Raw genomic sequence first — 144,179 nt, forward strand, 5'->3', positions numbered from 1 at the left:
CCATGACAACAGACCTGTGGGCTCTGGAGCCTACAAGGAAACTTGCTGCAGTCTTATTAAAGCTTTGCAGTTGTGCTGTTCTCTCTCCTTGTCTTCCAACTCCAGCTCTGGACTGAAGTGGATGCTGAGGGATGTCTGGCTATCCAACTGACCTGTTTCATTAGAGGAAATTCACCCATAAAATATAACCTGGGATATTGAACTAGACAAATATTTTGCTTCAGTGTAGACAGCCACTGAAATATCTGTTAAAAAGTATGAAAATGTGCCAAAAAAGGAAAGTCCTCAAGAGACTTTTTTCCCCTGCTCTGGGGAAATTAAATTAAATTAATTTAATTTAATTAATTAAATACAACAGATTTTTTTTTTAAGAGCAATATACCAGCAGTAGTATTTTGGAATCTTTTTTCTGCCTTTTTTTTTTTTAAATAGCTGACAAACTATATCTGCTCATGGTTGATCTTTCAAGGCCTCTAATTTATTTGAATTTCAAGGAAACTGAAAAAATAATGTGAAAGCCTAAAGGGCAGTAGCTTCTAGCAGAGGCTTCTTTTTCCCATTCTGTAAATCTAATGATGCATGCCATCCTGAGCTATGAGAAATGTGCTGGACTGTCATTGCAGCTGTCAAAAACATGTGGCAGTTTCATTTAGTCTGGAGCAACTTTGACCACTTTTGCCAAATTTCATTAGGACAGATTTGCAGATGATGCAGCTGACACAATTGAATTTCAGCTCTCAGCAGTTTGTGTTGGAGGGACGGATGCTTGTGAAAATATACAAGCAGAACAAAGAGCAGGGCGACCACACAGTGGGAAAATTAATTAATCCAATTAGCAATTGACCATGAGCAAGTCTTGGGGAGCACAAGTATTAAATATGCACCCATACAATTAATAAAAATCTTTTTTTAAGTATGTGAAAGTAGTAAACTCACTTAGCAAAGGGTGAAAGAGAAACCTCAAGCATCAGTTTGGCAGCTTCCCTGTATCTTGCTGGTGGCACTGAATAAAGTGCCTTACCTGCATCTACTTCCTGAGACATCAAAGCCATTTCAGATTTAAGTGAAACAACTCTCTTAAATGATATACAGGGAATTTCAGTAGCAACCTAAGAGGTGCTGCCCATGTTTAGAGACTCCCAGTGACACATGTTTGCTCCTAGGAGCTCTAAACCAAGGCTACTTACAGTCATTTTCCATATGTGCTCTTACATATTCATAAAACTCATCAGAACTTGTGTAGGATTCCCTGTCTTGCTTCATAAGAAGTCATGTACAGAAACTTCAGGCTGAAAATACTGTAAGTTTCAATATATATATATATATATATTTTAAATATCTATATTTTCTTAGACACAGAATACACTGCAAAGGCACAACCAGATGTAACTCTACTCAGAGGTTATTTTGTGTAATACACTTAGTCTCCTTCTATTTTTAAGTCCACACTTCAGCTCCTTGCAGCTGCAAGTTTTGTCTTAAAGGGGTGAATAAATAAATAAATCCCAAAGAACAGAGCTCATAACAGTACATTAGCATAGATTCCTTTGTGCTTCTTGCTCCAGATGCTCTGAATGGCAGCAAATCCTTTCAAGTGCTTCACAGCAGCTCCATCAGTGAATCTTTTTATTATCATCACAGCAGTTAAGGCTGCATCTACACTGAGAGGGAATTGCACACCAAGCTGGGATGTGAATTTGTGTCATTTCAGCTCTTTACTGCCCTGTGTGGGTATTCAAGACTGTGCTAAGGGCAGATTTGACATCCATTTGTTTTGGCAGCCTGTGCCCTTCTCCTCTCCCTCTCTTGACCACCCAGCTCCCTCCAACATCTCCCTTTAGGCATGCTGGTAAAATTGTTTGTGACACTGTGGGAAGAACTGATCCAGAATAATAAAAGCCATTTTTGCTAGGTTATTTTAAACCTGTTCCAATCCCTTGAGGTAGTTCAAGGCATGGATGTAAAAATACCTGTGCTAGCACAGCTGAGGAGAAGTGAAGAAACAGAACAGGCAGGCAGCATTAGCAATCAACCTCTCACCCTGCTAAATAACTATAGCAACTTACACCCAGCTTACAAAAAGCCTCAAAGTACTACATCCTCAAAACAAACAAACAAAAACCCAAAACACATCACAATTTTATTTCTGTTGTTTTAGACATTGAAATTGGCTCACCAGCAGAAGCAAACTCCCAGTCCCAGTGCAAGGAAAAAGGTGGGAGTATTCAAACAGGTATGGAGAGCAGGAGGGACGTGGAGGGAGTGACTCCATCTCTTTGGCATCTGATTGCAATTTGATTTTCTTCAGCTGTGGCTGAAAAATGCCCCATTTGGTATTCATGTCATAAATTTGTTAAACAAGTGTTGGTTCAGGAAACAAGGTGTTTCTGTGATTCCACTCCTAAGCTCCCAGTTTAGGACTGCTGACATATTCTGGTTTTCAGAAATCTGATAAGAGCTGAGCTCCAGATGGGCAGTCAGTCCCTCTCTAGGGGTGCTGAAGACTGACAGAAGTTAAATGATTTCTGCAAGCAGAAGGCTATTCTGTGCTATATATTTTCTGCTAAAAATCCATAGAAACTAATAAAATATTACTTACTACTTTTGACCAAATGACATTCATTATATGAACAATTCACACAGCAGACACAACCATTGAAGCAGAAAAGTACAAACCAACACCAGTCACAAATGAGTAAATATTTGCATTTAAATATTTTGCATAAGAAGACACTAAAGAAAAACCTTTCCCCACATCATTTAGAAGAAAGAATAAGCACTGTGATGCCATCAGTGTGAAACTTTTGTTTTTAATTCAAATTGCTTTTCAAAATCACACATTTTCCTTGAACAACATAAAAAAAAATTGCAAAAACTTAGATATGGAAAATGAGAAATATATACTTGGATTGCTCAAATTTTTCTGGACCAAAAGAACAAGATTTAAAATTGTAAAACTGCTAGAGAAACAGAGAGTCTGAGTCCTTCCCAGCTTTAATGGCATGGCAGGGAGTGATCCTGGCACTGCAGAACGTGGTTTGAAAGGGAGAATTCCGCTGGCAGGAGTGGGGCAGATTTCTCTGCTGTCAGTCACCAGGAAGCAGATGGCACGTCTTAGCTGAGTGGGTTCTCAGGCATCTCATTTCAGCAACCACTTCAGTGTAGCTGACAGCACCTCAGATGTGGAACTGGCTACCCAAACACAGCTCTGACAGCCCCAGTGAGGAGAATCCCAAATCACTGCAAGATCAGCCAGGAACGGGAGCACAGGAGTTCTGCCTGCCCTGTGCAAGGAGAACCTTCCTCTTGTCTCCAGGCAGTTACTTGCAACCTGTTACGAGTAATAAAGAAACAATAAAATTGTTTCTACTGTGATTATTTAGCATAAAAACAAAGGGTATTATTTCTGTTATTATTGTTGTTGTTTTTGTTAGCAGTCTGAGAGTGTCAAATGTAGGAAAATAATGAAAATAGGCTTCACCTGTCACATCAGCTTAAAACAACAAAATATTTTTAATGGCTCTTGCCTCATGAGGGAAACACCAAGATTGCATAGGAAAACTGTGTTGGATGCCTTTTGTTATGAACATTGTGACCCCATTGCCTGGGTGACTTTAGGTATGCAGTCCTCCTTGGTGGAGAACTATTCCCAGGCTCCCAGGGAATGCTAAAAAGCCCCATGGAAGCCAATTCCCTGCTGCTTTTGAAAGTGCCAGTAGATATTCACTTGGTAGTTTAGGCACTGGGAAAAAAAAGTGGCCCTAGACCTCTCACCTATCATCATAGACTGTGTGACAATGCCAGGAACTGAGCTCCAAATTTTTGAACACCATGCCAGTGCCTGCAGCACAACGCATCCATCCTCACTCCATCAGTCTGACACAAAAAGTTATTCTGGATGTCCTCTTACTCAGCAGGTGTCTGGTTAACAGAGGTGCCACCAAGTCATGCAAACAATCATCAGAGAATCAAGCTCCCCTGTATAGACATTATGTGCCACCTTAAAACCTGAGAGTAACGGTTCAAAATACAGTAGTCAGGGGTAAAAACCCTACAGAACTCACTCTTTCACTCAAAAAAATAACGGGCAACAAAATTTTAAAATGGATTGATTCTCCTTGCCCATAATCATATGTTAATTCTCTTGTCTGGCACAAAGCATACATGCAAATCAGGAGATAAGAGATCTCTCAGCACTCACATGCAGACAAAAGGACACTTGGGGGTGGTTTGAAGTAAATAAGGTATAAACACATGCATATGTAGAGTCCAGACATCTACATTTAGTGAAGCCCTGGTGCCCCAGACATTAGTGCAGAGGTGTCACTTCATTTTATTTGCCATATAGAAACTGAGAGAGTGATATACAGCAGGGTGAGGACATGAACTTACACCCAGTATCAGTGCTAAGAACAAGTTCCAAGTATATAAAACACCTGTAGATTAATTGAAATCATCAGTAGATAGACAATAAATCACTTTACTGACAGTATTTATCACTCCATTGAATCTAAACCCATTAATTCTCTTTTATTTCTTTGGCCACAACCAGACTGTAGATATAAAATTGGCTTTTATGCAAATGAGTGTTATTGCATTGAGACATTGAAATTACTCTGGCAGTACCACCCAAAAAGCCATAGGCACAGCACAGTTATGCTCTGCCTGTGTATATTGTAACTGTTGATTTTAGGCATTTTAGTGGATACCCCTCTGAATGAAAAAAGAAAGCAAGAAATGCACAGAAATTTGAATGTGAAGAGGAAACCCCCCACTGTGTTTCATCAGTCTGCCACCTACACCAACAAGAGTCTGTAATAAAAAAGACAGATATGGCCACAGTTCTTCTTCTTATCAGGGTGATCTGTGGGGTATTGAGACAGACAGCCAAGGATACAAAGAGTTCATGGGCTAATTTCACAGGCTACAGCCACTGCAGTGGTCTTATTAGGCAAGCTTGCACAGAAAAGAGAAAGGCAATAAATCTATATGAGTTTTCTTGGCCAAAAGAAAGCAGTGCCATGAAAGAAAAGTGCAAGAACAAGATCCTCAGAAAAAAACCCAAAATGTATTGACTGATACATCGCTCACTAGGAACTGAATTAAAATGAAATTTGTATAAATAACATGTCTTAACTATTAATGTGGCTGGTCACCTGCCCACCCCTTCTTTAAACAACTGCTAACTATGAACCCAGAGGGTGGGAAAAATATACAAAACCAAAATTAGATGCCTTGAGCATTTTTTTCTTTCCTGCAGAACTGCTGCAGATGATTTATTAGTGAATGGATATCTGCCATCCATTTTAAAATTAAAAATCCCTTGGAGGCTCTGCAGCCCCCTCCATTACATTACCAGAGTGTGCATGTCACAAAGGTACAGCTGGGACAAGAATTGTGCTCCATCAGTGAAAAGCTCTATTTTCTTCCCAAGTGCCAAAAGTCTTGAAGTGTGCAATTTGAATCATCCTTAAATTCCCCAGCATGTTTAAGCACTGTGCTAATAGGATAGTATTAAAGCATTAAAGAATACAGGTTAATCCCAGTTCTCTTATGCCTCGGTCTCTTGGTGGCAGCTGGGGCTTGGAGTAAAGAAATGTTAAGCTCAGACTCCATTCATGAGTGCTGAGGAAGGAGAGAGTCACAAGTGAGATTTCAGAGAAGCATTCTCCATTTCTCCTCTTCAATTTCACTTTAGTTTATGGTTTCAGTTTCTACAGGGTGACTTCCAGCAGGCACAGGGTCTGGCCTCTTGTCTCAGCCTGGGTAAACAGGGAGATGACTGCTTCTGTGTGTGTCATACCCCAAGGCTAAGTGCACTCTTCCGTGAAGCCACTGACAGAAATGAAAGGTAATAATGATGCCCAGGAGAAACAGGAGAAAACTGGAGAGGAGAACAAAATCAACAGGCAGACTGACACACCTAAACCCTACTCAAGTTCAGTATCCTCAGCTGGGCCCCTACACTCCCCCACATCAAATATGTGCCCTGCTGACTCCCCTGCTGGCATGTTGTGATCACCCTTGGCCAGAGAAGATGTGTGGTACTTTTATGTTAGGAAATAACAGGGTTATTAGGGTTAAATAACTAAAGGGTTACTGAGGCTCTTCAGGCCTGGCTCATATTGTGTGTGATGTTTATACACAGGTATATATTTTATAGCTGTGATTTAAAATGGATTTTAAGACAGCTTAAGAAACACTTTCTCTGACAGTCATGAGAATACAAACACCCTTCACCAGGTTTCCAGAGATGCCAACATTATGAGAGGGATTTTGTGTGGTTCAGAGATGGAATTTGCAACGTGCCAAGCTGATGGCACACATCTCCTCATCCTTTGGATGCTCACTCCAGCCTTTGATGGCACACATCTCCTCATCCTTTGGATGCTCACTCCAGCCTTTGATGGCACACATCTCCTCATCTTTTGGATGCTGACTCCAGCCTTCTGCTGCAGCCACCGGCTGGGATTTGCCCTGGAGCAGCAATTGCACTGCAGAACAGATCAGCTCCTCTCCTTGAAATAACTTTGCAACTGGCCTAGGGAGTCAAAATCATAAAACTTGCACAACCTGGGGATTTCCCACCAGGAAGCTGTAGATCACCCTGACAGCTTATCTAAGGGGCTGCTAATTGAGAGGACAAACCTTTGGCTGGGATTAATTAGTACACCTCAGCCTGTGATGACTCGGGTCCCATCAGCAGGGAACACGAGCATGTACATGCCTCATAATTTTATTCACACAGCTTTGTTGCTTACAGTACTTGTCAGATCTTAAATAATTAGTTCTACCTGATAGAACTTGTTAAATCTTAAATAATTGTGAGGAAAAAAGACTGAATAATATTGTTGCTTGTTGTTTTTTTTTTGTTTGTTTGTTTTTTTTCAATCTATTGGTGACAGTTGTATCCTACATGCAGACATTTGCCAATACACTGGAGTTGGCCAAAGAAAAGCCCATGGAGGTGGATCTGCCTTTACACCTTAGAAACACAAGTTGAGCACAGACAGGTCTTCAGAGCCTGGTGGATTTAAACCCATCTGTGCTACTCAATGGATGTATATGCCATGGTTCTAGTTTAAAATATCAGCTTAGAAGATGCTCAACTAAAAAAGGGCCTAGTTTAAGGATTTTTATAGCTTGGCCAGAACAAAGTCTGGTCTATTCTTTATACAGGTTTTTTGAAGTCCACAGAACATTGAGCATCTATTTTTTCCCCAAAGGAAATGGTTCAATGTTTTATTTTCTAACAACAGCTGAGTTGCCATATACAGAGTCTTTAGTAAGAGAAACCTGTTCACATCAAGAGTAGAGGAAAAAAATTGTATTAAAGAATAGAATGTAGATATGCTTTTTATGGACTGTTTCCAAATACAAATGTGTTTTAAAGCCAGTAAAGTAAGAGAAGTTCTTTTCCAGTTTCCTTTTCTTTAAATAACAAATTTGAAAAATAAGGAGATTAGACATATGACAGGCAGCACAGACACAATACGAAAAATGGAATAAGAACTAAATAAATAAAAAAATTATTTGTGTTACATGAAGAATTTGCATGTAACACAAAGCAACCTTGCTCTTCAAAGAGGACGAGTTCCACTATTTCCATGTCAGCAAACTGCAAAAGATTTGGGCAAATTAAGAGCAAATTAAGCAAATGGAAGACACCAGCCACAATTAAATGTGTGCAACAGAATGAAAGAGAGGCTTCATTTAAGTTGATGCTGTTCATTAAATGGATATTAAAGCAAAAATCCTTCTCAAAGCACACATCACAAAACCAGCTGTGTCCCATGGGAGCTGCAAGGTCTGGGTGCCAGAAAGGTGTTTTATCTCCTGAGGGTGGACAAGGAATTTGCTCCACAGATGATGGGGGAAGCTGAGCTGCAGAATTATAGCAGCTCTCACAAATCCTGAAACCATCCTCTCAATTCCTCCTGGGTCCCGGGGTTTGTAAGGTCTGAAAAGTAATTCAGTGAGTATGAAAACTGAGGGCCACTTGTGAATCTATCTATGTAGATAATAGGGGAATGAAGGAGCAGAAATCCTCATGAGTGGTAAATGTCTCTGAGCCTCTGCCTCCTGTTTGGAGGGGCAGGGAGAAGGCAGACTTTGCTCAGAAACTGGAGCTCGGCTGGGTTCTCTAGGGAGCAACCAAATAAACTGAAAAGTGGCTATAATTTGATCTCTGCTCGGCTTCTGGGGAAAAGCAAATATATGCTGCCCTTTGCTCAGAGCTTCAGGCAGACTGCCTGTCAATGCAGAGCCCTGGGAGAACATTCTGGATGTGAGCAGCAAAGCTGAAGTCCAGTGCTTCACGAGGCTGTTGGCAAAATCACTTACAGGAAGCACTCTCACCCAAAGGCAATTAACAGATAGGGAACACTACAAGAAAAAGTTTTAGTTCTCTGCCTGATCTAATCAAACATAAAATATACTTTTGGTCATGTGCACACGTAGTCGATGAAGGAGAGAATAAGCATGCATGGAAATGTGTCCAAGGATACACACAGATCCAAAAATCCAGGGATGATTCACTCCCCTATTATAGCTGCAGCAGAACAACTACAAGATTGATTGCAAGATCAATGCAATCAGCTAGGCAGTGAGAGCTGATTATCTGGGAATTCTGAGTAAAGATTATCCATAACAGAATAAAGGGCTGCTGCCCAGCCAGCTACAAATCACAGGAAAAGTAAAAAGTGCATTACAGACTCCTCAACAGGGCATCACCATGTGAGGATGAATGAGAAAAAAAATACTTGTCCTCTTCTAAGAGAAGTTTAATAAGTGCTGTTTAAAATTTCCATCAGTAACATAAGTGGAAGAGTCATGCAAGTTTTGTATTCTACATTTGTACCAGCTATCACTGGTAATATCTATCTGGTTCTTTCTGCCAGCTTTCAGTTCTGTCCTTGCTATCTATGTTTAACATGGATATTTTCATTTAATTTCAAGATATAAGTTGTTTTCCTCAACAGAGGAATTAATCTATTGATGCTAATCTGGTGAGGGGTAGAATCAGAGTCTTGTCAGATTTCTAAATAGAACAGCATAAGTGCCATGGTTTATTTACAGAAATATATAAACAGTGTGTATATAGGCTGAAAATCTGTGAGTTACTTACAGAAGTAAATGTCACCGTTAAAAGTTAATTAACTTTTATTCTTCATGGTCATTATTGACGTAGATTATTATATAGATGATATTTGTTATCTTATAAACATATCATCCATTGAGAGATGAGGTTGAAAAGAGGAGGGAAGAGTCACAATTAGGGTTAATTAAATCTAAAAATGTCTCCTCCCAGGTGACTGTTACCTTGACATGATGGAAGGCAGCTTGGATTATCTGTGTGGTGTTTTTCCTCAAACACAGCTTGATCCAGAGCCACTAGAGCACAAGATGGGAAAGCCAAGGGGTCAGAAATACACAGTGTACAACAACAGCAAACAACTCTCAACAAATATAGGCTGTAAAAATACATTAAATCTCATGTGGTGATGGATCATTGAGCCAGATGGGAAGAACACAGAAATGTAACAAATGCTACAAGGAAGTTGTGAGTCTTTGGGGGATCAAGTGACCTGCAAAAGATCTAATTTTCAGCACCACATGCCCAATGTTACTTGAAATCATAAAGTCACAGGGCCTTGGTCTCTTGCACACAGTCACACTGAAAGTAAGGTTGAAGTGGAAGGATGGTTTTCTACTCAACAAAATAATTTCCTGCACAAGTCACTGAATGCCACTGTAACACTTTTTTCTAAACATATATTAAAAGTTTTCCACTAGAGAGACTATCTTGATTCTTAAGTTTTCCACTAGAGAGACTATCTTGATTCTTATACACAAAATTTCTAAATAGAAGGCCCTGAAGTCTGTTAGCAAATTAGAAAAATACATCTTTTAAATAATATATAGTTTCCTAATCTTTTTTACATGTTTCTTATTCATTTCAGAAGTCATTTAAAAATGAAGATTAAATCCTTGTAAGATCACTCAAAAAGATCACACTACAAGTTCATTCCTATGACAAACATTCAGTGATTTCCACTTTTGGTACTTCTGTTGTTGGGGTGGTCTGACCCTACTCTTGTTCCACTCTTGTTTTCTTTCAGTTGAAATTCACCCGTTGCTCCCTGCTCCCAGTTTTCTGTTCTTTTTACTTCCATTCCTCCAAATCAAATTGTTTCAGCTACCAGGCAAAAGCCTCCAAGAGCAAAATCCTTCAGTGCTTGAGATGCCTCAGCACCCAGGTTAGGAAAGCAACACACTGCAGAGTGCATTTGTCCAAGCTCAAACAGTGTTTACAATTTCATTTAGCTTATATGAATCTGTAAAACATTCCCCAGTATTCAGATGTTTGAGGTGGTTCATGTATTCTCCTTTCTGCAAAAATTCTGCATTTGAGATTAGACACCTCTCCCAGTGGAAATTTCGTCATGACCAATACATTCATGTGAAAAGTTTCAGCCTCAATGAACTGACATTTTTCTGATGAAAATCTTGCCCCAAACCTCTGAACTATCTCAACGTGCAGCCTGTGGTACTTAGGCAACCACTGCCTCAGGCTCTTTACTTTAATTTTATACATTTTCATCAAACCCTGATGTCCCTCATGGGTTTGTGCTATTTCTGAAATGTAGCTAAAACATTTACTGTATATTTTTATTCGTTGATAATTTCAAGTGAAATTATTTCATCACTTTATGTCTTCTTTTTCCTCCTAGTCCTGATGTATTTTGACATCCAGAGAATTACAGTTTAACCAAAAACACTTCAAAGTGGAGTTTAGCAGAAAATGAGCTAAAGTAAAAATATTTCACTTGGAGCTAATAGGCAGAATGAGGGCAGCAATTGTTCAGCCATTCAAGTTAAATAAGGGCTCATTACTGTCCTCTGTGACAACTGCCCAAATGCCACATTTAAAGGTTCCATTATTCAAAGGTTCAAGGAATACAATATTCATGTGTTGTATAAGTTTTTGTTTTAAAGTACTACTTTAAAATGAAGATCAGAATCCTGTTGTGTGATGTTCTGTAAGATGGGTCATTTTACTACTGTCACCCCATACACTTTCCTAGGAAAGGGATTTCTCCTGCCCTGTAGTTTTCCTGCTTATCTGAAACTCCCTCAGGGAGATTGAGCACAACTCTGGAAAACTTAAAAAAATACTGGATTATAAAGATGATCCAGAAAAGAGAAGTTGTGCATTCCATATCTTGGCCTGAAGATATTTCAGAAATTAAAAATTAGAAAACATAACATGGTCTTGGGCTTGCCTCATAAAAGAGATTGTGTTTAGCTGAAAAGAACTCAATTTAGTAACCAAATGTATGGAGAGACTCCCAACATTTGCCTTGGTAGGCAAATACAAATACCAGTGGAGAAGAGGAACTACTCAGAATATAGCTGACATTAAAAAACAAATCAATTTATGGGGCAAGAATACGTTTAGAAGACTTTGAAAGATTTCTAATCAATTAATGTTCTGTTTAGTATATTATTTAGTTTAATACTATGTGATTCTTTTTTCCCTTTACTGAGAGAATATATAATTCCAAATATTTGCTTCATAGTTTTAATATTAAATCTAAATTCAGTAATCAAATGTCTACTTCTCAGTCTGATTGCTAAGGCTTGGGAAATTTTAAGAATTTTTTATCCACAAAAATTAACAGAATATTTTCATACTCAAATTGGTGCCCTCAGCTTGCTTTAAAACTGTGTGGACATCCTGAAGTGTTTTCACTGAAGTATTCAAGGAAACTTAACTCAAGGACTCAGAGAACTTGAACTTTAAAAACACCACCAATTAAAATAAATTCAATAATTCATTATTTCTAAATTGAAAATAAAGTTTGAGCCACACAGTTTCTCAGACAATAAAGGTGGGATATGGAAGACTTGCTGGCACTGCAGGCAGTGCTTTGTGTGTGGACAGGTGGGGTCATTTCAGTTGCCAGTTTAACTCACCCAAACTCCATCCCTTCATCAATACTTTTTGAGGTTTTGAGATATTCTTTAACTTCAGAAAAAAAAAATGGAATTGGAAGTTTAAATTCTTCCAAATTTTATAAGCAGAAAATTGAGAATAGTGCCATTTGGACCAGCGGAAACTCTTTTTTCAATTTAGCTGAAATTACATTTGCTATTCTCCTCTTTTTGATTGTAACTCAAGAATTAAAAATAAATTATTTGCAGTGGAAAAAAAAAAAAAAAAACAAAAAAACCCAGCACTAGATTTTCACTGGTAAATTAAATGTGTCCAGAGTTACTCCTTGCCATTTAAGCCAGTTCTCACAGACTGGACTCCATCTGTGCTCTTAATCACTTTTAACATCCAAAACCAGAGTAGCCTCCCACAAACTGCCTGCTGTTAATACAATCTAACATGTGCCAACTACCTAACACTGCCTGGTTTGAAACTCCAAAAACATAAGCAAAACCACATTGCAAAATGTCAACAGTCAATAGATTTCCAGTGGACAGGGACATTCCCTGGTCCTTTAGAATTTGCAAATGTGAGTGCTGTCAGAATTTCCCAGAGAATTTAAAAACTCACATGTTTTTCGGTTTTGAAAGTCTAGAAAACTGTTAGTATGTCAAAATTACTAACAGCTGTCATTGAAAAATTGCTCTTAATAAGACAGCATTTTAAAATAAAATTAGTCCTAAAATCTCCAGCAGCTCTACCAAAGAGACAGGAGACAGACACAGAGACTAAAATTTTTCTGAAAATTCCTTGACAAGCCTGTGAAATAGCTAAAATTTCAAATCCAATCTCCTGGATTCTATTCCTATGATTTCATAACAAATCTTTCTCAGAAGAAACAGATAAAGAAAACACTGAAACACACAGACTGGCCTGGCATCTCTCACTGCTGAAAGAGTTGAAGCATTTTCCTTCATAGTGTGGAGCAGGAGTGGGCAAAATGCCTGGATTCTCAACAACTGTGAAAGTAGGAGTCTTTATTTATTTTGTGTAGGGGAAATGTATGAATTTGCAATCAGGACAGCTTGTGGTACCATGCTGAAATGTAATCAGTTTTCAATGTGCAGAGAGTCCCAGAATAACATTCTAACAGCAACATTAGATAAAGACACTCCTTTTCCCCCAGGCTGTTTGTACCTCCAACATGTAATTTTGCCATTAGTGAAGTGTGATGAAAATTAAGTCACTTGTACAGCCCAATATGCTCACTCAATCAAACATTATTTCTTTTACTTTGTTACTAACTCAGGGCTCGACTCAGGAATAAATTGGCTGCAGAATTCAAGCTGCTAAAAGCTTTATTGAAAGTCTTTTAGCATTGCAACCACACTGCCTTTGCCAGAGCTGTAATCTATAAATCTGAGGAGGGAGGAAGGTCATGCTAAGATTTCAGAGCCATAACCCAAGTTCTTACCTCAAAACATGTCTTCTACCACCATGTGGCTATTTGACATTGCAGGCAGGCACTTTTCCAGCTCCCAGTGTTAGCACAGGCTCTTAAAGAAGCACAAAGAGGACCTACAAGCCTCTTAATATTTTCAGTTTCTCCATTTGGTAGCATAGTTTGCTGATGGAGTTCAGAGGTGCGTTTGTGCAGAGACTGCCCATAAAAATGGATGTATGGGGACAGTCCAGTGGATCTCTAGGTCCAGTAGACTCCAGCAGGAGCCAAAATCAGACAGCTAGGGAGGAAAGAAGAAAGATAACAGCAATACTTTCCTAGTGCAGTCCATCAAGCATGCTGCAGTCATTGATTAAAGATACTGTCCAAAACCTGTCCTCTTTTTCAACCAAATCCCTGTGAAATTAGAAGATTGACTGCCTGGGCTTTTTATATTGGACATCTCAAGGAAAGCAAGCTCATGCACTGCCCTTTGAGCTCTAGGCAGCTCTTCCTGACAGACCATACTGAAAGCAGCTGGTGGAGGAAATATCTCAGATTTCACCCAGCTTTTTTTGGAGCAGAGTGGAGCAGCCTGTGGTGCACAGGAAGGGACCTGCAGAGAGCAGGCCCAGGGTAGCACTGGACTGTGCCAGTGGCTCTGAGCTCCTGGAGGATCCCAGTGCACCATTCAGACAGCAATCCTGCTGCTCACTGCATTGCTGAGGAACAGGGAGGCAAACAGCCCTGGCTTTAGTGCTAAAATAAGTGAATACATAAAAAATTTTTACTTCTAGGCTGAGATCTTGAAAGCTGCCATGGACCTGCAGTCAGACTCCGAGGTCTCCCCAGTCAGACACCAAAAAGTGCTTCAAGATCCTGCTGCAGCTCCAGTACTTGGTGCCTCTCTCTTCTGGCCAGAGTTCCATGTCCACTCCCAGCAGAAGGATGCTTGTTCTGGCCACCTCTTGACCACCCCACACAAAAGATTTCTTTCTACAGGAGAGCAGCCTGTCCTCCCCCTGCCCTGGCAGACACAGCATTTGACTCTGAAGTGTTCTTTTCAATGCCAGCCTGTCTGCAAGATCAGTGCCTGTCTCAGAGCACAACCCTGGCACCCCCATCCCTGCTGCTGCTCTGAGCCCCCGCTGGCACCCAGCACATCCCCTCCCAGCAGGGCAGGGCAGGGCAGGAGACTGGGGGATGCTGCAAATGGGTAGGAGGGGACAGCAGCACCACAGGGGCAGCAGCAGCGTGGGGACACTGCCCAGATGTGGCACCACTGCCCTGGCAGGCTCATTTCACACCCTCACATCACTCTTGTCTTCATGCCCACTTTGCTTCCCTTCCCTTTGCACCACAGCCATTTCTGCTCAGGCCACAGTGATGCTGGCCTTTGCTTATAGCTTAGGCATTCCTTTGGAAATAAAATTGCATCTGTGCAGTTTTGGGAGCAGTGTCTTTCTACATCTAGCAGGAAAAAAAGTGCAGAAAGCACCCAAAAGCAGTAATAGGAAGCATTTAGTTATGAAAATGCTGCATTTGGAATGCTAAAGCAAAATTTCCCAGCTATCTTCCCCATCATTTCCCTGTGGAAAGGGAAATTGGTGGTTTTTGGTGATTTCTCATCTGCTGCGCTATTTTACTGACTGCAGCAAATATATTCACCTGTTTTAGAGCAGTGCAATACCTCGTTTCTTAAAACACAAGGAAACTTCACATGGGTTGTTGCCAAATATAATAAAGATGAGCATTTCTTGCATTGTACATATTTTTAGGCTAACCAATCACAAATATTGAGCTGAATCACCTTGCTTGCAGGAAACCCTTTAAAGACTACTAAAAAACAATGGTTTTTTTCCTTTTCTTTTCTGCATTGCCTGGATTTGGCTAATAGGCTTTGCTCAGCAAAATGGCCAAAGAATTATTTCTTGACACAGCCAGCTTATAGGACACAGTGCAGCAAAGGTGCCAATGAGACCAATGGGCCAAGATTTTTCAATTATAAAACTAGTTATTTCATCTAATTACTAAATATTAGGGGTCACTCTTTCAAGAGGACAAATTTCTAACTCAGCTTTGTGCCTAAATAGAAACAGTACATGTAATTTATAATAGCTGGTTTCTAAAGAGTTTTAAAACAAGCAAGCATTAGGAAAAAAGCCAAAATCTAATTAATGGGTTTTGTAAACAGACTTTTTCTATGGGTGGGATTTTTTTCTGCAACAAATTTTCTGCCAGTGGTTTGTTAACTCATAATAAAAAAATAAAAGTTGATCAGTGGTCCAGATTTGATACAGTATAAGACAAGGAGTATTCTGTTTTGAGAATAAAAGAAACAAAAAATTTTGTAGGTGTTATTCCCACCTATATTTCCTGAGTTGAAATGCAGTGAGATCTTTTGACTGAGAATTGCTCATAAATTTTTTCACAAAATAAATCAACGTATAGAAAAAGATTTTTTGCTACTGAAATGGAAACTTCAGTGAATTTATGTGTTTCAACATATTTTTAAATAAAAAATAGTAAAGCCCTTGGAAGTTTCATTGCAACAGTGAAACAAATCATATTCTCTCACTTGAGATAAAAGTTTGTCCCTGCACGCTGAACAAAAATTTACTTTTGTTTAAAAATATTAAAAATGTTCACATCTCATTTTGAACTATGCAAGATATTTTCATTTTTCTTAAAAACATTTCATATTTTCCACTCATTTCCATCACCACATTGTCTTGTGATCAGTCAGGAAGTGAATTGGAATGCTGGGAATTTTCTAGGCTCATTCCCTCCTGTTCTAGTTATTATGGCACATTTGAATAAGAACTTCTACAAATTAGTTTAGTCAAGTTTGGCTAATTGACTTTTAGGGTGCATTCAGTTCAAGTTTGCTGGGTTCACTCCCATGGATAAGCTCTACTTCAGTATCCTTCACTTTCCAGTCCAAATTGCTTTCTAATGTCACATATTATTAAATAGTTGGAGTGAAACTGTCTTAAATCAGTAAATAATACCAACTGTAGAGATGGCAAGTAAATAAAGCCATTACTGTGAAGATTTTAACTTGTGGGGGAATTGTGATATTAATTAGTTAATTTTTCTAGATTTCAGATGAAAGAGGTTAGTAAATTCTATTATTATTATTATTATTATTATTATTATTATTATTATTATTATTACTGTCTTTCCTGTAATATATCAACTCTATCAATATTACACAGAATTCAGCATAGTTGTGGTGCTCACATTTAAGGTAGATTTCTTTTCAATAAACAGAAAAACCATAGAGAGTGCAATCAGATCTCTCAGCCAAGTGTTTGTACATCACCAAACCTGGACACACATAAAGAGGAAACACAAGAATGAAAGAATGCTGTCAATTTGCATCTTTCAAGGACATTATAAACAGGGCAAATAGTATGCAAAACCCACAATTTTGCCTTTCCCTTTGCAGAACACAGTTAAAATGTGTTTACACACTTCACCCCTTGTCCAGATGAGCCATACTTAGAACTTTTCATCTATTTCAGCAAGAGCCTCTTCAGCTTGAAAATACTGATTAGTGAGGAATGGAGCATCACGAAGCAGTCACCCTTCCTCTACTCAATTGCTGCTTGAGGTTTCTTTTCCCTGAGGAAGAAACCATGCCAAAACATCTCATGGTAGCTGCTGCAGGCAGTCAGAGACAAGTAAACAAGGTCAGCTCTCTCCCTGAGACAGGTTTTCTCCATGGAGGGAAAAAAGGGCACGAAGGAGTGGGGCAGCAGCTGAGCCACTCAAGGGAAGAAGTCACCACTGTGGGTCAGTGAGAGGATTTTTCTTGTGCTCATCTCCCTGAGTAGGATGATGTTGCCCTGATTTTTAAAAGTGTTTTCTTTTATATTTCTTTTGAAAGTTTTAAAGTACTTTTAAATTTTTCTATGCCTTCTGATGTTGACATATTTCTACTGCAGTTCTCACACACTGTTCATGGAAATAATGCATTCTTCTTTGTGAGAAGAGAGAATTGATGGATTGTTGGTTTGACCAGTGTGGTTGGAGAAGTGGCAACTTCATCCTCCAGTCCACTGTCACTTTTGGAATTCTATTTATTGTGAAGTCAGAAATAAAATTAAGTCTTTTTCTCTTTTAAACTTACCAAGCTTCTGTGTACTCATTTCGTGTCCTATAGCAATGGGATGTGAGTTCCACAGAAGAATTGAACTCACCCATGGGGAGAACAATTGCAGCCCTGCTGCCAGGATGGGGGAGCCTGAGGAGGAAGAGAGCTATGCTGAGATAAAGGACAAATGCAGTCCAAATTCACATCACAGCTTTCCCTGGAGAATATAAAGGCTCACCTGATACTCCTGAAGTGAATTCTGGTTTCAAGGAGCAAGGAAAATCAGAACCAGACATTCACAGTGAAATGAGGTTCCTGCTCCTATGGATAGCAAAAGAGATTTCCAAAATGATAATGTAACTGTGATTTCACTGGGGAGAAAATAATTTGAAACTAGTCTAGAGCAGTTCAACCTCAAAAAATATGGCAATAGAATTGTTTTTGCTAGAACCTCACTGTAAAAGAACAGAAAAAGAGACCTATACTGAGATAAAGGACAAATGCAGTCCAAATTCACATCACAGCTTTCCTGGAGAATATGAAGGCTCCCCTGATACTCCTGAAGTGAATTCTGGTTTCAAGAAGAAAGGGAAATGAGGTTCCTACTACTATGGATAGCAAAAGAGATTTCCAAAATGATAATGTAACTGTGATTTCACTGGGGAGAAAATAATATGAAACCAGTCTAGAGCAGTTCAACCTCAAAAAATATGGCAACAAAATTGTTTTTGCTAGAACCTCACTGTGAATAAACAGAAATATTTTTGCTGTTTGGGAGGAGAAATTATATCTTTATATTCTATATTTCTTATATTATAAGCTTTTTGTTTTTAGTAAAACACATGCAATAAATATAAAGCAGCATTTGAAGGTGAATTTATTATTCTGATGTCACTGTAATATATTAAATCAATTTTTTAGTACAACTGATGTTAGATTTAAAATATGCCATCCAATTTTTAGAACAACATTTTGATGTCCTAAAATTGTCAGAATTGACATGCAAAATACAGAGATTGATAAGTACAGAAGTTTGTAATAAGAGATTGTTTCAGTTTGGAGAAGAACAGAGAAGAAAATTTTTCTGCCAAAACAGAAAATACAAATCTGAGACAAAGTTTTTGATAAATATGTCTTAATTTGAGTGAATTATTTTGGTTGATATATATAAATCAATTTAAAATAAGCTTTCATTTTTCCTTTTGAGGTTGTACTGGGTTTTCAAATCTTTCAATATTTTCAAGACTTCAGCTTAGAAATCTACTTATTGCTAAACTAAACATTCTCTTAGCCTCAAAATTATATTTAATCACGTTTTAAATTATCAGCAGACTAAAAATCATTTTATATTCCCACAGCTGTAAATGAATTTAACACATCTCTTATGCTAAGTGCCAGTATTAGTTATTCAACAACCCAGGAGAGCTCGATGACCTCGGTATTTTTTCTGCAAAACAGATCAGAAAAAAAAATACCCAAGTGTTCAACCTACTGTGATGAGTCAGAGCAAAACCCAGGGACCACAATGAGATGTTTGAACGTGGAGCCACCTTCCTGCCCTGCCACTGCCATGGAGAGGCACTCAGTGCACCCAGCCCACCCTGCCTTGGGTTCCAAGGGCCACGTGGAGATTTCATTCTTTTCTTTCTCAAGTTTCTCCTTCCACGTTTGTCTCCTCATCTCAAGATGTTCTTCAGACAGCCAAGGTGACACCATCCACCCCTGGGCACTGGCACCAGGGCAGGTCGAGAGCAGCTGTCAGACTGCTCAGGCTGGAGAGCAGATGTCACACTTCTGCTGCTAATTCAGAATAACACCACTCACTCCAGTGCATCGCTCCAGTTTCCTTTTCATCCTGAGCTAAACTGTAGGGCTTTCCAAGCCTGAATTTTCTACAATGTGAACAAGACCTCGTCTGTTATTCTCCAAAAGGGGGGAAAAAAAAAAAAAAAAAAAAAAAAAAAGGAAAGATGAAATGAAATAATAAATGAAATGAAATGAAATGAAATGAAATGAAATGAAATGAAATGAAATGAAATGAAATGAAATGAAATGATGAAATGAAACGCTAAGACACTTTATAGAGCCAGATTATTTGGTTATGTCTTTCTGGCTGCATGAATTCATCTGAGGAAACAAATACATATAAAGATGCCACTTCATATTTCTACTCAGAAGGATATTTTATTGTTTGGATGAGCCCCAATGTCACATCACATTACCGAGTAGCACAACCCCATGTTCCTAATTCACAAAAGTCTGTCTCCTTGCTCAAAACCAAAAGTGGCATAAACCCATTTATAATTTAAGTTGCTGGCAGTTCCTAAAATGGCTTTCCTGGAGAATAATGAGATAGACCAGTGGGGTAAGAAACATGATAAGTGACTCCACAATAGAAGGCATAATGAATAGTTGCTCTGTCCCTGGCAAGTGACTGTGGTACCAGAGTACCCTGTCATGCACTGTCTTTTATGGCAAGTCATAAATTAAAATAGATTTTTATTGTGAAAGCTTCTGTCACTGCAAGGAGGAAGAACAATACAGTGCCACATTTCTTTCTGGGATTGCAAATCAAGGCCAAAATCTCTCCTGATGTAAATTATGTCAATACATTCATTTCAGCTGAGTTTTACCCATGTCTATAATCAGAAAAAGTCATAAACTGGTTCTGTTTTAATTTAATTGGAGTATTGATTCTTCAAAATTGTTATGTTACATTGAATTTTAGTTACCACTGTCACCCTGTAAAAGACAATCTGGCACAAAAAGCTGATTCTGTTCATAAGTCAATGGGAGTAGACAGGAGGATAGGTATTAGGGAGATGAAAAAAATGCTATTTGAATTTATGATGCCAGAGGAGTATCTGTCTTCTAGTGCAATCACCACAGATGATCATCAGAAATTACGAAAATCTGTTGCAGCCAGCACAAATAGAAATCTAGCAACACCACCAAAATAAAATGTTATCTTTTCTTCCCTTTACTTTTTAAAATTAATTTTTCTCTTTTGCTGCTCATAACTTAAGAGGAATCAAATACCTAATTTAGGGTCAACTTTGCTGCTAATAGCAGCAAGTGGCCATCAGGACAGCTAAAGAATTAATCACCTTTACAGAGTTGTGCCAACATTGTGCATAGACTAACAGTGTTGGAGGGTTGCCCACATGCTGCAGCCTGGACTAAAAATGTGCTCAAAGTGTAGTTTATGTGGTCTTTCCATATTTTCTGTCTTTCTGTACTGTCAAAGTGCTTTCTTTGAGAAGCATATGCACACACATTTATGTGCACAGAGCTGTCTCTGAATATACATTTGGGAGGAGAGGGGAGCTGACCCAGGACAATTCACTAGGGGCTGAATTTAATGCATTTCTTGTTTTGCCCATTCCAGGTTCCATTAACAATTTTTGGATTTATTCCTTTCAGACCAAGTGATGCTCCAGGCTGGCTTTTTGTACCTTCCACTCTCCTGCTGCCCTGCCCATACCCCCACAGCTGCTCACCATTCTTTAATCAACACCAAGGACAGCCACATCGCTGCCTCGTTTGTGCTCAATTAAAACTCTTGGAAAACAGGGCCCAGAGGATGCTGTAAGTATTCTGATCATCCTGAAAAATTGCAGTTGTGAGGTGGGAGGAATGCAAACAAGTGTGGGAGCAGTCTTTCTCTCTGTCACTATAGGACACAAGAAAGCACAACAGGAACCACTGTGATGGCAAAGTAAAAAAGGAAGAAGGTTTATTTTCTGACTCCAACTTTTATACTTTTCCAAAGGTGACAATAGACTGGGGAGTGAATGGGCCACCTCTCCAAAGACATTGGACAAACCACCAGTACATCAACTTCCTCCACCCCCACGAAGGAATGCAAAACAATATGTTGTTTATAGAAAATGTGTGGGAAAGTTTTCTAACAGAATGTAAACTCAGAAGGCTTTAGGGAATCTTAAGAATCAGGGCGACAGGTAGCAGTGGGTGTGTGCATGGCAGTGTGCCCAGAGCTGTGGCTCTGTGGCACGGACCTGACTGGGCAGGGGCCGGTGCCCCTCTGCCAGCCCTGCAGGTGTCTTTGCAAGACCCACACCAGGACTGAGGGGTTTTGTGTTCCAGCAGAGCTGGGGACAGGGAGGACTGGAGCTGGCTCATTGGGACATGGCATTGCAGACACCTCTGCACACCCCTCCACCCTCACCTAGCCGAGCACACACATTCACATGTGCTGTCTGCAAGGGCTGAGAATCAAACTGGCAGCTGCTCCTTGAGCTGAGAGCACGCTGCCTTCGAAACAAAGTCAATCAAATCCTTGGGACCGATTAGTTGATTTAGAATAAAATCAAATAATCATGAATCTCCTTTCTAGACACAAACCCCCTTCTGATAGAGTAGTTTTCTATCAAATGAAAACAACTTAGATAGCATTTTCTCAAAGACAAACATTCTCATAATATAGCACTTATTTAGACAGAGGAAACTGGGAGTATTAATTCATTCTCCCCCCAGTGAAATTCCATTGAATATTCTGAACTCTGCCTTCAACAGGAGCTGCTCACACCCATAGACTTTCTGTGAGCCAGACTGTGATTTCTAGTTTTATATCACTAATCAGACATTGACTTCTTGCATTCATTTAAATATTCCATATTAATAAACCTTGACTTTTAGACAGAAGCTCTGTGAGGTGCATTCTCAACATGATGCACACGAAAGTCCCCATGGCATCATCAACAGTAGGGCACACGAGGAGAACCGATTACAGTTTTACCCATTGCTACCTTACTTTTAGATTTTTCCTCTGGTGATTTCTTTAGTGCCAACACTTGTGCAGCTGTTTCCATCTTTGCTGAAAACCTTCCTAGGAGCACTACTAAAAAGGTTCAATTTATGTAAAACAGAATTTTAATCTAGAAAATGCAGGTTTGAGACTCTGCATAGTGAAAGAAATCCCCTCAAAGTACAGCTAAAGAGGTTAGAAAAGCAGGTCACAGAAATCTGGTTTCCTAGGGAGCTTCTGTGTGTTAGAGTAATGTAAGCAGCTGCTGGCAGCTCCAAACTGCACACACTAAATGTGTCTAGAAAGGATTTTGACAGGTCTCTACAAACCTGGGACTTTCTGTGCCTGTAGTACATTTCCAGTTTTATGGCAAGACAGAGGTAAGAAACAGGATGGTTTCTGTGCAACAGTTCCATACTGAATGAACACTCCTTTGGACAAATATTCATTTATTCTGAAGTCACTTGCAAATCTCTTGACAGTCTAAAAATATTTTATTTTACTTACTACCTTTTCACCTTTTATATTCCTTTTCAATTGGATATTATGACCCAGTATGACTATGTTGCTGGTATATTTGAATTCTGCTGCAGATTTCAAGGTTAGCTCGGAAATACTGAGCTCACAAAGAAACATGTTCTGCCCCAAGTTATTTCAATTACTTAGTATGGGGAAAGGTAAGAGTGTGAAAATATTTAGAAGGTTACAAAGTGAATACCCCTTCACTGTTTTGCTCTGGGTATTATGCATTAATAAAATATATGGTAATAAACAGTCTCTTCAGTTACTCAAATCAAATAAAGTAATTCATCCATGACATGATTTTATGAGTCTAGCTACAGGAAGTTATGTATATAAAATAAGAGCTAGGAGATTTGCATAGTCCTCAGCAAATGTACCAAATGATATTGCAAAATCTAATGTGTATGTAACGTAGTACACAAACTATTTGCATTCACACAAGATGGATGCAAGAGATGAATTTTCTGAAAGTGATGAAATTTGAAACTCTAGCTAAATGTTTGATTTTCAGAAAGTGCTGATAAGCCACTTGCAGGAAATTGGGAGTGTTAGAGTGGTTAGAGTGATCATCCACAAATTGAGGACCGTGGGAAGAAATTTGGAATAATCATAGCTAAATGAAAAAATCAAGTTTTTCTTACTTCTATGGAGAGCACTCTTCATCTGCAGCAATACAAAATCTCTTCAGAGCAGGACTTTCCAGCTACTAGATCAGTGCCATACCACATGTCACTTTGTCCTTTAATTATATCTGGAAGGCAAGAAAATGTCAATGTTTACAGCTTCTGAAAGACAGATGCAATTCAATAATTCACTCTGTTACAACTGTGCATCATGGTTGGCTGCTTCTTAGAGAACTTTTCTGGAAAGTCTGTAATAAAATAATCATTGCTTTAAAACAAAATTCAACCTCTTCTCCCAGAAAAAAAAAATCTTTTTCTGTTAAGAAAACATGTAGGGTTTGCTTATCTTTTATCAGCTATTCCATGTATTTGAGTTTATCTGCTTGTTTTCTACTTAAAGTGTCCATTTCTAATCAAGCACATGTTCTGTGCCTTTTAGGCACCTGTTCCTCTTTGTTTCCCCTGCAATGCTCATTATTGCCCATGACAGATCTTTTCCTAAGACTGCTAAGCAAAGCAGAAGGCTGCTCCAGAGCAGCATTGCTCTGCCCGGGCAATTTAGATGAGATCAATATTCATTAACATTGGTAATTCACCACACGAGGGGACAGTGCCTTAAAAATAAACTCTTAAAGACAGACACAGGGAAATGTTACCCACATGGATAAGACACCACCATCTATTTTCTACACACCCTCTGGACAGCTCACACTGGTGTTAATTGCTGCCACTGCAGCATTTTCCTTCCCTCCAGCTGCCTCTGCCCCTTCTCCCTTTGCTGGAAGTTTCCCTGAGCCTCTGCTGAATTCTTTATTTCTCCCACAGCCCAAACTTTTGCTGGTCCACTTCCAACCCAGGCTCACTCCCTACATTGTTCCTTCTTCTCTCCTGCTGTCAGATTTTCTGATAGAAATCCCAAGGCTGCAATGACTCCTTTCATCTCTACCCTCACCAGTATTGCAGAAGAGAATCAGTCTCTGGGATATCTCTAATCTGTGGCATTCCCTATCCATGGAAACAGGTGAAACACTTAGTGAGGCTGTGATCCTACTTTGGGCCAAACCAGACTTGTGAAGAAATTCTTCAGCTTTTCTTCAGCTTGAAGAACACAAGTTTGTGTGGTTTTCTTGTGGTTGTTTGGCTCCACCCAACTATTTTTTTCATTTTTTTTTGGTTTTTTATGCCCAACAGCACCTGACTACAAGAAGATAAAACATGTTAGAGGAAGATTTAAAATGTGGGAAAATGTCAGTGTAACTGGATTTTTCTATACTGTAATGTGCACAAGTGTAAAGCAATCCTCTTGACTGTATTTTTTTCTCAGACTGATGATTTCGAAATATAACATTTTTTTGTGGAAACATTAAAAAAAAAACAGAACCTATTTGAATTTGAATTAAATGTTTCATTCTCAAGTATTTGAGTTTGCATTTGAGGGTATTGAGGCTTTTCATTCCTTGATTGCAAAGACATATTAAAAACTTAGAATACATACTATAATCTTTTTTTATATATATATGCAAAACACTTATCAAGGAGAAAGTTTTTACTAAATACTCAAATCTATCTATATTAACCTCAGGTAGAAAGAAGATTAAAATATTGGGAATTTTTACTAATAAATATAAGAAAAAAGTTCAAATAAGTCTAACAATTTAATCTATTTCTTTTGTGAAAGAAGTAACAGATGAAGGTAGATGAAAAGACTTTTACTTTACAAAAAAACTCAATACATATTTCAAAAAAAGTCATTATATATTAATCATTAAGTCTGCAAACAGCCTTAATGCAGTAGCTCCAATGGCTTCAGTGACGCTAAGGTGAGACATGGGATTCAAAAAAGCACAATTCTGATTTATGTTTTAGTTATTTATGCCTTGGTTGCATCCCATGAGTTGGGTATTTCTCATGGGCTCGAGGAATACTTGATCTGTTAGATTGGGATTTTTTTCTTATCTTTAACTTCTTGCTCCTGATACTAATTAAAATAATAACAGATCCATACTGAGATGACAGTAATAAGAATTTAGAAAAAAAGAGGTGTTACATGATAGTCAGAAAAGCATAAATCAGAGACCATCTACAAAAAACAAATTGCTAGAATGTACCCAGTCTCTCTTACTAATGGCTTTCCAAGCTGAATTTAATTAAAACAGTGAAAGTTTCAACACACAGAATGAAAAGGAATTAAGAAATATATAAATGTTGAGGCCAAAAGGCAATTAAACATTCTGACAGCCTACCAACCCTCATGATGAAGAATATGACCACAAAAGTGACCATCCCTCAAGCAACCCAGCTGGTGTAGATGGAGTTTTGCCCCAGTTCCTCCTGCTACAGGACAGTCCATAGGGCTGAGCTTTGCTGCACCCTGGGGACTTTGGAAAGATTGTCACTCCCTTTGCTTGGTGTCTGCCATTCCCTTTCTGAGGGGTTGATAATTTCACAGCATTTTCCCACTATCCTACTGTAAGAAATGCTGCAACAGAACTTACAGGGTTTGTTATTTGTTTTTTGTTTTGTTTTGTTTTCAATAGAAAATACAGTTTCTACATCATCAACTTGGCAAGTTTTATTTTTTAGCCCTGAAGTGCTCCCTGCTACAATCAGGAGTCCAGAATTGCAGCATGCCAGTTCCATATTGGCTTGGCCTCATCTTTCTTGTTTCATTGAACAATGTTTCTTTGAAGTGACCTGAATTTTTTTTTGGCTGTTTTTTCTTTTATGGAATTTACTATCAAACTATATTTCTCTGTTTGGTGCTCTGGTTTTGGGGCACCCAAAACATTTACAAAGGTGAAAACTACAATATGTGAAAAATGCTGAGTACTAATAATTTGGATTTGAAAGTGAAAATAGAGCTATCTTTAGAGAGCTGAAGAGTTATTGCTTTTCCCTCTAAAATCCTCTTAGAGATGGGTCAGCATATTTTGTATTTCTGAATAATATTTTTCCACTGAGTTATTCATTAAAAGTACCGACCAACACAAAATGTATGAAAGCTATTTCTTTGTCACCTGATTCTTTCATAAATTCTTAGATCATAATTGTGTTTTAAACTTTCTTTTTCTTACCCTTCTCCAGTCATCACCAAGAAGTTTACAGCTCATGACAGCATCCATTTCATGGTGTAGCCATTTGTTAAACTCCTTCAAGATTGATTATCACCCGCTTTACTGATGGGTTTTCTTGCCAGCTTTAATATCCTTCTTCATTCCTCCAAGGTAACTGCATGTCTTCTTGGCAGATTATTTTAAAATTAACTGATAATGACTTTAATGTGTTGATAATTTGATAACGCAGCCCTCAAAATTATATTCCAGCTGCTTGCAGTTTGCTGATTGGCCACATCATTTAGCAGGAAGAGTTAATTGTGAAAGACTTGCAATTTTACATAGGCAAATGTCACAAACATTATGTATTAGCATGGAGCACATCTGGAGGAACTCCCCTGAAGTTAAACCAGATTTATACAATTAAGAACTGAAAACTGATATTCTGTATGTGTAAAAAAATCAATAAAAAGCCACAGACAGTGTTTATCCACTACAATTGCTGTCAGATAATTCAAATTAAAAATAAAAATAAAGTAAAATAAATTCAAACTAGTAAGCATATGTCTTCTTTGTTGTTTTCAAACAATATTTTCTCCAACAGAACAAGAGCATCTTTGCATGGAGTGGTATTACCAGCAGTTTCTGACCAAGGTATCATTATCTCAAAACCTAATTACTTTAGCCAAGTACCCTAATTTAAAAAGTTTTCTCAGTTTATACAAAGACCTCACTCTTACAACAAATACTGAATACTTCCTGTACTTTTTATTTATTTAATTAATGTCACTCCCCGATTCTCTGAAGACAATTTTTAGGTTTGGTCTCATCTTTGTGCTGACCCTGGACACATGAGTACCCACAACTTTCTGCCCTCCATGCCGTGCCCTGTGTCACACACGGCTGAGCAATGCTACTTGTGAGTTTGTGTACCCCAAGTTGGGCAAATCCCTGGGGGCTCCCCTAGCAGGGGAAACCCTCCTGGAGCAGTTCTGTGTCAGGAATGAGATGCATTGGACTTTTTCAGTCTTCAGCCTATATTTATTGTTATCTTATCAAAACTTCAGCACACTGTCTGCACCCAGACCTTGGATACATGAAAACAGCACAAAAATGGCTAACAACCTCATGCTGCAAGGTTTTTTTAAGTCTAACCAAAAACTAAACTACCCAATTAAGAAGCAACACCTAAATTATTTTCCTTTCTAACCCAATAACTGATCCCTAAAGACCCACAATGCAAATTACAAGATACCACCTAAACCCAAGAAGAGAGGAAGAAGAGAGAAGAAAGGAGCTCAAGACAACACCCTATATCCTCCAACTTGAACCCATCTATAACATATTAAAAGTCCTAAAACCTGTGACATACTACACTAATATCTACAATCTCTACAATCTATTTCACACTTTTGTGGTTTCTAGTTTACCTTGAGGCTTTGGAAGTTTTCTCCACGAGTGAGGGTCAGAGTCAGTGTTTTCCTGGGAGTCAGAGCACCCCAGGGCAGACAGGGGGATATTCCCCTTGCCCTGGGTTCCCACAGCTACTCAACTTGTGGTGAGTTAGCACAGTGGGATGACCTGCCTGAATGCCACCACAGGGAAATGGCAAACCCATTTTTATCTGCTTCAGAGAGAAATTACATTTTCTCAATCTCAAAAACTGTAAGCAGACAAACAGCTGCTACTTGTCACAGAGCTTTACATGAATTTGGAAGGGGGAAGGGACCAACCAGGCTGACGGGTGATGAGTGGTGGGACAATGTGCCAAAACTTGAGGAAGCCTTTTGCATTTCAGTAAATCCTTCAATACTGTCTCTCACAGTGCCTTTCTGGTCAAAATGTCCAGCACACAGCTGGATAAACACACCATGGGATGGGTGAGCAACTGGCTCATGGGTCAGGGACAAAGGGTCACAGCCTCACAGAGCTCCAGAAGCATTTGGACAATACTCTTGGGCACATGCTGTGACTTCTGTGCAGGGCTGGGAGCTGGACTCCATGATCCCTGTGGGTCCCTTCCAACCCAGCTTTTCCTGTGGTTCTGTTATTCAGGGAAATGCAAAATAACTGCATTTTAAACAGTTGGTTCCAAATCACCTGGTAAAAATGGACCCACAGAACTGTCTTTGAGTCCAAAAGGTTTAGTAATGAAAAATAGGAAGCACAAGTTAGATTCTCAGCTCATATTAAATCAGCAGGGCTTAACATCAGTGGAATATCCATCTCCAAATATACTTTTCGTTGGCAGTGAAATATGTATATATGAGTTTGGACTAACAATGGAGGTTTCAGATTAAACAGAGGTTTGAAGTGCTGACTCAACATACAGCTCCATTAAGTAAATTATAGTGAAGCATATTTTTAAAGCATAAATTACAAGTGGCTGACACTTACATGTGTAACTATACATATTGATCAGCAGCAGAATGAGAAATACAAGTGTATTTGGAAGACTGCAAGGTGTACATATTGCAAATAGTTACAGAGATGTGCTTTTAAGTGACTGCTCAGGAACTCTGGGACTGAGCAGCACACATTTGAATTCAAACCTTCCATCTTACTGAACTGAGTCCAGCTTCATGCCCTTGCTTCAGATCCTGTCCCTGGTCACTACAGAGAAGGGGGAGCAGTGCCTGCCCTTCTGCTTCTCCTCATAAGGAAACTTGTTGCACCCTTCCAAACCCAGCTTCTCCTGCTGGAGGTACAACAGGATGTTTCTATATTCTCTTGCTTGATATATTTATTATTTAATATTGTTTCATTTGAAATTTAATGAACATAGATTTCACTACAAGTACTTATGAATTTGCCATTCTCTATCATTTCAGCATTACAATAATGAGATCTGCAATAGCTTCTCATTTAGAGAACTGGAGGAAATGTTTCTGGCTAATTTAAAGGCAGAACTCTTAAGTTTAAATTTCAGGAAAGGGCTGGAGTATCTCACCTAGAATTCCCTTCTGTCTTTGTGGCCTTTCTTCACAAAGCCAGTATAAAAATAATGAATTATTAATAATCTGATATTTTGACACTTTCTAATCTTAAATTGTAAATGGAGAACCTAAAATTTTATTCTATTTCTTTATTAAAATTATATTTTACATACAAAAAGGAAATAACACCCTCTGATATTCTTTGCACTGTTATAGAGGAAAATATTCATCAACACCAACATAATTAGGATTTTACTCCTCCTGTTTCTAGCTGACCATTACAAATTGCAAACACCATATCTTAATGAGGGTGTATCACCTTTCCTGACTCTAAAACTAGAACATTTCAAGACTCTGCTTACTTCTGCCCTCATTTTCTACATAAACCTCACAATTCATCATGTCTGAATACTTCTGAATCCTTCTTCAGCAGCCCTTTGTGTCTTCCTGACACTTCATAGCTCACACTCTTCTCAGACTTCGGGAAATATTGTCTTATTTGCTTGGTGCAAAGGAGGGTGACACGGATAGAATCTCTGGAGAAATAGATGTATTCAATTAAAGTCTCCTGCCTTAATCTTATCAAAAACTCCAGCCTTTGGAGATTGTGGGATGTGCATAAGTGAGTTAACATGAGCTAACACAGGGCCCATACAAACTTCCTGAGAGTTCAGGAGCATCTAGAAAGTCTCCCTGTTCTTGTTTTCTCCTGTTCCTTGCTGAGCTGTGTGAGCTGCCCCATATCACCTTTCCCTGACTTCATGCCTGGCTGGCATCTAGTTGTTTGCATTCTTATTGCTCTACCCTTTTATTGTAGATTGCAAATCCTGATGGATATCAATCTACAGTACAAGCAATCCTTTACACAAAAAAGGACATTTAAAGTGATTGTACAAAGTGTAAAGATGTGAAACATCTAGGAAATAATGTAGCCCAAATACAATATTATGGTAGGAAATCACAGAGAATCAAACAAAACAGTAGTTTGGTTACATTGTTGCCTCTTTTTTCTAACAAAAAAAAAAAGAAGTAATTTCATATTTTGGTTAAATGGTGAAGATCTTTCATAAACAGTTTCTTGAACTGAGGTAGTTCGCTGAGACAATTTAGTCTTCAGCAGTATAGAAAAAGAACCATTAACAAACAAGGGTTCATATGCAGCTGTACTGATTTTCTACATGCAAGATAATTCTTATTCAGGTGAATGTTCCCAGGATCTTTAGCCAATTCACCTGTGTAGCTCCTGTCAGTCTGGAGGCTCAGAGATGGAGAAAGGTGAAGGCACATCTCAAAATCTGTGAGAGGCCACGCTCCTAAACCACACCAGCCTGAGCTAGAGTTAGTATTTTTGCCACTAAGTATTTCATAACATCTCAGTATTTGTTGATATTCCAGAATACTGATGGGATGACAAGACAGCATATTTTTTGTATGAGCTCCACTAGAAATCATCTGAGCAAAGAGCCTCTTCCAAGAGGCTTAGGGTATGATCAGCAGCAATTACTTATGTAGATGTAGAGATCCTCTAGCAGTATTCTATACTTGAAGGATCCATTGATTTTTGGCATGAATTTTAAATAATGGATGAGTTGAACATGAGGTCCCTGAGGGAAAAATGTATCATGCAAACACTAACAAGTATATTATTCACTTTTACTTTGAAAACTTCAATTGTCACTCCATGATTTTCACAGTCAGGTGAGCAACAGCAGAAAACCTGTCTTGCAGAGATGCTTGTTTTTATGCTAACATTACAAAGGGAAAGCTCTTAGAGTCAGGAGAAATATTCCAAATATCTGGGGGATAAAGGGTGGGTGGGAGTGGTGACCTTGATCACAGACCACTCTGAGCACATCGCTCACCATGGGGGCTGCTTGAACCACATCAGTCTTCTTCCTGCCTTTGTCCCCTGGCTCTATGATTAACAAAGGACTAGAGTTTAATATTTTCAGTGTTGCAGGCACGTTAATCAGTTTGCAAAGTTTGTGCAATCCCTCACTGTGACAGCTCTGCCTCGCTGAGCTCTGAAGCGTCACCAGGGCAACGCACCCGACAAACTTCTCCAGAACTTTGTTGGGAAAAAGGATGTGGAGGGGATGGAGGGTGCTCTGAAGCACTAAACAATTTCAGCACCAGAGTGGTTCTCAGCTGTTATGCCCTGAAAAGAACAGAGTCTGCTTGTCAGACAGGCAGGGTGTGTCAATAAGGAATCATTTTGTGATGTTCTCTGTCCTCCTTCACCCGTCACTGTGGCATGGTCGAGAACATGGAGAATTACTTGAGCAAACTTCTGACCTAGTGCTGTTTGCATGTTTCACTCCAGTTACAGTACTAGGAATTTTCATTCCCCTGTATATTTCTCTCATGTGTATGTATGACCACAAAGGATTAATCACAGTACAGCAAGTGGCCAAGGAATAATGAAAAAATTGTATGTTTGAAGATAAAGTGACACAGAGAAGGTTTAAGGATGCTGCTAACTAATACAAGCACCTATGATCAGACTATTAAATATTTGAGTAATAAAGACAGCACAAGAGAAGCTGCTTTCCAACAACAGTCTTTAAAAGAAAAAAAAAGTCCCAGCTTCAGGGCAATAAATTTTTCAATAAATCTAGATTTGATGAGTAAAACATTTGGGAAGAGAAATAAAAAGGATGAACTATGGAAGAAGAACACCAGAATAAGCAGAAGAATTTTAATACTTTCTAAATTAGCGCTATGACATTTTGCTGTAAAATGCCAATTTAATTTCAAAATCACTAGCATTAAAAAAAACCAAACAAAAAAACCTCAACCAAAAAAAAAAAAAAAGGGCAAAAGAAAGAAAAAAGGAAAAAAAAATACCAGATAATTGGAGAAAATAATTGTGATTGGCATGAAAGGATTTCTCTCCACTTTCTTCTTCACATTATCCAGGAAATTATAAAGTAAGAAAATGAAGCTGATATAACCAAAGCAGTTGCAAAATCTCTATTTAGCAACTTGAGGCAGACTCATTAGGTAGTGCTCTTATCTTTCCACCATTAATAAGTGATGACTGTTGCAGGGGGACCTGCCTGTTCATATATTTCTCTCACATTCATTGGCCCCTCTGGAGAAGGGCTGTGCTGTACTTTGGAATAAAGTTCAGCTCTCCCTGCTGAATTCCCATCAGCAGAGGCTGAGCTGTAAGCAAGACTCCTGCTCTCCAATTACTTAATAAAGCTGGCAGCTGCTGTCCTGAGAGCATGAGCACTCACCTTAAATATTGCATAAAAAATAGCAGCACAAATACTCAAAAGAAGAATGGGAACCAAGAGGCAGTTCCAGCAATGCTGAACAGAACCTGAGTCCACTTCTGTCTGCTGGGGAGCTGGTCTAGAAGCACTGCTGGTTTAGAGACAAGGTGCTTCTGTCATAACAAAATGCAGCAGAGGCCAATGCCCCAGTTAAAAATTAGGATACCCAAAAAATGATCCTGGCCTCTGAGGAGCTTGCTGAGATTAAAAAAGCAGAGCTCCCACTCATGGCTAATAATTAGTGTGGAATGGGTTTCCTTGCTGGGCATTTAGAGAACAGACACACGACAGCTGCTCTGCTCCCAAATCTTATCAGCTGCTGCTCTCCCCAGCTGTTATGGCAGCAGAGATGTGGTGGTGCTCTCCCCACGGTTTCTGTGTCCTTTTTGCCACCCCAGCTGAGGAAAACCCCACATTATCACAGAGCAGTGATAGCATTTACTTTGCTAAAAGGAGCTCAAGAAAGAATACATATAAATTTCTTTTATTCTGGGGCTGGATTGAGCCACTGGAGTCAACCCTTTGTCTAAAAGGGATCACTCCAGGATTTGCTGAAAGAAATTCAGATCTCTTTTTGCCCCCACTAAAAGGATGCAGAAGCCAAGCAGAAATGTAACAGTCAGGCTTATTTCCTATTATCCCCTGCCTGGTCCAACAAAGACAGGAACAATTTTGCCTAACACAAACAGTCAGTGGGATGTTTGAAATTCCCATTTAGAATGGTTTCAGACTGCAAGTCCATTATGTTTCTCTGAGACTCACAGTCTTAAATTACTAAGGATTTAAAAGAAAGCAGCTTGCTGCCATATCCCAATGTAAACTCAGAAGAACCATAATTGTCCTTTCAGTGTCTCTGCAAGCGAAACATTTTCCTTTCTTTTATTGAATTCTGCAGTTCACAGTAACAGAGTAAAAGTTTTTTCTAACCTGAACTAATGAACAGTAAATCATTTAAAGCATGCAAATGCAGCTCAGAGAAATGGAAAAACTCAGTTGTAATTCGTGGAATTTCCAAAGTAGATTTCTCTGCATGATGCTCCTCAGCTCTCTTTTCACAAAGCATGCTCATTTTCAAGAATTGAAGAAAAAGAAAGAGAAAAGAAGAGATAATTTTGTTTCATCATGTAAAGTGTAAAGCAGCAGTCAGGCCAAGGGAAAGAGGCCTAGAGAGTGGAAGAAAAAAACATTATTTCTTTTGGACAATATTTCAAACACATCTTCTCTCACAAAAAATATTTTCTCTACTAACTTCCCCAAAGGCACTATTTAATATGGGTCCATAAAGCTTATTAAAAAAACTGGTAATATTGCAAATGAAATTAAACCCATCAAGACACCCTGTAGGAAAATTATGACAAATTATGTTAATTTTGGTCTACTGTTTCTCTACTGCTGGACAAGAGTCATGTGTTTGCAATAGGAAACTTCACATTAAATTGTGAAAAAAAAGTTAAATCTAAAGCTAAAAGTCTCCCGCAGCTTATGATATCTATCCTCCAGCAATATTTTCTATTTCTTTAATTTGCATCACACATCTAATTGTAAATATGAAAACTGTGCATCCAAAATTCTGTGAAAAGATGAGTTGTGGTCACAGGCTCACTGGATACTCAGGAATGGTGTCTTTTGTCTGTTGTAGTCCCTGCTGATTTTGAAACAAGGCACCTCCTAGTGAAGAAACTTGAACTTCTTCATATTGGCAAATATTTGCCCCTTACCCAGTCTCCTTTTTTGGAGTGACAAACTGTCATAACCTGCATTTGACAGGTGCTCAGTTAAACAATCACTTTTAGTGTTTAGTGCTAAAATATGGGCACTTGGTAAAGATTAAATAAAGGGAATTTGATTTTCATAAGGCACATTTTACCACCAGAGACTTGGAGACCCTTGAAACAAAATCCAGAGCCAAGAACCTGAGGCTGATGACTGCTCTTTAAGTTCCTGAATGTACCCAGTAGTTTACAATATGGACTAGCAAGAAACATTTTGCAAGAAATTACATTTGGTTTTGTTCAGTGTAGATAGCCAAATAACTGGTGATTATGTAAAAATAATGGTTATATGAAAATAATGGCTCTCATGCAGTATTTTGATAACAGTTTGCAAAGCAGGGTTAGGTTTGCTCTTACTAGAGAACAGTCAGGGTTTTGTTTGCAAAGCTGGTGCCCCATTATAGAAAGAGAGAGAGAGAGAGCCCAAAGATTAATCCCAAACTCTTCAGCTCTACTCTGACCTCAAATCACATCTGGCAGCCCAACACAAATCTAAGAAACTACCCTTCAGGATTTAACTGATCAATTTTCCCCCATTTGTAATTATGTGAAGCCATTACCTTGCTCAAGGCTCACTGTAGTTTATAAACATCTCGTTTACACACGATGTTTCCTTCAGAGCAAAAGCCACTCGTGGGGAAATTGTATCCAATAAAACAGACATTCCAAAAGAGTAAACCTCCAGGGACTCATGCTTAATGGACCATGTGGAAAGAGGAGTACGCCCAAATTGGTAGGGGAGATTCTGTTCAGCTCGTTTGGAATTTACTTAACAAACTAATCTAAGACTTTATATCTCACAGACATTTGCTTGTAGATAAAGTCAGCTCAGGAGAACACATTTTGCATTGGTAAATATAACTTTAAGCTACATTTAAAGAAAATATTATATTTTTAAGTTGCAGACAATAAAAACTGAATAAAAGCTGTGAATTGTGCCATATGCAAGTATGTTCTGTCTAAAATAATTACCAAATACAGGGAATGAGCAGTAGCCTAACAAGAGCAGACATTGCAGTGAACAGTTTCCCTTCTGTTTTACACAAAATTTTCCATAGTGTAATACAAGCAATAAGAAGTTGACTTTTCTCTGAGAAGGTGCTGGTTGTAGAGATGAGAGATCTCCTGAACTAAATGGCACAACACTCATCTTTAGAGCTTCAGAGGTCAGGGAGGGATAAGGCAAATAGAGCTGCTGCTGCTGCTGCTTTACAAAGCAATGATAACAACACTTTCATAACGAGGGGCATCCTCACCACAAATTTTCTGTTATCTCCAACCTTCCAGTCAAACAAATCATCTTGTAGGGAGTTGCAGCTACTCTGTGCTTTCCTCTTATTCATCCCACACAGAAAAGACTTCCAACATAATCTCCTGGACATACAAGTGCCAACACTTTATGATCATTTGCTACAATATCACAGCTATTGTCATCTCAGAACTTGGCTCAGAAAATCATTTTGCCAAAGCTTGCTCTTCCACAGAAAGTTCTGAAATCAGACCTGCTTCTAGAGGAGCTGTGCTCCTTGAGAGCAAGCAAACTTTAGCAAATACAAACCATGAAGGAGGTAAAAGGTGGCAATACTGTGCAAAAATTCAAATTTTATGCTCGCACGGGTAGTGCAGAGGAGGCTGCTGTTTCAATCAGTTTTGCAGGGGCCTCTATCTTTTGCACAAAAGTACAGGGATGCCAGTAAAGTTCAGTCTCCTTTCAATATTCAGTTGCTCCCTTGTATTCTCTGTGGCTGTTGTGTTGCTCCAATCCATTATCCCAGCTTCATTCTGCCTGGGCTGCGCAGGAAGTTCAGCAGCACTGAACAGCTGACAGTGCCTGCAAGGTGCTTGTACTGCTTTATTTACTGAAATGCATTTTTCTGCTTCAGCACTCGATCCACATCATTTAACCAACAACAAAACAACAACAACAAAAAAAAAAATTCAGGAAGACACCAGATGCTCTGTTGTGCTAGTAACTAATTATCAAAGAACATGACAGACATGTAATTTCTGAGGGTATCAGGAAAGCTTTAAGGAGTTGAATAAGCACAAATTAAGAGTTCATGAAATTAAGAAAAAATAATTATTTCATCCAGCTTTTCATCCAGCACTTCAAAAAGAAAGAAAATTATGAAAGTGGCTGAAAAATAAACCTTCCTTTCCTACCAGGAAAGAAAACTATTTCTCATTTGTTCCATCCTTTAAATAAAAATGAGCTTTTGAACTTTATACTATGTAGTCTGTGAGGACAAGAATTAGAGATTTAAGATACAGGGAACCATGAAGACAAAAAAAAAAAAAAATCAGCATTTGCAACAGCCATGACCTGAGGAGAGATATTTAGCATTCCCTGTGCCTGAAAATCAGCCATACAAGTATTTCTGTGACCAGCTCATCCCTAGTGTAACAATCCATGCTCATTTAGCATTACACTGAGCACAATCAGGAGATTTTTGAGTGTTAGCACAGTTGAGTCCTTGTCCCTGCAATTCCACGGAGTGCTGCTGTATTTCTGGCTGTGCACATTCTTGTGAGCTCTCCTGATTATTTGCTCAGTTCACTGAGCACAGAAACACAAGCCTGGCAGGTGAGACTGAGCTGGTGCAGGACAGACAAGTCCTGGTGCATCAGGACAGCTCATCCCCTCTCCAGGGCAGCACTGATCAGGCTTGGATCTCCCTTCCCAAAAAAGGAGAGCAGCTACAGGAAATTTCTCCAACACTAAGACCTGCCACAATCTTTGCTTCATACCACTGTATTGCATATTAAAACTTTTCCTTTTAAGCTAGCTCTGAATATTCTGGTTTATTCTTCTCCTGACATTGATTCTGCATTTGGGGACATAAATGTGGTACAGCCACAGGCCAGTGTGATATAGGAACTATGCTTTGTGCTTTGGAGCTGGTTATGACTTTCAGAGAGACAGAGAGAGAGAATATTGTGCAGTATTCAGACTCAGGCAAGCTATATCCCACCAGTTATGTAGAGATCATACTTGTAGACTTGTCTAAGAATCATGAAGATAAGGAGGGGTTTGGTTTGGTTTGCATTTTGTTTGTTTGTTCTTAGCACAAGCTTGCACTGCTACAGTCACATGAAGTCAAAATGCACAATACTGCTTGTCTGCTCCAACTCAACAAAGCAATTCATCTTTCCCACTGTTTTCCCTCCTGGAAATTTCCCTTCATTTGCCAAGCCTCTCCATTCTGGACAGCAGTCTGCCTGCTCTCTTTGCATGTTCTCCTTCCTCATTGACAAACTTTGAACTAGCAAGACTTCTAAACACTAAACACAGGCTTAAGCTCCATTCTTAGTAAGGAATTTGTATTGAAATGTGCCCTTTAAATAAAGCAAATAAAGCTAGATGCAGCTCAGTGGGAAACTCTTGCCAGTTGGCAGCCAATTTTAGCAGCTTTGATGTCAGAGGTAGTTAAGAAGTTACCATCTCCCGAGGCTTCCAGCAGGCATGGGAAATAACCTGAATTCCTCCCAGGAGATGCTCAGAAACATCACGAAATTTATTGCAAATAATGGGGATTAGATGGGACACAGGTTTCAAGATCATGTTCACTGTAACCATGAAGATACACGGATACAATGAACCTACAAACAAAATATTAACAGGTCATTGAAACCAGTTTTGATCTTCTGCTGTTGATCTCATTCTGCTCAGATTATTTCAGATGGATTAATTTACTGCAGCATATATAATTTAACCTGAAAAATATTCTAGAGGGTCTAAAAAAACCTGAAAGTCTTTTGAAGATTTGGAAAGTTGCTGGCAAAATAATATTTTTATTTGATATATCATATTGTACAGCCTGTGAATGAGTTCAGATATGGGACTATGCCAGAATCCCTCTGCTGAGCACTGTCTCAAGGATCATTTATCATTCACTGTTACCACCCAAATTTTTCAGTTGCTAAGTGAAATAGTGGAGCCAGAAAAGATCACTGGGTCATTGTCTTTTTCTGTCATTTAATTTTTGTATAACTTAGGTGGTAGCTCAAGCATAGGTTAGAGCAAAATTCAGCTTTTCCTCCTTAGCCTCACAGCAAAACCAGCAGTGATGTCACCCAGTGGTTTTGGGTACTGCACAAATGCATAGGAGCTAATTTCAAAGTTGATCCCTCAGTCTTAATGTCCCTGGAGCTGTCTCTGGACAAGTCCTATATCCTTTATAAGCTTATTGCCTGACAAAGAACCCGTTCTTGGTGACACTGCCCATAATTTATAGCAGCGAGAAGATCTCAGCAGGAGCTTTTCTCCCCTTCATCCCCACCGAGGTGCTCCACTCACAGATGGGCTGCTGCATAAACACTGAACTGAAGGAAGAACAGCACTGTTCACTTCTGTTTCTCTACTGCTGTAGCATCCTAGTCACTCTCCTCCAGTGTTTTACATTTTTCCTACATTCTACATCTCCAAAAAGGCTCAGAAATTTTAAATAAAACATACTGCAATCTCAGTAAGACAGGAGTGCATTTGAGAGATGAAAAGAAATTTTCAGGTAACCTTTTCCAGAGAAATTCAGATCTACTAAAAATTAAAACCACTATTAAATTTCTAAGAAAAGTGTATCTAAAGTACACTTTCCAAAAATCCTCCAAAATGCTACTTTTAATTCATATTATCAATGAACAGTCTTTTTTTATTATTCTTTTTTAAATAGTCAAAAACATTTTAGCTGCTGTGCTCAAAAAAAATAGAGAAAACAGGAAAAGATAAACGATGAAAAAGTTTCTCGGCACATAACTTGTATATATATGTACTTTGATTTTTCCAGGTCTGAATGTTTTCTGTAGCTCTAGATGACTGAAATGTTTTTCTAAAACAAACAAACAAGCAAGCAGACAAACAAAACAAAAAACCCACACTTTGGAAACAATTTCAAAATTTCATAAATTCCTGTCATAAGGGCAATACCTCCCTCAAAATTATACTACATTATTTCACTCTGCAGACAGGAAACAGATAATAACGATATGATTTTCAGTCAAATGACTTCCACACAAATTTGGTGACATATTCTTCAGTAAAGCTTCAGTTAAAGGACTCTTTAAGGTTTAAGACTTTAATATCTAGACTGCAGAATCTGAGTGATTTGACAGATTCATGAATTAAAACCACTTGTGAATGCAAGGATCAAAGTTTTGTTTTCCAAAATAAATGTTTCAAACTCTTAGACTCACAGAATGGTTTGTGCTGGAAGGGACTTTAAAGATCCTCTCATTCCCAGCTCCCTTGCCATGGCCAGGGCAGCTTCCACTAGACCAGGGCTTACCTCCCTTGTTTTTAAGAAAACAGGGGTGCCTGTGCAGCTGGGCTGCCTCACTTATGGGGCACCCACAAAACCTATTTCTGCAGAGCAGAGAGCTCAGAGCAGCTTGGGAAATACACAGAAATCTTCTCCTGAGTATCTCCAACCACGGTGCTTTAGGAGGGTTAATCAGGTATTATGGGATGCACCAAAATAACTCAATTTCACAGTTATACAAAAATGGAGACAGTGATAAATGCAGTTTAAATAAGTGCATTAAATCAACTTGCTCGATGAGAAGACTGCACTGAATAATTTCAATACTGAAATTTTGTCAGAGACAAAACTTGCATATCTCCATTTCTGCATGCACCTGCAATGGCTAAGGCTCCAGCACTTTGTTATTTCTGACATTTAAAATCATGTGCATTTCACTGCAGACTTGAATTACACAGTATATTAAAAATACTAAATACATAAAATAACATGCATATTGTGCTAATGACCACTCTATAAATTATCTTCAGGTGAAAATGAGTTTATATGTTCTGGTTTAAGTCAGTTGTAAATTCTTTTCCTATAAATACCCACTGGAGTCATATTTCCTGTAGGCATTTATAAAGTAAAAGGAATGCATGCCAGCAGAAATTGAGATGAATGACACTTATGACACTGTCTGTACACAATACATTATTTGCAATATAAAACTAATCCGACTAATGTTACTGTGGAAGGGATAATATTCAGCTAGAGTTTTGGAATCTCAGGAAGGGTAAGGCAAGACTGCATACTTGTTTAAAGGGGAGCAAGTGTGCCAAGATCACACCAAGAGGTGCTGCTTACCAGGCCAGGCAGAGCTCTTTGTTGGAATAAGGGACTTATAAGGGTGCAAACAGTGATTATGGGCAGATTCTGCCCCTCAATTCCCCTTTTGGACAAACTGATGACACAAGACACCCCACTGGCACTGCTGCTGCGCCCACCAAATCACACCTGGGTGCTGGTATGTACAAATACTGAGCCTATTCATTTCAATATTAAGAGGGGAAGAGGGCAAGCATAAATTCTCAGACCAAAACTTTTTTTGATACTTGATTTCTGGTGATTAAAACCTTAGTTCAAAATGGGTTGCTAATTTCCTCGTTATGAGGTCTCATACAAAATGAAATATTGAGGACTACCCAAAAGGAAGAATAGATCTCATTGATTTAAAATTTAAAAGGGAAATACAGATTTTAAGTCTTAAAGCAGATTCTCAAAAATTAATGAATACTGATACAATTAGAAGCCTCCATTTCCCTTCAAAAATTGTATCAGCTTTGTGCCACCTTACAGCTGCCTTGAGAAGATAAAGGCACTGATATATGGGAAGCACATGGGTACATAATGAAGAATAGCACTGGAAAGGCCATGAGGAAAGAAAAAAAGTCAGAATTTACAAAGAGAATTAGAAGATCAGTAAATAAGTCATGGGGATGTGCATTGAATAATGAGAATGAAAGGAAACACTGAATAGCTACTCATTTGGTGAGACACATTCATCCAGTGCACTGAACGAGGCAGGAGCCCCACGAAGAAAACAGTGTGTGCTCAGGTAATTAAAGACTCTATCATAATGCATGCACTCAAGGAAGCCAAATTAAACTTGCACAGAGCTATCAGTGCAGCGTTTCCTAACTTTTACACGTTTGACTTTGTAACCTTTATGCTTTTTTAACGGCAATTTTTGTTTTTGACTTTTTTAACAGTCATTGGTACACATTAACAACGGAAAACTTATATTGTTCTTAATGATCTAATGCCCGTGTAGCTTAGCTGCAGCATTCTAAACACTGTAGAAATGTGGCTGGGTCATGCAGAAAATCAGCTACAGACTTGGTAAAAAGAAATTAGAAGTTGCATCTTAAAATTGTGAAAAAATTTATTAAAACACTGACTCACATATGCACAAACAAGATATGCACTTTTCCATCAAGTTCTTACCTAGCTTGATTTCCTAAGGAAGGATAATTTCTGTGATTATGATGTGTGCTCATCTCAGTCCTTGCCCTTCCAAACAATTCTGAATCTATTTGTAAATCGTAGAGCAGATATAGAAAAAAATAAAGGTGTCAAAGGTAACTTGTAACAGGTTTCATGAAAATAGATGACTATCACATCACATGCCCAAAGCCAAACTTTAATCTTTGCTATTCCAATCTTCAACAAAATACACAATCAATTTAAGACTCACCACAAAAAATTAAACTAAACAGACAAAAATTAACAGACCAAACCAAAATACCCCAAACAAAACAAACAACCCAGAAACTCTTCAGAAACTTGATAGCCATCATTTGACATGAAATAATTTTTCCATTACGTCTCTGCCAGTCACAGAGTAGAATTGCACTAGTTGATTTTCTGCCAAAATTTTTACCATATTTAAATGGGAAATTGTTAGTTCTGAAAGGAATTTTATAAGCACAGCTGAACTCAGCTCCAATTCTCTGCTTTGAGCAGAGAAGATTAAAATAGCATTTCTCTGTTCTTTGTAGAACAAAAAGCAGCTTTTAATGGTGTAGCTGACAGGAGATATCATGACAAGATCTTGAAATAATCCTTTCTGCTACTAGTTGAATTTAAAGTTCTTTATGTCAGGTAAAACATTAATGAGTTCTGAATCTCATCTCAGATGTGCAAAAGGCTTTGGTTAAAAAATAGTTTTATATGCTGGCAAAAAAAAAAAGAAATTAACATTTGGCCATGTTTTCTGTAAGACGTGTTCAATCCAAAAAAGTTAAAAATAGAAAAAAAAAAAAAAAAGCTTTGATTCAGAATCAGTTAAGTTAAATATCAGTAAGCTACATGGCAACCAAAATTAAAATGAATATACAAATAGAAAAAAAGAATTATATAAAATGGATAATTATTATATAAAATTAAATTAAGATATTATTTAAACAAAATATGGATAGAAACTTCCATTAAGGTAATTGAAATCAAAACCTCAGTCCTCTGCACAATAGAAATAGTGACCAAATACTATGTATCAAAACTTTTTCTATTTTAATTCAGCTTATATATCATTAACAATGAGAAATGGGAAATGGTTTTCTACAAATGGAAAAGAAAAATAAGGTAAGAACAGGAAATACAGTGAAAAGAATAAAAAATAGCAAAACAAACTAAATTTAAGCTAAGATAAAAGAGAGATGAGTGATGAATACAAAATGCTGATCTCATTATATATCAAAAAAGGACAAATAACAGCAGATTCTAGTTGAGTGAAATGATTAATAACAAACCCAAGTCACAGATACTCTGACTGAATATAAATAGTTCAAATTGTCTAGCAATGAGTTGTTACAAATACACAAATGTGTGCCCTGGTGGTAGAGATAAACTGGAGACAAATGCTCCATTCTCAGTGACACATCGCTGCTGCTTGTCACCATTAATTCCCTGTCATTGTTTTATTCCCTTACTGGGGGCACGATTAGCAGGAATAAGAGACTCGATGCTTACAGGGGGTTGAGACAGAATTATCAGGCAGTTTTGTAGCAAAGGCAAAAGCTCTCTTCAGCTCATCCCTTTTGATCTCATAATTAGGGACTCTGGTGTTCTGGGTCTGAGAGAAGTTTGAACAATCTGAGAGAAGGAATAACCCCCAGGGGAGCCTTGGGCATCCCCCAGGGCCACTCCCTCTCCATGGTCAGCTGAGACAACCCTCACCATCTCCAGCTCTCAAAGGAGGAGAGCAAAGACACCCACAATAAAGGATCCTACCTCTGAGGAGCTGAGAAGACAATTCCAAATATTTTTTTCTTACATTTCTATTGATAGTTCCCACTCTTGCACAAAGGTTAAGGAATTCTTGCAACAATAAGGACAATCTGCTCTGATATCAGAAACAGTGGGCTGTCCTGTCCCACAGTACTGCTAGGGACAAGAGAGAATGATGGAATAGAAATCTATAAGAACAAACAAGTAAAATAAAATGCACAAAAACACGTGTATCAGCTAATACTGATGGGAAAGAGAGAGGAAAGATAAAAGCTTGGGTGTTCAAGTCCCATATGGAAGTTGCAGTAATATTTTCCATCCACTAGTCCTAATAAAACTTTACAAGCCATTATCTAATATAACAGAAATCCTCATTGAGTAAAAAATATTTATAGCTCAGTATCACACAAAATGCTTAAATCTATCTCATCTATTCCAGACCACCAGTGAGTTAAGGTACCACTGTGTCACACCTTATATATTGTGCATAAATAGCTCCTACAGACATCCAACACTGGGTACTCCAGAACCTTCCTACACTATAGTGCTTCAGTATTCTTATTATTGGAGTTTTTCCCCATGTTTAAGAAAATTTTCAAGCATGAATTTGTATCTGTTGCTGCTGCAGATGGGTGATTTCCTTCCTCTCACTGATCACCTTGTAAGTCCTTGTAGGATATTATCACATCCCCTGACCTTTTCTAATCATTAAGCTCACCAGCCACAATTTTTATCTTTATATGATGCATTTTGAGGTTTTGATGTTTTGTAATGTGTCAGTCTTTTTATTTTTGGTTTCCTAGACTACAACTATTTTATTTGGTGTATATTTTATTGGGTGTGAGGTGCTAAAAATAGATACAGAAGGTTCAATAGACTTTTCCAGAACTTAATTTTGACCTTTACAACTGATTCTCCTACAGATGACCACATGTACATACATATTTGTATAGATAAAGAGCATATAATGGGCATGAATAAAACCTGGAAAATGAAGGATTAACTTGCAGCTTTAGAGGGTCTATATCAATTTAGGTTATTTTCATTCTACGTTTCTAAATGTAGAAATACAAAACATTTAAAAAGTCATCATTATGACATGCACCATCATGAATTATTATATACACCATAGATACAGATGCATATTCTCTACCAACCAGATGAGGAGAGCAATAAATTATCAGACTGGAAAGGCTAATTTCTATTTTTTTTTTTTTTTTTTTTTGAGGCAGGCTTGCTCTCAGTTCAGCAACCTTCTCATTTACATAAGTGCAGTAGCTGTCAGTTCATTAGCAGGTTGTTAATAACACAGGGGCGAGGAGGAGGGCTGCAAAATCTCAGTGAAACATAAGAGGTTTAAGCTTCTGGTTGCAAAGCTACGTTAAACTTGACAACACTCAAAGTCACAGGTCAAAAAATCTCCTGATGAAGAGCCAGAGTTCAACTACTTTACACTTAGAATAGTCTCACATGAATTAGCACAATCAAACCAACGCAGATTTATAATTAGTGTTTACAGAATATGCTTCTAAAGCAGAATAAAATCCCTCAGAATAGCCTACTTTTACACTGCTTATACCACAGGGTCTCTTTGGGGGTACCTGAACTGACATTGGTCATTTAAAGATGGTGTTTGCAGCACGGGGAACTGGTGTTTCACACAGTAAATCTGAGGTCAAGAGCGTTCTCTTTGGCCACCAGGTGTTAAAAACCATCCCAAACCCATGGTTCAGGCACTGCCACCCAGCTTGCCTTGTCAAAGTGATGAGGAGGAGCCACAGTGCAGTTAGAATTTATTGTCATAGTCAGATGATGAAAAATCTTAAAACTAAAATTGCACAGGGGATGTGAATCTTGGGGTGTCTCCTGTCCCAGCTTGTGGCAATCCGTTGTTTCAGATGTCAGTGCTATTGACAGAGCCCAGCACCTGTCCAACATCCACCTACACATACAGGAACATTCTTGAGTGGTTTTCAGACAGGATTTTAATGGGCTTAGGAAGATAAAACAGATATTCAGGTTTGGTAGGTTTTTGTTTTGTTTTTTTTTTTCAAAATGGTGATGAACTCTTCAAAATTGAGAGCACATTACTTTGACTTAAATATAAAGACCCAGACAGAACCTCCTAATCAGTCAGGGGTTGTCAGTGAGCAAACTTTCAGCATGCTTTTTCTAATGATATTTGCCAAAATTCTCTAGAGAAAAGACAGATCTAGATAGATAGCAGGGACACATAGATCCTGTGTCAGGATGATACAAACAATGTACAAGAGATATCTGTTATATTACTTATTACTTATTAACCCAAGAACAGTGGAAGGAAGTCCCTGCTTGAGGTCTCTTATCATCTGAGGGGTGTGAACTGTGATGTCCTTTACTTGAAGTCCAACTGCTGTTGTCATCTGCAATCTATAAATGGTAATTTATTTGATGATCATTTCAATATTGTGCACAACAGCGATAATTACAATAGGCACATTTTCCTTTTCTGGAAAAAACAAAGGTCTATAAGGTTTATTGTGGCTCTCAAAGCAATGTTTGACCAGTCAGTTCCAGTAAAAAATGTGTTAGAAGTGGAAACTTTTCACAGAAGTCAGATTTGGGCAGAATTCAACCCTGCAGTTTATCTTTGCCAGGTGCCAACCTGAGTACAACAGCACCCAGTCAAACCAGAACAAGAGGCCATAGGATGATAAATAAGATCTTTTACTCAAAAAGGCTCAACTATGACAGCCCTCCTTCCAGGCAGTCAATTTGTAGGCTACCACAGAATCAGCTGGCAATTAGTAAATGCTTTCTGAATAAATGCAACTGACAGCACCCCAGAGTTCCTCTTTAATGCTTACCATTCTCTACTTTGGGGCAGAGTTCCCTAAAACTCTTTTTATTTTTTTTCCCAAACAAAATATATTTTGAAAGGCAGAAACCTCTTATAGATAAATTCCTTTCCCCATTCCCAGTTTATCCATTCCCAGTCCTTGTCATACCATATCTCCCAGCTGCATTGCTAATATTATATTTGGAAATACATCTAGTAATATCTTTAGCAAATCTGAGTAGAAGGCTTTGGCAGAGAAACCTTCAGCTGTACATTTAAATAATTCATATTTCATTCAGGTCCTGCAGACTTGCTCTGTCCCTTTTTGCATGTTTTCTCAGTCAGTGCCCTACCACACCACACTGAGTTATCCTCAGCATCCAGTAATGGAGACTCTGGCCAAGTGAGGAATGTGCAGGCTGCATTAGGAGCAAGACATATTTGCCAACATAATTTACTAGATTTTTGCCTAAACATCATTCCAGGTTGGCTTTGGAACATAAGAAAAAATAGGAAAAAAAAAAAAAAGAGAATTTATTTTCCCTCTATGCCATTTTGATGCACTGACTGCTGTTGAAACCATTTCTTTCTTCTATGGTGGCAGCTTGACTAACACAGTGGTAAAGGTACAGTGCAGCACAGCAGAGGAGTGCCAATGGGTATTTCTTCCACTTCTCTGCTCTGTTGCATTTATTACCACTCTGTGCAATACTTTATTTATTGTGAAAAGGAGTGTATCAACAAGTCAGCCTTTGGTCACCAGATCAACTTTCAGGGCAAAAGCTCCTGCTAATGAATCCAAATTAATCCAAATTCACTCTAGAATGAAGCTGAAGGCCATCCTTTGAGGCTTTGGGGTTTTTTCTTAAAGACAAATCTTTGTCATTACCATTGTAATAACCATTTTGCCTTCATCTACAGCACAGTTCACTGCAGTGGTTCTCCAGTGAGCACCTCAGCTGCCTTGGACTATGGAAGAAGTGAAAGTCAAAACAGCCAAGGTAAGAAAATCTTGTGTGTAAATCAAAGCTGGAGGATGAATCAAAAATAAGCCTCTAGTCACAAGCAACCCCATGCAAGCAGTTTCCCTTTACCAGCCCAGTTTCCACAGTTTTGCTCTCACCCTTTCCAGGATTTCCAGACAGTTTAAACTATCTAATCTGGTAATTTATTTCTAGCATTTCTATTACAACAGAAGTTCTTAAATTTATAAAGTCCTTTCATGGCATTCTGAAGATGTTGAGACTGTATTTATATGTAGGAATTAATCATAACCTGATAGTCAGAGAAAATATGCTAACAGGGATGAGAATATATTGGATTATCTACGGGAGCACCTGAGAACTCAGATGGCAGGTCACCAGCTATTACTTGGCATAACTCAGACAAACACCAAGAAATAAACCATGAAGATTTATGGAGAATGGGCCTCATTTCTCTGCCTGAAAGTTCTGGTGCAGTTGAATTCACTAAAATAAGTTTGTTGTGGAACAGCCAAGCTGTTTTGACATGTACACAAGTGAGGGCAGGAGGGCTGGACACCCTCTCTGCCTTTTGCAGGTCCATTGGTTTGGACATGGAAAGAAATCTCTGCAAGGCACTGGTAAAAAATGGAAGGGCTTGGAGGAAAATGGAACAATGTGGGAGGTGAATTCAGGTAAGACTCAAGCGCTGAAAATATTCTGCTCATTCAACAAAGGGAAATAGGAGACATTGCAAGATTTCAGGGATGTTATACTCTGTGCAATTTATGAGCACATGCAATAAAAATAGGGCAAAAAGGCTAACTAAAATGACAGTTTAATGATCCTAATGGAAATAAAATTAATTTTAACCAGTGGAAAGCTTCCACACTCAGAAGAAAACATGAACAGAGTAGAATCTATAGAAATCCACGTGGATTTGGCATAGGAACAAATTTTGGCAGCAGGAATAACATCGAGAAATCAGATATGTCTGATAGGAAAGGATTTGGAAAGACAGACCAGGATAAGGACAACACTAAATGTACATTTTTGCAGCCCTGATCAGATAAGGCTCAGAGAACAGAAGCAGCTGGCAGGAACATAAATAAGAAATAATCAGTGGTGTTGCTGGGGTAAATCAGATTTCTGCTCAAAGGTTTATTTGCTTCACAGCAGTGAGCAGTAGACGGTCATATTAATAAACTGACGTCAAAATGCTATAGAAGATTAACTAATCCTGCTGTGATTTTTTAAAGCAGACTATTCACATTTTAAACCTTTCTCAATTAGGACCAATATCTAAATATTGAGTCATATTTTCAGATGTGTAAGATGAGTAATGTAGAATCATCGAGTCATTAAAGTTGAAAAAGACCTTCAAGACTATTAAATCCAAATTTTGACCACAATCATATGCAACACATGTTCACAATATGTAATTATTCAAGCCTGAAATGTTGTCCCCTTTTTAGAGAGAAGTAATGAAATTTGAGCTTGAATTTGAGATCTCAGAGGACAGCAATACAAGATTTTGAAGCTTCACCCTCAGCATGGGCTAAAAGGCACCTTCCCCATCACCTGTGGGAGGAGCACATTCACATTTCTGGCAGATGTTTTTATGATCAAAGAAAGACAAGTTTCCTGTCATGATCCTTAAGAATTTTGCCTGAAAAGAAAGATGTTCTGTGTGTGTTTAAGGTGATTATACTTATTTTTGGAGTGTCTCTGAATTTCAAACACTTGACAGTATTCTTGGCATTGAGGCAGAATTTAAAGTGGTGGCTCAAAAGCTTTATCTACATCCATTGTTTAACATAACACCAAGTTGACAGAGAGTTTTTTTGCCTAAGGGAAAGGAATTTTTTTTTTTTTTTGTAAGGGAAAGCAATTTCCTCAATGTAGCCTGAGAACAGTAGGCACCAGTGGGGCTGGCACTGACATCTGCTGGCACTGCCCAGTGAGCAAGCAGCTATAGAATACAGCACTTAAAAACCACCTAACTTTTAAATGCTGCTTTACAAATTCTTACTTCTCCCTTCTTTCAACAAGGGGTTTCTTTTGTGGACAGAGATTTATATTAATTGATCTAAAGGGGAAACAAAATTGCATATGCCCATGGAATAATGGCCCTTCGAATCTGGCTCTGGAAAACTCTTTTAAACCCAGACACAGTGCAAAAAACACAAAGCACTACAGCTTTTTTATCTTGTTGGTAACAGCTTGACTTTCTAAATACTGCATGGTCTTACTTTTTTAAAATATCAAAACTTAGAGTCAAATCTCTTATGTTTTTCTGCTGTGCCCATGCACATGTGCATGACATATCCAGTCTGAAAAGGGCACAGAAATACAGAATGGTTTGGGTTGGAAGGCACCTAAAGATCATCTCATTCCAAGTCCCTGCCATGGGCAGAGGCACTTGCACTTGACCATGTTGCTCAAAACCTGGCTTTGAACAAGTCTAGGGATGGAGGAATGCCAAAGAAGGAGCCTGGAATGCTTCCAATTGTGCTTTCAAGGTTGTTTATTTCCTCTTATTGAAACATTCTTTCTCTGACCTGCCGAGCTCTGCCAAGCAAGAAGGACGTAGCATTCTCTGACCTGAGCCCTGGGCGCTTCCCACATTATATACTCAAAACTATGTGTCTGTGTTTACAAATTCTTCACCAATTCCTATCATCTATGTTAGACTGTGAATCTCTGCCTTAAACCAATAGAAAAGTGCCACCATCACACCAAGACACGGAGGACAAGATGAAGGAGAAGAAGCCCAGGACATGCCCAAATTCCTCCATCTTGAACCCCTTTCTAAAAATCCCAAAACTCAACTTTTCCACCCTGTGTTAGTTTAAATATCACCACGACTAAAACCCCTGTGGCTTGTAATTCCTCATCCAGAGCTGGCAGTTTTCCACGGGCTAAAATCAAAGCCACAGCTGTTTTTGACTTCATGCCAAGGTCTCCGAGCCCCCTGCCAGGGTCTCGAGACAGCCAGGGCAGCCAGAGGGATGTCCTGGACTCCAACATGGGGGTGCACCTTCTGGTATAAAAGTAAAACCAGTCTGTGAGTCCTCCTGCTTTGGCTCCATTATCCTTGGCACTGGTGTATGTCAGCACTAAATCTACTGAAGCTTTGAGGCAGATCCAGACACAATCAATGTACACCAGGCTTTGGCATAAATATTGAACAACAGCAGCTCAGATAAATGCTAGAGAGAGTAGGCTAAGAGCTCTTGTAAGATTACAAGGATAACTCTTCATTGCCTCAGAAGCTCAGTTCATTAGTACCTGGAAACCTTTAAAAGACACTTCAGAACAGAGCTGATGTGTCTACAATTTCTAGCAAAAATGTATATAAAAATTATCCTTAGAATGTATCTACTGAGAGAGCCTGGAAAGAGGGGAAAAAGACATTTTAAAGGTCGGAGGCATTATCAAATTGTATCTAAGCTAGATAATCACATTTTAAAGGCAAATAAATTTAATAATAAAGCACTCAGCAACACCACCAAATGCAGAATTAAGTTCTTTCAAAATATCTTGTTTGGAAAATAAAACAAAAATCATAGTTTTTCATCATGGCAGAGGTGACACCTGAGGATGCAGCCCAGTCTCAGACTGGCACTATGAACAGCAGCACTGACCCACCCACTTGTGCCATTTCCAGTAATTAAGTAGCACATCTGTCCTTCAAATGGGGCACAGAAATGGACAGTACATCAGGAGTGGAGAGGCATGGCTTTGTTAGAGGTGTCAGCCTGCAGAAAGGCTCATTATAGCACTGAGTTCTTTTACCTTTTAAGCAGAGAGCAATTTGGGAATTGCTGGGTGCTGCAGGCAGAGGAGCAGGTACATCCATAGCACCCCTCCAGGAACTGTTTTTCCTTTATGGTTGCATAATTCATGATATCTCAGATTACAGAGGGACAGCAATGCCAACTCCCTGTGCCAGGGAAGAGCTGCAGGCACAGAAGGGGCAGTGCTCCTTGGAATGCAACACCCCCAACAGGAATTCTGTATAATAAAATTGGAACAGATACACCCATTATTATTTACATCACGTTACTCCTTCAGTTACCAGCCAAGATTCACTGTCTTTACTGAGCCCAAGAACCACTCACACTACAGACCTTGGCAATTTAAACAGGTCAAGATAACTGTAAGAACATTTCAGCAAAAAATCTTTTACTCCCTTGAAAACACTTTTAACATCACTGAAATTTTTAATGAAGTCAAGTTAGATCAGTCAGAGTCTGAATCAGATATTTCAAACAGTTTTGGAGGATATATTCCATTTTCACAACCTATTTCAATGCATGACTTGAAAAAATAATATTTTGGGTTGAAATTTGTTTAAATTGGATTGTAGTAACAAGCTTTAAAATTTCCTGAATAGCAATAACTTTGTCTGATTAAATAGCTCAGATAACCTGAAAGGAATCTAAGTATTTCAACTTTTGGGTTTTTAGTGTGGGAAAATTTTAATTTTAAGAAATAGACTTAATTGTGTTGCAGGGAAAGAAGCATCAGATAATAGAGCTGCTTCCCCTCTGACTCTATTAAACTGTATATGCCACTGAATTAAAAAAAAAAAAAAAAGCTTTTTAAAAACTTCTTTTCTAGCTTGAAGGCTGCCCAAAAAACTTTCATCCTGCCTGCATTTGTATATTAAAATACCTTGAAGACCAGGAGCATTTCTGTTCATCTCTCAATTACCAGATAACTTTGAGGCAAACCCAGGTTCTCTAGAAAGACAAATGGACACAATCTCTGGAGTTGCTTCTTTGATGAACAGTGAAAAGCTCCTTTCAATATGAGATTTTGTTCCATTTTCCTTCTCCCATGCTTTCTCTAACAACTTCAGAAAAATCAGAGTGTAAGCCAAAAATACACATAAGCAGTTATAGCTAATTTTAGGCACTTATTACTTGCTGAAACTCTGAGGTTATTTGAATTTTCTAAGAAAGAAAGAATTGGGAAATAATAGCTATTAAAGAAAAGTTGGATATAGCAGAAAAGTGACCCTACATCTTGAGTTCAGCCTGGAAAAGGCTCTGAAATCTTGACAGAGCAGGTTGCCTCCATCAGGATACATAAAATGACAATATTGATGGTAAGAGATTCTGAAGTAAATTTTAGAAATCAGACAGAATCTGCACTTTCCTCCTTAAATTGTGATTAAAGAATACTTTGCTTTTCAAAAATGATAAAATGGGGAAAATAAAAATTAAAATAAGAGAAATTTAATGAGAAAGTATAAGGGGAAACAAAATGTGAAAATTTTAGGGATGTGTGTAGAGCTAAGATTTAATTTAAAAATATGAACTTGGCCCTTCTTTCATCTCCTAAATAACTTGGAATTGGCAAATCCCATTGCATATCCTACCAGGAATAAGGGGGCCACGAGAGCCATTTCTCTCATGGAAGAGCAGGGATGTCTGAGATTACAGCTAAAGCTGCTGAAAAGGAGCTCACCATTTTCTCACAACAAATGTTTTTTTTTAAACAGGTTAAGAACCAAGAGGCAGAAGAGATTTCCTGGCATCTCAATGTTCAGATTAATTGAAATTCACTTTGCTCAACACAGTTCCTCAGTGTGGATGTGTCGTAGACTAAAAGGAATACTTTATATCCAGTATATCTATTGTGGAGGAGATGGAGGACTTCTCTTCTTCCCTGATTCCTGCAATCAAACACTGTCAGACAGGGCAGCACTGGGGCTGGGGGACACATGGCACAGCAGGAAAGGCCCAGAAGCACTTCTTAAATTATTGCTATTTCAGAGCACCAGTTACCCCTCAGACCTCAGGACTAACAGCAGGGAGCTGGGACTGGAAGAGATGATTCCAGCACCCAGACTTCACCATCCTTTTCTGGGATCAATTGACCTTCAGGCTCATAACTTAGTATCCACTCCGACAGACCAAAATACAATATCCATCTCACTGTAAATCCAGCTGTGACATGTGTAATTTCTTTTTTACTACAACACACTGTCATCGTCATCCTTATCATCAGGAAAAGTGATGTACAGCTTACTGTAGTGCTAAAAAAATCCAGGGATTACTTTACAGAAATATCAGAGCATGAAAGAGATTTAAGATTACTTTGCTTAAGCTTTAAGAATGGCAGACAACAGTAACAATAAAAAGAGGGGAAAACTCCTCCTCTCATGGTGTTTTCTCAAGTGACACTTCAAATATTGGAACTCAGCTGATACATATCTAAGACAGACCAAATACTGATGTGTAAAAATCCCTGCAGTTCTGAGCTCAAAAGGCACCTGCAGGATGACACCAGCTGTATGGATGTTCCCAGTGTAGCCAATATTACCCATTACTCCAGGAATATATGTGGAATTCACTCGAGCACATGCTGGTTGCTGAAGGGTTTAGCTTAGGGTAAGTGCTCAGCAGCTCTACAATATCACCTAGTCCACATCTGCCATGAATGCTGGAGTTGAAAACTAAAACAATACAGAGAAAGAAGCAAAGAGAGGAATAGCTGGAATAGCTGCAGCTTCTCTACAAGAGCTGTTTTACTACAAACACACCTCACTAGCTCCAGGAGAGAATTAAAAGAGTGAAGTCCTTTGGCCAGTCTACAAAGGGAGTTTAGGCAATTCAGTGTTTCCTTCTTGGAGTCTCTGAAAAATTCAGTTAGGCAGGTCTTATGTCAGGCCCCAGGAGAATTGTGGTGTCTTGTTAGTTCCATTTGTTATTACACTAGGAAGAAGACCACTACAGTTTTTTTTGCAGAGAAACTCCTAACAAGTCAATTTTGGAAGTATAATTTTTGGCATAATGCGAATTTTTGAAGGTCAGGCTGTATGGATACAGTAGAAATGATCAGAATTCAGACTTTTTTTCTTTTCAAACTCTTACAGACTTTTTCATGAGGAGAAGCAGTTTCTGAAATTCCTCAGACTGTCTGGCTACAAAACTCTGCTGATCATCTTTAAAGTTTGGAAATTAGCAACTGTTTTGCTGAATTTAAGAGCAGTAAACTTGCTTCCTCTCCTACTTATTCTCTCTAGATATCTCAAAAAACAAACCTAACAATCAAAAAACAACACAGAATTTGGGAATCTCAACTGATGCACTGAACTCGTAGATGGCAGGAAAGGAATGGAGGAAACAGCAGTGTACATATAGCTCAAACCAAAAATGAGATCAGATTCTTTCTGCTCATCAGCAAAGAGCCAGATGCTGGACAGTGTAAAATCCATCACATCCTGCTAAATAAAACCTTCACTGAAAGGGTGGAGGAAAGATTAGAGGAGTTTCTGTTATGGACTTTATACTGTGATAATTCTTCCTTCAGATCGAAGAGCACAATCCTGCCTGCTTCATTTGTTTCATCAGGCATCCAGGCTTAAACCCAAACATAAAAATAATCTGCTTCAATGGGATTATTTGCACAAGTGAGGGTTTGCAGAACAGGAGCTTAAGCAGCCCACCCATGTGGTGTTCACTGGGGAATCTTCAGAGGCTTTTTGCAAGTGCTGTGCAATTTCATTGAAGAGGATGTGTCAGACACTCATCTGATGAAATTCAAAGCAGTATTGTTGATATTAGCTATTCTCTAAGGTCTTCCCTGGAAAGATCTGACCTGCAGAACCAGCTGTATATTAGCATTATATTTTTATGCTTCCACAACAGATAGGTTTAATAAGTGGCCATGTCTTTTTAGAATGTTCTTGCCATGAGACAAAACAGAAATACTGTCTGTAATAATACCAAGGTCAAAATGTACTGCTAAGAAACAGAAGAGCATTTCACCAGAGAATGGAATGGGTGTTAAATATTTTAAGAATCTGCTGCTTAAATAAAAAGTAACCTCCTGTGCATTAAAAATACATTTATTGATCCTATTCAAGATTCAACAGAAATACTTCCAGCAGAAAAAAAAATAAAAGAACTTGTTTCTCTGCAAAATGGGAAAGCTTATAAGACTTTCTTTGGTAAATGTAGCAGAAATCATAAAACATACTTAATAAAACGGTCCCACAATTAACCTAAATTCCAATTTAACCATTGACAGTGCAAGGAGAGAGTTTAAAGAGTGAGATAAGCAGAAAAAAGGTTCATCACTTCATACATCCTAGCTAATATATGCAGATAGAACTGTTAAATAAATTAAAAAGGACCCCCACCGTCAGCACTTGACAGAAATAGAAATAATGTTCTTTACTCTTGGTGTACCCTTATCTTCTTTTTCCCTGTGAATCAGAAACTGACACTGGCAAAACAACTTCTGAAAAACTGAAATCCCCAAAAAAAAGAACCTGGGTTTGTTTCTGTTAATGTGAAGTCTGGAATAAATTCAACCCCAAACCATCCTCCTACCCCCCAGATAAACCCCATAATATGAGCACTGACCTTCCTCAGCACATCACATTTGCACCATTTATTTAATGTCTTTTTGTTCTTGCAGTTCTGGTTTGCAGCTTCCACAAGAGACAAAGAGACAGCTTGATTTTTGGGAGGAATGAAGAACTCTGCTCCTCATACTATTAAAATCTGCAATGATTTATTCAGTACCAGACTCAGAATCTGCTCTGAAAATGTGAATCCTTCATAAACATTTTTCCTGTTCCTATCAGTATTTGTTCACATTGGCAGAGTTCAGAGAAGTCTTTCAAGGTTTTTATCATCAAGGTCTCATCTGACTTTGGAGCATATTTGCTCTGAAATTTTTGATGGTACATAAAGGAAACAGAGTATCATCAAACTATGGTGTGTTAAACTCTGAAAAATATCATTCTGAGAGATGCCACAGGAATTTCCAACATGAAGTAGAGCATTGTAATAAGATTCCCTCTCTCCATAAGATATGGAAATTTGGAAGGCACATTTTTAATATGTGTGGACAATCCACACTCCAGACTTTGATCACAAAATGTGGATGGGACATGAGAATTCTATTTTTATTTAATGTACATCTGTGGAAAAGCCCTCTGGTGCTTCAATGATTCAAGGGTCAAATCAGTACATGTCCATTATTTATGCTTCCTGTGTCTCATGCCTTTTTATATCTGAATGTATCCTTCAGTTAGAAAATGGAACAGCAAATACAGTCTGAAATGGATATGATTCCAAATGAACCATGAAAAAGAGTTGGCTTTTCTTTATGGACACCCTCAAACTGGGGGGCTCTGCAGGCACAGGGGATCACAAGCCAAAGCTGAGACCTGGTGGCTGATGTCTGAAGGAGAATAGCTGAAAGGAGGTCTTGACATGTAACTGGAAACCAGGCTGGGCTCCTGGTTTAAGGAAAAAACACCTTTAATCTCCCAAGGGTTCTCACTAATGGGAATAAGGCTCTTTGAAGCCTGATGCATGGATTAGCATCTTTGGCTCAATAGCTCTGGGCAGGGGATGCTACTGGCACAGGCTGAGAGCCATCAGATCGTTGTGCACTTGCACTTGTAGCAATATCTGCCCTCAACTCAGGTTGTGTTCTCAAGCACTGAAAATCCTGGGAAAAGTGAGCCAGCTGAGTAGCACCAGGCTCAGCTGCCAGCAGTGGCTGTTGTTAACTAATGAGCAACATGGTTCAAATTCCTCCTTCCAAAATTTTTTCCTCTGGTGAATTCTACAAATCCAAGTGTTATGAAATATTAAACTGGGAAATAACAGTCAAATTTCTATTCTTTAACATTATATCCCATACAATCAAGAGCTACTGTGCCATATGAGACCAAATTTGATTTTGAGATTCAACACCAACTCATTTCTTCCACAGATGGAGCTTGTGGGAGCCCCTACATGAGTCTCTCTTACACGTCTCTATTGATAATCCATATTCAATTTGGCTATCAAAGTAGATTACTCACCACCACATCATGACAGAATTCAATTATACTTTGTGAGAACTATTAGTTTTTAAACTGATTTTGATTTCTTGGAACTTACTGCATTAATCCATTAATTAATTGCTTTAAGTGATATATGAGCGTATCACAGAAACACACAAACACTTTAAAAAAAATATACACAAAAAGAGACAAAAAATACAGCACATACATTTTAGCTAATTAAATTCAAAAAAGAACCACACGGAGTATTTCTAACCCTCCTCATCCTTTATAGTTTTTAACTTCTCTATGTATAAAAGTGATGCAGAAACCCCATAATAATTGCTGAAGTGACTCATTAAAATGCAGAACTATGTGAAAGGGAAGCATGGAAAACATTTCTGACATCTAAAGGCAAGGTAAAGTTTTCTAAAGAAATAAGTTTGCAGATCAATCCCACAGCTAAAAGACTGGCATAAATTAGCATCCTTGTGTCAAATGTTTGAAACAAGTGAACCTATCTTTTAGCAACTAAAGCTAAAAATATGGAACAGTTACTTTTTCTTTCAGCAGGACAAGTGCTTTGCATAAAATGAAATATTCATAAAAAAACTTGGCTATAAAAATGGGCAATTTGTCACTGCAATCATAAACAGCAGGGGCCAGGAGTTGTATCCATATCATAGGGAGGGGAAGGGGAATTCAGGGACTCTGCTGTCCCCCAGGACACGCTGACATGTCCTGCAAAGCCCTTCAGGTAAGCAGGACCTGTGCTGTCTGCCTGCTTAAGTCAGCTGTCGGGAAAATAAAGTGGAAGAAACGAAAGAAAAGCTTTTTATTAATTATCTTGTTTCTCAAAACTTCTCCCAAAATGTCTCTTTCTAGGTTCTGGATATTCTTGCTTCAACACTGGTCAGGTGGATTTAACATTCACATAAACAGGGGAACTGCTCTGCTTGAAGCCCTGTAGGAGTCTCCTAGAAAAGGAGTGAATGGGATGAGAAAGATGCTACAGGAAACCCAAGCTGATTTCCCATTTCCCAGCACAGTGCAGCTCAGAGCAGGCCTTTCAGAAAGATGAAGATTTGGCTATTTTTATTGATTGGCAACTTTATGAAGGTTACAAATGTGGGAACTCATCTGGAACCATTCATACATTTTGCTTGTTGTCAAAACTGGGATTAAGACCAGGTCTTAGAGGAGTGAGGGAAAAGTGTAGGGCAGGCAGGGCATTAATCCACTGCCAGCAAAACCTCAAGATAAAGTTTGAAATAGAGTTCTATTGATGAGTCTTACATTATTTTCTTTCCTCTTAAACAAAAGGCAATGCACTAGAGGGGTATTTGTGAAATAATATGCATGTGTGAGCAGAAATACTGGCTTCACACATTTAAACTGAAAGAACAAAAAAATGTTTCACTTGGCTGAAAGAGAGCAAGGGAGAGAGGGAGGAACAAGGCACTCATTAGAGTAAAATAAAGTATTTAACATGTTTCATATTAATTGAATTGTTGTACTTAAAGCCTTCAGCTCAAGTGCAAAATATATTAATCTGTTTTTAATTTACCAGGTTTATGAATTTTACAACACAGCCTGGAAAGTAATGAAGTAAAGAGTGGGTAATAGTCACAGAGTTCACAGATTAAATTATTAAGACTTATTGTAGAAACATAGAAAACCACAAATGTAGCAGTAAAATATAATTATAGCAAATTAGACACAACTACAAGTATCTTGAAAAACATGTGGGAAACAACTGAGTAATTCTAAACCAATAACACCATAATGTTTCCTTTGCTTCACATGCTGGTTTGGGTTTAGAATTTGCAAATGTTTTACTAACGCATTTCCTTTAACTGGTAAATCATAGAAATTAGGCTCATCAAGGTTTCCAGGAAAAGCTCTAAGCACTTATTAGTTCACACAAGGCCTTCCAATACTCCTGTGAGGTTTTCATCTTCATGCTGATGGTTCTCCATTCTATAAACCAAAATAAACCTCTGGGAAAGAAGGGATTACATCCCAGGTCTCCAAAATCAAAGATCACTCCATGTGCTTCTCTTGGCCAGGGTGCTGCTACTGGGAGGAATGAGAATTTTTGTTCCTCTGTGCTATTTCAGAGTTGACATCAGTATGATTGCTGGGAGGGCAGGATGGAGTTTGTAACTGTCTTTTCTTAAAAGACTGAAAATTTCTGCTGAAAATATTTACCCTGAGTTGAAAGCTATACAATGCCAAATATTTTACTGATGCATATTTAGATAATACAAATATAATATCTATTATTTCATCTGTCAGATAAAATATTGTTTGCTGTTTTAAACACCAATTATTTCTTGCCCATAGGTCAGTTCTTCTGAGCAAAGGTTCCCTGGTATGAAAAGGGACTAATGAAACTATTATAAAAGTTCATTTTCTATAGGCAATGAGAAAGGAAGAGATTTTTTAGTTTTGTTAAAAGGATCTGTAATAGTCTGTTTATTGTTTTTTGTTTTACTTTTTTACAACAGCCATCATTCTTCACTAAGAATTTCAGAGCATTAAAGGTACTTAAATATCAGGAGAAATGAGTATTTGAACACTAAGCTCTTCAGTCCCACACTTTTTCTAGTGTCATATTTGATATTACTATCAATAACTTGAGTTCACACAGCTTTTATTACTGTAAAGTAACAGAACGTTTATTGTGTCTAAATATTAATTTGACAAACACTTAATGCCACTGAATAAATGTCTATGACTTTTAAATCTTTCCTTTGAATAACTGTAAGCTCAATAGGATTTAAAAATGCAATCTCCTTTCTATTGTGTGCAGACAAATCCAAAAGGGTGGATAAACACAGGAAATCTAACTTCAAAAATAAAATTACTAAAGGTATTAATCATATTCTTAAAAATTACAGTGAAAATAATCTTCTTCAATTTAAAAGTCCTAAAAAATTTATTAATAGTCTGTGTAATTTGTCAAGCATTGACAACAGTGATAAAAGAGATCAAATGATGTACAGACAGGGCCTCCTCCATAAGAGCACAGTGACAGAAATAAGAAGTCAAGGGAAATTAATGCCTTTAAAAATGTGCTGCACTCCATTTTTTTTTTAACCTCAGTAATTTAATGCATTAGAACAACAGACACATTGATTAGATTCTTGTGTTGGCTTCAGTGACACGCCCAGGAGGCAAATGAAATGGAGGTGTTTTCTGGTGTTAATAAACTCTGAATATTATGGTTTAAAGAGGAGAAACAAATCATAGGGAAAAGGGACTATCTGAAGCATCCCATTCCATGATTTTTATGTTTTTATCTGAAATATTCTTTGCTTTATATGGAGAAAAATAGTGAAAGAAAGGGAAATAATATCAAGACAACTGTTCAGGTTGCAGCTTATTTCTTTAACTGGGACAAAATGCGAAAACTTTTTTTTTTAACCTCAATAATTTAATGCATTAGAACAACAGACACATTGATTAGATTCTTGTGTTGGCTTCAGTGACACTCCCAGGAGGCAAATGAAATGGAGGTGTTTTCTGGCACCTCTGCAGGGGATGCCAAAAGGGGAACCCTTGAAGGCTGAGCCAAAATGCTGCTGGACTTCAAAGTGATGAAGGTTTCAGGGCAGCTTTGAAGCTTTATAAAGGTTACTGGAGAAAAAAAGCTGCCTTTCATATGCCAGTGTGAGGACTTACTACTACAGAGCTTGCTTTTATCATTGACAACACGAAAACTACCCCATTTCTATATATTTCAGAGTCTGATCAGTGTTTACACTGTTAAAATTTCCACATTATGCAAGGACAGTGAACTTGCACTCACCTACCCCAGCATGAGATGCCCTCCTCCTCCACAGTCTGCTCTGCTTCACACACTGCTAAAATACATCTAATTACAGTAATAAAAGCCTCCACCTGCTTCCTCTGCTTATCTGGGTAGAAAAAGAAAGACAGACATGGACTGAACTTAAGTGAATTAAAATTAACCTAATAGTCACAGTGATTTAAGCAATGGCAGGTGGTCTGGCTGCCTCTTTCTACACTTTGCTACTGGAAGTGGGCAAATAGCCTGCCAAGCTTGTGCTCTGTTTCTAACAGGTATTTTCAAAGCTGTTTACTCACTCAGGGAAAGGAAAATTAAGGTCACTGCTAAGTAGAAATAGGAAAGGAGTTTGAAAAGCACTCATCACAGAAGTGAACTCTGATCCTGTTCAGTGTACTGGAGGTGCTTTCATTAATTCCTACAAAGCCAATGACAACTATCATAGAAAACCTGAGGAAAGGATCTTTTTTATGTTTAAAAGTATTGACTAGGTGTTTGCTCTTTTCCCCTACCATATTGCCCCTCATAGCTTCCTCCTTCAACAAGATTTTTAAAAAATCAAAGACTACAAGGAAGACTTGAGACATATCTTGAGGTTACCAGGAGGGAGAAAAGCATTTTCCTATCAGCAGTGTTATTTTTATAATATTCAACTTAAGAGGTACAAAATATTGCAGATTCCTGGCTGAAAGTTAAGCAGGGACAGCCTGTGAACACCTGAGGTTCAAATTAAGAACATTTTTAATTTGACTGAAGCCTGATATGCTGGCATCTAATCTTTATCAGCAGCTTTATCACAAAATGAACCTCAAGCAGCAGAAGACTGCATTTATTAATTACTTTTCAACAAACAATGCCTCTGGGGAGGGCATAAAGAGCATTTCTAGCACTGAGACCTTGGGTTTTGGTAGAAGATTCACCTGTGTTTGGATAAAGTGACCTGTGCTGGGTGTTGCAGTGTCTGACCCCGCTGGGACAGGCACACCCTGCCTCCCCCATGGTCCATCCTGCTGCCACCAAGGGGGTAATTAGCCAGAAATAATTTCCACTTCTTCCCAGCCATCCCCAGGTGTATCTGGAGAAAGCAGAGCAGTGTCTGCACCCCAAACAATGCCATGCTGGGTTTATTTCTCATGTGGAAAAACACTGGTGCACTACAAGTATTCAAGTCTGAATCTAAATCCAGGCAAAGAGGTTTATTTAAAATATCCACTTCCACCTTTCCCTTTCTCTTTCAGGAATCTATGCAGTACTGAGGAGAATCTACATTCTTCCCTTCTTCTCAAGGCTATAGGATTTTGTGCTAGGGCTGCAGCCTCACTAAAGTAGAGTGGGAAAAAGCCTCTGCATGCCAGAAGGTAGAGCAGAAATATTTGATTCACTGAGATCAAACTCAGTAATACATTAGTTATGATAAAAAAACTGGCTCAGATCAGAGTAGTCCCTGTCCCAGAAAAGTTCACACATTGGGTTCACCTGTTTTATGAAAAAGAATGGTATTGTCCATTTAGTTAACTAGGATATTTTATCAAGTGCATGCAATTTTAAATTCATTCTACTTTCAATATAATTTTTTTTTCACATTTTGTCCCAGTTAAAGAAATAAGCTGCAACCTGTACAGTTGTCTTGATATCATTTCCCTTTCTTTCACTATTTTTCTCCATATAAAAGAAAGAATATTTCAGATAAAGACATAAAAATCATGGAATGGTATGCTTCAGATAGTCCCTTTTCCCCTGTGATGTGTTTCTCCTCTTTAAACCAGAGTATTCAGAGTTTATTAAGTTGTAATCTTTTAACTTAGCAGAATTAACAGAACTTTCACTTCCTAACTTAATGCCAACTTAATGCCAACACTGAGGAAAGAAATTTAGGGAGTTAGTGTTTAATGCTGTGATAACATACAGGAGCAAGGAAAGTTGGATATAAGCATATTAGAAGGATTTTATTAGAAGTTTTGGAGGAAAGAAATCTATATCTGTTCTCTAGTTGGCCCAGAATGTCAGTAATATTTCCAGGGTACTTTTGCACTCTGAAGTATAAAAAAAGCACTAAGGAAAGAAATCTTATCCACTGCAGCATCCAGGGAACAGAAAACATCTAATGCATCTGTATTAATATGTCAGTAATTCAGAAGCAGCTACTAAGTTAGGGAAGTGTTCATATTCACATCTTCCTTAAAAACACTGGCTTTGGAGACATTTGCTATTTAATCCGCATTTTATAAATATAGCTAAAACATAGGTCATGGTGAGGCTTTCAGGATAAATTTATGCAACTAGAAAAAGGTAGGTAGAAGCAACCTGAAAGTCATTACAGATAAACAAAACCTGGTCAGTCCTTAGGGGTGTGGGGTCTGTATTCATTAAGATAACTAAAAAAAATCTAGCAGTTTGACAAATGACAGTAATTTAGACAATAAGGCAAGCACTAAGGAACATTGCAGCCAAAAGTAACTTTAAACTTGAGAATGGGACAGAGCAGACAGCGAATCCTGCTGAAAAATGCAAAATTAATTCCTAAGCAGCTTTTTTGTGATTATTTTCTAAATGATTAAAATATATATTGAGATTGTGAAAATGGATATCATCCTGTTCTCTGTTAAGTTTTGGGCCCCTCATGACAGTGAAGACATTGAGGTGCTGGAGCATCTCCAGGGAAGGAAATGGAGCTGGAGAAGGGTCTGGGGGTACCTGGGGGTGTTGAGCTGGAGAAAAGGAACCTCAGGGGAGATCTTTGGCCTAAAACTCCCTGAGAGGAGCTTGTGGCCAGGGGCAGGGGCATCCTTTTCTCTCCAGTACCAAGCAGTAGGACAGGAGGAAATGCCTCATGCTATGCCAGAGGAGGTTTAGATCTGATATTAGAAAAAACTTCTCTGCTGAAAGGGTTCTCAAGCCCTGGAAAAGGCTGGCCAGGGAAGGGCTGGGTCACCAGTCCTGGAGGGATTTAAAAGCTGTGTCAGTGTGGCTGGATCACCAGTCCTGGAGGGATTTAAAAGCTGTGTCAACTTGGGGACTTGGTCTAGTGGTGGGCTTGGCAGGGTTGGGTTAATGGTTGGAGTCGGTGACCTTAAAAGTCTTTCCCAATCTAAATGATTCCAAGATTCTATTCTCTGTTTTCTCTTATCCAAGACAGCAAACAGCTCAGACTCTGCCTCACACCTTCCCTGGCCTGGCAATGCTTCCTGCCAGCTGATGGCAGAGAAGCTCCTGCAGAGCCAAACCAGAGCACTTCTGGCTGCAGAGACCAAGCATATCAGCCTTACACTCAGTAATGCTCTCTTACATGAATTTCAGACACTTCTGCTTTTTCTTCCTGCAAATTCTTTGCAATTTAAGCTCATGATCACTTCCCAAACGTTCTAATAAACACTGATAATTTTAGAACGTTTTTGAAGTTCACAGTTCTGTTCCTTTCTAACACTTATTTTATATTCTCAGATCTCATGCCAGTTCTTCCATAAGGACGTAAAGCCAGCAGATTAACTTTTTTCCTCATATCATTTAACACCTTTTCACTTTCTGGAAGCTTATTTTTAATGTTTATTTTATTAAATCTTTGAGCCCTGCCAGGGTTATTAAGGAGTCTGATAGCTAAATGTAATGCTGAATGTGCCATTACTTTCCCCCGTTTAATTCTGATCCACCTTTCTAAATGTTAATTCTAAAACTGGTGACATTTCCCCCTGAACTGGGAATAATTCTGATATGTATTTATTCATTTCTGTTAACACTGATCCATTTAATCACTGAGTATTCCAACCTTTGGTATGTTTGACTGTAGCTTAATAGAAAAAATGATCTAGTTCATGATGGATAAAAGTCCCTAAATTTTTTTGCTACTTCAGAAAAATAAATTTAGGAGACTACCACAAAAAGCTAATGAATTACACTTCTAAACTGGGACTTCCATTTTTAAATACTAAAAATTACAACAAAGAGCAGAAACCTTTCTCCTTGTTTTTATGTAACTGTGTAGATAAGTAACAGATAACTGTAAGCATCAGAACAGGTGAAGATCACATTAAATTTCTGACTGTGGTTATAATGTATTTGGAGTAAATTTCTGCAGGAGTATCCATCTGCAAAGGTATAAGGAAAGCTAAAGGTCTTTAGAAATTCATCATCTGTCCTTTTTTGATGGAAAGTGTCAGGCTGTTTCTTGATGGAAAATGTCAGCCACAGAAAATATCAAATTCTAGAAAACATCAAAGAACACAGGGTAAAAAAATTACTGCAGCCATACTCTTTGATGCTGAGAAGCCTTTGATACACCTATGATAGAGTACAGGACAGATGACTTAGCTACAGGCTTTCTGACTGGAAATAAAGGCCTTTAATAATTTCTCAACTTTATCTCTGTAATAAATATATAAACTTGCAGCCCAGAAATATCTCTAGTTTTTGTTGGGAATATCTTTATTTGAGAAACAAACTTACCAAAATGTTTGTGCATTAGATTGTCTTTTGAGAGAGAAGTCTTGGGTAACTATGGCACAAAATCTCCTGACTATCAAATATATTGGATTGTTTCTACATAAATATCCACTGTTTAGCAAGATCTCCTGTCCTTGGAGATATGCAGACTCCCACAGAATAAAAAATTTACTACCTAATATTCTCCTAATGATATGTGGAGATTATTTCTACTGTAAAGTTGACTGCTGAAGGTGTGTGCTGCACTCCTGAGAGTGAATAACTTTCCTTATTATTTACCAAAACTTGTGGACCTCAGTGATGAAACTTTAATTAAATAATGTCCTGGATGGGTTCTTCTGTTTGACCTTACTCAGTTTCATAGACTCTGCATGAGGGATTCCACCACTGGTCCAATAAATTTGAATCTCATAGAGTTCAATTCTGCTATAAAGCCTTTTTAAGGAGTGCTGGTATTTGCACAACAGCATCTGTTTTCTTTCCACTGTACTGCAGATTTAGTGGTACAGATATGCAACTTCCAATGGAATAGACAGAAATTGGATTTAATCCTCAAAAAGACTTCGCTGTAGTTATTTCCTGTTTTCCCCAACACCAAGTTGATGTTCAAGATAAAAATTATCTTACGTTATCCTCATGATGAGAAAATAGATTATAATTTTTGTCTGTGCAAATTCCTCAGCAGTAAAGAACCCACTGTAAAATGATTTTAAAACTCCATTTGAAATACAGATTTAAGCAGAACAGATCAGGGGTACCAATGCACAGACCAGCAGAGGAACAGGTGCTCACTGGTATGTACAGACCCAGCAGGGAGCTCACTGCAAATAGGAAGGGAAAAATAACTCAGTCACAGTAAATAAGAAAACCATGATCTGTGTTAACCAAATTAATTTTTTACTAACTGAAAAAAAGAAAAATACAGTTTAAGTAATTTATGATGCTGTCTGACTTTTTGGGCTAATGAAGCTTCCACAATAAAAATAGGTCTATAGGCTACTTGTCCAAGCACTTTTATCCAGTTTTTAAAATAACTTTATGTGCTTACTGCCCTGTCAAAAAGGAATCTATTAAGCAATTAGTATTTCAAAATCTATTGGATGTGCTACCTAAAGTATGATTAATTATTTAGGGATTTTTACCACACAAGAAAACTGAAAACACTTTTTCTGTTCTTCAAAGCATTTGTACACTATTTTTTTTTTTGTTTAGAATCTGTTCCCATGAAGGAAAAATGTGGAGCAGCCCTATTAGGCCAAAATAGGGGGACTATTGTCCTTGCAAACATCACAATTCATATTACTAATATTCAAAAAATAATTTTTCAAGGCTTGAAATTGCATTTTGAAGTAGAACAGGGAAAAAAAAAATCATTCTTTGGCAGCAGTATTTGAATGAAGCTCATTAAAACATCTCTTGACAGGTGATATTAAGTGCTACAATTATGCCTAATTTTGGTTTAGTACAATATGTTAAACAGTTTAAGAGATTGTATCTCTTCTGGCCATTTTCTTCCTGCTTTGAAAGTGCACTTCACTCCAGCAGTAATCATAATTTCATATTGGAACTAACTGCATTTCTTTAGCTCTCATATTGCAAAGAACAATTTAATAGACACATTTGCCTTACTTGCTGAAGCCCATAATTTTTTTTAAGTAGAGAATTTAATATTGCCATGAGGACAGATAGGAAAGACCTGGAATGTGTCAAAACATATTGAGCGAGAGCTTCTCCTTCCGAAAGCAGTGAAAAAATTCATACAACATACATGGCAGGAAGAACAGGGAGCCAGGATTAAACATATGGATGGTTTTACATCATCCTTTTCTAGCAGGAAGATTCTTTTCCACTGGAGAGAATTTGTAGACATGGAAGCAATCTCTGTGCTCTTTTTGGGGATTTTTTTTTCTCTATGTGCAAAGATCTGGATCAGGTGATGTTACAGAGCCAACTGGAAGAGAGACTGGGACAAATATTAACCTTTGAACTGAAATGGAAAAAAACCCATCTGATAATACAGATGGAGTCACGTGTACTTTGGGTTAATGCAGAAGGCAGTGCTTCAGCCTACATTTTAATTTAAAGGGAAAAGACTAATGATTTTAATTTTCTCTTTTGAAAGGTGCTATAAAACATAAATAATATAAAGCAATGTCTGCCTGGGTTGAAAATTGAGAGATGAAAGTTTGAGGTGAAATAATCTCTAATACTCAATTCTGAGTTTTTAAGAGGAAGTTGTTTAGGTTTTATGTAGTTGTGTGTGAAACCAGAAGTGGTGAACCTTCCCTCCCTACAAATGACACATCACAGTCTGCAGACAGCCAAGAGGTATGAGACACAAACCATCCAGAGGGAGATGTCAGCAGGGAAAAGGTGAAAAAAGGCCACTGCAAGTCCACTGGACTCCTAATCCATTGGGAGGGTTTGGTTTTTTTATTCAATACAGAAAGTGTAATATAGCAACATGGCTGAATTCTAGACCAAGAATCCTAGGCAAGAGAAGAAAATTAATAATGAGAGCAGCCCTGAAAGTTGCATGGGAGGCTCAAGATCAGACAGAACAATCACCCATGTCAGTTAGAAGGTGGAGGGCTCAGTCCTCATCATCTGAGGGTTTAGTTTCAGAGCAAAAAGCATCTCACCCAGACCCTCCTGCTTTTTAGTCCTGCTATTTTCCAGCTCAAGAAGGAGCAAAGTTAGTTATAACTACTTTTTTCCCAAGGTTATGGAAGAAAATTCTAAAAATCCAACATCCTAAGGAATTTGTGTTGATTGAAAAAGTGCAAACCATAGACAGAGATGACATTTTCTAGCTGAGCTGGGTGTCTCAGTCACCTCACTGTTGGAATAGCAGAGGCTTTTTCTCCCCTGAGAGGTAGGAGGTCAAATCATTTAATGAAGAGATTTGTAAGTCTTTAAATGTCAGACATACTGAAAACAGTCAGCAAATAAAAGATGATAACAATAACAATAATACTTCATGAATTTTGAATAGACACTCTTGTACATCAATAAATAATCACATTGCACATTCCATTTGAACATTTCCGAATTAATAAAAGGCATTAACTTGACTGTCAAGCACTAAAATAAGGACATTTGTTTGCTGGCAGATTTCTTCACTGTGAGCAAACATCCCTGTGTCAGATTCCCACATAAGTATTGATAACTAGATTTCCACTAATAGAGAGCTGCAACAGATGGGCAAGGATTTTATTAAGAAATCTTAATAAATCACGTTATTAAATAAAATTATTCCTTCTGCTGCCCTGGATTTCTTTTTTCCAAAATTTTCACATCAAATATTGTGTTATAGATTTGATCTCTTAAATGAAGCATAGCAGCCAGAATGTGAAACTTTGGGAGCAGTAGAAATGGCAAATTACTTTCAGAAAGGATCCAACAGTGCAATTTCCCCTCGACCTCCATTTTGCTGACTGAGGAGAGCAGCCAGTTCTCACTGAGCACTGACAATGGAGCTCTGTGCTGAAGTGCAGGAACTTTTAACGACTGCTCAGTGCCTTTAATTATTTTCCTTTGTGCTTTCATTGCATTCTGGTAATAAGCAAAGAAGTCGGTGCTGTATTGAGTTTTAAAAGCTATTTTGTCGAAAAGCTAATTAAGTTTCCTTTCTCAAAGCTACAGTGCCAATTGTTTCCCAGCTAAATGCACTAGATTTCTGATGTTCTGCTGATATTAATATATTTATTACCCAGAAGCCTCAGCTGAGTTGTCAGTTTAGCACAAGTTATAAACCCAGTTATGATAGGCAAGACATTTCCAAATAAAGAATTCATTTTAAGAAGCCCCTGGTGAAGGGAGCAGCAGTAGAATCAATGCAGTAGGAGCAACTCATCCCCAGGGAGGTGAGCACTGGGCTGCAGAGATCCCTCCCACCTCTATCCCTTGACATGCCTGAGTTTAAACATTCCCAGTTTAAACTGAAACAGTATTTTTGCCCTAAAAATATTGGATTTCTAGTCTTCATAACACATTTTCATAACAGAATTTGCAGTAGGGTTAAGAACAAATTCTCAGTTTAAATTACCCTTAAATTGCCGCTTAAAACTGAGACAAGTTTTTTTTTCCACTTTTGTACATCAAAAACTTTCTAAATTTTTCACTCATTGAAAACGTGTGACCTTCTTCACAAGTAACTTCAAGAGAACAAAATCGATGTCTAAATATTACAATATCTTAGAATTAGAATTTTTCTTCTTACAATACTGGGTTCCCCCAAGTTCACTGGCAGTTTCAGAACTGCATTTTCTTCCAGCACATGACATTGAGGAGGTCTCCTTACCTTGGAGATACCCCCAGGCAGGTACCTGGATATGCTGACAGAGCCCTTTTGTGGCATTCACATTCTCTGGACAGAGAGACATAATTCTGTCTCTCAGGAGAAGCACAGAGAGAAGAGAAAATCTTTGTCTCTGCTCCTTTGTTTTCCCCATGTGGAATGTGGTATGGAGATTGTTTACCTGCAGTTGTGGCTGGGTTGGATTCTGGTGAAGGTTGTTTGGGGTCAGTGACCAATGGATCCAGCTGTGGCTCGGGCTCTCAGCAGAGAGTCACGAGTTTGTAGTTAATTAGTTTGATAAGTAAGAAAGTATGTAGAATAGTATAGCATCTCTTTAAATAGTATATTAATGTTATATAGTATAATTTTAATAAAGCAGATCCTTCAGCCTTCTGATCTGGAGCCAGACATCATCATTTTCTCCCTGGATCCGGGGTTTGCTGCATTTTTCCTATACCCTTTGCTATGCCTGGCACCAGGGTAAAACCCTCCTCTGGTACAAAGGAGGTACAGGCAGAAGTTCAGACAGTGTTAGTCTGAGGTCCTCAGGAACGTGTATATATCTAAATAGCCTTGAAAAAGTCAGCCTGCCAAATCAGTCTGGTGTACTGATATCAGCAGGATTGTAGAGATTTATAGACATTGCAAACCTGGGCCAGAAAAAGAAAGCAGCAGACAGACAAAGCCTTTAGATCCCAACCACCAATACATTGGATACTGATATGATGAAAACATATTTTCAACTTATCGCCAGAAAACACTATATCTGAAGAATTAAATAATCTTAAAATACTGGATTTGTTTACATCTAACTTAAAGGAAGACTTCTAAGCTCTATGTAGTGTGTGAGATGCAGTCATATTTGAAATATGATTCACTTCAGACCATATTGTCTCAATTAGCTGATGATAAAAAGGTGGCTGTTGATGAGGTATCTGGCAAATACTGCACATCAGTGCTACTGTCATGCTTAACCAACAGATGTTTAAAATGAAAGGCTGACAGTTTTTATGTGATGATTTAATCTTTTTAGTTGCTAACTGCTGCTTAATTTCATTTTAATCAAGAGTAATAATCATCCATAATTGCTATTATAGTAAGGTTCATTTTTACCTAGAACCTGAAAAAAAAATTAACAAAGATTGTGCCTCTAGATTCTAACCTAAAATCTTTCTGACCTGAAATATTCTTCCAAATATATTATCTTTGAAATTATTCCAAATATATTAACTTTGAAGTACTTCCAAACAACACAGATACATACATATGAATGCAACAATATAGATATTAATGAAAAGGCAAAATCACTAATCAGTGGAAACTATTGTACAAAAAGGAAATGAGTATGTTCCCCAAGAGATGGTGAGGAAATATAAATCCCATTTCACCTGTATTTTTAAGGACAGTAGACAGCAGTCAGTGTTCAGGGTGTAGCCACATGATTCCCATGTCTTTTGAAGCTTTTCCATAAGAAGCTCACTTGCTGAACTTTAGTGCTGTGCACTTTCAGCCATGGTATGTCAGCCTTTGACCCAGAACATCTCTCAGAGAGCAGGAGCTCACACACTGATTTGTCCCAGAGGTCTGTGCCCAGCACTCCCCACTCAACCTGTGGCTCCAGCAAGGTCACAACAAGCACAAAACCTGTTCAGAGCAGGCTGTAAGCAAGAAATGTAAAATATTTTACACAGGAAAAATTTCTGCATGTGTGTTTGTTTACCCTACAAAGTCAGACCTTCAGCAGAGAGAGGAGCAACTAAAGAATGAACTATACAAAAAAAAAATCTCTCTTTTAACCAAGAATCACGTGAGGAAGAAGCTTAGAGGAAGCCAAGTGTAGGTAAGCCAAACTGACCCACATTCACTGGACCAGCAGGGCAGTCTCAGGGCCACACCCAGGAATTAAGCCAAACAAAGGGATGGGGAATATAGCTTAAAGGCAGCAGGTTCACTGCAAGATTTCTTGCTGCACTTCCCTCCTGCTCACGGGCAGTTTTATGTTCTGAGAGCTGGCCTGGCTCCAGTGATCCCTGCTGCTGACAGCAGACCTGATGTTCCAAGTAAAGCAAAAACTAACATGGGATTTAAAACTTTCTTGTTTTCAAGAGCAGGCACACTGCAAATCAAAACAGACAACTCCTGCATTTCAGCTTATTTCAAGTTCAGCCAGCAGAGGCCAAGGCAGCACAGACTACGCGTGGATAATTTTTCTCTTGATGGACCTGCTATGGTTCATCAGAGAATATCAAATCATCTACTCATCAGAGAATCTAAAGGATGGGCAACCAGGTGGCAACTGGAAGAAGTCAAATCTTCCTCCATCAGATGCCAGCCAAGATTGATGCCAGCCAGTTTGTCCTCATGAGGTGACAAACTAACTCTTCCTGACAGTGGAGTTGCTGTATTTTAGGCTATGACTCCTGCCTGACCTCACTACTGTAGGTTTATTAAAATCTTGAAGTTAATTTCAAGCTGGGAGATTGGCTGTCTCACAGAAAATAACTGCTATGAGTTTTAAAATTTCTATCTATAGCAGTAACTGAGCATCTTAGGTCATTTCCACACCTTCAGATATCTGTATTCTTGTGGCAGTTTTATTCAGTTATTTTTCAGCTACCTTGTACATTCAATTTGCATACTGTATTACACATGCTACATAAAGAGTTACATATCCTTCTCTCAAAAGAAATAATTGGTCTGAACCTTAAGAGACTGTGCAACATTTCATTCTAACATGGATAGAGAGGTTGGAAGAGAGCCAGGCAAGGTGGCTGTCCAGGAAAAATAAAATGAAGAACACAAAAAAGACTACTACCTCCTAAGTTATTTTCTTTTTAAAACCAGGCCTTCATAGTTTTTTTTTCCTCCTTTATACTTTGAAAGAGAGGTTATGAAGAAATCTGATGGGTAGGAAACAAAAATGTCATTAGGACCCAGAAAATGTTGACTGTGGAGACACAGAAGTGACCAGACCTAGAGTTCTCCCTTGGTCTCATTCCTAACTTCACACATTTTCAGTGCAATATGGCTGTGCTGGCAGGTCAAATAATCCAAAGCACTGATGCTAAGATATCTTCAAACATCACTGGCAGCACATTTTCTCTGATGAGTTTGAGTAGTTCAGAACCATATGAGAGCATACAAGTGTGATGGAACTTGTATCCAGAAATTATTCTTTGACCCCATCATACAACTTTTAGGCAAAATTACGAAGAGATCCCTTTTACAAAGCTGTGTGCCAGAGCAAGTACCTGGGATTTGGAGCACCAACAGTCCCATCACTGGCCTGAGGGAAGCAGAGCTGAGCTCCAGATGGAAAGCAAATTGTAGAAAATTTGTCCATATCAAAGGAGTCTCACAAGGAAATGTAGTTTTGTAGTTAGTTATTTAATGAGCAGAGGTAGAGGCTAAAAGTGAGTTTTTATCCTTCTGGAGTAAAGCCACAACTGATACCAGACTGACCCAAATATTCAAGCAGAACAGCCACCAGGACTCACTGCAGTGTGGTGGGGTGTGATGAGAAACACTCCTTTGCCGTGAGACAGCTCAGAGTGCAGCAGCAATATTTGATGTCCTGATAAAGCAGGAGCACAGACTGAAGACACGAGGTTGAGGCTGTGTGAATTTGGTGAAATTTCAATATACCACTGGTGAGTTACAAGCATGTGAGAGTGCAAACTGAATGAGCCATGGCAACAACACAAGGGATCACTGCAGGAATCACCCGCCGAAACTCGGCTGCTCTGAGCACACCAGGGAGACTGGCAGGACTGTGAGGCAAGGTCAAGATTCTTCAGATCAGTGAAAAGAGATATCAAAGAGGTAAAATAATTGAGAAAAGGTGATTCCAATGGAAGACACACTCCTTTTCTCAGTGAAAAAATCCATGTAAAAACATCACTAAGGAGAAATATTGCTGGCACTGTGGAGTCCATAAGAGTAACTGTGAATAATAGGTCCCTTTCCTCTAGAAAAATATAATAAGGCACAGAAGCTGTTCCTCACTGCACTACAAATTTCAGATGCTAATGGCCCAGTTTTCATTACAATCTTGATGGGTAACACTTATTTGCTCTTTTCTGATTCAAATGTCATCAGAGAAAATTAGTTTAAAAAAGTTTATTTCTCTCTTTCTAAATGCAAAGCATATTCTCAATATCAGTGTGTATTTAGTCCTTAATTACAGAACTCTGTAAAAAATCTTGAATATTCCTGCAGTTAGAAATTAGAAGCACATTTATCACCAATCAATGCACCAGCAGCACACAAAAAGTTACATTGAGTATTTGATCTTTTGACAAACACAATAGGTGTTAGTACCTTTGCCAGAAGACAACTTCAAAAAGCTGTTCAAGTTCTCAGTTTAGAGCTCCTGCTCATTCCTTCTCCAGGAATGTGCAGTATTACTGCAATAGATCACTGGGGCTGCTTTTCTCTGATGTATTGTTGCAATATATCATAGGAACAGTGTCTGGCAGGAACGTGAATTTCAGACATGGGCCTACTTTATATGTTTTATTTGAGGACACTTAAAGAAAATCAATGTGGAGTTCAGGAGCTGGAACAGGAGTTTAAGAAATTCAGCAGAATTCTCTTAAAATGCTAGAGGCGTTGCAAAGTTTAAGAAACTATGAACTATGAAGGATGAGAGGGACTATCCCCTACTCCCTTTATTGGTGAGTAGAATACCTAAAATTTTGGCTGGATAAAGTCTTCTAACTTCTAGCCCATCTCTGAAATCACTCTGAGGGCTGAAATATTCCCCTATTGTCAGAGTCTTGCTGTTTCCTTCCCCAAAATTATTATAGAGTCCTGAATTTTTATAGGCAAAACCAGCCAGGTGAGTTTTTTGTACACACTCATATACAATGTATGGAATCCTTTACACCAGCTGAATTAACAAAGGAATTATAAAAAGTAAAGTGCATTTTATTTTACAGCAACAGATAACAGCTACTGATCCTTTCTGGGTCACACTGCAGAAGTCTCTGGTGTGGAAGGATTTGAAATGGAATGATCATAGACTTGGCATCAGCTCCATGCTCAATCCCAGGCCTACAAATATAATGTGATGACCCAAAATGTATATAAATGCAGAAGTGTGGGGCAGAAAGGGCCATCAGAGTGACAGTCCACTTTACCTACATTTGTTTGGAAAGCAGTGTCAAGCCTTTTCATTAACAACTTATGTATTTGTTATAATGGCAGACCCATGCTCCTGAAATGTGTTTTCTGTCAGTCATGATGGGTTTCACAGAGAAGGGTGACCAGAATTTTGGGATGTGACTATTCCTGCTATCCAGCCAAACTTGGTGTTTGACACTCCATCTGCACAGGGAACAGAGCTGAGCACATGTTAGCACTTGCAGCATTCAGGAGCTACAGTAAACCTTTCTATTTTGTGATTCTGTCTGCATGGATTTTCAAGGGATTCATAAAGCTTAAGGCCAGGAGGACCATTGGATCATCACACTCAATCTCCAGTATACCACAGGCTATTACATCCAGTTACTCCTCTATTAAGCTCAATAAAGCATAACCATCTTTTTCCTAAAGGACCAGTCTTCATTTCAGGTATTAAGAGATAGACAATCTACTGTTTTCCCTGCTGTTTCTTTATATACCAAAGGCTAATCACCATCACACTGACAGCTATTTGTACAAGTTGCCATTTGGGTTCCTCTAGATCAGCTCCCAGGCATGGCTGTTGCCTGCTTGTCTCAGTGAGATTAAAGGTTCTTTTTCTATCCACTGTCTTCTCCACAGGAAAATACTTGCTCTGTAATCAAATCATCTTCTCTTCCTGAGATGCTAAGCAGATTTGAATTCTTTAAGTCTTTCACAGCAGTATATTTTTTTTTTCATTCCTGAATTCTCTTCTGAGGTTCTTTCTGTACCAATGTAAGTGGTTCAGCAGTTTATAAAATATATTGATACTAAAGATATATATAGTACTGGTTCATCTGTCTGAGCAATGCACGATAAGCAGGTAAAAATAATTTCTTAAATCCATACACTGTACTCCTCCTAATACCCCCAAAGATAACAAGTTTCTTTTATTTGCGTATATATATTTATTTTGCAGGGAGACCTGTCACATAAGGACCTCATGTTGAGTTGCCTTCTGATTCTGAGTCCTGAAATTACTTATTCAAACAACATCTAAGCATTTCTGCTTTCCTTTAGAGTAAACCAAATTAAAGCAACCTTCTTCAGAGCACTTTGAAATTCAGATTACCATATTTAAAAAAAAAAAAAAAAGACAAGGCTCTGATGAAACCTGTAGCAAGAGAGAGCCTGGACCTTCACCCTTTGCACACATCAGTCTCTACTGTACAGCACATTTTTGTAGGGCTGTGGATGACAGCTGAAATTGATACAGGTTTGCTCAAAACTCACCTCAAATTGATGGACTCTTCCTTATTTCAAACTTTTCTGTCTCCCAGCACACTGAACGTGCAGGAGGATCTGTCTGAAAGCAGAGCCACCCACCAGAGAGGTTCCTGTGGTGAGCTCTAGGACTCCATCTATTGCTACTATACAGTTCCTGCCTGATTTCCTACTTTACTTGATGTTTTATCAGCTCCAGCTGCAGTTCCCCACTCACTCTGAAGTGTGTGTGTGTACACATAGATATGTGTACAAAATCTCACATCTCTGAATCGCTGAACCCCTGACTTTTGTGAAGCTCTCTTGTCTGAAAGAGAAGAGAATCTGACCTTGCAGCCTTGCCCCTGTGCTGCTTCTGTCACGACCCCTCTGAAAAGGCAGGTGATAAGAATAATCAGGGAAAATAGCTGCTGTGTTACTGGCACAGCCCGGGCTGTTCAGGTGCAGAAGTTATCTCTGAGTCTTTTCTCAACCAGCTGCTGGTCCGTGCCCCATGCAGCGGCTCCTGCCACATTCCCAGGGAGCTGCATTTCACCTGCTGAGCTGCCCCATTGGCACACCAGTGCTGCTGCAGGCAGAGCTGCTGACTGTGGAGACAGCCGTGAGTCTGTGCCAGGGTCCTGTGCTTCCCACTGAGGGGTAGATGGAAAAGGATGGCTCACACTTCACACGGCAGCCTTCAAACAAGTAAACTTCCTTTGTGGGGAAAACAGTGACAAGATTATCAATCAGTATCAATAAATCAGTGTTTAAATGCTGTATTTAAAAACTGATCTCTCTTTAATTCTCTACATGCTGCCTTCCAATTCAGGAAAATCAGAATATTGTGAAGAAGGTGCCTTCAACTCCCCACCCACTTGGGCTGTGTAGGGCAGTGATGCAGAGCAGAAAGACACCAGCAGGGAGCTGTCATTTCACAGAAAGGGATGCTGGAACAATCCTGCTTCTGCATCAGGAGCCAAAGAGGTTGAATCTCTGAAAAGCATCGGCAGCAGTTTAGAGTTTTCATTTCTCTTCCTCTGTAATCCTGACAAAGTGTCTTGATAGAAAAAATAACTCTAGATCTAAGTCACTTGGTTCCAGCATTTATAGCAAATGAAGGCAAATTATTAGAACTACTGTGCTCTGTTATGCTTAAAACCTTCCTGATTTGTATCAGCCTTGTATTAAAAAAACAACCCCAAATACAACACACTACCTTTGTATGAAATTCTATTTCTACTCTGTTGTTTCCCTGGCCTACCAAAATCATATTAGTACACTGCATTTACAAAATTCAGCAGCTGGCCCAGAGCTCTAAAGGGGCTGTCACCAAAGCAACAGTGCATTGCTGTTAAAAGCCACCATTCCACACATGATCGTGGTTTTACCCTTCTGGCTTATCCTGAATGCACCAACTCAATCTCATGAATTTGTCATATCACACTGAACAGAAGGCTTCTGTGCTGTGTTCTCAGGAAAATCAATCACTGCTATTAGGATCCCAGTGAGCCCAGAGAGTAAAAGAATGGCTGGATAGAGTCATTCAAACACAGCCTCACAGCCTCCAGGGAGACAGGAATGTTCTTTCTGATCTCCAAAAAGTGCTGCATGCAGTCCTTGGAAAATGAAGAAGAACTTGTCCCAAGATAAAGCCCTGACAGAGATAACAAGAAACTGGAATTTCATAATTAGGTATGAAGCATAATGTGCATGCCTCAAATGGATAGCAATTCTGTGTTTAAATGATTTATCTGTATGCATAGCAAATTCAATGCAGGTACTGGAGCAGGATGGGTGGTACCTGCAGAGAGAGTGGGATGATGGCTGAAAGGTGGGACTGCCTTTGTGCCCATCAAATTGTCACCAGAGAGAGAGGAGGGGAAAAAAAATAAATATTCACTCAGCGGCCACAATCTCATACAATACTTCCAATGTTTTTGAAAAAATTCAAATACTAAATGGCCAGTTAACATCTGTGAGAAATGTCTGGTACCAAGACTTCAAAATGCCTGTTAATTTCCTGATATTCTGCACACAATACTATGTTGAAATATTTTCCTCCTACAATATAGCAATGGGATAAGAAGAGGTGGAAGGGGATATAACTTCTGTTTTGTCCATTATTTTGATGAAATAATACAGGATAATAAAATCAACCTGGGTAAATTACATTATTTATCAGAGATGCACCAGAAAAATAGAAAAAGAGAAAAATAGAGAAGCACTGCTCCCATCAGAGAACCAAACCTCGTCAGCTATTACTTAAAAAGGATCTACATCCAGTGGAGAACTTAAAAGCAGGACATATGAGCCCATATTGAGGTGCTTACATTTACAGGACTTCAGGAGAGCTGGAAGCCAAAACGGAAGATAAAAAAAACAAAATAGAGAAGTAGAAGCAGATCCTGAGTCTCATAACTGGGGATCCTGAATCTATTAAGTGGAAATGTCAAGGATGGCACAATTTTCTAACCCAATTTCTTTCCCTTCCTGAGCTTACACACTGTTCTTCAAGCCAGGGCAGCATGCTGGGAGGAAAACAAGCATGTTTTTCATGCAGTCTCTGTTTCTGATTTCCCTTTAGCCCTTCTTGCTGCCAAGTGAAGAATGAGAGCTCTGAGCCAAAGAGATCCCTGGTGTAGCCCCTGTTACACACCCACCAACGAGGAAGCTATTTCCTGTGTAACTAATATTCTGTGTTTACTTAAAAATGCATAAAACACATGGTTAATTTTGTTAATTACCCCCTACTGTCAATAGAATTACTCGAGGATAGCACCAATATTACTGACATTTCTCTTCCCTCTGTTCCTTCACGTAGTGGAGAATATTTCCTCAAAAGTCTTGCTAGAAAAAGACTTAATGTGGTTCCTGTTTATGTTAGGATAGAAATCTTGAGTCAGATTTTTAAAAATATCTCCTTCTTCAGATGTTATTTTGTAAGTAGGAAATAAGTTCTATCACAGAACAAATAAAGATATTTAAAAGACAAAAATATACTTTATCTGTTCCTTATCTTCTAGACATCATTGCACTCTTCCACAAAGGGGAAAGGAGAAGGAAAATTGAACCAAGAAGGAAAAAGGTGAGAGATCCTGTAATGAAGAATGCACACTTTTCTTTCAACCTCAGTCATTTGTCAGGGAATTACAATTAAATACATGTTATTAATACAGGAACAGTAGCCTTGAGTGATATGCAGGGAAACAAGCAAATACAAGTTACAAAAAATGGCAACCTAACAAATGCTAAGCCACTAGGTAGACAAAATATATAACATAAATACATATCTTTTTTTTTTCCTAAATATCATGGCAATACAACAGAAGTATTCAGGCACATCAAATGTCTTGGGCTTTTCCCATCTCTTAAATGACAAGACTGTAGGCTATTTCACCTTGTACAAAATATAACATTTAGATAAACAAACACAAACTTAAAGGTTACTTTCATCCTTCCTTCTTCCCTCTATTTCTGCAGGATACTTTAACAATACATTTTTTTTAAACAGATCCCCAGGAATATTAATTCAATTCCTTCTGATTGGAATTGAATTGGATAGGTTAAAAGGGTATTTGAGTAATCCCAAATTCAGGTAAACCAACCATGCTCTTCTATTTTATGTGAAAACCAAGAGATGGAACCTGCAATAGAATTTTTTTGGATGTGTTTCTGTAACTCATTACAGCTGTGGATAAAAGAAAGAGGCAGAATGCTGCCTAAATGTAGAATGTACAAGTAGCATATATTTTTGTCATTTGTGATTCAAAATAACAGGTAGAAGGCATTTTTAGATGTGGTGCATGTTCAGCTCTCATGCAGGCACTTCCTTCTGCATAGCTTAGGAGAATGATGGAGAACACATTCCCCAGTCATTTAGGGGGGTGTGGTGAGAATTCCCTTGGTGGCATGGCATACAAACACCAAGAATCAATGTCCTTCAGCAGGCTGAATCCTTGGGATTCATGTACCACAGTTCTTAAACTCAAAAATTCTGTGTAAATACTCTTACCCAATTTTAACATGCTGAGTGCCGACAAGTCTCAGTGGAAACTTTAGCTATTAAGAATTCATCTAGAGTAAAAATCAAACAAGAGCAGACTTGACTATTCAGGTCTGCAGTACAGCTTTAGAGGGATAATTTTTAAAAAGAGTAGCTTTAAAAAGCAGTTTTAGTATTTTAACTGTAATGTCTCTCATTTCAAACAGGATGTATTAATTTGATCCAACCTGCAGAAATTCTCAGAGCAATAAAATTGATGAATGGATGTGTGTTTGTGTGAGTGATGATGCTTACCTGATCACACACTAAGGACACAGAACTTCCTGCATGACCTCCACAGTGAAAAGCAAGGTTCTTTCAGCCTCTTAGAAGTAGAAATTATAACAAATTTTAATCATGGATGCTCTAATAAATACCCTTTCCCTTAATAATTATATAATAAACTGGATTCTGTGTTAGTGACATTTACAGGGCTTTATTTTGGGGGAAGGGTAGGGGCTCATGTGAAATATTCAAATTGAACAGCAAAACTTGCAGCCACATTTTTGGTGACTGATTTACATTTTTATGCCATTAAGATCCCAGAAGCACTTGGCTGTTTGTTGGTGGCCAGACCTTTGGCTCTGAAATATCAGTGGGATATCATTCCAAAGGCTCTCTGTCCATAAATCGATTTTAATTGCCGTATTACAGCCCACAAAATTCTGCTTTCATATTATAACCGTGCATGATGGAAATCTTCAACAAGATGTGATCTTCAGACTTGAACAGAGCCTATGTCTGTTATGTCTAGGACTTATTTCCTACTCTGCTTCTTCTGCACTCCACGCACATGAACCTGGCAATACTGGGAGAGCTTTGCTTTCCTCTCGTTATTAGAGGCTGTCCTATTTACCTCTGACTTTTTACTTCTCTTGCTCTACAAGTTTGCCTAACCACAAATGTCAGGTGAAGATGATCTTCTTTGCCCTTTCCCTGTTGGAGCTGCTCCAGCTCAAGCACTGGATGGATCAGGAAGCACCTGAGGGAAATTATTTGGGAATGAAAGGGGGTTCACCCTCAGTATACACAAAGAATGTGTTCTCATCACTGCCAGGGGATGTTAGTATGTCAGTGACCTTAAAGCTGATAAGGGAAATATTTTCAATATCACTGTTCAGACACCATCCAGTTTTTGCATATCCTCCTTGGCCACAGGATAAATACTTTGTTTTTCTTCTATCAATAAGATTCCCAGTTCTTTCTTTACTTTTGCTACTGCTCTGTGTAGATAAGCACTGCTGTCCTTGGAGTTACACAGGTCTATTTGTGAAGATTTAATTTAGTTAGGGGTCTTTTTATCATTCTTTCTTTACTGATTTGTAAAACTGGTCAGATTCAGTTTTTACTTTATCCTTTGATATTTTTATGAAGCTTTTCAAAGTCCTACATGAACTGGAAAGAAGCTAAAGGATTAAAAACCTCCCAGACAGAAGATTGACCAGACTCTGACTTTGCTTGGTTGAAATGCAACAGTAACAGAGCAAAGAGAGTAGATTTTGTATTTTAGCAGCTCTAGATGAAAATAGGGGTTGCTATAATGTTCTAATGAAAGGCTGCTATTTTAAGACAGCCACATGATTTTGGGCACGTCTCTCACTTTTCCATCTGAAGTCTCCCAGTCACCTTCTCTGCTACAACACAACATTTAGGACATAATTCTACACTCTCCAAGACAAGGCTGCTCTTCTGCACACATTGTGTGTAAATGGCACTATAGATGTGTCTGCACTTCCAAACACACCCATGCCTGGGGAGAAATCATGATTCCTACACATGGCAACACAGGGATTTCATGGCAGGGATATCATCCCTTCAGCAAACAGCTCTGCTGCTCCTGCAGGAACAGGAACCATCACTACAGCCTTAAACCCTGCAGCTACCCAGGGGAAAGGAGGATATCAAATACACCCTGTACATGTTAATGCAAATATCTGAGTTTTTTTCATACAATGGGTGTTTCTATGGACGCAGCAGTGAGTCTGTGTGTCTATATGATATATTAATTAATTCAATATTACACACCCATGTCTATATAAGCCATGGACATACACCCACAAAGTCGCTCTATGTTACAACACATTTTAGGAAGAAACACATTGTAAGCACCAGAAAACTGCCCTTCCATACATATCAATATCAAGCTGTAGTAAAGAGCCGAGAAGACACATCAGGATAACTCAATCAAAAATCCTGCCTGAGAAACCTGAAATCATTTTCTCATGGCTGAGAGACGAATCTGTTGGCTGAAGGCTCTCCTCCCTCTCCTTGTTGGAAAAACAATGTTAAAAAACATTGTGCTAATGATCCAGGCTGGTTTCCCAACACTTCTTCTGTTCTTTGATTTTACCACCCAGCAGAAGATAGGGAACATAACACCTTCAGGTTTTATGAGAGCTTCACACCTCTATTTGTATTTTTATGAGAACATTCATTTCTGGAGACTCGGCTTAGTTTTCTTGCTCAGTCAAATGTTTTTCTGTCTAACAAGTTTTATTATCATATCATGGCACCTTGCCTTAGGTGTAATCAATCATTCTTGCCTGCAGTTTCATTTCAGATTTGCCAATAACACATAACAGGGATTTTGCTTTTAGACATTGCCTATTTTTTTAATGGAGATTAATTTTTAAAATAAGATGCAGTTTTAGTGTCAAGATAATTAAATTTTTGTAAGAGATACTATCTTTCTTTTTGCTGCATCAGCTCTCCTGAAGTCATACCTTTAGCAGTCTGCCACTAAGCTACTCAAATAAAATCAATAGGTTCTGAAGTCCAGCAGGGAGAATTTTTTCCATTAATAAAATAACTTTATTAACTCTGAGAACCATAAATTGCTGAAACACATTTTTTTTACTGCCTCATCTGCATAAGAATCAACAACAGTGTTTGTAAAGTGGCTCTATTGTCAAAGACATATTTGATAAATCTCTGCTGCCTATTTTGCAGTATCAAAGGGTTTCTTTTTGTTTGCTTTTAACAGCTTTGTTTATTAGAGCTAAACTTGGAGGAGCCAACTTAATGAAGTCAAATAATGCCTGACTTCCCCTGTGTAGGTTTATTTCAAGGTATTGAGGTTTTGTGATGTCTTTCAGGTGTCAGCTGATACTGTGAAAAGAGGGAAGAAAAGAGGATGGTTATCTTGCCATTTAACCCTTTTTCACATGTTTTGCTGGATATTGTAATTTTTCTGTTACATCATTTTTTTTTAGAAGAAATACAACACTTACTCTGTTTCTAACTGTTCCATTGGTTAAGGAACAAAACTACAAGAGAGTCCAAGAATTATAAAGGTGTTTTCTTGTTTTTATCCCCCTGGCACAGAAAGGAATCAAATTCCCCCACTGGTAGGAAAGCAATTTTACCATGATAAAACCAGGGTATGCTCACTGGGCTAACTTTTATCACGGTGCTGTTTCTATTTTCAGTGGCTCTCATTCCAGAAGGACCTGGAGCAAGGTACATTCCACAGCTGCCATTTGTCCCCGTTGTGCTGCTCACTGCCTCCCACCCAGTCAGGCTGCTATTGATTTCAGCAAACTTTGGTTTTGACAGATAGAATTAGGCAATTTTCCTACTATGGGAAAGAGGAGAAAGAAGAATTGGTCCCTTGTTGCTCTCATGGGGTTGCCTTTGCTGCCTTCAGTATCAACTGAGTAGCTGCAAGCATCCAGTGCAAACTCTAATATCAGGAGCTGAAAGCTCCTACCAACGTTCACCTGCCTTGGGCCACTCTCAATGGCTCAAGCTCATCATATTTTATTCCAATGACATCAAAATGCAGCTTGTTTCAGTTTACAGCAGAAGCTCCACACCCCCAAATTGCCTTTATCTGTATTTGTACCCCATGACAAGGGAAAGATGTTTTGGGATGGTAATGAGCAATCACAGCCTTTGGCTCCAATGCTGGGGCACTGCTGCTGCTTTCAGGACAAGGGCAGGTGATTTATCTTTCTTTCCATGGACAGACTCTGGAGTTTACCTGTTCTCTCAAGCTCACCCACTGGTCAGCCTGGTTGTGGTCTGTTATTTTTAGTCTGACTCAAGTTTGCATGTTAAACAAGGAGAATAAAGCTCCTTATCATAGCAGACCATGATGCTGTGATCAAAAGAAGTCAGATAAAACTTTCATCCAAAATGTCAGATTTTCCTTGAAATAACGATATTTTTTTCCCAGTTTATTCTTCTTAATTTCCATTTTCATTAAATTTTTTTCCCTTTTCTTCCACTTTTTGTAACACTGGAGGATTAGTTTGAATAGTTTATATGGTGATGCAAGTTTAAAAAGCATTATAGATGGAGATATAATTTAACTTGTACAAGAGGGGAAAAAAATCCCCAAACCCTAAATCTGGTAAAGTTCTCCTGTATTTGCTACTTTGAATAATGGGGCAAAACAAAAACCAAATATTTTTGACAAGGCTATAGGAGTGTTGCTTCAATGCCCATCTGAACCAAAGCTCTAAAACTTGAGAGGCAAGTTCAGGATAGCACTTGCCATTGGTACAACACAGCCTTCCAGCGAGTTCTGAACTCGATGGAATATACTGGATGCTGTGGTGAAAATATGGACAAAATAGCAATATTTCTGTTTTATGGATACTTCAAAAAATTTCCTGTTCTGCTGTTTGAAAGAGCAAGTTCTCTGGGCCAAGATGATCGCATAACACTGAATTGTTCTCACTGGTAAATTAGGAAAACAGAGCCATGAAATGACAGAGAGAAACACACTACAAAGATTGAGACTGAGATGCACTAGTTCATAGAACAGCTCAGGAGCTATGACTAAAGGATTTTAAACAGATCTCAAATACAAAAAAAAAAAAAAAAAACCAAAAAAAAACCCAAAAAACCAACAACTGCAGTATGCCTCTGACTCTTCTTGATCTTGCATTCTGACAAGAATAATGCGACTGTCAAACACAGATGTTCCAGCAGTGAGAAGATTCAGACAGACAAATGTGTCTTCAATGGGAAAAGGGGACACAACCATGGAGAAACAGCTGCACTGAGCTGACAGGCCTCGAGCTTTCAGCCTCTTGCTCCTGTGTGCCTCCCTTCTGCCAGGCCTTGCCCTGGTCCATGTGAGATTTAGTGACCTCGTATTTATTAGCATCTATGCAAATCAAAATTATAACATTCACTTAATGGGTGGTAAGTAAGGTTCAGCCTTTACATCCAGCTGAATTCCTTCTGTCCACTCCCATTCTTAACCTTCAGGAACAGAGTCATTACTCCATATGTACCTATAAAAATAAATAAATTTATAATTCTGTGTTTAGTATTAATTATGCAACATTGTCCTGGGTTCAGCTGAGATGGACTTAATTTCCTTCCTAGTAGCCTAGTTGTGAAACCACTGCAAACATTTAATATGAATTATTTTTTACAGATGAGCAATGCAGTCTATTCAAAATTTAACAAGACTGTGACATTAAACTGATTCAAAGAAATGTATCTTCTACTTGTCATTTGGCACTAAAACTTGTTTTATTTAGCATTTTGAAAATGTGTGATGAAAGATTAAAATTGCATATTATTCTGGAAGTTAGTAAAAATTTTTAAAAAATATAATACAACAGCTAAACTGCATGAAAAAGCCATACATTGTTCATATGTTTTTTGTCCACATGCATTCAGACAGAATTGCTATAGAATTAATTTCATTAAAGAAAAGTTAGAAATTATCAAGAAAGAAGATCATGAAATTCTTGATTGCCTTAAGAGAACAAACAAAATAGATGAAAGGTTTTCTAGAAAATTGCTACCCTGTTCTAATAGTTAATATAATGATATTTTAATCATTGACTAGAACACATTACAGAGAAATTAAGAAATGTTTCATGGCCTAAATCATGGTTCTGGTTTCATGGAATAAGAGGAGCTGTGCTCTGCCCAATCTCTAATGCACTTTTACAAGATTATCTGAGATTGCAAAGGACTTTGCTTTCTCAGTCTTGCATTCAAGAGTTATTTCTAGGGATAATTTCCATTTCCAACTCTATTTTTTCCTATTATCATTCAGAAGGTATCCATAGATCACATGATCTTTCTATTATCCATCTTAAAATTCACAGAGAGAGGCACAGAAAAATCTTCATGGTGGAACAGAGAAAAGACATCTCGATGGCAAGCCTAGGGATGAGTTTCAGACAATATCTCCTACATGCTGCAGCAGCAAGAGATGGGATAAATTGCCTTCTAAACCAGTTTTGCAGCTATTACAGGCAGTAATTTTCAGATTAGATATTTAGACAAAGAATGCCTAGAAGCACATAGCGCTGAGAAGAGTTTTACAAAGAGATCAGTGATAAAAAATCCAACACTGAAATGAAATGAGAAAGCAGCTGCATTTCAGCACAGGCAACATCATTTAAAAGACTGAGAGACCCCTCACTGACACTGACAGTTCTCTGGGAAAGGAATGCTATGAGTAAGCCAAGCAATACAATTTTTCTGATAAAAATATGGGTTCAGGGCAATCAGCAGTGCCCTCACTGTCAAATTTGTCAGCATTTCTTGACAACACCAATCATGACTTGCTACTGATTCATCTCAGACCTGACAAAAGAAGAAAGAATTGCACTGACCCTTCCTTTGGGGAGATCATGACTCAGAGGGTTCCAGGCATTATTTAGGGTGTGCAAGATGCACAGGATGTATAGGATTTCTCTTGAGATCTGGCCTTTTTTCCATAGCACTCATGTCATGAGGAAAGCTGCTCACAGATGTCTGTGTGCTGGGCTGGCTTAGCCCTGCAGAACCAGAAGAAATTCTGTGTATTCTTGAGCACCATCTACTGGTGCCTCTTCCTTTAATAAATCCAATTCCTACTGAGCGCCCGGTGCCAGGCTCAGCAATTCCAATTTGACTTTTGTGAGACACTTCATTAAGATACTGAAAATAATTCCCATTATTTGCCTTAACCTTGGGCCAAACACTCTGTTCTAGCCATCAGGGAAAATGAAATTATCTTTCCAAGATCTTTCTTTTAACCCTTTTTGAAAAGCCTCTCATATTCAGAAATCTGCCACTTTGTCTTTTAGATCTTGAACTTTGTGATTTTTCAATGCATTTTCTTTGGTGTTGCCGTCATGGATCTAAATTTGTTTTGATTACACTTGTCATTTGTATACATTTGTTATTTGCTAAGTACATGTCTGATTCAAAGCTCTTTACAGAAGCTCTCCTAATGCTTATGAGTTCTGGACCCCAGCACCTCATTACATCAATTCTTCAGGGGAAATGTGATCCAGAAAACAAAGGAAAAATGCATGACAAGGCACATACTCAAAATATACCACTAAAAAATCCCCAAGCTTTTGCTCTGTCAGCCAGCTGAGAATGAGTCTAGAAAAATTACAATTTTTAGTCATTGTAGCTAAAATTTCGTCCAGGGTCAAACCCAGCTTCTTTTTTAATAAGAGAATTTCTTCAGCCTACAAAGTATCTTGGCTGAAGCAGGAATAATTTCAGGGAACACCAAAGGATTTGCTGAAATAGCTTCTCCCTTTTGTTTGTGTTACAGGGTTACTGTGTTTAAGGCACAGGCAATTAGCTGCCCTGCTGTACTCATTTGGGAGCATCCAAGGTCAAGATCCTGCTAATGGGAACTGACATCTTCCTGCCCCTAGGGAATGCAAGAGGAGGCAGCACAAAGTACCACTTTTTAAAATAACCTGTTGTAATATTGCACAAATTGCCCCCTAAAGTCAGTAGATATGCAAATTATTTGTGTTTGTGCTTAAGTTTGTGATTAAGTTTGAACAGAGCTATTGGAATGCTAAAGGTAAAAATTATTATTTATAAAAGCATTACTATTGAATATTAAAATTGTGAGACATATTAAGATATATTTAATCCAGAAGCAATACTAAAGGTGAATTTGGATAGTAGCCTTCCTATTTGGCTCATTTCTCTCTTAAGACATCATTTACAGAAACAATGAAAATATAATATGGGGTAATATACTGGCATTTTAAAAAAACGTATTCCATCTGAAAATGTGCATACTGAACAGTAAATTACAGACTCTTGGCTTTATTATTATCTGCTGATGGGTGTAAAATAATCTACTGTTTTAAAAGATGTTTTGGTTTGCTGGGGTTTCTTTGAAGTGGTCCTGCTAGAAAATTGGAGATATCTATACTGTCTCTGTTCTGTAAAATGGATATTTACAGAACAATATTGTTTGCAGAAGCAAGGAAGCCTTACACAGGAGAATATAAAGCTATTCAGGCATAATAAAGACAGGATATGTAAAAAAAAAAATAAAATTCTTCATTCTGCTAGGTAGTTTTGTTTGCCCATGCAGATGTAACACAGCATTTTCTCCACATTCCTGTGCTCACAGGTGCAGCTCTCCAGATGCACAGAGGTACCAATATGCCACAATTCATCTCTGGCAGGGAAGTCTGATTGGGGGAGGGATCACAAAAACCAGCAGCCACACAGGCAGATGGAGTGGACAGTTTAGGCAGCCTGAAGTGCTGCAGGATTTGGAGGTGATGAGGAGAACAACTTTAATGTCTCCACACCAAGTTCTGACCCTGTGTGGGCAAAGCCATGTTCCAGACACCCCAAATAACCATCTCTAGTCCAAGGGCATTTCTTTTCCTGTCTGCTGCCCTTGAGATAATCTCTTACAGACCTTGAAACTTGCACCTAATTTTCCTGAAGCTAAATGACACAAATTTCCATCTCATCATCAGGGCTGAGTCCCCATCTCTGCTGCAGACAGCCACAATTAGCTCAGGTGTCCTGACTTTTTCTGTCTGCAATTCTCCTCTCCTGGGGCTAGAGATAATGATGACTAATGACCAGACAGCCTTAAAAAAAAAAAAAAAAAAAAAAAAAGGAACATTCTTTCAACACCAAAACATTTAACAGAAAGCAGGATTTAGCCCTCTAGCTGCTCCCAGCCTGTCCCAGGCTGGCTGTGGTCCTGGCAGCTGGAGCTGGCCACCAGTTTGTTATCTCACCAGGCAGAAGGGTTTGACTCTTCCACCTTGCTGGGTGACAGATAGAGACTCCTGGAGCTGGGTCATTTCCCTGAGCCTGCCCATGTACCCTCTGTAGGATTTCCTGCAGAGCCCCATTGAGGCACAGCCTCACACCAGATAAATCCTCTCACAAAAATTCTGTATCTGTCCCAAGGAGTTTCCCATGGCATAAAAGTTCTATCTTTTTCCCCCAATTATTTCTACATTTGATAAAAGCCTGGTACAATGCTTTACATGCTCAAATGTATTCAAGGGGCATTCTCACAAATCAGTAACCTCAGGGTTTCTGTCAAATAAATACTTCTGCTATCAAATCTAACCTCAATTCCCTGCCTGCTGCTATCTATAATAAAACTTAAAACCCATTTACATATTTCAGACAAATAAAACCATCAAAACTACAGCAAATGGGGAGATTTCAGTGAACTGAAAAGTGACTACAGTATTTTGTAGCAATATATTGAAATACTACATTTTAATTAAAGTGCACAAGATTAGATTAGTGACAAAATTAGTGGTCATTCTAGATACCTGTGCTTCAGGTGACCAACTTGACAATATTCTCTGGAAAATATTGAACTCTCATTTTCTGGAACAAAGTTACTTTAAAGGTGCTATGATATCAGGCTCTGCTTTTCCTGCTCCCCCTCAAATCACCACTTTTGCAACTAAGCATGTTTTGGTAGAAGTAAAGTAAAACTGGAATATCCTAATTTTTAAAATATTATATGACATTGTTACAATGACAAGTTGTAATCAATCCCAAGACAAGGCCTCTGTGGTAAGTCTAAACTAGTAATTCAGGAGATATTTTTCTGCGAAGGGTTTAATCTCTGCTGGGTTTCATCCTCTCAAATTTTGTGCAGAAAGGAAGAGAGAGGAGCATGCAACCCATGACATGCTGTCTCTACATCTCTGTATTATAAATATAAAAGAAATAAAAACGTGACTATATATTTTACAGAGAAAATACTTTTAAACTTACATTAAATACCCAGCAGGTATCTCTGCAGAGTGTAATATGAAGAAGCTATGATTGGAAAATATAAGATATTTCATAAATAAGTACAGATTGGCCATGGCTCTTTTCCATTACAGAGGGAAGATACTTCAAGGACCTTGTCATATCCTGATTCTTTAAATGCTGGTGAAAGAAACAGTTTTTATTCTTGTAATCCAAACAGCAGTGCTGTATCAGTCTCCTGACAGTGATTTTGTAGTGAAAGCCCTCTCAGAAGGCTCTTCTTGAGAGGTTTGCCTTGAACTTTCTCCACATCCTTGGGTCCAGCCCAGTTTAAGCCTGATTGTCACCATCTGGGAAGTTTTTGTCACAAAGGAGGGGAAGTTGCTCCTCCAGATCCTAACAAGACACAGTGAATTGTTATTGTACTCAGCTTCTGTAACCTGTTTGTGATGGCCAAAATATATATCCCAGGTACTTTGTTGTCACCATCCAGAGCTGAGTTAAATTCAATTTCTAGAGTGCTTTCTAAACAACAGGGAACATCAATGCTCCAGGAAAATTTTCTGTACACAAAGACTGCATGTGATTTACTGGAAAACCATTTAGGGAGAGTAAAACCTGTTTTTGCAAATATGTGTGTTCAATATCATCTTTCCAAAACAGTCCACAGAAAGGCTAAGTAATCACGGGCTATGGCTGTCACATCATTAATCTCAGTCTTATTTTCTACATGATTTCTGGAGAAGAAGAATTTTTGTTGCTCTACCAGAGGGATGAGTGAATAGATCACAGAAAAAAACTAAATGACAAAAGTCTGCCCTTAATCTCCCCACTGTTTCTAGGCTACAACTATTACAGATGTCCATGATAACCTATAGCAGCTATTCAGTTTTTGAGAAAATGATGTATTAGCTATTGCATTTTCAACTCTGACCTTTCTATTAGGAGTTACCAAAATCTTTTACAGTCATTAATTATATAGTGTGCCATTTTGTGAAATGAGCTCTATTCCTGCTGGTTTTTTTTCCTGTCAGAGGGAAGGGACTGATGCCACCAGAATTCATTCTGTGGCAATTCTAAGCATGCCTGTTGAGGGGCTGGATGAAAAGTAGGAGATTTGCCAGGAGTTTCAAACCATCTCCTGTTGCAGAGCCCAAGAGTCTTTGAGTTCTTCCAGGAAACAGAAAACCAGAACTGGAAACCATAAAACTCCTACTTTTAAGTATTTTAGAGCAGCATAAAACAAGCAGAGGATGCATTTAGAGCTATTTCCAGAACTCCTACATATGCACATGCACCTCCTGCCTTAACTATAGGTGTGAAGAAAAAGCACATTATCATATCAGTACCTCACAATTTTCCTCAATGACCTGAGTTTTCTCATTGTTTTTGTTCATGCCCCAGAGATGGGCCCTGTGCCACTGAGAACCCAAATGGTCCAAATCAAAAAGAAAACTTGGCACAGAGGAAAGAATTGATGCCACATTTCAGGATATTTGCACTAGAAATTCAAACTTTTTAGGGTGGTTTTCCTTATTGACTAAAGCAGGACACTTCACAGCTGAGCTTCCTGAAAGATAAGCAACTACCTGGACAAACCATCAAAGTCAGAAATATGAATCAATATTGAGGAAAAATATTTCTGTCTTTAACATGGAAGAAAATAAATTATAATGGCAGGGCAGAGTAGAGGGAGCATGAGCTGGCACTGGAGATCCATGGCTATAAACAGCTCATTGGTGACTAAAGACCTGGAGCCAGAAAAATAGATTTTGGAGGTAACAGGAAACAGATAAATAGCCAATATTTGTACAGAGTACCAGGCACAGTAAGTCCATTTGAAAATTACATAAGGCTGCAGAACAGTGAAGAAAGAAAAAGGTGAAAAAGTGGAATAGCAAACATTAAAATGTTCCCAAATGGATCCTGGCATGAGGAACAAGAAAGCACAAAAATTTCCATAATTCTTCATTTGAACTGTTAAACTGTTAAATTTGCAACTATTTTTATGATAAATTCTATAAAGAAGGTAAGTTCCTTTGCAGTGCTGAAAGGTGCAGTAAGGACCCAAACACACAGGTTTTGTTCAGTCCCCTTCACTTGTATTTATTTATTTATTTATTTATTTATTTTAGTCCCAAGTTCAGGTAAACTGAATTATGAAACAACACTGCTGAAATCTAAAGCAAGCTCAAAAAGAGAAACTTATTTTTGACAACAAAGAGGATCAAGCTTAAGGAAATAAAAGTCAAACACAACCAACTCCAAGCCTCCAGAGCTACAACCTGAATTCTGAATCAAAAATACCCACTACTAGTGTAAGAATTCAGTTCATGTCTCTCTTTCTCATGCCAATATCCCTGATATTTGTTTACCACTGGTTGCTGGCCAGCATGTAGCACTTGGAACAGGCACTTCCCTTGAGTTAGGAGTGAGGATGATCAGAGAGGGGCTCATAGGAAAAGAGAATAAACACATTCCTCTGTAGAGCAGAAACCTTTTTCTATGGTTTTCAATTCAACCTTTTTTTTTAATTTCCTCATTATTTAAAAAATAATTTTAAAACCCGAATTAAATAGTCAAGTAATTTCTCAGATTCACTTAATTAAATAGTAATTTAATTATACCTTCTTTAAACAAGTACAGATATAAAAACTCTAATACTTGCTCTCCTTTGCCCTGAAGATAATTGATCAGCTAGATTAAGATGCTGTCACTGCATGCAGGAGAAACCAAATCAAGATAAAACCAAATGAAATCAAGACATAAACATTTTTGTACTGGCTATTTTGAAGGCCAGGAGGCAAGACAGTAAGATAAATTAAGACAAAAATTAAATGGCTCTTGATCACAGCAGCAGTCCAAAGCCTTACTGATGAACTTCATCTCTTTTCACTTATCTGTTTGCAGGGGGAGTGGGAATGATTCTGTTCCTGTGCCACAAAAACAAGATGATGTGAATTGTGCTCATATTTTTTTATATAAACTTAAATTACAACAGGAGTTAAAACCACCTAAATGAAAGGACAGTTGTGAGATGGGAATAAATTATCCTAAAATGTAAATGGCAGTAAATGGGGTGAGGACACAAAACACCTTTGCTTTGCTTACACAGGGCTCAGCACAGAGGGAATTCACACTCAGCAGAGGCAGCAAACGTGGCCCAGCTCAAGGAGCAGAGGTGACACAGCTTGTCCCTGTGCAGGGCTTTGAGATGCACAGCTGGGCAGGAGTTCCATATCTTATTTACAGGAAGGTTGCTCCTCTGCACACTTCACTCAAAATTAGATTTTAATGCCAGTGAAACTGTAGAACTCAGTTCAATAAAATAATCTCTTCTTTTATTATCAGTTTAGCAAACTAGCAAGGGAGTGAGGGTTTTTTTAAAATTAATTTATAAAAACATATTTTTAATCATCTTTGGCAGCTAATTACATTATTGCCAATTATGTAACAGCACTTCTCATTAGAGAGTGTAAAATATCAAGAGGGAAAATGTTTATTCCAGAAAACTTGTCAATTTTACCAAGCTTCAAATTCAAAGTTTTATTCTCACTTCATGTAATTTAATTTTTCTTTTCTTTGCTGGGGAATATCCTTTGTCCTCTTTTTTAGTGCAAAACTTCGTTCAGACCTCCTGAATACAAATCCTGGTGCTTGAACTATTCACATGAATGTCTTTGTGCTTAAAAATTATTATTGCAGTTAGTATGAGAGGGTGAGTGCGAAGTTATATTTGTCTTTAAATTAAATCACCTTCCTTTTCTATAACATCTTGCGTTGAAGGTTTCCTACAGCACCACAACATAATACCCCACACAATCTAACTTGCAAAAGGAAATACATTTGTTGTTTATTACTTGCACACAAGAAACACCCAGCTAAGGAAGTAGAAATTGCTCTGAAGTTTCAGTGAAAACCTTTCTGAAAGCTGCGTGTAAAGGAGCTGGAGGGAGAAAAGATGGCTCTCTGTTAAAATTCTTATACAGGGTAGAAAGAAACATGACCCCCTAAATTTTTCTGAAAATGCAGCTCATTCATCTCTAGGAGAACAATAATGAGAATAAAGACTGCAGGTCCTTGGAAGAGCCAGCCAGTATTTGCTCACCAGTGACAGAAACAGTGTTACCCAATAGATCTTCAACATTTCCTCTATATTTTGGAATAACTGAAGAGGAAAGATAGTTTCATAAATAGTACTCCTCCAGGTCTTTTTCACAAATCTCATCTCCAGAGTTTCCAAGAGCCTTTTGGACAAATATACTACAGAAAGAGATGTAAATATGAGCTGTGCATAATTCAAAACATCCCATTTTAGGGGATTTATCTCCAAAAGACACTATAAGTAAAATAAGTGTTTCTTTTTGGCATTATAAAACCTAATTTAATATAACAATATAACTATTATACTTGATCAGTACCAAATAATTATGTACAGTCATTTCTATGGGATGTATTTTGATCACACTCTACTTTATCTCAACAAATAACCATGTTAAATTACTTTGGTTTTGCTTACTACCCATGAGTCTCCAAGTGCTTTTCAAGAGCCATGAGTGTATCTACTCCTTTTTCATTGAAGAGAGGCACAATTGTTATTATTCTGAGTTATTACAGCTGCAAAGGAAATAAGCCAGATACTTTAACTCCCACTCTTCCTCTCCAAACATTGCTCACTGCAGTGTTCACAGCCAAGACTTTTTATATTCTGAATGACAAAACAAAGTTTAGAAAAGCAAACTGCTGCCAGAAGACCCATTAATACTCAAACTTGTGTCTGAGAGGACCTTGAATACTGTGAAATTCAATTACTTTTGAAGGTGGAAATCTTGATTACCAAGAGCATCATTTCCACTGTGTTATTCTCCTGAAATCTGTGACTGCGTCCTGTCATGGCTGGGGTAGAGTTAATGCCCTTCATGGTAGCTGGCATGGGGCTGGGTTTGGGATTTGTGCTGGAAACAGTTGATAACACAGAGATATTTCCTTGCTGCTGTGCAGAGCTTTGAAATTGCTCTGAATTTTCACTTTACACAGAGCCAAGGCCTTTTCTGCCGCTCACAACCACTGAGGAGGCCAGGTGGGCACAAGGCAGGACAGCAGATCCCACTGACCCAAGGGATGTCCCATCCCATCCCATCCCGTCCCATCCCATCCCGTCCCATCCCATCCCATCCCATCCCATCCCATCCCATCCCATCCCATCCCATCCCATCCCATCCCATCCCATCCCATCCCATCCCATCCCATCCCATCCCATCCCATCCCATCCCAGTCATGCTCAACGTACAGAGCTGTGAGGAGGAGGAGGAAGGGGGGATTTTCTGGATGATGGATTTTTCCTACCCAAGTAACCAATAACAGGTAATAAATCCCAGATTTCTGGGTATGGCTGTACCTGCCTGCCTTTGGGAAATCCTCTCAACTCACAAGTTTCCTCATTTTTGACTTTCCACTTCTCTTTCCCATCCCACAGTGAGGAAGTGAGCAAGAGGCTGCATGGGGCTGAGGTTAGCCAAGACAAACTGTTAATTAACTACGAATTAACTGGGGAGAGGAAATAATACTGAAAATATTTTCAAGTAGAAAAAACCTTTTTGAGAGCACAATTAAAGCGTAGCTCTGAAGGTTTAACAATTACTCCAATTTATGCATATCCTGATTTTATGGGTATTTGCCCTTTCTGTGAAAGCTACTTTTTACAGAAAAGCTTTATTCATATAAAGGCTGCTCTGGCAGAACTATTCAGAGAGATTGAATCCCTTTGAAGCATCCAGAGTAAAACAGGTTCATTTCAGCAAGGTCAATTTGCTTTTCTGGGTTCAGAGTGTGTGGGATCCAACCAGCGCAGAGTGCTGCCTCTGTCACTGCAATCCTCTTCCAAACCAGCTCACAGTGCACATTTAAAACAACTCTTAAACTGAACAAATATAGTGCAGGTTTCCATCAGAGCTGGATTTCATTTTTTAAATGGAAGGAGGTCTGAAGAGGTTTACCTATGTGGGAAACTTTTAATTAAAAAGCTGCTGAATGTCTGCTTTTGCTGACAGGGATAGACAAACTCTGCTCAAGTACCCATTCAATGAATTTTTACTTTTTAAAGTGTGTGCTTAGCAAAACCCCAAAGCCTAAATATTTGACAATAGCCAGTGCTATTATGCAGTTTGGTAACACTTTGTGTGCTTGTTTTCAGAGTTAGAAATGTTCATGTGTAGCCTGTTGTAAACATTACTCTACTTTAAAGATTATGTTTAAAAAAAAAATTGTTGCAATTGCAATCCAAAAGACCATTACACCTTAAGAGCCTCCTGTCAACAAATTTAAGTATATTCAACCCCTCCATCTCCACAGTTCCACTCTTATTCTTACAGGCTAAGGTAAAAATTCTGAGGCTGTCCTTGCCTCAGCTGGATTGGAGAAAGCCCTTCAGAAAAATCAGATTTCAAATTCCACATGACTTGATTTCAGCCCTCACAGTAACTCACAGGACAGTGCCAGCTTTGTACACAACTAATCCGTGTTGCTTGTTCACCTGAGAGACATCTATAGAAAGTTAAGGAAATGCTAAAAAAGAAAATGTTCATGGATTAATTAGCTGCATATTGAAACTGTCTGATGATGCTTTCATAAACTGCTCTGTGAGTAGAGTGTAACTGAGAGATTCTGGTGACCTAAAGGGTCTTGAGTAGGCACAAGTCAAACACTGCCTGCACAGGCTCTTGCTCAAGGAAGATTTAACAACACTGGTCAGATGTTATTAAATAATACCATCCTTTCAGAGAAATTTTAGATAGAAAAATTATAGTCAGGAAAAATCTGAGGGGACTTAGTTGTTTTTTTTTTTTTTTGTTTTTTTTTTTAATTTCATAGAACTCTGGGTTTGTTTGAGGCTTTTTATGTGCCTTTTTATTTTTATAAGGACTAAATGTAGCAGAGTAAAACTGCAATAGTACATTGTATAAATGCAATGGGTGACATTGTCAGAGTAGGCAATTAATAACAGAGAAGCACTAGAAAGAGATTATTCTCCAGTGCACACCTGCTGCTTAATTGAAGGTACAGTCAGGAGGGATATCTATAGGAATGGGTATGATCCTGTTATTCAACCTGTTTTCTATCCTATAGGATTAAAATATAGGCAATCCTGCACTGCACATCTGCACATGAACTATTTATCCACCTTTCTGAGAGGAAATTGAGACTACTGGCAAACGTAGTGTATAGTTCATTTCATCATGATAAAATAAAACCAGGGAGACTTTCCCTCACCCTCTATCAAGATTTGAAGGAGCTTTGCCTGATTTGTGCAACTAAAATGACAACATTCTGTGATTTCTGCTCATATTGCTGACATCACAAGTCAGTGAGCAGCTATTTAGATATTGCCTCTCCAGCTGAGCTGGCCGCTACTGAGATGGAGAGGAAAAATCCTGCTGGATGAGCAGGTGAAATTTATTCCTGATGTCTTTATTGAGCCAAAGAGCAACCACTGCTCCTGGTCCCAGTGGATCCTGTTTGCTGGGAGATGCACTGAGCACAGTGGATGGTGTTTCAGCTACCAAGTAGTTGCTAATTGCATCTCACCTCACCTGATTTAACTTAAATGGATCAACCCTTCCAAAACACTTCATCCAGGGCCCCTTTTCAGATTACTGCCTGCCTACAAGGCTTGATCTCCTCAGCCATGTCTCTAGACAAGCATTTCAGATGCTGAACTTCTCACTGAATGGCCATGAGAGCTGCTCTGAGATTTACAGCTGTCCTCAGCTTGAAGTTATTGAGCAATTTAGTGCTGCACTAATTGGCAAAAGAGTCTTGTTGCCTTTCCCTGAACAAAAAAAGCTATTCAGTCTTAGGCCTAGTTCTAAAATAAGTAAAATTACAGGTAAGCTGTGTAATTTATACACAGGCATCACAGAAAATTCTTCAATGCTACAGAGTTCCCCTTCTGCACAGAGCTAATTTAACCCAGGCTTAATTGTACCTCAATGCTCCGTGGATCACAACACAAAGCCAGCCACCAATTCTTAGGTGAAGACAAAGGCTGTATTCCTGGGGTACTTCTGAACATCAGCTGAACCATCAACTTAATTTTTTGTGTTAGGGTTTTTTGTAGGTCCTCTATCTAACACTATGAACAGGGCAGTGTCATAAATGCTCTGAAAATGAAGGCAAGGAGGGGACACAGAGATAGGACACATCTCCAAAGATGGAGAAAAAGTCAGTATTTCCACAGAACTACATAAAAAAAGTATTTTAGTTAAAATGCAGCCAGATAGACTCTATTCAAAACTTACTGGGTTATTACAAAGCAAAAGAAGCACTAGGCAAGGTACTTTAAATGCATGAAATCTTGATGTAAGCCATAGATCATGCACAAGATGTAGGAGATAAAAATCAACAGCATGCCTGTTGGGAGCACCTGAAAAATATATGCAGGGTGACACCTGAATGACTCAGGTTTCAGATATTTAGCAGTGCCAGAGCAAGCCTGGGTGAGTTCTGTGCTCTGCTCCTGCTCAGCAGTGCTTGGCAGCCGTGTCCCGTGGCAGGGAGCTCCTCTCCATCCCCTCCTGCCAAACCTCTCAGGGCACCATTCCCCATGGCTCTCCTTCCCAGAGGCACAGTGGCACAATGCAAAATTTCAGTGCTGTGAATGAGTGCATCAGCTCAGACCAGCAGGATGAATTTGTTAATCTCTGTGGTGCTGTATCCTGGTTTGCCACTCTTGCTCCCAAGGGATCCTAGCAATATTGCTTGACATTTAGGTTTGAAATTGGAAGACCTGGAGCACAGCAATAAAAAGGAAAATACTAAACCTCTGCATTTCCTGATGAGTATAATTCTGCCTTGCTGTAAAGAAGTTTGGGGTACACCAGTCTGCTGGGCCCCCTGCAGGAATTAAACATCTGCTCTGGCACCTACAAAAAATAGCAAGTCAAAAAACCTGTTTCAGGAAAAAGCAAAGAGCTGAAACAGCTATTTTGGCTTACAGTTTCAGAATATAATATCTTAATTCTGCCTAAATCCTGCCTTAGGCATGGAACTGTTTTCCAGATCTAGCCCTTAGGACTTGTAAAGTGTAATGACAAATGCTACATGTTACAATTGTAAGTGACATGCAATGTCATTTATGCCATACATACTATTCCCTTATGCTACTCCACTCTCACACCTAACATAAATATTACAGATTTACAGCTGACTTAGGACAGTAACAGATCAGAATCTGATCCAGGCAACACACAGAACTGTCACTGAGGATCACACAAGCAGAGTTTTTGTAAAACACTGTGTGATGTACCTGGTAAATCACTGATGAGAGGAAATGTGGAGCCATTCCTTCTAAAATATATATTATCTTCCTATTAGAGATAGCTCTAAGCCTCACTTTTATCTCTGAAAGTCCCTGACCTCTGGCAAGTCTCAGATTCCAAATTTAGAATAGCATCTGAATTTTGCAGCTGGTCTTTCCATTCATAATGAGCCAAGTCAAAACTGAATACATCCAAATTAGAGGGGAGTATCAAACTCTGGACTTACATCTGAGTTCTGCAGCAGAGGCCCCTCTCAAACTCTCATCATGAACATGATGTACAATAATGTATTCAAATCACCCAGATCTTTTTTCACAGGAAACCCAGGTAATCCTGCACCAAACAGTGTTAGCAATATTAAGCACAAGTTGTCACACATATTAATGTTAACACAAATTAATCAGCCTACATGCCTGGTGTATCAGACACTTGTGATTGAGAGGAGGGTGGGGATCAGATCTGTATGCAAAGATCTGGAAGTGAATAAAAGAAAAGCCATCACTCCTCTATGAGTCTTTTATCTGCTTTGCCAATTCTGTTAAAAAAAAAAAAAAAAAAGGCAAAAAAACCCATAAAATTCACCTCTAGAGAGAAACCTAAAGTTCGGTTGCTCCTCCCATTTCTATTTGCAGCTTTCTTCTCCTAATGTCAACTCCATCTGTCTTCCACAGGAACTTAATGTCTTTTGAATAGTGTATTTAATCACTTGCAAGTTTTGTTTGGCTGTACTGTGCCCTTCATCTGTCAGCCTCAGTGCTCACCACATAGAGCACCCACCCCCCACCCACGGATCTTGCCCCTCCTTTTCAGTAAATTGCATTTTATCAGGTCACTCTTCTGTTGTCCTGAGGTTAATTTTTTTCCACTCAACCTGACCCATTTCTGCTTTGTAAGCATATGAATCCCCCCTTGCTCTCTCTCCTTTTCTATCCCTGCTTTTACAGAGAATCCTCTCTGTCTTCAGAGTCTGCTCTGGCATCTTTGTGCCTGTAAGTGTGATTTTTCTACTTGGAGCAGAGAAGGATTTAAAATTACAGGAAGTGGCTCTTCCAGCAGCAGCAGTTTGTTTAGTGCAGGGCTGTTGTTACACAGTGATTTACTTGATTTTTTTTTTTAAGAATCATTTTGCATTATTCATTTCTGATAAATTATCCAGAAGCTCACTCAAACTCCATTCATTCACTGATACTATAAATGAATGCTAACATATAGAGCATTATTCTCCTGTATGGATATACAGGAATTCTAAACAAGTACTATTATTCCTCTTCTAATTTTACAGCTATATTTGCAGGTAAGTACAGAGCTGTTCAACCCAAAATCTTCATGGCTGGAATACCCTTGACATTTCCTTCTGGCTGCTACACCAGACTACCCATGCTACTGCATTTTCCAGGTACCACAGAGAAAATTAACCAAACATCATCAGGTATAAGCAAGCTTGCTTGGTTTTTTCCTTACCTCCTTCATTGTCCCTCAGGTGTTTCAGTGTGGCTCCACTTTAGGAGAAGGCAATATTTCTGTTAATAGTCAGTGAGAGGTGTCAGCCAAGTTTGGAAAGAGTTTCTACTGTATTCTGGAGATAAACCCTCCAGAGCCCTAATTAGACATATGCTTTTGCAAGTTTGGGACTCTGTGCCATTGGAGAGCATAGCCCAGGTTTTGATATGTTTTAATCTGAGCTCAGGGCATTCTGGGACATGGTTTGAAGATTTTATTCTGATATATCCAGTAAAGCCCAGGTATATTTTGCAATGTTCTCCCTCTGTGAAAACAGCTATGTGGTGTTGCCTTCCAATGTCAAACCACAAGGGAGCTGATGGAGCAATGAAAAATACAAGCTTCAGCTGAAACAACACTTCTTAATTCCCCAGATGATCAGAATCACTCTCCAGAAATACTAATGGACTGTCCAGTTTCTGTGTTGGGTGGCTCTAGGAGCAAGTTTCCTGTGAAGCTTTGATTCAATGCATTTCCATTTGCTTGTGCTATAATATTTACCCACTTTATCAGAATAATTGTCCTACTGCTCAATGGAACTAAGCTTTTGCATCAGAAGCAAATTTGCTAAATAGGTTTTGCTCTGGCTGAAATATGTTTATGTTAGCAAGGGGACACCTCCATTCTTTGTTGCTCACAGGTCTGGATCATAACAATGTTCCCTGAGGGCATGTAAGGGGCATCAGAAAGATAATCCCACTGCATTCCTGAAAAGTGAGCCATGGCCATCAGAAAGATAATCCCACAGCATTCCTGAAAAGTGAGCCATGGCCATCAGAAAGATAATCCCACTGCATTCCTGAAAAGTGAGCCATGGCCATCAGAAAGATAATCCCACTGCATTCCTGAAAAGTGAGCCATGGCCATCAGAAAGATAATCCCACAGCATTCCTGAAAAGTGAGCCATGGCCATCAGAAAGATAATCCCACTGCATTCCTGAAAAGTGAGCCATGCCCATCAGAAAAATAATCCCACTGCCTTCCTGAAAAGTGAGCCATGGCCACCTGCAGCTGCTAACATTGCTGGGGAGCAGAGTCAGAGAAAACACACCTATCCATTTTTCATTAGTTACCCATGACACATTTACTGCTGAAGGGAAATAACCTTAATTTATTGGAAAAGTGAGAGCTTTTACAGCTACAGGAAAGCCCATCTCCTCTCCTGATAGGGAATGACATGATCCTAAGGAAACAGTTACAGCTGCATCAGGATTTCTCCTGGAGGAATGGGGAGAAATGTACAGACCCAAACTTTCCCTCAGCTGAGAAGGAAAATGTAAAAATTTCTTAGACTTCCAGGCACTAACCATCTCCAGAGAAGCAAATTAATATTTTTTCTGAAGTAGTTTTTTGCACAAGCATGAAGGACTGAATTCAATGGACTCCATGGCATGAGCAGTTGCTCATCACAAAAAGAAAAAAGCCAAATAAAAATCAAATCAAAACAAAACCTTACAGACTCAAAGCCTTGTGCTCACATTAGATTCTAAGCCGTTCTTATTTCAGCCAATATCTATTTTTCTCACAATAGCCAATTCCAAAAGAAACCTACCCAAATTCAATATTTGTATTTTCTTTTTCTCCCAACTCTTTCCCCCATACTGTTTCTTCCAGAGAATCCACAATGTTGAATCTGTCATTACATTCATTTCCATGGCAACAAATGGGATGCCATAAAGGGTGTTTTAATCCAAGGTCAGAGTGGTAGATAAAAGATTCTGAAAGCAGAGAATTCTTGCTCAATATCAAAGGTAATTACAAAAGGACTATAGAAGATTACTTGTTAATTTTCTTTTATGTACACAGAAGTTCCCTTCTCTTCAAAAAGGACATTCTCAGCTTTAAGTGCTGAACTCTCAGAATAATTTTTATGGGTAGAGGTGATTTAATATGCTAATATTTATCTCATTTTTCTTGATTATATGACATGCATCTTTTTTTCTTATCAGCTGATAAGCTAGTTTATATTAAAATATGAGTAGAAGACGCTGTGCTTGATTGTCCTCAGTGGCATCTGCTTATTTCAGTTGGCTGTGGGAAAATACAATTTATGAGAGCAGAAACAGGCATATTTATAGTGACTTTTGGACTGATGGATTCCCAAACCCTTAACAAACCTGCATGGATCCAAAATAAATTAAATTCTCAATGATATCTTGATATTTCCAAGGTTTTCCAGTCCCATGGAGTGCTCCTAAAAGGAGCACTTGGGACACAGTCTAAAGAAATGCAGCCCTTTATCACCACCTTCCTGCAGCTCAGCACCTTAACCAGCCATTGCTGCAGCCAGACCCTCCTGTGGATCTGGAAATAAATAAATTGGAAAATACACCGTTTTCTATCACTGGAACAACCCAAGACTTTCACAAAAAGACTGTTAATAGCCAAGAAAAAATAAAATACAGACATATTTCTCCTAACAATTCCTAATTAGCCGGACTGCAAGTGTAGCTTCTTCAGGAGGCATGATGCAGTCACAGCTTACAGACTTCTGTCAAGCTATGCACTATGAGGAACAGGAAATAAAGTCTAAATCACACTCTAAAACAGCATTAAGAAAACACTAATGTTGTGACACAAACTGAGGTAAGTGCTAAAAGGAACACATAAAAGCAAATATTATACAAATTTTTTTCCTAGGGTTTAGGCACACGAGAATACCTAGTTAAATCCTTTTTAAAATGTGTCCTGCTGGAGAATCAGAGTGCATCTGGCAAGGTCCTGTCCCACCAGGAGCCTCCTTTGATGGTGCTTTTTACCTCAGCCCTCACGTCCTTCTCACTACAAGCTTTGTATTTCCAAATTCATATTTCTATAACCATCAGAGAAAACGTAAAGAAGTATTGAGGGAGCATTCAAGGTAAGATTTGAACCTAACTCTGAAGTTTTGAGGGGATGAAAGAGACTGGTGGAAGTTTCCTTAAAAAGCTCATTGGAAACCTGATTAAACTGGAAAATAACTGACATTTCAGAAAAATGCATAAAACAGCCTTCTTAAGAAATCCTCCAGTAAGATAAAACTTGTCTAGTCACACAATGTCTCACCACTCACTGAGCAATAAAAGCAGAAATGACAACCACATGAAATTATATTATGTGGAGTAGCTTGAAGTCTGTTCAGAAATTCAGTTTTATGCTCTCACCAAAGCATTTCATCTTTCAAATTACATATTCATTTTAAACTTTTTGTCTCTGTTCTTGCTTTGGTAATAAAATAACTGGGTTTAAGTCTGCTTTGGGGCTAAGTTTTGGTTTTTTGTTGTAGAGGGTGCTGATAACCCAGAGATGTTTTGCTACCTGGGAACAGTATTACAGAAAAATTAATAAATCTTAATACTATAATTACATATAATTATAAACTGCCAATAAAAGCAATGCCATTTTCTAGAATGATATGCCTCTTTCCTGATTTAAATCACACTTTCAAGGGGCCTTTTATATATTGTTGATTTTTCTCTTTAGTCAAATATTTTCTCATGTGCTTAATACTGAATAGATAAACCATTATCTATAAAACTTGAGCCAGAATCAATATCCATAGGAAAAAAGTCCATCCAGAAGACTATGTGCTCTTTTTCATATTAAGAAAATCACTTTAGGCAGAGACTGAAAAAGGAACAGTTGGGCAGGGTAAGAGAAATGTGCTTTTTTGAGTGAATTTGAATGTCCTATTGTAACTGTGACTTTGCCACCTTTTTTTTTTTTTTTGCCATAGGAAAAAATAAAGTCCAAAAACCTACTTATTTCAAATAGAAACTCCAAATGTCCTTTCCTGCCTTTTCCTACACTGCCATTTTAATTGTATAAAGTCACAAACCTGAGCCTCCAGGGCACCATGCACTCTCCTGCTCCTGTGTGTGACTTGCTAGAGAAAAAGTAGTCTGTGATGATATTGTGCTAATCCTTTGAAATGGCATAGTAAATAATTTGTCCATCCAGATACACAAAATAATCAATCAAATCAAATAAATAATCAAATCATAATATTTTGATAGTTACTACAAATTGCTTTTTATAGGCTCCAGCATGTAGCCCACCAAGTGATCCTTAACTTCTCCACACAGGACTCACAGCCTGTAGCAGCACATTTCTGTAGAAATCTTTTCTATAAGTGTTTTTTTTATAACTGCTAAAATGCCTAAAGCAAATCACACTGTGTATTGCAAGGAAGCTCATGGGTAGATGTTCAAATGTCTTTATTTCAATAAATGGAATACATATATTTCCCATGTTCTTTCATTTAGATCTCAGTGATACTTTTATATCTTCTTTGCTTGCTTTTTTAATCATTTACAGCCTCTGAGAAAAATAGGAATAGTCCTCTATAAAGTGGTATGTGAAAAGCCAGCTCTTCAGTGCTTCTTGCACCCTAAATGTTACATTTGCACATAGTTAATAGCAAGACATCTAAAGAACAGTGCAGTACTGGTTTGCATTCAGCTGTCACTGAGGGGAACAAGAAACCCACCTATCAAAAATTAAGGCTTATTTCATGTCTGCTTCATGCCTGAGTGTCTCTGTTATAACTCAACTAAAAGCTGCAGTTTTCTACTGATATTAACTGGTAGAGCTTTTCCTGGCTAACTAGAAAGACAGGAAGAAACATAATTAATGTGCTAAAATGTTAGTTTTTTTTTGGTTTTTTTTTGCGAAATCTGAGTGGAAATATCTGAGTTTCTGCCCCAAACCACTGCAAGGAATGTGAGAATGAGCCTCAGCCTGAAGCACTCAGTGAGTGACCCCTTCATTGCCCACCACACTGTGGAGACTCTGACACATCCAGATCTCCACACCTGGGCTGGCTGCTTCCCCTCGGGATGCTTTCTTGATCTTTTTATAAAAAAAAAAAAAATCAAAAGGCACTGCAATATGAGCGTTCCTTACTGCTACAAGAGCTTGGGACATGTTATATGCATACATAAAATATATGGGGACCATTGGTCCCAGTTTGACCTTAAAATATGGAAGGATTATGTGATGTTTAATGCCTACTAGCCATTGCTCTGGGTTTTTGAAAGCAAGATATGCACTTTGGGCTGGAAATTACATACTAGAATGATGTTTTCCTCCATCAGAAGCACAAGTACAATCACTGGCTTCAAAGGGAGCTTGATAATACCCACAGGCAGAAAACAGTAGTATTTTTATGCCCAAACTCAGCAGCACATTGTAACACACACTGGGACTCCCAGCTTATCCTCTGACCCTCTTTCCCACTCCTTCAGCATAGTCACAAAACAGGTGGCAGCAGCAACAGGCAAAACATGCCTTTAATCTGAAATTTACAGATGGAACTGTTGCTAAAAAAAAAAAAATGAACCTTGGAATTTGTTTCTTCCATGAATAAAGGTTTGTTTTATCAATATCCAGTTACAAGCAAGCCATTAAAAATTAACAAACCCATGCCTTTAAATATAATGCATATATATGTTTAATAGCCTATGCATAACAGCCCTGAGACTACACGTAGTTGAACATTTAATGTAGAGAGCCTTCATTTCCTCTTGTCAAAATAAGCTCAGGTTTTGTTATTGAAGAGGTAGGAAACAAGATTAATGGTGCCATGGCTGTGAGTTATTTTTAGCTTGTTTCTCTCTCTGCATTCTATTGTTTGCTTGTTTAGTGTAAAGCAAAGGATGATTTATATGAAATATACTTGGTTACCATATTTGTCTGGCCATTAATTTCGCTGTGAAGGATAATGTACATCAATAATAATTTACCTCTAAAAAGTCTCAAGTTGAAGCTTTTTGCTGAGATATTCAAAATGATGTAGAGGAATTGCTATTATCCTCATTAATTTTAATACAAGGCATGTGTCTAAATCATGCCTCTATATCCCAAGATCGTTTAGTAATTTCAACCTATTTTTCTTAATGAGATGATTTTGCTTAATTATGTAAAAATTCTCATGATTTGGCTATTTAACATCTTCTTAACTTTCTATTACTACAGAAGAGAAAAGAAAATAGAACCTTATCTGCACATAACATGGAAAAACACACTGTGAGGGTTCTTTGGCAGTGCTTTACCACAGTGTAGGCAAAGAAACCTTGATGATTTATATTTAAAGGTCATTATTTTGAGAGACCAGCAGTGCCACTGATCAAAACATCAGAGACGATTTAGTTTCAAAGTTATCACTGAATAATTAATTTACTTAAAACTCAGACAAAATAAATATGCGAAACAGTGAGATGATAGTTGACAGCTCCTACACTCCTTTTAATATTTAATGTTTATGTGGGTAGATTAGCAAGAAAATCGAATTGAATTAACAACATCATAATTTGAAACATGAATATCTAAGTTTCAGTGGATGGTCAGTATAAACAGTGAAGTAATTCAATAGGTCAGATTCAATTATAGTCATTATACCACCCTACACACTCACAAAATAACAAAATGGAATATAAAAGCACAAGGGAAAATACCTAATAGCCATATAATTTTGAAATATCACAACAAATTGTATATTTGATTATTATTTCATGATTCTTTCAGAAAAAAAAAAAGTTGAGTCTTTTTGCTTTAACTTAAAAAATTATTTGTGGGTAGAACTTGGCAAGCTTTTATACTGAGATCATTTCATGTCTAAGCAATTACGGGGAGGAATGAACACTTGAAACAGCTCAGCAAACTGGCACTACAGGTATTGTGGGGAGGCATTAGAGGTAATCAAGGACTGATCAGGCTGGGAACAAGGGATGTTTCCATTCAGAGCACCATGACCAAGCCACAACAGAGAGCCAGAGGAAGGCAGGGGTTGGAAGGGACCTCTCAGACCATTCAGTTCCACCCTCTCTGCCATAGGTAGGGGTGTCAGGTGTGGGACCCAGGAGAAGTTGGAGCACTGATCCAACTCACTTTTCACTCATTTTGCTGCAGATCACTTCAGATTCTTTCACTAAAGACCTTCTCAGCTTAAAGCTCTTAACAGGTGAAGAAACTCTCCAGGCAGCCTCTATGCTGCTGTCACTGCCTCTGCTCTGAGCAGCAGCAGGGACCAGTGCTGTGACACAGTGAAGTCTTGTCAATGAAATCAGGCCATTGTCCTGGTGGGTGATAATATCTGAACTGCAAACATGTCCAAAAACTAAATAAAGTGTGTGATCTGCCTGCCTTTGGAGAGACAGAGTGGGGGAAAAGACCACTGTGTATCAAAACACTTTGTTCCTTTTAAAGACAGTCCTGGGTAGAAGAAAGCTAAAGGATGTTCCCACACTAAGTAAATTGATAAAATGCAGGAGACAAGACAAAGGCAAGGAGATGAAAGCAAGTATTTAAAGAGCTTTTCCTTCTCTATTATTAACAAAAGAGCCAAGTGTCCAGCAGGATAGAGTGCACCTGATCTGTGATCACCCCTGCATCTCACAGGGCACAGGTAAGGGAAGCTCTCAGCTTCAGAAGCTGGGAGGCAACCCAAACATCACACATCACATCAGAAAGGGAAGCTGGAAGTCACAGAGTCAACTCACCCTCTGCTGCTTTTTCCAAATTTCAGGAGCTGACTGGTTTAATTTTAGCAGGTGAAGCCTTAAAAGAGTATCTAGAATGGAGAAAAAAAATCAGAAGCGCTATTAGAAAAGAATAGGTAATTTCTCTCCTTTTTTTGCATGGTGCCTTACAGGACTTGATCCAAAGCTCACTAAAGTCAAAGAAATATTCCACTGATTTCTGAAATCAAACAGAGAGGATGATCAAAATCCTGATTAAGTAATACCTTGATTTATAAACCCTCCATTTCTGGACAGGCTCACAAACACTGTCATTGGGTGGGTTGTTCTGTATCACTGCTTTTTAAAGAACAGTAATAGAACAGAAAGGCAATATCCCTGGTAAAACCATACAGCAAATTAATTAATATTATTACAGTTATTGACTTATATTATTACAGTTATGGTCCAGCAGCTGAATAATCAAACCAGGGCATTTAACTGCAGGCACTTAAATATGAATCTAAACATTCAAACAGCAGATTGGCACTGATCTAAGCTGTCACAATTCAAGTAACTGAGACCATTTAGTGCTGCCCAATGCCTGAGTTGCTGAGCAACATATATCTGAAGTTATATATGACCAGCTGCAAATGGGGGTCCCAGGCAGCTGAAAGCCTTAGCTGACAGCAGCTTCTGCAGTCGTTTTCATTGTTAGACTGTAAAAGGTTAAATATTTGCTCTAATTATCATTGAGAGAAGAATAACCAAGGATATTTTTTTTTAGGGTTTCTAAGTCTCAAATGGAGCCCACTGTACCTCTGGCTAGGAATGCTCCTCCAAGAGTTGTTTCTCAGGCTTCAAAAGACAGTACAAGATTTGACTGCAACATAAATGCAGTGGACTTTGGTTCCTGAGCATTTTGTACTATGGCAGATCATCACCAGGAAGTGAAAATGAAGCCAAAATTGTACCACCCTAATTGTGGTATTTTCCAAGAGTCCAGGTGTGCATTTTCTTTGCTCTTCACTTGCTCCTGAAAAGGTTTGAGTGATCCTACCTAACACATCACAGGTAACAAACTCAAAAACAGCTGTTAGAGGAGTATGAGGGACTAATATTAGAAATAGCCAAGCTTTTAGGGTTAATTTTGTCTAAGATAAGGAAAAAACTTAGAGTTGTACTTGAAAGATGGTACCCAAAATACTCTTGATAAAGAATTATAAGAGAAGATGTGGTCAGGACTCTGACATCCCTCATTTTAATTTTGCTGTGAAGAAATGGAAGAATAGAGGATGACAACTCTGGCACTTTGGGGTATGATTATCAAGCTCACTGGTTTCACTTGGACCTTTTGGATGAGGTCCAGGCAAAACTAGAGAGCAATCAAACTTTATCAAGGACATCATGAGACAGTTAAAGCCCCCAATATTCATTGTAGTCCCAGTGAGTCATGAGCAGTAACATTTTCATAAATTTCAGTTGAAGATGAAAGAGGATCATGGCAATGTTTAAATCAATGGACCCAGAAACACTTCCAAGATATTAAATATAGGTCTGTGCCCTTGATCACCATGGTTCCATTACTGAGAGAGATTTTTGCATGCAACAGCCATCCTGCTCTGACTTCTACTGAAAAGAAACCCAGCCCACAGATCAGTATCTTCTGGCCATGTCCTTGGTCTGGAACAACCAGCCCAGCAAGTACATAGCTGAGTCAGCCAGATGCAACACATCTGTCATCCCAAATTCCCCTTTCCAATGAGAACCAAGCAGAGTAATTAAACAGATCAATATTGGATCAATACACAATATTGAACTATTGTGTGTTAGTTTGATTTTCTCACAGCACTTGATTTTTTTTCATTGAAAGTGACTCCATGAGTAAATATTTTACAAAATTGAATGGAAAGTTTCATAGGAATGGAAAAACCAAAGGCAGTGCATGCACACGGAAGGTAATGTTTTGAAAACTTCATTTTCACAAGAAGATTTCACTTCTCTAGTGAATCAGGCCCTGAATAAGGTAAATATATTTTGTAAGCCATAGATTATATACACCCCTTTCATATCTCTAAAGAAATGACTATAGGAAACATTTTGTCCAAATTGAAGGTGAACTATAGGATATTAGATCCTATCTTAATCCCTTTGAAGTTTCTACACCACACTGCCAGTGTACAAGATTTAAAGATAATTTCTGTGTAGTTTAGGTGTGTTTTAAGACTCCTCAGGTAATTTTTAAGCTATAAACTGCTGTCTGCAAAACCAAAATTGTAAACCCTCTCTCTTTTTATGGTGCCTCCTAAACCTGATCCCTTTCCACAGGGCTCAGCAGGGCTGGCAGAAGCACATTTCTGCCACTGAAGATGGGTCCTGCCATGGGCTTTGGGCTTCCATCTTCTGGGAAAGGTCCTGCATGCTCAGGCATCTCATAAAGGCAATAAAAGCACATCAACCCTCAGAGGGCCTTGCTCTAAGATTGGATATTCCCATGCCAACCAAATAATTCCATGGTCAGGACAGGGATCGTGATGCACTGGAGATCAGTACATTGGATAGTTCTTCAACTTCCCATTGGAACATATCTGCGCAATATAAATATTAAAATATCAATATAAATCTTATCACTTAACCTCAGGGTAAGAATTATACCTATTCTCTTGCTTTACTTAGCAAGTGACCTTAACAGCTCTGTCTACAGCACAGATATTCTGTTTTTCTCTGAAGCTGCATATCTACAAGAATTTATGATTTCTTGCTTTCACTTATTTGATAAGGTATTTCTTTCCACAATGTATTATTTCACCTTAACTGCACTGACAGAGCACTGTTGGAAAAGAGATGAAACATTTTCCTCAATAGGTAGGAAGGACGAAAGGAAATTAAATGGATTTTGAATTAAAATTAAAACATGAACATGAGTTGAGGGTTTTTTTTTTGTGTGTGCTATGAAAACATTCTGTAAGTCATACAGCATTCCCAAAATGTTCCACATTTTTGGTATCTTTGCTGCATTTGAAAAAGTAGATACCTCCTCAAAATGGAATTAACAGGCTGTGTCTACTCATGGGAGCCTCACTGTCTGCCAAGCTCATCCTCAGAAAGTGACTCTAAATGATTGGGTTAAGCACATGTTTAAGGACAAGCTGGAGGAATACTTAAAAAAAAAGAAAAAAAGGATTCATCCCATCCAGAGGGGAATTTAAATGCTTCCAAGCACTGAAGCCAGAAAAGCTGCTGAAATATGAGATAACATTCAACAGAGGATCCCTCTATCAGGATATGACTCTGAATGTGACTTTCATTATTGCTTGTTTTCCACAAAAGAGCTGGGCATGAGGTCAGGGGCATGACAATCCCACAAAGAGAAAGTAGGTCTTGGCTCAAATGCTAGGCTGGATGTTAAAAGCAGAGAAAAATCTAAAATTATCCAAAGAGGACTACAGGTGATAGCAGGCACTATGGAATATGGAGAAAAAGGACCATTTCAAAATTCACTCTTGTGCATGAATAAAAATCTAAAAGCCCCAGAGCAGCAGCTTCTGCATTAGATTCTCTGTCGAAAGCAAGCACAGAGATTTGAAATTCTTGACTATGGTGTAAATATTTGCAGGATCTGCACACAAATTGCACCATCACCTACCTGAACAGATTGCTGTAGATATGGTAAATGACACCACTGCTGCATTGGGTCCTGTGCTCTGCCAGGAGAACAATTTAGGGTAATTTTGGTAAAAAAACACCTAAGAGATTGCCAGCTAGGAGTTCTGTACATGTTTGTCTTCTGCTTCTGCCCTTTTCTCTGAACCTCTTGGCTGAGGATGCACTGGGCCCCCTTGGAGCATCCTGCATCCATGAGATCTCATTAAATCCTCATTAAATCCACCCTGCATCCATGAGATCTCATTAAATCCACCCTGCATCCATGAGATCTCACTGAATACTTCCATGCTGAAGCAAAGAGTGTTTTGGCTTACATTTTCCACTGTGTTCAGGGGTGCAGGTGGGACTAGCCCACTCTATCTAAATTCCTTTGCAGCTACAGCTAGGGGTGAGAAACATCAAAAATTCTGTCCTATCACACCACTGGCAATGAAAAAATGAGGTTGTATTTATATCTATTTTCTTTTAGACTCTAAGCACAAATGTACATTGTGGCACTGAATAATCTGACATATCCACCATTATGCAAGATTTATTCATTCAAGTTCTGTGTTTTCCTAGCCTTTGTCTATTCCCCTTTCTTTGCACCCAATAACATGTTAGGAATAGATACTATTTCTTTTTTATATGATAACAAAGCAGTTTCTGCAAGAAAACCTTGTTTATTATCTAGCTCTGCAGTTCTAGGATAATACAAACCAAAAAATAATAAAACCTAATAATAATAGCAATGAAAATAACAACAGAATATTGCCAACAGAAAAGTAGACATGGAAGATAAACAAAGCATGCATCCTTGACTACACAAATACAAAATTAATGTGCAAATACATTCATGTATTAAAGCATTGACTTCTGCTCACTGTTATATCTGAAGCTGGCCAGTTCTTTTTTTTTCCTGTGTTGTACTGAATTATAGCCCAGTCTTATGAGAATTCCATTTAAAAAATTCATTTAACTTGCAATTTTCATGAATTTTAGTAAAAGTAATCATTGGGACTGCTATACTTATTATAAAACACAGATTTTTTTTCTTCTTTAAAAATATTGATAATCTGAATATAAATAAAGGAAAATGTAATACAATTACATTGTATTTAGTAAATAGTGAATAGGGAAAAAAGAATAGCTTGTTAATTCATTCTTGACTGAAATAATTTGAAAAATACTTAGGAATACCAATGAGAAGTAAAAAAAATTAGAAATCCAGTGTAACTGATTTTTAGAACCTAAAAGGGCTAAAATCACCAGGATACCTTTTCAGATCCACAGTTTTGTTGAGCCTGCCAGATCTCTGGCAGCTTCACCAGCTGACTCTCTGCTTTGTGAGTAAGATCCAAACCCACCCTTTCTACTCTTGAGCTAACCATCATTTTCACCAACTTAAATTGCAATCTATGCTGTGGATGGAAGGCTCCCACTTCACATGGACAGAAGTTGAAATTATAAAGTCATCAAACACAGTGCACTTTACCAATGCAATTCTAGTTCAGAAACACCTGTGCTAAACACCTGACCTACTGTGAAAATGCACAGTATTCAGCAGCCTTTAAAATTTTCCATTTGTCACCCACGGTGAAGAAAGGAGGAAGTGAAGTGCTTCAAACAGACTGGAGGATTAAAAAAAAACCCAAAAACATACTGAGACAATTTATTTTAACTCCTTTAAAGGCCGTTTGATAATGTTCCAGAAAGGCACCCTGGGGCTTCTTCACCCGTGGATCAATGCACCCCTTTCCACAGTGATATTTAATCGCTCCCCAAAGGGACCAGGAGGAAGTTCTAAATATAACCACCAAGAAGAATGCTCTGAAGAACTAGGACCCACAGTTTCCTTTACTTTCACACAGAAAACTGTGATGAACTTTGGAAAAATCTGAGCTCCTTTAGCAAAATCTGAGCCCAGAGAGGGAGAGAGAGTGCAGAAGTGGAAGCCAAAAAATGGCACACGACCATGAAGGACACTACAGTGCTATTGAGCATGTGAGGTTAAACCTGTAAACTCTGAACAGTTACTAGCAAAAATGGCTTTAAACTACACTGGATTACACCATCAATTTGGAGGAAATAGTTGGTTTAGAAAAGAGTCCTAAGAATTTCAGTTAACTGCTTGCACAGTGTGCTATAAAGTGACCTGCAGAGTCTCAGCAAGAGCATATTGGAATAAATGAAGAGTGAATCATTTTGGTGAATAAAAAACTGAAATCCCCCTCAGTGAAGAGAAAAAAAAGAAAAATTGGGGAAAAACTAAAGAGGATCATCAGCTAACTCTCTTTTCTGTAATATTTAGGATAGAAAAGGAAACATGTTGAACAAAAATAAGACAAAACACACATTTTAGATTCTCAAGAATAGCTTGAGTTCTGCATGGAAATGCATTTATATAAATACTCAAGCTGTAAACATCTACAGTACTCATGAAAATACGATTTTCCAGAATCTTCAGGCTGGAAAAAAATTGTGCAATTCATGCTCCCCTCCAGGTGAAGTTGTAACTCCTTATTCAGGGATCTGGAATGATCCAGCCTAAGAGAATCAGTCCTGGACAGTGACCAAGAGTTTACAAACTGACAGGATTCATGAAAGTCTGTTAAAAAGCAAGCAAAGTGCCAAAGTCAGAAAGAGCAGTACAGCATAGTTTTGAAAGATAAAGTGAGTACCCACCACAAGCTGTACTACAGACAATATTTCTGACATTTCCAGCAGGAATAGCTCTGCAAGTGTTTATCAACATAAAAATTTCCAGCATTTTCCCTTCCTACCAATTAGCAGGCAGCCCTGTCTGATCTCTGGCTGCAGAGGAGCTCCATGCCCAGGGCTCAGCAAAGCCCCCGTGGGCATCTCTGTGAGAGGGGAGAGCAACAGGCTGAGGCCAATTAAAAAACACATGGATGATCTGGTAGAGAGTAAGAAAATATTTCCTTTGTGAGTTTTTAAGTCAAACAGGATGCAACTAAGGCAGCTAGGAGGAAGAGAGGAGCACACTAGGAAGGAACTGCATTGAAGGAACATACATCCATCCATAGAAAGAGCTGCAGAGCACAACCCAAATCTGTCTGATTGCAGAAGTGTTTGTTACAGGGGTGGCAAGGAAAGGGCAAATTTCACAGGTGGTAGGAAAGATAGGGAAGGAAAATTGAGTTGGGCTGTTGATGGAAAAGTTAGAAAGTGACAGGGGACCAAATTGCAATCTGTCATGAACAACTGTTACACTGAATTTTCCCAGTTGCCACCGGCAGACATTCTGTCCTCAAGCTGGAAAAAGTGCATTGGATGGAAGAGAGTGGGGTGGCTGACAATAGCAGAGGAGAGAGGGATCCTGGGAGAAACGAACACTGAACAATAGAGCCTTATCTAATACTGCAAACTGAGTTTAAGCAGGGAACACAGATCTCCAGGATGAAAAAAGTACACCAAAATGTAATTTAAAATACTAGAACACTGAGAAATGCCTTCAGAGTGTGCAACTTTTCCTCAAGAAGTTTTTAAAGATAATTTGTCACTTTTTATAAATGTCAAGAAAACTTTGTTTTGTATGCAACATCTTTGAATTTATTGCCAAAACTGTCAAAGAAACAGCACTAGCAGTTTGATCCAAAGGTCACCAAAGTCAGTAGGAAGAGCAGCATTTTTTTCATAGGGATTTGGATAAAACAAAAATAAACTCTGTGCATATTTCAATACAGAATAAATAAAATTCAACAGATAATTACAAGAACAAAGACCAGGGAAAATTAAGTTCACTGGGTTACTTTTTCTCTGCCCTTACAACAGCTGTTTTCAGAAGAGGAAGAAAGGCAAATTCCCTTTCAGTGCAGCCTATTTAAGTACAGCAAATATTACAGTCTCCATAATCCTATGCCTCTCCTTTATTAAATAGTCCTGCTTTGAGCTACTTCTGTGCTTCTCTTGGGATGGCATGGAGCATATAATTGGATCCACTTCATATGGAGAAAAGAGCCTGTTAACCAGCAGTTGCAACAGCAGATGCTTGTTCACTCGTGAAAATAAAGACAGAAAGTTTCCATCAATCATTTAAAACTCTAAACATACAGGCTGGGTTTGCTCTCAGCAGCTTTGCTATGCATGCAATTTTTCTGTTTCTAAACCCAGTACCCAGGCTTTCAAAAAATAAGTCGTTGCCTTTAAATAATGGTGTAACTGTTAATGAGAAGCACAAAAGCCCTCCCTGGCAGTTGGCAGTGCTGCCTTTGCTGTCTGTCACTGCAGGAATTGTATCTCAGAACAGGTTGGGACAATGCACCATCCAAATGAAAGCCCTTGGTGATGTATTGATCAAGATGGAACTGTCCAAAGAGATGAGTTCAAAATTCAGCCAGCTTTTCTTTGACTATGCAAAGGGGAAAAGGACTTCCAGAGAAGGTGTCAGACATGGTGCATCACATCTCACTTTTGGCAGTGATACAGGTGATCTGGGCAAAGTCATGATCCTGATGAAAGACTGCTGCCCTCTGCAAAAGGTAAAAATCTTTCCTTGAATCACACATTCAGTCCTTTGCTCTCACGTGGCCAAGATGCACAGGGCTGACAATGAATTTCAGGGTAAAATCACTTGCAAAGGGCACTCCTCTGCCTAAGTACTTCCAAATGAGCACCAGAGTTATGCTAATGATCAGCTTTTTTTCTCATTTTTCCCCAGATTCTCTGCCTTTATTAACCCACAAGGCTTCTTTACACCCTAGACAAGGGAATAAATTAGAATTAGACATGTTCCCATGATAGATAGTGCATTGCTTAAAAGAGGCAGTCTCCCACCCAAAGCATCTCTTCCATCAGAATTGGGTGCACCACGGCACTGAGGATGCAGGACCACCACCCAGGAGCTGGGATGTCCCAGCTGAGCTGCAGGTTCATGGCTTTGCTGAGCAGCCAGTTAACACAGGATCTGCTCACCTGCAAACCCCTGAAGCCAGAAAGCTGATGTGCTTAAAGCAGCAGCCAAATTATCCATATGGTGAGAGATTTGGTGCACTGTATTGGGGTAACAGACACAAAAGCATGCAAACAGTCTTAAAATATAAAGGTGTGGCTTTAATTTTAGAAACCACCTTTTTCCTATTTCCATAGGCTACATAAAGGATTCAGACTTCATAGCCAGAGCTTTTCCTGTTGCCCACAAGAATGACATGGGGCTTTAGGCACATGGGGAAAACAAATGTGATTTGGGAAACAGAGTGATATTTTCTTGAAATAGCCTGTTCCTTTGGCATTATGCAAAGCCTGTGCAAGACTGCAGGCGACCAAAGCAGCCACCAAGGGACAGCAGGCAATCAAAGCAAGTGCAGCTTTAGTGTCTAAGATCCAGAATGCAACTGAAGTAGGAAAATGGCTACATTAGCCTTACAATTTCATCTAGCATTCAAATGATTTTTAAGTTGTTTGGAAATGTCAGTGTTTTATCAAACACAAAAAAAGCTTTCTCTCTCTCTCTCTCTTTTTTTTTTGGTTTTTTTTTTTTCCCCTAGTAAAAAATAGGTGGAAGGAATAATTTTTATAGGAATCAGCAATGCACCCAGCAAAAGGATTAAATTTTAACATTCCATCTCATTCTTCCCTAAGTCCTTCCAATAAAGACACATCACATTTCAGAGAGGCAGGAGTTTAGCAGAACCTTCAGGGCTGATTTCATCCTTTTGTTCCACATAACTACAAAGTAAATTCCCACATTTCAAAATAAATCTAAACAAAATGAAGGGAACAAGAGGTCTGTAAGTCACTAACAGGAGCTCAGCTCTTCCTCACAGCTTCTTCTTCTTGTTGTTCATCTGGCATTGTGTTACATCTCCCAGGAATAATAGAAGGTAAAAACAAGAACATATTTGTACCTCTTTTTTAAAAATATGTTTTTTTAAATATATTTTTTACCCAAACTAGTAATTTTTTGCCTTGATGAAGGGGATTGTTTTTAACTTCAGCACTGGGATCCAAGGGAACTGGAGCTCACTGACATCACCCCAGATGAGGCAGGTGCTGTGGGTGGTGTTGGACAAAGCAGCAGAGTCCCCGTGGGGCTCCTTTGCAGATATTGAGATTTATGGCCTGGGAGGAGAGGAGCTGGCTCAGTCCTGGCAGGTTTCCTGGCATCCTGCTTCCTTTCTGCCCAGCAGGGCTCAAATATGGTATCAGTGCATGGCTGATGGGCTTGGCAAACAAATTTAGGCCACTCAAGGTGGAGGTGCTCAGGACTGGCAGTAAGGGCACTGAGCAGAGCCCACAGCATCCCCTGCACAGTCTGGAGTGATCCAGGCCAGCCACGCTCTGCAGAGTGGGCAGTACAAGGAGTGATGCCTCTGCCTGGTATTTGCCACTTCCCAGCAGCCATTAGATGAAGGAATGAATTCAACAAATGCAGAGGCACTTTTGTGTGAATAATCTACAGAGCCTCTTCAGACAGACACTGAGTTACCCAGAGAGTTTGTGGAGTCTCATTTTCTGGAGGTATTCCAAACCCACCTGGGTGAAATCCTGCCCAGCCCACGTTAGCAGAGGGTTGGGCTAGCTGATCTCCAGAGGGTCCTTCCAACCCCAACCATTCTGTGACTGAGAATTCTGCTGTGAGGGAGAGCCAAGATAACTCCAGCCCTTCCCCCAATAAGCCTATTTTTCTTACCGACTCTGCTACTCAATCCATTTCTGTCCACCTGCCAAAAGAAACAAGAGACCCAAAAGCACAAGATAAATCATAATAAATCTACTATTTCCCCAATACCCTAATTTATGTCTTTATTTTTGCTCCAGTAAGGAAATAATGAGACAAAGAAACATAACCTCATTTATAAAACTTGTTTGCCAAGAGGAGGGGATTCTGTTTCTTCCAGCAACCTGGAGTTATCATAACAACACTAGAGAGATTAAACACAGACAGATTTTCATGATGCATTGCTTCCTATTCATTGCAGAATACATAACTGTGTCCAAAAGAGAAACAAGGCAACTACATGAAGCCTCACACAATTTTAATAAGTTTTGACTGGCAAAGCACAACAAGCCTGTCAATACAAGTCCAAGTTTGCTGTGTGCCAGCAGTACACAGGTCCCAGAGTGAGAGATGCCAAAACTGAAGAGGTGCTGTGAAAAGAGGAAAGAAAGTGGAGAGGAAGGCTCTCTGGGATGCTTTATGTGGCTTATTAGAATATAGATTTTTATGGGTATTTTCACCACTTAAACATCCTGTGGCAAATCGGTTACACTAAATGTCCGGTCTCACATCAAAAATCAAAATTTTAAATTAATAACAGCAAAAACCACTTAGCAATACATGTCAAAAATAAGCAGTGATGCTCCCATGTATTCACATCACATAAATACTGAACTCATTATTAGGCTGGAATTTCTAACAGCAAAAAAAAAGAAAATTTAAGGAAAATGCAATATTTTCCACATAGATGTACTTTGGATATTTTAAATTATGTGAACTGATCACTAGAGGAATAGAAACATGATCTCTAAGCTTGACATGAAAAGAGTAGGTATTTTGAAATTTTAAAAAAAGGCATTTTAGAAAGGAAATACAAGCAACAAAAGAAGTAAATGTGAAGTTTCTTGCTTCAAAAAGAAAATATGTATAGTTTATGTTTATATGCCACTATTTTTTTCTTTCAGCAGCTAGAATTTGACAAATTAAAGTTTCCATTGTTCATTTAGAAGCATCTGCTGAGTCAGGAATGTCCCTTCTAGTGACACCAAACAATCCTAAGTAATGTGGGAATTTCTTAGAACCACAATATAAACCACACTGTGCTGAAATGAATCTTTCCCTGATTGAGAAGTTTTGATTGGAATCCTGATTCTGCTGCTGTTTATCGTAACATATAGTCATTTACTTCAGGAAAAATCCCATTAAAACCTAAAGCAAGGAAATTCACAGCTAAACCTTCTGCTATTGAGTAGTTGTTTTGAAAGCCAAAGGTCTTTTCATTTTTTGAAGTTTTGAAATAAAAAGATTTTGTTTACCTTTCTTAATGTTTCAATGGGAAGTATAAATAACACAGCTATAAAGACAGCTCATTTTCCTCTATCCCCAGTGACCTTTTCCACAGATTGATCTACAAGAGAAAACATTTCTGGTTCCAGCTCTCAGTGCATTCACCCTGAGAACCACTGCTAAAAGCAGATTCAGGTGTGTCCAAGTGTGCCACAGTCAAGATCTCCATAGACAAACTGGGACTCTGGCACAGCTGGGGAGTTCTATGGACACATATCATAAAATCATAAAATGTTTTGGGTTGGAAGTGACTTTTAAAGTCCAACACCTGCCATGGGTAGAGACATCTTCCACTAGACCAGAGCCCCATCCAACCCAGCCTTGAACATTCCAGGGATGGAGCATCCACAACTTCTCTAGGAAAGCTGTTCCAGTGCCTCACCACATTCAATTTTTTCTAAAATTAGATTAGATTTTTTTCTAAAATCTAATCTAAGTCTACCCACTTTGCACTTTAAAACCATTGCCCCTTGCCCTACCACTACATGTAAAAAATATTTTTCAGTCTTTCTTATAAGCCCTTAAAATATATATAAAGGTCACCATAAAGCTTTCTAGAGCATCCTCATCTCCAGAGATGACACATCTTTCAGAAACTAACATTTTATGACATTCCTTTACAGTGAATGATTAATCCTGAAACTTTCATCTGAAATGCTTTTGCAGATGGTGATTATACAAGATTTGCAATGAAGCAAGAACTCTAAAGGGATGGCAGTGATGTATGAGGCACACACCTTGGTAACAGTGCAGTGATACTCCAGGAAGAGAAGCAGGATCCATTTTCCAGCAAATCCCTGCTCTAGACTCTTTATAAGAGACACCTTTCTTATAGTAAGAATTACCTTGAAATGTAATTTCACATTTTTTTAAACCAAGTTCTCTAACTCTGAAACTCAGCACAAGGGGTTTCTTTTAATTATTTCCCAATAGTCAAAGCCCAGCTTTTTATGGGAAAGTCAGCGCCCCAAAAATATGCAAAAAAATTACAAAGAATGCAAACATTAAATTACTAACAGTATAAAATATTAACCTGTAAACCATTTCAGGGATCATAAGTGTTCCAGGCCTCTCAAAGATAAGCTTTTTTGTAAAATTTGGGTGGGGGATTCTACTGTTACACACCTCCAGACTGGGAGAAAAAGATGCAGCAGCATGACTTGAAATACATGGTTATTCAATTTTACTGATAAGACACAAGTAATAGCTTTCAGGTCACAGGCATGGAAATCTCCCACTATAAGTTGCTATATAATGGCAGGCTCCAAAGGCAATTAGTATGTCTGAAATTGAGGATGTTCTTTCATCCCAGAATCAGGCAGGAGAACACAGCCACCAGGTCTCAGTCTTGTTTCAGTGGCTGGTAAAATATTAGTTCTATTAAAGTTGGCAGGTTAAGGCTGGAGGCTAAAACTCTTCAAAGGCACCTGCATGTTTTTCAATTTCCTCAGTGTTAACAGGAGACCACAGAGGACCCAGACAACCCCCTGGGGCATCCCAATGTCTTTGGATGTGCAGCTTTGTGCCTAATAGTCCCAAAGTGGTTTTGTTAGAAATGCACTGAAAGGTTGCCCCCAGCCTTGTGGATCCAGCTCTGCTGGGCCCCTGCAAATGCTGGGGTGTTTGAGAGCTGGGTGGTGCTGAGTCCAAGTGCCCTTGTGGGTGTCAGCCCCTACAGCCTGCAGCAGCAGCTCCTCAGGTTTAACTTCATTTAAAAGAAACAGGAATCTAATCCCTGGTGTCAGCTGGTCTTGTATCAAGAGTTTAGAGGGAAGCTTCAGACTCACTCCCTTGCAATGACCTACATTGAAATGGTTCTCAGTGGAATAATTCAATTAATTCAGACAGTTATCAGCTGGATCCTTCTCCTCACCTCTTTTTAACACTAGCTGTTTTATTGCCATTTTTCTTATCTTACTAAACAGAAGCAAAAAATTCCTACTAAGTACTTAGATGAGGCTAAGCTACTGAGCTTGAATGAAATTATTTTGGGTAATGGCTTGAGCTTGAGGAATTCCTCTTTTTAATACTAATTATATTTGTTCTTAAAGAACATGAAACAGAGCACGGGAAAATGTGCAGAGTGTCTTTTTTTATTTTTAATAAGCCAAAATTCAGAAAAGCCAAAGGAATTTAATTTGTAGGGTAAGGAAGTACAAGAGTAAAGAGGCAAAACCTGTTATTCATTTCAAGAGAGATTTTATTTCTCTCTACAAAATGCATTGTAGTAGGCACTGTTTAGAGGTTGTTTTTCCATTACATTTCAGTGCTCAGGATATCATCTAGCATGACACAGAATTGCAGAAAACTGAGCAGATTCTTCTGTGGGATCTCAGGCTGTCCCAGTACTGCACTGAAGGCACAGAGAAGTCAGGGATGTGGCTGAGACACAGATATGTATCTTCAAATTTTAAATAAGAATTATTCTAATAAATTATATTGACAGGTCTGGATTTCAGATTCATGCTTATTCCCAAGGCCAGAATTTTTCTGCTTTCTGTTAAAACAGTGGAACAGCTAGGAAGACAAGCTTGCATGCAGCTCCAGGATTATTTCCTTGGATGTCACCCTGAGAAAAGCCTTGAGAACATTTCACAGCTCAGCTCTAATGTGGATCATGTAACTGCCAGCAACACTTGAATTAAAGACATGCTTGTTGTTTGGAGGAGCTGAAGAAGCTGCAGTCTGAAGGATTTATTTTATTGTTATGAACTAGAAAACCTGCAGAAAGACAAAGATGGGATCCTTCTCTCTCATCCATTTTGGTGGATCTTATTTCCTGACAAAGTTATTTTTTAAGTAAGGGTGCAGGGGCAGGTGCAGATACATCCTGCAAACAGCCAGCAGTCACAAGCAGATGGTGAAAGACCCCAGGAGTTGCCATGGGAGTTCTGGCTCCTTTTGTGCTGAGACAACATCCCCACATTAAGGAGTCAGTCATTTAACAGCATTCTTAACCTGACCTTGCACACTGCTTGTTAATCTAAGTTTTCCCATTGAAGACGTGACATTTCAGCTGATGGCCAAGTAAATTTGAGAGAGAATTATTTTGCTTCCTGATTCCTTTAGCTAAAAACCTAAGAGGTTCAACAAAATATTCCCACACCAAGTTAAAACCATTACTTCAAAACTTATAAGACAGTGGCTCAAGTTCTCTGGCCAATTCAAGCAGGCCATACATTAGCTTAGGCAGATGGGATTTCCAATATTACAAACAAATGTTTCTGCTTTGGACCAAGAGCCCAGATATGCCAGTGTGGTGCATCCAAAGGCATCCATCCCAGGCTGCAGACCTCCATGTGCACTCTGGAAGTGCAGTGAGTGCACAGACCTGGCATATGAGCAGATTGGCACTGTGCTAGGTGATAAAATATTAGGAAACTTTATTACAGTGAACCTACTAATAATTGTGATAAGTGTTCTAAAGAGTTACTGTCTATTGTCATCATCATGTACCAAGTGTTGATTTGGAGGTTTTCACCCTGTCTGAAGGAAAGCATTAAAAGTTGTATATAAATGAATTCATTTGCATTCACAAGCCATACCTACTGCAGATTGAGCAAGTGGCTGGAATTAGTCCCTGGTCCAGCTGGAATGGATCTGAGATGGCAGAGAGATTCCCAGTGGCCTAGGTCAGAGTGCTCGTGAGCATGCACAGCAGTGAAACAAACATCTAAGAAAATCTGGTATTCAAAATATTAACTCCTAATGTTTCCAGCTGCTGGAAAAAAAGACTAATTGGGGGCCCTTCTCATATTAAGATCCGTAATTCCATATAAATGATGAATTTCTGGACACTTTCTTCACCTCCAAATTTGCTAAGCAAGGTTCAACTTTAACCCTTCATTTTCTAGCTTTTGTAAGTGCTGTTGATTTTCTTATTGTGATTTTTGTCACTGCTTTTCTGGTGTGGCAGTTTCTTTGTTATTTAATGCAAAACAAAACTCTTTGAAAACCAAGGATGATTCATAAATCTTGGAAAGAAGAACTGCTGGAATACAAGCTATCAACTTCCTGCCAAAGAAAAAGAACCAGTTGACAAATAAGTGTACTCCAGCATTCTGTGCAAATTGTCCTTCCCTAAACTGACATGCAAGAATAAATTCCTGGCTTCAGTCTCTACACCATCCTCTGAATAACCATTGTGAAAGCAAGTATTTTACAGAATAACAGACCAGCTGGCTGGTTAGCTGATACATTCTGTTATTTCTGTAAGAAAAACAATGCACCAGGAAAAAAAAAAAAGAGGAAAAAAAATATCATGGAAGTGCTAGGTACATACTGCCATGGAAAATTTAAAGTAGTAATTTTATGGTGAAGTTAAAATTGCTCTTCTGGGTTTAAAAGTTGTCTTAGCAGTGGGGTTAGAATTGACACACAGCTTATTATATCCCAATGCATAAGAAGTTAATAATGTGGAAGAGCACCACTATGGGTTATGTCACTGTATTTTAAGGTGAATTTAAAAGTGGCTATTAAGAGGGGTTTTGTTTTCTTCTGCAGCACTTACTTTGCACAGGATGTTTAATTTATAACAAAAATGAGAGTAAGGAAATGCTCAAAAATTGTCTACACTCTGCTGGGCTTTGAAGCAAAAATTCTCAAGGTGCACTCTAATCCAGAGAGAAAGAGTCCAAAGAGCTCTATTCCATTTGCTCAGTCTCCCCCACACAATATTTACAGAAATCAAGCCTGATACAGCAGTCTGCATGCTGACAGACTGTCTTTGAAAAGCTGTGAAAGAGAAGAGCTGACGTGTGAGATGAGGAAAACAACAGTGAAGAAAATAAGGCCCATGACTTGTGAATGCTGAAAAATATTCCATGGAGGAGACTGAGTCAGTATTAGATCTGAAAATGGTTTCTTAAAAACTGAAAGGGAAATTGCTCCAGTTACTCAAAAAGCACAAATACTCTAAAGATGATATTTACCTGATCTGTTCCCTGCATGAAACTGCTCTTGTCTGCCTCCTTTAACCACACAAAGAAGACTCAGCCTATTTCAACTATTTTTTCACCTGATGTTAGTTTTAACTGTCAACACAGAAAGCAGGGTTGGATTTCTTATTTTCTGGCACTGTTCTATCCCAGCAAGAACACATCATGCCTACTAACAAGCGAGCATTCCATTAAAAGAGATAGCTTATTTATCCAGCCTTTTGGAAATATTTTTTTCTTTGATTATGTACTAGACAAAACATTAATATCCTCTACTTCCTGCAGTTCATGTCTGCAATTTGAGAGAACTGTTGCCTGAATATTGTCTGAACTGCTTGGTGAAAACTTCTGTCATCTGATAGAAAGGAGTCCTTAAGTACTACACTCACTCCTCTCTCAAACAGGTATAGAAAGTTTGGAACTTAATAAGTAAAATAAATTCTCAGGAGCATCTGGAGGGAATGAAAGCCAGGGAATGGTCAGAGCTCTGGTAAAGCATCACAGCATAGAGCAGGTTAGGAAATCTGATATGACAGAGAGAATCCAAGAGGAAAAGGTAACTTGGAAGAACTACAAACTGCCCCCTGAGTATTGGGAGGAAATGCTAATTTAACTGACCACAAATGGACAGAGTCAAAAAATATGGTTAGGAAGAAAAATATATAAATCTGTATATATAATATATATAATAAAAAGAAATGGTTCTACATTTCAAAATGTAATTCCAAAAGTAACCCTTGTCTTTGTGCTCCTGAGTCCAACATTACCACTGAAAATCCTAAGCATACTCTTTTAAAAGCTTTTCATGCTCAATTGAAAATAAGGGCATATAAACAAGTAACAACACTGCAGTGAACTTCACTAGGCTTTGAACCCTGGTCCAAATACAGATGTTATGTATCTTTTTGTTAATTTACAAGAGAGGAAACATGGAGAGGTGATTTCTGGTTTTGGGAATAGCATAATACACAACCCTCACACAGCTTCATTTATAATCCCTCACTGAGTAGTTACTACCCTTATTTAATAGAGGTACTTTTACTATTCATGCTCTTAACTGCAGCCACTCTAATTTAGTGGCTACCCTTGTTTAGAAGCCTCACCTTTAGCATAAGCTTCAGATTAAAGTAATTACATTTAATACAAGCTGCCCATTTCCAAGGCTGTCCTTGATTTAGGGCTTCAAGGAGAAGTACTTAAATATAATAGAAGCCATGGCCTGCAAATGAAGTCCAGAACAAAGATTGGTTCATACACCCAGTCTAACACTATTTATAAGTGCAATGTGTCAGTGAGATAGAATAGTTCCTGGAAAAGACTGCACTTCATGTTGGAAGAAAGCCTCACTCAGAGCTGAACAAAAGGACCACCATTCCAGTGTACCACACTGCTTTTCTTTAGACACAGACACAGCCCTTGTAATCATCCTTCCATAAAACCTTATGTTTGTCTTTAAAATGCAAATCAACTCATTTGTCTGAGACAAATTTCCTGTATGGCTGAAAGTGATATTTATTGTCCGTTTTGTCTGTGTGTGGAAGGAAATTTCTGTTCACACCTTGTTCTGCCCATCTGCACCAGTAAGGCAGAGGCTGATTCTCCTGTGGATCAGCAATTTAGTGTGGGACAATATCCTAGAAATCATTCCAAATACCTCTGGCAATATATGGACTCCCAAAACAATCTATGATGGGCACTCTCGTCAACAAACCACCCTGAGGTCACCAGAGGTGAGCCTTTAGTTTCTGATTTAAATGGATATATTTTGATTCACAAAAACACTGATCCCAAGGCCACGCCCAGCCAAAGGGGCAGCAACCAGTGATGGTCAACCTGAAAGAATCCCACAAACAGGCTCAGCTTGTCCATGCAAAGCAACACAGCTCTCCCCATACCCTCAGGGTGGGTTCTGGAAACAACCACCAGCCCAAAGCTGGGGTCCACCCCAAATTACATTCCCAAAGTAGCCATAGAACTGGCCAGCTTTGATTCCAGTAGAGGCAGAAGGAAGTTTTCCTGCCATCTCAGAATTCATTGCAAAGGCAAACAAACTACACTGCATTTGCCTCTTACACTGGTCAGAAATGTAGATTCATTCTCCTGTTACTAAGCAAGACAACAGTTTTTCAGATCTTCCCCAAGGTATACAGATAAGGACAAAGAATTATTACAAAATTTAACAAGCATAATTAAATTACATATAGTAATGTGCAATTACAACATAATGGAAGTATATTAAATTATAAGCATATTATAATGCTACATGCTGTTCTTATTATGATTACATTAAGCCACACATGGCAATGAATGTTTACCTTGCACATGAATGAAAACTGTGACATATTCAGCTGTTTGATTGATGATGAAATTCTTCCTGTCTTCTTCCTTCTATTAAAAAAAATTAAACCATCCAGACTGAACTGATCTATGCCTATAAGTAATGCAAGAAAGTGTTACATGGAAAGACTTGCAATAAAACATTCAATTCAGCTTTTCAGCTGATCTAAATATTTTTAGTTGTAATCCAGTGTTACCTACTTGGCAAACAACAGTCCACATCTCATCTCTGGTATGATCCCTTCAAGATAAATGCTGTCTTTGAGACTGCTTAAGGGCATCTAAATGTCTAATTTCTTGTGCTCTGCCAAAAAATAATTGTTTTCCACTTAAACCTACAGCTTTTACAATGCTGTATTTTAAAAACATAGCAAACAATGCTGGAAATACAGTGCCAGTGGCTGACAGAGATGGGCAACATACAGGAGTGGTGCCCACCCTCAAATCACGTGGCTCTTGCCCTGTGATCAGTGAAATTGTGAATGTATTTTGCAACAATGAACTGATTACACATCTTTCAAAACAAGTCTTTTAATGCACTTATATTAGCAGTTTTACAAGTTCAATCTCAAGTGAAATTATAGAAATTAAATTACCTTAGACTGAACTCATTGAATTCCAGTAAAAAAAAAAATTACATTACCTGAAAGAAACTTTGAGTGCAAAATGGCTTTCAGCATCAAGCAAAAATCAACTGTCAATAAAGTGACTAAATTTACAGCCATTCTTACTGATGACTTCTTGAAGTATTAAAAGCATTGATTAAGAGGTGGGAGAAGTAGACAGGAATCTATTATAAAGCAGGGAATATGTCTTGACTATGAAAATCAATGCAGCTGGCAAACAGGAGGACAGAAAAATGTGGAAAAAATACAGTCACCTTTGAAGTGGCAATGAAGGAAAATGTCAAATGGGGCTCTCAAACATATGGGATGAACAAAGAATCTTCACCATAAGAATAAAGGAGCAACCTGGCATTAATTGCTTTCTATTGGAACCAGCACAATAAATAAAATCAGTTTATGATGAGTTTTTATGGCTAGTCCATTTTTTTAAGCTTACCACAGAATTCCTGTATACCTCACTAGGGCCAGGATTTTACCTGACTATGCAGACTAAACCCATTTACCAAAACCTTAACAATGTTTGCTATTTTATAGAGGATTTCTAGTCCTGTTCTTACTCAAAGAACAGGTGCTCCACAAACATGGCTTTACTTGGTGATGATGCTGGGAAAAAATGCTGCATCATCAGTAAACTTAGCAAAACAAATAGTAAAATATGTCCTAACAACAACTGGCTTGAACTTCCATATAATTAATGTCTTTCAGTTAGAAACTTCCTTTTTCTTTACAAAACACTAAATGTTTTAATCCTAATTTAAAATGACCATAAAATACCTCATAAAAACAAAGAAGATCTCAAGCTGTAAGAGTCAGAGCCTAATCACAGTCATTAGCATTATATAACAGTATAAGTGTTAGAGAATAAGATTATAGTCTCCTGTAAAAACAGAAGTTATCCATATTTCAATAGTTGCATATACTCTTACATTCAAAGCACACCAGATAGTGGTGGTTACACTGGGAATTCTATTTCTAGATAACATTTTGAATCTTACATTAAGCAAATAAATAAAAATATGCATTTCATGGGTACAAAGAATAAGGCATTAAATTCCCTGACTGATTCTCCATCAGATCTCAGATCCACCCAACCCATCTTTGATAATTACTGGGCATGGATTTAGTAGAAGACTAAATATATCCCTATATATATTTTTATATATTTATTATATAAATAAATCCCTAAACACTAGGGATATAATACACCAAAATACAGGGCTGCACTATGGCAGCCCAGTATTTTGGTGTATTATATCCCTCATGACTAGATGGCTTTTTTCCACTCTATCTCCTTCTAGTACTTCTTCCACCTAAAAGATTTCAAATCATACCAGCTGACTGCTGTGTTTAATAGGCATCCTCAATACATTAAAACATTGTTCCTTGTGAAATGTGCTGTTGAGTATTACCTTGGTTAGTAATTTAATTTAATAGGATAGTGACAACGAATTGACATTGTGCAGGTTTGTGACCTAATGATTTATGAGACAAGTAACATTTGCAGACACATTGATTTTGGTAACTGTGCAATGAACAGAACTGAAAAACAATTTTAATTTTTTTAACATCTTTTTCTCCTCCTCTCCCAATATTACTTTATACTTGGAATGGCCCCTTTTAAAGCTCATTGATGGTTTGAAAAAAACCTGTAGGTCATGGCATTATTTTTTAAACCTTCAACACTTGAGGAGCCCCCTGCATCCTAACAAGTGCCAATTAATGTGTTCCACCTCACTGGCCCTTACAAGTGAGACAATAAAATGCACTGACTGTAGTAAAACAATTTAAACTCTGGTGAGATTTGAGTGCCTTGACACTCAGAGAAAATAAGGACAACAAACCCATCACATGCAGGGTGCTCCCTGCACCAGCTGGCTGACACAGGTGGACACATGCAGGAAGAGACAGCCCAGTCCTCTCAGACTAAATCTACTGGGAACGTCTGGGAGAAATCAGAGAAATTATCTGTGCTCATAGGATAAATAGTTTACTGTGCTGCTGCATAACCACACCAACCCCAGTTATCACAGGAGGCAAATCAGGCAGTGTGAGAGGAGAGAAGTTAGGACATGCTATGGGAGGTGACTATTTACAAACAGAACAGGTGATAGTAGAAATTGCCTTTTTTTTCCTGCCTTTTTCCTTAGTAGTTGTTGGAACAAAGCACATCAGTTTTATGGCAAGGGAGGGAGCACACAAACATCTGCCATCAAAAATACACTGCAATAGAAGGGAAAAGTTTGTGTGTCACAGGCAGTGACCAATGGCAGAGGCAGGCGAGGGTTGAGAGCAGAGAAGTGTCTGGAATATCCCTGATGCCCACATTGGCTCTTTCTGTGCATCAGAAGCTACTGGAGAGTCAGAAGCCCCAGGTGCAGCTCCAGCAGAGAGCATCTCACCTGGCTGTGCTCAGCAATGCCCTGACACAGGCAGAGAGAAGGGACCCACCCAGCTCGTGAGGAGAGTGATGCTGCAGCAGGCACATCAGGGGTTGAACAAGCACTGTGCTCCTTGGAGGTGTATCACTGAACTCATCCACAGCCAGGAACCAGAAAACAGCAATTTGAACTGGCTTAGCACAGCCAAACAGGGAGCATCTTCCTCTACTCTATTCTTAGTGAGAAAAATCACATGCTGCTCAGACAGAGTTGTAACCTAAAGCTCAGATTTTACACCATACTAAGACCACAATACTGTAAGGTCTAGCTTAAATATAAGTTCTTTCAAAATATATCCCAGTTTCAATCTTTGCAGCTAATCCACATTTTCAAAGGACTAATGGAAGAACTATCCTTCCTCTCCCAGCTCCTGTCCTCATTATGACACTCTCATGTGTAGCCCAGCAAATCCTGTTCATCTGCTCTTAGCAACTCAGCTCTGCCACTCAGTTCAACCTACTTCAATTTATGTCATACCACCTCATGGTTATATCCACTTCACATTTATTTTAAGCGATATTCTCTTCCTCATTAAATGCATTTTCTAACTTCAGTCAGACATAGATTATTTTATGGCTATGACAGCACTTCAATATGGTTTTAAATATAGCTTTGTCCACTCTGCAAACTCCATCAGGTTACTTGTACCCTTACCCTTTTTAATTTCTTCTCTAAGTAACATAGTTCTGCAAAGGGAGAAAAAATGTGGGGGGTTTTTAGGGATGTTTCCTCCTATATATTTGTACATCCTCAGATTGCTGCATCTGGCTTGCACAATGCTCCTGGGAGGTTTTTGAGCTGCCTCAGTACTGCCTCAATCAAAGCCAGCAGAACTGTCCCTGCCAGAGTCCTGATGAGAGGCAGAACACAATGGATGGCACCAGTAAATGCAGTGCTGTGCCCCATTGCTTGAGTCAGCTCATTCAGAGCCACCAGGAGCATCTTTACACAGTGCACATTGCATAAAAGACACTTTAATGGGAATGTGTGAGACAGAGGATTAATGACGGAGGCAATTTAAGAGAGGAAAGAAATCAAGGAGCCATGGGAAAAAGGAAAGATGATGCCAAAGAAGGCTTTTGAATTCATTGTTCTGATATGGCAAACTTTCTTGTTAAAACCACAAGAAATGCAATAATAGTAATAATAGCAGGAAATTACTGAGAAGGTCTTGCTGCAAAAGCACAGGACCTACAGAACCATCAATTCCTACCAGAGTGAATTTGACACAGGATTTTTGAGCTTATTTTCATTTGGCTAAAGAATAAGAGTTTATACAAAATGCACCTATTCATTAACTCAGGCTAATACCCTTATTCCTTATCTATCATTAAATTAGGTTTTAAAATAAAATAATTTTCAGGCTTTTGTCAAGGTGTTGATGGATTCAAACCTGTGTGACACTGATCCTTCCATGCCTGTGAATGGCAGGATTATACACATTAGGAGAGATTTGCAGAGGTCACAAGTGTTAAACTGCTATTCATTTCAGGTTATTTCAGTAAAAACTGAAATAATTAAAAAACTTTTCTTTTCAATGATACACGAATTTGAATAAAAGTAGTTGGTAAGGTTATGTGTTCCAGCTCTACCAAATGTCATGGTCTCTCACTCATTTGAGTGTCTGGAGAGCAGGACTCTGCTTATCTGTCACAGAGTCCCTGTGTGACCCAGAGCATCTCTCATTTACAGACAGGTCTAATTAGGACTCACTTGTTAAGTGCTGCAATTTAGAACTTGGACAGAGTCACAGAGAGCCAACAGGGAAGGAGACATCTCCAAACAGTGATCAACCCATGCAGCCACAAGTGGAAGTGCTGTAGAAAGCCCTACTACATGAGCTTCCTGTCTGGAATACTCTCCAGGGGCTGAAGGATTAAAATTTTCTCCTCCACCTTTGTGGCCCTGAAGCCCTGACCTCTTAAACTAGCAGGATCTGACCATTAAATGGGTTTTATCTCTTTTACATGCTCCTCCTCTGGCCCTGAAGTCTCGACTACCAGTTTGTACATGGCACAAGTTCTGTAAACAGCATTGAGAATCATGAAAGAAGAAAAAAAATCATGTTTTAAATTACCAAAAGGAAAGGATATATTTGACTTGCAACTAAGAACAAAGATTGTACAGACACTCCCATATTTGCCAGAAGAGAATGAATACATGGGTTTAATTCCAAGTGCCATAAGTTCCCATCATATCCATGCAGACAAGATAAAAAATGTATTTGCAGAGAAACCACCAGATGCTCCCATCTACAACTGCAGTTAGAGGAGGGAAAAGCAGCAGTGGGAGAGCAGTACATCCCTTTCAAATGAGCTTTTTTAAATTACACACAGTTCTTAAATGCTTGCTAACTTCCTGGTACTGCAATTATCACGGCAGTGACAGCAATAACCCAATCAAACATACAGAAAATTAGAAATATAAGCATTTTCAATTATGTTTTTCTCACTCTGGAATCCTCTACTCCAGGAAAATCTTTCCCATTTTCAGACCTGTCAGTCCTATTGAAAATCTCCCAATATTCAGGGGAAAATCCTGTATTTACTACTTAGTTGTGAGAAACCATGACTGCTGGACATCCCAGGAGGCCTCCCATTTGCCTTTGTTGTTTTTCATATCACTGCATGGATTAAAGGTGCTCAGCTTGATGAGGAAGGAAAAGGCTGAACTCAATGTACAAATTCCCACAGAATCATCTGCATGGTCAAAATTACTTCTAAGAAGCTGATTTTAATTAGTAAAAATGGGCACTTTATGATTTTCTAAGTTAGCAACACTTCAACTCCTTGCTAGTTTTCCACTTCATCAAAAGACTCCTATTTTTGCTCTTGAGGTTGTGGTTTCCTCAAAGCATGTGGAAGATGATCACCCACAGACACTGCAGATCTTTCTTTACAGAAACAGTGCTGGAGCTTATGGCACACCTCTTTATTGATTTAAGGTTTGCAGTGCTTCTAAAATAGTGTTGAGTTCACACCAAACTGAAGAATTGTACTATAACTTTATTTTGGGACTACATCACAAAATTGCCAAACTAAAAATTACTAAAAACTAATTACTATCAAACTAAAGTTACTCTACATAAATGGCAACACCACACCAATGACTGTGTTCTTGGAAAAGATGCAAAAAGTAATTAGGAAACAAACTTCTCTTAGAAGTCTGAGTGAGACTAATGGAAAAGTGAGAGCTAAAAAAAGACCCTAAAAATATGCAAACTAAATTGATTACAAATCAAATAATCTTAAATGGAAAATATTCTTTTTTTATGCAGTTGGTGCTAAGTAATTGAAATCTTTTTCAAGCTTATTTTAAAAATTACTTGGAAATGAAGATGATTGTTCCTTCCTAACTGCAGTTTGTTCTTAAACTAGAAGTAAAATTATAGTATTAGATATATAGTAACTAAGAGGAGATCACAACTGGCTAAGCTATGCTCTAGATGTCACAGAAATCTTCATATTATATCAAACAACTGGAATTAATCAATATATTGAATTTATAGTACAGTGAACATAGCTTAGCAAGAATTGATCCAGCACCAGGTGTGTATGTAAAATCCAAATACAGGTTTAATCAATTAGACTACCTTGCTAATTTTCAGTTCAGATGTTCATTTATAATCATAATGTCTCAAACAGGCATCACCACATATCTTGAAAAGCCTATTGTTGGGTTGTTTTGCTTAAGTGTATATGCTTGGCATGTACCAGAATGCTTCCATTTTTTATTAGTGAAATAATTATACCCACATAAAATTAAGACAAATTAACCGTGTCAGTTTTGTAGACCAAAACACAGCATTTTCCTACAGATGATTTGACAGAGCAGGGCATGGACTGGGGCAGCTCGGGGAAGATCCAGGCTGGGGCAGGCAGAGCTCAGGGGGAGCCCAGCAGCAGGAACAGAAGCCAATTTCAGCCCTGTGAGCACAGCACCTTCCTGCTCACCTGGTGGGGTGAGATGAGCTTGTCCAGAGAACAATTCACACAGGCAGCCCAATGGAGCTGTTTTGAGTCCCTTGTCTCTCCCCATTGCCCACAGAAAGAGGCTAGAAAGGTTAATTTTGTAGTGCAGCTACCTCCAACAGTGGCTAATGGACCAAGACATCTGTTGAGACTCATTAAGAGCCTGAGTCTCCTTTATTTCTGTGATATGAGGAGGCTCCAACAGCCCCAGACAACACAATGTTCCTCCAGAGCACATTTAAATTATGATGCTAATTTAAGACATTCAGCACTGTGGGCAAACATTGGGCTGCAGAGATGCCACACAAATCTGCTCTACTACTCTTTTCCCATTTGTTGCATTGTCACCACACTTCCACTGGCAGAGGAAGAGCTTAGGGATGAGTTTCCAGAGTAGATGTCCAAGCAGCAAGTTTCTAAAACCTCTGAGATGACCTGCAACATGATGCCATTTGCACTCAAGGGCAAAGAGAGTCTGGCAGCCCATGCAGGAAACTCAGTTGTTCCTTTAGGGATTTGCTTGCTGGGAAATGTCAGTAGGCAAAGCAAGCAGCTGGATCAATCTTAAGTTCAGCTCTGCATGCAGAAATTAATAGAAACATTATAATTTTTCAGGGTAGAATTATGAAAATATGATACTCAAACGTGGATTTGAACTAGAAAAGGATGTGTAAACTCTATGCTCCTATAGGAGTTGAAGTTGAAATCAGACATTTGCCTCCAGAACTACTGCAGAAAATCTGCCTTAAGGGAAACTGTGAGATGTTAAATATGACCTGCCTGCCAGCCCTAGCTCTGGGACCACCTCACCTCCCAGGACAGCTGGCAAAGGGCAAGGTTGGGAAACTGCAGAGACAGGAAAGATGCTCTCTGGGTCAGACACCAATTTCCTGTAAACAAGGAATAACTCCAGAAACCAGCAGAAACCTGGAAGATTCAATCAGCTCAGAATCTTTGGCTCAGAACTCATCTTTCTCAGAAATCACTGATCAACAAGGGTCTTCAGGAAGGGTCTTCAGGAAGGCTAAGCAGAAAAACTGACAAAGAAATGCAACTATTTATCCCAAGTATAACTTTATCTTCAACTGCAGCAAACCACAGCAACTGAAGAAGTGAGAAATTCCATGTGTGAGCACTTTTCTCCCGGAGCCTCAGAATTATTCATCAAAAGTATCTGTTATCTGACAAATCAGAATACATCATTAACTAGAAACTGATAACACTGAAGAGGTGTGGGAGGGAATTTATCTAAGTCTGGGAACAGATTCTTCCAACACTTCCATTGCAGTAATGTATGTGGGTTTTTATCACAGACTGACAACAAATAAATGTAATCTCATCTGTTCTATTTGTCTTTCAGTCTCTTTATCAGCTGTCAGCTTTTCTCCTGGTATTTGAGGCAAACTATAAATGTTTTTTAAAAAATATTTTAAAAGACCCCATTGCCTCTTCCTCCACCTAAACAAATAGTCTGAAAACGAATAAACCAACCTACAAATATCTGCTAAATTACATTTAACTTAACTGTTTGACAATATATATTAAAACCCAACTACTAAGGAATATTTTATGGTGAGATGTGTTTAGAAGTTGTGAAAAGATTCCTAATGCAGCTGAGTGGAAGAAGATTGTCCCATTTTATACCACAGCAAGTGCCCAGCATGATTTCTCAGTGCTGAGAGTGGCACTGCAGCTCAGGAATCCTTCAAGGATCTCACAAGTGCTGGTTACTGAGAGAAGCATCAGTGACAGGACATAAGGGAATGGCCTGAAGTTGATCAGGGGAGGTTTAAGTTGGGTATTAGAAAAGTTCTTTCACTCAAAGGGTGGTTGGGTGCTGGACAGGCTCTCCAGGACAGTGGTCACGGTCTGGCAGAGCTCAGGAAGAATTTGGTCAATGCTCTCAGGCACATGGGGTGACTCTTGGGGTGTCCTGTGCAGGGCCAGGAGATGGACTCAGTCCTTCTGGGTCCCTTCCAACTCATCATATTCTGTGTTTCTGTGATTCTCTGATTACAGAGCACCACAAATGTGCTCTATGACATGCAGGGAATGCAGGACTTTTAATCCAGAGCCATTGTTGCTGTCTTTTGGGCAAGGAATAACCTTGTGGTATTGCTAAGGAACAAAGATAATTGTATACACTGATATTCTCTTGTTTCACTCTTGCTCTTTTACTCTCATACCGGCAGGGTACTGGACTGTGGTGCTGGTTAAAGAAGGATGGTACTTTGTAAAGGACATACAGTCAGCAAACAACTTCTGCAGAATTTAAATTAGTCTTCTTTGTCCTGGTTCATCTGTTGTTTCTTTGGTTCCTGGGTGCCATAGAAGAATGGCCAGATAATGCAGCCATGATTGCAACATAAAAATGCAAATTAAAGATCACAGAATAAGGTCTACATAAAACAGCAGGCTGGTCTCAAGGCCTTTAATCTGGTGGCCTTGGATCAAATCCTTAGTGCAGAGGAACCACCCAGCAGCATTTTAGGTGTTTCATCCAGCTCTGGACCTGACATTCCAATAGGCATTACATGGTTCAGCACACTACTGGTCCTTTGAGCCACTAGAGGCTTTGGCAGATTTCAAAAAGAAGGTCCAGTGTGTACCACCAGAAAGGCCATATTTGCTAAAATACTTAGTTACTCCATTCTGCTCCATTAAAGAGGAAAAAATTGGTGTTTCACTGAATGCAGCAGCAGATAAAAGCTGAAGGCTGATGTGAAATTATTTGAGAACTCATGTAGCATGGGTAAGACCTGTGCTCAATTAATTAATATTTCTTGTGTTTCATTAAAAAATATTACATTTATCCTCAATGTTTAACCCAGATCTGTACCTTTGCAGAGAATATTTTTTAATGATTGTATGCCACTCTGACTGCTTTAGGTGCTTGCAAGCCTCTTATTATTAGAAAGATTTATCTATATATCCTTACTTAATAAGGATCTTTTATGAAAGGATCCTCAAAAGACCTTGATAGCAGGGTAACAATATTACCTTCATTTCAACATTTGTGGATAATACAAGGTGTAGGCAGATCAATGTGTTAAGGCTGAACAGATGAATTCAAGACCTTCTGGTAGGACTATTCTGAGACATCAAGCAGAAAAATCATAAACCCAGGTAACACGAATCTTTTGAGAAAACATCAAATGAAGGTTTCTTAAGCTTAGAAAGAGATTTAGTTATACATATGAACTCAAACTTTAAGAATGAAGTACTTGGAGAGACTGCCTGAATCCTAAAGGCTTTTAAAGAGAGAACAAGGAGACAGTAGTCTAGTGGAAGATGAATTTGTTTTCATTTTTGTGCAAGGGTGAATGTACTGACCTTGGGATGGGCTCCTTGATCTAATCTGGAAACCTTCCTGAGCCTTCAGAGTTATCTGAGTCCAGATCTAGGTGATGAAACCCATCAGGGATGATCTCAGAGAGAGCTCAACACAGCCCAAAGTCATCCCTCTAAACTCAGCACAGCCTGCTACTGGAGTTACTGGGGTGGGTGAACCCAGACTCAGCCCCTGCAGTCCTTCAGAGCTGAACAAAGCTCAGAGATGGGGGCACTGCTGTGGGCAGGTAATTCAGACAGACACTGTGATTGTGCTAGACAGCACATTTTAAAAGCAGTTGATGAGCTAGGATTGTTTTAAAATTAAGAAATAGTAGTCATTTCAGATCTGAGCCCCAACATGCACAGCAGCTGCAGACACCACTGAATTCCTCTGCAGTTATAATAAGCTCCCTGTGCCTGTAAATTAGACATTTACATGTCTGGCCACTGTGGTGATTATTGTTGTTATTAAAAGAGAGTGCAGAAAATCTAAATAAAACACAGAATGCTGCTGTTGATCATTCACTTATTTCTTTCCTGAAGCAGCCTGCTGTACTGCTAAGAAAAAATAAAATACAATTATGTGTTACAGAATAACACTTAATTAGCTTTACAAGAAGACATTAAGCAACACACCAGATGCTAATGAAATCCTGAAAGTCCATTTTGTAATGAAGCACATATGTACTAACATATTTTAATTTCAAACTGGTTTAGGGATTACAAGAAGAAATTGGAAGTTACAACCTCAAGACTGAACATAAACATGCAAGAAGTATTATTTGGAGTAGGATTTATAGTTTAAACAAAATATCTCTATCAACAATAAAAAACCCCACACACCCAGTGCATTCATCAGATTAAAACAACTATGACAGCTGGCAAAACTATTGGTCTGTTCCCTGAAGATAAAAAGCAGTAACAAGTCAGAAATCATTGGTAGTCTGAAGGTAGCCTATGAAAACCTCAAAGAAAAATATGTGTAACCCATTTGATGAAAAGTGACTGAAGACCTGCAAAAAGGGAGAGGTGATCAAAGGATTAAGCCAGGAAAATTATCTATTTAAAATCCTTTAAAGATACCAGTGTGATGCTCTTAAGACTTCTATTCCTAATGTAAAGTATCTCTCCAAGGACCCAGTTCAAAGATAATCAAAGTCACTGAGAACCATAAATTCTGAATAATCCTGAGGATGTCCATAATGACAGTCACAGCATTGTCCTTTTAGAGGGCAAGTGACAGCAGCAGGTGGCCTCCAGCTCTCCATCAAGCTCCAAGGAGGGACTTGAGCCAGACCACACCTCATCCCAAATTATCCCTGAATGCTGGACCTGCCAGCAGTAAATGCAGCCTCTCTTGCTTCCTCTGTGTTTGCACAGAGAGCTCCAAAGTGGTGCTTCCAGTCATAATAAACAGAGAAATTCAAAGGCAAGATTTCTGATGCCCTCACTTCATATCAAGTAGGTTTATTTTGCTGGAATAGCAGGAGTTTTGTGTTCTTCAACTGCTGTGGTACTGGAGAACAGGGCACCAGCAGAGTCAGATGCCTACAGGTTTGGGAGCAGCCAAGTGGCCATTTCTGGATTGCTGGGGATGGATTTACAAAAAAGGGTGCTTCATGCTTCTGAGTGTGTCAAAAACTGGAGTTATATCCAAAGTGAATGGAAATGGAGTAACTAAGGATTAGTCTGTGTTTGAAAATCTGATTCTTTAACTGTTGAGGCTTCATTTTACAACATAGATATATCTCTGTTGCCATATTGTGGCACTGCACAGCTGTGTTAATATTCTGACTGTGATAAAGTAAAGAAAAAAAATCAAAACAAACAAAACCAACCCAGAAATAAACCATAAATAAACGATCAGACTGTATTTTACATCAACCCTCCAGAACACTCCACTTAATCCCAGTGATATTACAGACAGTAACACAGTAAATATTTTTTAAGGACTGAAGTAATGTAGCAACTCTAGCACCTGAACTGATGCTTAGCAGCACAATGGTTGTTTCTTTGTACAGTTTCAAAACGCTCCTTTCCAAACTCTTTGAGGCAATCAGAAAAAACTGCAATGGAAACTCATTCCATGACCACTGTCCAAAATGTTACTGCTCACAGTTGGATTACTGCAGCAGCTGGGACAGCTCCCAGGTCTCCACAGAATGCTGATTAGCTTTTACACCTCTTATCTAATAAAACATGCATTTTTTTCAAGCATAGGTGGAACATAAAAATTCACCTAATAGCTTTATATGAAGCTGAATTACTGCAAAAAAATTAGATAACAAAATGGACAAGATACATTTTTTTTAAACATGGGAACAACTAAACCCAGATAATTCTTCCTCATTTTTACATGAGCAGTTTTAGCTATATTGTCATTATGCAGTTCTCCTTCTCCCTCTCCTCTTAAGGTATTGATTTTTCTTTCCTGCTAATGAACTAGGCACTCTGACAAATGTAAACATCCCAGAGTCCAGTAATTTCAACACATAAACCTACTAGGAAACACTTACAGAAATATTCTGCTCAATATTCTAGTCACAAAATGCTTATTTTACTAGTCACTTGTTAACACCCAGTGCATAAATGTATATAATTGCCCAAGTGCTTCATGAACCACCATTACCTGGTTGAAGAACTTGGACAAATTGTTTGACTTATTTTGCACTCTCATTCTCAGCATGAGCTGGAAACATGCCAGAGGAATAACCGACCCAGCAGATGTTAATTGTGCACTAGACCACACTGTGTGACTCCACATCCTACACAATTTTAAGAATTGCAATCACTCAGAGATACAAGGGCAGGCTCTCCAGACAGCCTTTCACACCTTAAAAAATTCTTTTATGGAACGTGCAAGGAAGCAAGACAAAGTTAATGTAAAAGACACAAACAATAGTGATGCTTCTAAAGAGCTCTCCCAGATCTTCCATGTTTTATACCAAGGAAAACAGAAAGAAGTTCAGGAAAATGAAAATAAAGAGGATTTGGGAATGAGGATGATAAGGACTGGTGAACCAGCTCAGGGAAATCAAAAGGCAGAGAGAAGTTTATACTCCACAGCAGCACTGCTGTGACAGGGACCCTCTGTGGACATCTGGTTTCATGGGGATGGAGGGTTGGAAATACAAGGTATGTATAATATAACTGTGATCTTAGCTTGGGTACCATTTTGATTTCTCACCTTTACTGTCCTTTAAAAAAGCTCCAATTATAAGATAGAAAAATCTGAAAGAACTTTTTAGGCTCAAATATTTATTTTCTCAGCCTTGTTTTGGTTGCCAAATAAACACAAACTTTAAAGATAAAGCTTCTTCCAGAGCTGCTCTTTTGATGAGAAAATAAATTATTTTTCTTTTAGAGATTGTTATCCAAGTATAATTAGATAGGTTTACAAAATATATCTCAAATGAAAACCATATTTTAAAGGAGATTTGAATGTGTAACTTCTAAGCAGAATCAAAGGAGCTTATCAACATACAAGTCTTTTATTGTCTAACAGGCATGGAAACTTTGTCTGAGTAGAGATTGATTTGATGCCAGCTTGCTGCAATTAGAAAGTAATTAGCATTCTTTCAAACTGAGGACCAGAAGAATGGCCTAAGGATGACATTCAGTTCAGTGAATAAGGAAGGAAATGTGTGTCTCCTGCTTTTGAATAAGTGAGAATAGAATTTGGAAATCAGTGACTGTATTGTAAACTCCACCTGCTGCCTCTAAGGCCAAGTCCAAAACAGAGAATTGTTAATTGGTGAACACAGTATTTTGACTCTGACAAAGAAGTATGCAAGTAGGTTTTTATCATCAGCCACCATTTTTTCTTGCTTTTTTAAGATCCTGTCCTACTGGTTTTTGGCTAAGAAATCTCAGTTCACTTATGCACTGTGGATGGCCACACCATGAAGACAACCAGCCCTCATATTCTGTAAGCTCTAGTTTAACTCTTTTTAGGGAGAGTTTTCTCATTTGGTGGTTTTTTACCACTTCAATTTCTGTGCAAAGGTATGAAACAGCCTTGAAACATGTGGTAAAAGATTTCAGCACCTTCACAAAAAACCATAAATCATTAAATACCACTTACTGAATTAACTTTTTTCACACAAATACCAATGTTAACTTTCAAGAGCTACTACTGCAACCAACAGCAGTAAATCCAGAGTAAATACTCTACTCATCACCTGTTCCTTCCATTGCATTGATTGTCATGCTGTTAGGAATCTTGCTGGGAACTACAGTAACCAAGAGCACAAAATATTTGAATTTTTCAGGAAAAGCCATTCCATTCTGGAAAGATCCAAAACACAAACCAGTGATTTCTCATGTGCCTGTTGTTACAAGTTTTGTATTTTTATCCCAGGAAAGAATGGAGAGACGGAGACAAGGCTTTGCTGATTCTCCATTTGAAGTAACTACTTGGCCACCCTTTCAGCTTCATCTCTGAACAATCATTTCCTGGAAGAAGGGGAATGAAAAGAATGAATTACAAAATGCAGCGCAGGAGAAATTGATCTAAAGACAGGTCAGGATACAAGAAAATTGTAGACATTTTTCTCTTTTACTTGTCTGTAATGTCATGTTTCCTAATAATGATACCAATAAACAGGTTTTCAATGGAAATAGGAATGTGAAGGCTTTTGACATCACCAGTGAGTGTGGGATTCACCACTGTTTCATGTCCATCATTAACAGTTCTGAATTGCCAGTGAAATAGAGGCACAAATATTTAACAAAACCTCTCAAACAGCAGAAATAAGGAAAAAGAATAAAGAGCTGAAGAGAAGAGAGAAGGTATTTGTTTCCTGGCTAGAAGAGCTCAGCTTACAGAGAGGATTAAATTTATTTCTCTAATTATAACCTTGTTAATTTTGAATTATATGCAGCAGTGTGGAAAGGCAATCATGGGGGAGATGGTGTCAGCAACAACCACAACAGACAAGATATAGCCAAAGGTGAAACTGCACAAGTTCCTATTTCTTCACTTTAAAGACTGAAAGAAGAAAAACTTTAAAGATTATGTAATATCACCAGAAGTGATAGTTTTAACAAGCCATTTTCCAGGAATGCACTTGGTCTGAGACACTTCACAAACAGCAACTGCTGTCATACACATGGCAAAGAAAACCCTAAAAAATTCCAGAAGCCACCACCAAGCACCCTCCCCGCCCCCTGCTCAAAAAAATTAAACCAAGTAAAACAGTCTAAAAGAACCCTTATTATGTCTGGAAACTGATAGTCTGGCAAAAACCAAAACCATGATCTCATTCAAAAGAAATAAAAAAAAAAAACAAACACAACAACTTAGGAGGTTACTTAGCTTTTATTTCACCCAAGAACATGTTTATAACATCACATCAAGATGAACTTTCTGGCTAAAACTTGGTCAGGATTTGTATCTACACTGAAGTTAATGACGTTGCCCTTCAAGGGTGACAAAGTTCTTGGAAAACAATTACATGCAACCATAAAGCAAATTAACGCTGAACCCTCAATTATAGCTCACTGTCAAGGGTGTACTGCAACCTCAGCAATCCTCCATGCAAACACCCTCTCAGGAGAGCTCTGGTGGAAGATGGATATTACAGAAATCTGTAGAAGTCCCTCATTAATCAGTGAAACTGGGGACTACAGTCTGGGAGTTAACATAAATATGTTTGAGAAATAAGATACACATTTGTATTTACATGAGTGTAATTTCTGGAGCATGCTGACATAAAAAGCTATAAATTTATCATATCTAGTTGGCTTCAAGTCAAGGCTGAAGACCTCTAGAATACACACCATGATGGGGCTGAAGTAAACAGTCTCAACATAAAATAGAGTTCCATTGCCTCTACTACACAATGTCAGAGTAAGCAATCAAATAACCCAATTTCTGCTTAAAATCTACAGTTCCATACTGTAAGATGGAACTTGTAAGTCCATTTCTTATGATAAGAAATTATAAGAATAATTTCTGAAGCAATGGAATGAAAGAAGAAAAACAACTTTTCTGTGTCGATGAGGATAAAATACCCATTGAAGCAAGGAGACTTACTGTCTAAACTAACCTTTGAATCAACAAAAAAAGCCCATTTTAATGTCAACTCCATTCCTGATAACAATTTGACAGTTAAAAACAAATGCCCCAAAACTAATGTTTTAAGGCAAACAAAGTTCCCACGTGTTGTTACAATAACTTGGGTAATAATTATTCTCATTTTTCCCACAAAGGAAAACTTCTTGCAACTGCGAGGCTTTTTTTCCTAAATATTGATACAGCCAGAACCTAGGTTGAAAGCAGTTACTTCTTGGGTGGGAATGAGAGGAACTGCAGGAGCAGAGAGAGAGGAAATGCAGATGACAGCTTGGAAGCAGCTTCCACAGCCTTAGAAACAAGCTGACATGACAGAGAAAGATTTAGTGTTCAATACAGTTTGAAAACAGCCTAGCAATACAAGGGATTCATGTTATTTTGTGCTTTACCCTCCTTGTGTTCAGAAAAACAGAAGGTTTTGCACTTTTTTAAACTAAATGAGGTTGCACATAGGAAACACCTAACTCCCTTACCAAACTACAAGTCTCAGAGATTTTGACTAATTACCCATATCAAATGGAGAGACAGAGCATAATACAGCTGTAAGTTTAATAATTGGCTATTGTAA

At 38.5% G+C, this 144,179-nt stretch overlaps 1 long non-coding RNA gene across 3 annotated transcripts; it reads right to left on the bottom strand.

Moving 5' to 3' along the window:
* Nucleotides 1-2,122: 2,122 nt before the first annotated feature.
* Nucleotides 2,123-120,317, bottom strand: LOC146766880 (uncharacterized). 3 transcript variants are annotated; one of them, XR_014956693.1, is made up of 7 exons: nt 26,466-47,811; nt 23,410-23,519; nt 17,717-17,799; nt 17,515-17,628; nt 13,413-13,680; nt 9,322-9,393; nt 2,123-3,331 (listed from the first exon to the last, which is right to left on the bottom strand). It is a non-coding gene; the product is annotated as an uncharacterized LOC146766880 (long non-coding RNA). The 3 variants fall into 3 exon arrangements; XR_014956694.1 differs by lacking the exons at nt 9,322-9,393; nt 26,466-47,811 and adding an exon at nt 108,265-120,317; XR_014956692.1 differs by lacking the exon at nt 9,322-9,393.
* Between the last annotated feature and the right edge of the window lie 23,862 nt (nt 120,318-144,179).

This window comes from Lonchura striata, chromosome 7, assembly GCF_050655825.1.
Source record: "Lonchura striata isolate lonStrDom1 chromosome 7, ASM5065582v1, whole genome shotgun sequence".
Taxonomy (NCBI): domain Eukaryota; kingdom Metazoa; phylum Chordata; class Aves; order Passeriformes; family Estrildidae; genus Lonchura; species Lonchura striata.